This window comes from Erpetoichthys calabaricus, chromosome 2, assembly GCF_900747795.2.
Source record: "Erpetoichthys calabaricus chromosome 2, fErpCal1.3, whole genome shotgun sequence".
Lineage (NCBI taxonomy): Eukaryota > Metazoa > Chordata > Cladistia > Polypteriformes > Polypteridae > Erpetoichthys > Erpetoichthys calabaricus.
In genome coordinates, this window is record NC_041395.2 from 46064805 (window position 1) to 46208983 (window position 144179).

Below are 144179 nucleotides of genomic sequence, written 5' to 3' on the forward strand. Positions count from 1 at the left end.
AGCCAAGTGAAGCAGAAGAAGCCATTGACACTTGCAGGTAAGCACTTGTGTGGTGCTGCATTCATTATGACAGGAAGTTGCATCTTTAGGACTAATGATGCATGATTATCATAAGATAAAATGAACACACTGAGTGTTGCTGGGCTTTTAGTGCACCTGCCCGATAGTAACAAGTGCGACGATTACTTGGGCTGTGTGGTGCTCATGGTTGCTATGCTTTCTGTAGCCCACCAGATGTCACTATTTTTGAAGTTTTGGTTCTTTTTCAGCTCTCTTTCCAGCACACTTGGGAAGAAGCTTCACAAAAGTTTCAGGATTGATCCTATTCAAGCCATTTAAGCGTCGCCTGCACCCTTCTTCGCGACTGTCTGCCTACTCTCTACTGTGCTGGCTCCCCTCTCTCTCACTTTCTGGTTTTACCAGTTTCACATTCCTTCAACTTTCCAATTTTCTCTCCTTTTTACTTTCCCCATACTTCTCGGGCTCTTCCTATAAACACATGTGGATGCTACACCCTAATTGCAATATGCGGAGTGACAATGTGGAGCATCTGATGTCATTAAACAATCTGCTCGCCACCACACCGAACACCCCGCATCTGATGAGCCTTTAAGCCGCGCACGCAACCCATCCGAAAAAAGAACTGTCTACAGCCACCAACTTGATGCACTATACCTCATCCTGCTAAAACACATGGATGAAAGTGCCAGGGCATGTAAGGTACAGCAGTGGCAAAGTGGGTCTTCATTGAAAACCATTAGGTGGCACCACTGGGCGTTGGGTATGATCTATGTATAGTTTTGAACTGGGTGTGCTGATGGTTTATATTTTTGGCTGCATTTTTAACATTTCTGAATACCGATTGCAACACATTGTTGTATGGTAAGGGAGATCCTAAACCCATATAATGGAATGAGATAAGAATTCATAGTAGGATTTGCACAGAAAGAAGTAGAAAGGAGAAAACGAGAATAGCAAGCCAGGATTGCATGGACGACCAACTCATGTGTCTGATCACTGATTAGGTGTTTCGTTTGAAAACATAAAGACCAATTTGTAAGAACAATTTGCTTGCCACCTAAATTTAATGATGGGTTGTTAAGGAGACGGGCATTGAAGTACCATAATTTTTCAATATCACTCTATCATAAGGGCACAAGTAATAAGGGGGACAGTTTTGGGGAAAAGACTTGAATCTGTAGGTTTGACTAGTAGGGGTGTCCTCCAGAAGACCCCAAACTCAGAATAACCCACACACACACACACTACAAGCCCAGTAACAATGGATTTATTACAAAAAAGATCTTAGATTCACTCTTAGAAATAAAGGTGCTTGAGCGGTTCTTCAGAGCGATTCCCAAAACACCCATCCACATGAAGGTTCCAGAAATAACTTTTATTCATTTAGATTCTGAACAGGCACCATACAGTAAATAACCATGGCGAGACAGTAACAGATTTGTGAAATACTAATGAGTCATGATTTTAAAAGGACTGTTGCTGCATACATACAATATCATAGGCTAAGGCCAGCATTTCTTAATCTGTTGGTGTCCTACTAGGTAATCTACCATACATTAAAGAGTTTATTTTTTTATGTTAGGGGGTGCATAAACAGTACTTGTGTACTAAACGGATGGCAGTTTTTTTTTTTTATCTCAATAAATATGTCATGAATTCGTCAAAACAATTGTGCGTATGTATTTCTGTAAATTTCTATGTATTTTTCTTTTATCCCAATAAATGTTATGAATTCATCAAAACACTTCTGTTTTCCTTTGTCATTCCGTCCGTTTAGTGAACAAGTACTGCACAAACCAGTCCCAAGCCTGGATAAATGGGTAAGGTTACGTCAAGAAGGGCACCTGGTATAAAATTTTGCCAGATCAACATGAGGACAAGACAGATTTCCATACCGGATCGGTCAAGCCCCAGGTTAATAACGACCGCCACCAGTACTGTTAGCCAACAGGGTGCTGGCGGAAATTGGGCTACTGTTGGCCGAAGAAGAAGAGGGGGGAGACATGTCCGGAGGTAAGAGAAGAGGAGGAAGGTAAAGAGAGTGGAACTATGGGTAGGAACTGATGGAGAGAAGGAAGGTTGATATATTGTGCTGTGCAAGAGACTAAATGGAAGGAGAGTAATGCCAGGTGGATTGGAGGTGGATTTAAATTGTTCTGTCATGGTGTGGATAGGAGGAGAAATGGGGTAGGAGTTATTCTGAAGGAACAGTATGTCAAGAGTGTTCTGGAGGTGAAAACAGTGTCAGACAGAGTAAAGATTATGAAGCTGGAAATTGGAGGTGTGATGATGAATGTTGTTAATGCATATGCCCCACAAGTTGGGTATGCGATGGGTGAGAAAGAAGATTTTTGGAGTGAGTTGGATGAAGTGATGGAACAGTGTACCCAAGGGACAGAAAGTGGTGATTGGAGCGGATTTCAATGGACATGTTGGTGAAGGGAACAGTGGAGACGAGGAGGTGATGGGTAGGTATGGTGTCAAGGAGAGTAATGAAGAAGATCAGAGGATAGTGGATTTTGCCAAACTGATGGACATGGCTGTGGTGAATACGTATTTTAAGAAGAGGGAGGAACATGCACACAGGTAGATTACATTCTGTGCAGAAGAGTTGATCTGAAGGAGATTGAAGACTGCAAAGTGGTGGCAGGGGAAAGTGTAGTTAAGCAGCATAGGATGGTGGTCTGTACAATGACATTGGAGATCAAGAAGAGGAAGAGAGTGAGGGCAGAGCCAAGGATCAAATGGTGGAATTTGAAAAAAGGAAGACTGCCTAGGTTGAGTTTAGGGAGAAGGTGAGACAGGCACTGGGTGGCAGTGAAGAGTTATCAGACAGCTGGGAAACTACAACAGATGTAGTAAGGGTGACAGCAAGAAGGGTGCTTGGTGTGACATCTGGACAGGAAGGAGGAAAAGGAAACCTGGTGATGGAATGGAGAAGTACAGGAGAGTATACAGAGAAAGAGGATGGCAAAGAAGAAGTTGGATAGTCAGAGAGATGCAGAAAGTAGACAAGAGTACAAAGAGATAAGGCACAAGGTGAAGAGAGAGGTGGTGAAGGTAAAAAAAAGGCGTATGATGAGTTGTATGAGAAGTTGGACACTAAGGAGGGAGAAAAGGACCTGTACCGATTGGCTAGACAGAGGGACCAAGCTGGGAAAGATGTGCAGCAGGTTAGGGGGATAAAGATGGAAAAGTACACACAAGCGAGGAGAGTGTGTTGAGCAGATGGAAAGAGTACTTTGAGAGGTTGATGAATGAAGAGAACGAGAGAGAGAAGAGGTTGGATGATGTGGAGATAATGAATTAGGAAGTGCAACGGATTAGCAAGGAGGAAGTAAGGACAGCAATGAAGAGGATGAACAATGGAAAGGTCGTTGGTCCAGATGACATGACATGGAAGCATGCAGGTGTTTAGGAGAGATGGCAGTGGAGGTTTTAAGCAGATTGTTTAATGGAATCATGGAAAGTGAGAGGATGCCTGAAGAGTGGAGAAGAAGTGTAATGGTGCTGATATTTAAGAATAATGGGGATGTGCAAGACTGTAGTAACTACAGGGGAATAAAATTGATGAGCCACAGCATGAAGGTATGGGAAAGAGTAGTGGAAGCTAGGTTAAGACGTGAGGTGATGATTAGTGAGCAGCAGTATGGTTTCATGCCAAGAAAGAGCACCACAGATGCAATGTTTGCTCTGAGGATGTTGATGGAGAAGTTTAGAGAAGGCCAGAATTTGTGAATTTCCCATCGGGATTAATAAAGTATCTATCTATCTATCTATCTATCTATCTAGAAGGAGTTGCATTGAGTCTTTGTGGACCTGGAGAAAGCATATGACAGGGTGCCTCGAGAGGCGCTGTGGTATTGTTTAAGGAAGTCAGGAGTGGTAGAGAAGTACGTAAGAGTTGTACAGGATATATACGAGGGAAGTGTGACCGTGGTGAGGTCTGTGGTAGGAATGATGGGTGCATTCAATGTGGAGATGGGATTACATCAGGGATCATCTCTGAGCCCTTTCTTATTTGCAATGGTGATGGACAGGTTGACAGACGAGATTAGACAGGAGTCCCCGTGGACTATGGTGTTTGCTGATGACATTGTGATCTGTAGCGATAGTAGGGAGCAGATTGAGGAGACCCTGGAGAGGTGGAGATATGCTGTAGAGAGGAGAGGAATGAATATCAGTAGGAACAAGACAGAATACATGTGTGTAAATGAGAGGGAGGTCAGTGGAATGGTGAGGATGCATGGAGTAGCGTTGGTGAAGGTGGATGAGTTTAAATATTTGGGATCAACAGTACAGAGTAATGGGAATTGTGGAAGAGAGGTGAAAAAGAGAGTGCAGGCAGGGTGGAATGGGTGGAGAAGAGTGTCAGGAGTGATTTGTGACAGACGGGTATCAGCAAGAGTGAAAGGGAAGGTCTACAGGACGGTAGTGAGACCAGCTATGTTATATGGGTTGGAGACGGTGGCACTGACCAGAAAGCAGGAGACAGAGTTGGAGGTAGCAGAGTTAAAGATGCTAAGATTTGCATTGGGTGTGACGAGGATGGATAGGATTAGAAATGAGGACATTAGAGGGTCAGCTCAAGTTGGACGGTTGGGAGACAAAGTCAGAGAGGCGAGATTGCATTGGTTTGGACATGTGCAGAGGAGAGATGCTGAGTATATTGGGAGAAGGATGCTAAGGATAGAGCTGCCAGGTAAGAGGAAGGCCTAAGAGAAGGTTTATGGATGTGGTGAGAGAGGACATGCAGGTGATGGGTCTAACTGAACAAGATACAGAGGACCGAAAGATATGGAAGAAGATGATCCACTGTAGCAAACCTTAACAGGAGCAGCCAGAAGAACAAGAAGAAGGAAAATTTCCAAAGCACAAAGAGCCAACTTCACATGCAAAGAACGCTTCCCAGAATGAAATGGTTCTTTATCAAGCAACAATTCTATAATCAACTACACAATCCAGTAAAGAACCAGTATTCTTAAAAGTATAGGTACTGGTGACAGATTTACACAAAGGACATCAATAAATGCTAAGCCACTCTGGGGCCTGACTCCACACTTCACAGTACTTTGTCCCCTGCCAACCTTTCTCCTCCTCTTTCCTGTCTCACCAACAGGAGCCATTGCTGCCACTTCACACCTGACTCCAAGTTCACCTGGTCGAAGGAAAGAATTTTTTTTTTTTTTTAATGTAATTCACAGCCAACTGGCTGACTGATGGTTCTGGGTTATCCCTGACCCTTTGGGGGGGGCATACAGCTGTCTACTTCAAGGTCCAGGGCACTTATATTTGACTGAAACCTGGGAGTAGCTCTCCACATCTCCTGAGTGGCAGGGATATCTAATAGCTGGTTTCTTGTTCTTCTTTGGCCATCTTTGCTATCCAACCAAGATGCAATCATCAATTCCAAGATGGCTTCTTTTGTGTCTTGACCTGGCAGTGGTCCCAAACCAGTTTCTGTATGTAAGGAAATAATAACCCGCTGTGCAACTCTGCACCCTGCTTATCTTCAATAGGACAGAAATGGTAATGAAGAAAGAGGGCAAGGAGAAAAACATTTGTGCTGCATATCCTGTGCCAAGCAGAACTGTGGGTGGCGGCCCATTGGCACAGTTAAAAGTCAGGAAGAGAGATCCCTAACCCCCCAACTTGTCATGGACCAAAGTGTAAGTTTTTACTGAGGGTGTTCTTGAATTCCATAAGAAGGCAATTATCGTTTTATTTCAGTCTCACACTTGGCAGGAGATATTCAGAAGAGTTGAAATGCTGAATTTCCGTTGTCATTCTTGTTGGGTATACGAGTATAGAAGTAAGACATCATTGTAAAGTGGCACATCAGTGCTCCAATAAGGAAGAGGAGAGAAGGTGGGCATCGGTTACACAGGGTGCAAGCAATTGTTGAAATAAAAATGTAGTCCAGTCAGGATTGGGGCTTGAACTGGGGTGAAATGAATGAGTAATCTTTAGCTGTATTATTGATTAATGTGAATGAATCAATTAAACTAAGATCTGCAGTGAATTTGTAGAGTGCTTGAGTGAAGGGGAAGACAGCACCCCAGGAGAAGAGGAGATCTTTCCAACAGGAGGTCTAATATAGCATTAGCTTCAACACTAAAAATCCAGTCGTAACCTTGAAATTGAGGAATTTTATTGATCATATTACTATGGAAAGAGCTGTCAAATGGCAAAGAAAGCAATTCTTTACCCACAATTTTTTGACAGGAGCTAACAGAACTTGCCCAGAGTAGCACAACCTGATCACTTGATGAAAAAGACTGTAATGGCAAAGTTTTCACAGAAATGACCACAGTCCTGGGCATTGCAGCCGAAGTCCTGAATCTAAACTCTGAAGGTTAACAATACTGTATCAGCCATTGATTCGCATGTAACCCTGAACAAAAGCATTAATCTGCCTGTGTTCAAATTATAAAAATGTAAATGTACATTATGTAACAATTGCTCGGAAACCTACCAAGCTTCTTGGGGTAACGTTCCATATAGTCAGTCAGTCATTTTTTTACCCGCTTTGTCCTGAACAGGGTCATGGGGACCTGCTGGAGCCGATCCTTGCTTAGCATAGGATGTAAGGCAAGAAGAAACCCAGGACGGGGAGCCAGTCCGTCACAGGACACACTCGGCACACACTTGGGCCAATTTAGCTTTGCCAATCCTCCTAACCTGCATGTCTTTAGACTGTGGGAAGAAACCCATGCAGGCACGGGAAGAACATGCAAACTCCACACAAGGAGGACCCGCGACACAAACCCTGGTCTCCTTACTGTGAGGCAGCAGGACTATGTGACGATGTGAGTTCCACTTCACGCTCCCATCTCCTTTTTAGGAGCTCTTGAACCCGACACCGTCAGTAATGTAACCAGATGAGCTAGACAGTGAAGACATCACAAAGCAAGGGGATGGTGCAAAACGGTGCAAAGTGCTTTAATTAAAACAATCCAACAAAAGCGTGTCCACATAAATAGTGCAGTGCAATCCAAACGTTATTAAATAAATAATCCAATTAAAACAGGTAAAAACCAAAGACGTTTAAAACGAGATTAAAATCCTGCTGACAACATTGGGGGTCACACCAGCCAAGCTCCGCTCCTTCCCAGTCTCTCCAGTTCACCCAAGGCTTAGTTATTCAGCTGGAGCGACTTCAGCCACCGCAGTCCTCACATTACCAACCCCCGTCCTGGCTGCCTCCACCGTAGTCTGCCTGACCGCTCAGGGTCGGTTGTCCTCCCGTCCTCCTTCTCGCACTCGAAGACGTCCCTTGGATTCCTAGGGCGGACTTGTCCCCAATTGTACCCACTCTTCTATTAACTCAGTGGGTACAATCCTGTCCCACGAGCGCCGATCACTCGCTCCATCTGGGACCCCAGACCGCACTGACCTCTCTGACCTCTCTCTTTCTCAGCTGGCTGGCTCATCCACTCTCTTTCCCCCCAATGCCTCTTCCTTTCTTTTACCGTTTCCCTTTCTGCCTCGTGCCTCTCCTCTTTATTACAGGGACGTGGCTCAGGTGTGGCGATTTGCAGCTCCCGACTTCAATTACGGATACGGATGACTCCTCACCTGTGCACATAAGCGAGGAAACACCCGCCTCACGTAGTGTCCAGGAGCCGCTCCGGCCACACTACCGGTCCCCCTGTTTAAACCACGAGTGTGGCGATTATGTAAAAACTGGCCTTTTATTCCGAGCCGTGGACTCGCTATATCACACAGAATACAAAATGAAGACAGTGAGACCTGGTAGAGAAGTCCTCAAACAATAAACTACAAGGGTACACATTTAAATCAAGTCATTAATCCATGCTATGACCCTGAACAAGTCACTTAACAAGCCTCTGTATGTGGTGTGATAGGTGGACTGGCATCCTGACTGTACTCTTACCCAGCTGGGAAGCGATTGAGGAAGGGTAGTGCAGATGGATGCACGTCCTGGCCTGGATGGTTCCTATTCCCCTTCCCAATCAACATGAAGTTATAATGGATGGACAGAGCAAGGCTGCCAGACAACAGCAGTTGTTCCCTCAATATGATTGTCGGCAGTGCTTGTCTGCCGTGGCTCCGCTTTCGACACCTGCTGGGCTGTCCAGGTGCTGCCAGGACACGCTGCTCTTAGAAGACTCCTTTACTTTATGGTAGTTCCACCTGACTTGGAAGAGCTTTGTATGTGCAATGTTTTGGCACCGGACATACTGCAGGAACTCTGGGAGTTGGAGTTGAGGAGACAGAACCAGGAGGAGAGAAAGGGAAAAAAGAGGATGGTGTATTATAGAAGGGAGCCTGTGTTGGATATCTCTCTATTATAAGAAAAAAGTCTTGGAAGGAGACGAGATGTGACCTTCTCAGAGAGACACTTTCACGTCCTGCGAGACAAGACTTTGTGCCAAGAGATTTAACCACGCCTGGGGACGGAAATAAAAGACAAAGAGTAGATGACAAAGTAGAGCATCGTAAAGAATTCAAAGTACACAAGCAGAGCAGGTTAGAGATAATGGAAGTATGAAAATTTGAAAGTCTCAAAAAAGGAAAGTAAAGATCTCATTAGTACAAACGGAAATGATTACTGGGTGAAATAATGGAACAGCAGAAAGAGATCGAATATATTGTTTGGATTTAAACTTTAAGTTAGAGACTTGTAGATCGTCTCATTCGTGTTGCCATCAGGGAAAAGTAGAGTTTTACTTCCCATTGAATAGGCGTATCTGTGAGAATGAAAAGATCTGTTGTCTGGTGAAAGTGAAATCCTGCGAGAGAAAATTTCAAGCCCCGCGAGACAAGACTTTATGCAAAGAGATTTGGAAAAGTCCTGCCCACGTCTAAAACATTTACAACCACGCACACGGTTCAATCATCATTTCTCATTTGTGTGAATGCCATTGTCAGACACAGTTCATGTAGAGAGAACGAAACGATATTCACTCATGAGTTGCGTTGTCACGATGTAATTCCAAACATGGAATCAAACTTCAGATGCCCGAGCCACCTCATCTGACTCCTCTCGATGCGGAGGAGCAGCGGCTCTACTCTGAGCCCCTCCCGGATGACTGAGCTTCTCACCCTATCTTTAAGGGCAAGCCCAGACACCCTGCGGAGGAAACTCATTTCAGCCGCTTGTATTCGCGATCTCGTTCTTTCAGTCACTTCAGTCATTTGGTGTATTAATGTGAATTTCTGTGCAGATTTAAGAGGTCAATTTAGGAATTCTTGTGTACTTTGCTTTAGTAATGATGTAGCAAGAGAAACTGCACCCTGAAAGGGCCAAATTCATGATGTTGGGGGCTTGGTGTGTCCTCCCTGAGGAGTGGAGTAAAAATCTAAAAATGGTGGGCATTAAACCTAAGGCTGCCTTCTCTAGGCAATTCATTTTTATAACTGCCAAGAGAAGATAATGGTAGGATGCACGATTTCCCAGTATTGCTTCACAGGAGAATGAATGTTTTGGAAAGTCAATGTCAATTTATTTATATAGTACATTTAAAACAACATCGGAATGCTGTGGCCAAAGTGCTTTACAATAATAGAATTAAAGAAAAACATACAATTAACATGAATAACATAAATAGAAATAAAAGAAATAATAAATAGAAGTAATGTTACATAATCACAATGAGGAAACCATCAGTATTACTGAAGGTCACAGAAAACAAGTGAATAGAAATGAGTCTTTAGTCTTGTTTTGAACAGTTCAATTGTAGACGACTCCTTTATGTGACGAGGTAAAGAGTTCAGCACTGGCGAGGAGCAGCAGCTACACAAGCCCTCTCTGTCCCCCTTAGTTTTACACTTGGTATGAGGGACAACAAGAGACAACTGACCAGCATTTTCTCATGACACGTAGATTTATGCTTTGGCATTGTTTTCTCCCTCAAAGTAACACAAGCACAACAATCACAAAACAATTCCATACAGAACCGGATAATAATAAATAGCAATCTCCTTAGTTCAGACAAGGGTTTGCCCGAAGTTTCCTTGTGCACCTGTCAGTTCAGTTTTATTGAATGTATTTTTGTGGTCTCAAGATGTTGCCTTCATCCAGCCTCATGTTTCTATATCTCACATTTAATGTCTGTGCGCCAAACAATTCTGAAGTTGTCATAATGGGATGTGGCCACAAGGTGGCGTGAAACACTCATCATTTTTCCCCGATAAAGAGCACATAAGCAAGAGGGTTTGTTTTTTCTTTTATTAATTTCCATTGAGGAACACATTGTTCTAGCGTATATCATTATAAAGTGGAAGTGTTCATTCTAGTATCAGTGTTTCTTTTCTCTGATGCTTATTTTTTAAATGATTTCTTCAGGTAGCCAGTGTTTATGATCCCTATTTACTTGTCACTAGATTTTGGCTCCTGCCTGTAAGTTATGTTGCTTGTGCAATGACACGTAATCTGACACCCTTGTTTGTGCAAATGCCTGTATATGAAGCTGGGAACAGCCTGTCTAGTCATAAGAGGAAATATCTCTCTCACTCCCTCTCACCTCATGGAATCCCCTACCCTGTCCTGTTTATTTCGGCTTTGATTCCGCCTAAATCCAGTTTTCACAGTCCGGCCCCCTTCCCCCTCTAGTCTGCTTCTCCTGCTATATCAGCAAAATAAGAACACAACAGCAAGCCTCAAGTGACACTGTGTGCATTAGAAAAGGTGCGATGTTATTAGACAGGACAGATGGACTGGTGGCAACGGAGGACGCAGCTGTCTTGGCCCACATCAGTGCCAGGGGCCACTAAGGGCTCATTGTTGGCATGTTTTTCTGGTTGGTGCTGACTGCCTATCTGTGAAGCGAGGGTGGGTATAGAATTTCGAAGACTGATAAGAATTCTTATTGGACCTTAGCCTGTGTTGTTGGCATTTCCTGACTGCAAAGTGAGGCACATCTGACCTTTACCCTCCCAGAGAACTGCCATGCATTATAGCAATTTGTATCAAGTGTGTTTGAAATCATTTTAGTTTTAAATGGGACACATTGGCTTGAAATGTATCTGAATATAATTATGCTACATTCATACTTCTACTTGTACAGCAGTATTCACTTTTTGTACTCGTGTGTTTTTCAGTCTGCTATTGTAAATCGCCTTAATAAAAGGATAAGTGTCTGTGTGCCCGTCTGTGTGCCCATCCAGTCGCTATGTCCCTGTCATTCCAATAGATGGTGCATCACAAAGAGTAGCACTGCTTTTACAAATTCCTTCTGAAATGGCATCTAACAGAGAGAGATGCCCTGCAGACATTAACACTGAGGTCTGCATTGACTACTTAGAATTCAGCCTGTCTTAGATGTGGAGCACAGCTAGTGCTAGATATGTTGGTCAAAGGCATAATAACATCTTCACTTTTAGAGTTCATTGAAGAAAATTCAATCATGTCTCCCCAGATCCTTAACTTCTACAGAAGCACAGTGGAGAGCCGTAGGAGGAGAATGGGCATCCCAGATCAGATGGGGAAGAAGCCATTACTCAGACGGGATGCCAGTGCCATGACACAAGCAAACTCTCCGGAGGGACTAGGAGATACAGTCATATGAAGAAGTTTGGGAACCCCTCTTAATTCTTTGGATTTTTGTTTATCATTAGCTGAGCTTTAATATATGACATGCCTTATGGAAACAGTAGTATTTCAGCAATGACATTAAGTTTATTGGATTAACATAAAATATGCAATATGCATCATAACAAAATTAGGCCGGTGCATAAATTTGGGCACCAAGACAGAGATATTACATCAATACTTAGTTGAGCCTCCTTTTACAAATCTAACAGCCTCTAGACGCCTCCTATAGCCTTTGATGAGTGTCTGGATTCTGGATGGAGGTATTTTTGACCATTCTAACATACAAAATCTCTCCATTTCAGTTGCATTCGATGGCTGCCAAGCATGGACAGCCTGCTTCAAATCATTCCATAGATTTACGATGATATTCAAGTCAGGGGACTGTGACGGCCATTCCAGAACATTGTACTTCTCCTCTGCATGAATGCCTTTGTAGATTTCGAACTGTATTTTGGCTCATTGTCTTGTTGGAATATCCAACCCCTGCGTAACTTCAACTTTGTGATTGATGCTTGAACATTATCCTGAAGAATTTGTTGATATTGGGTTGAATTCATCTGATCCTCGACTTTAACAAGGGCCCCAGTACCTGAACTAGCCACACATGCCCACAGCATGATGGAACCTCCACCAAATTTGACAGTAGGTAGCAGGAGTTTTTCTTGGAATGCGGTGTTCTTCTTCCGCCATTCAAAGCGCTTGTTGTTATGACCAAATAACTCAATTTTTGTCTCATCAGTCCAAAGCATTTTGTTCCAAAATGAATCTGTCTTGTCTAGATGAGCATTTGCATACAACAAGCGACTCTGTTTGTGGCGTGAGTGCAGAAAGGGCTTCTTTCTCATCACCCTGCCATACAGATGTTCTTTGTGCAAATTGCGCTGATTTGTAGAACGATGTACAGATACACCATCTGCAGCAGGATGTTCTTGCAGGTCTTTGGAGGTGATCTGTGGGTTGTCTGTAACCATTCTTACAATCCTGTGCATATGCCGCTCCTGTATTTTTCTTGGCCTCCCAGACCTGCTGGGTTTAACAGCAACTGTGCCTGTGGCCTTCCATTTCCTGATTCCATTCCTTACAGTTGAAACTGACAGTTTAAACCTCAGAGATAGCTTTTTGTAGCCTTCTTCTAAACCATGAGACTGAACAATCTTTGTCTTCAGATCTTTTGAGAGTTGCTTTGAGGATCCCATGCTGTCACTCTTCAGAGGAGAGTCAAAGGGAAGCACAACTTGCAGTTGACCACCTTAAATACCTTTATATCTCATGACTGGATACACCTGTCTATGAAGTTCAAGGCTTAATGAGCTAATCCACCAATTTGGTGTTACAAGTAATCAGCATTGAGCAGTGACAGGCATTTAAATCAGCAAAATTACAAGGGGACCCACATTTGTGCACAGCCAGTTTTTCACATTCGATTTAATTTCATACAACTAAATACTGCATCATTAAAAATCTTTGTTTGGAAAACACCGCAGTACTCAGATGTTCCTAGGAAATGAAAGACATACCATTGTTATCTTTTTTGTTGAAAGGAGAGTCAATTATTATACAGGCTGAGAGGTTCCCAAACTTTTTCATATGACTGTAAGTTTGTACCTGGCCGGTATCCTATAGCAGACGTACAGAGAAAAGCCAAGGATTTGGAGTGGTTTTATCCTCCAGGTGCCAGTGGGTCTAATATGGGAACCCAGCTGGGACACCTGCAGGGGTGCTTGGGAGGTCAGAAGCACAGCCCTGTCAGGGTCCTGGGGATCGAGAGAGGGTGCTGTCAGGGGAGGACCTTCCTACTTTTCCTATGACCCGGAAGTGGTGGCTCTGAGGCTAGGGATCTGCACTGGCAATCGGAAGGTTGCCGGTTCGAATCCCGTAAATGCCAATAGGGACTCTGCTCTGTTGGTTAACCTGCAATTGCTGAGCGCTTTGAGTAGTGAGAAAAGCGCTATATAAATGCAAAGAATTATTATTATTACCAGAATGCGTCCCATGGGTCTGGCGTTAAAGAGAGCCTCTTTGATTCAGAGCTGGAAGGCAGCAGGCAACTCTCAGTGGAGGAGAGAAGGAGGAGGAAGAATTGTATTGATTTACTGTGATTGTGTGCCTTATTAGTGGGATGAGGCTTGTGTTTAAAGGCGCTTGAGTGAATAAATACCCTTTATTTTATTCAGATAACGTGTTGTGGTTTGGGGCTCCCTTGTGCTTACTGAGCATACAGCTTTGCTTCATCACAGTCTGATGTGGTAACTGCATGTTGGCAGATACCCACAACTACCCCAGTAACTAACTGTTTGCTCCTCTGCCCTCTGGCAAATAATATTAGTAGGATCCAATGTTGCACCAGCGGTTACTTCCATACAGTCAATGGCTTGACGGTAGACCAAGATTTCATTATGTAGGAACCCACAGGATCAACCAGTTTACATTGGCAGCTCTTATTGTTAGCAGTTCCTTCAAAAACATATACAGCAGAGTCAGAAAGTGTTTAGAGCCCTTCATCTTCTGCACATTTTATTTTGCTGCAGTGTTAATTTTAAAGGGACAAATTTGCCATTTTTGTAAGAAATGGAACGAGATGATCCACTGTGGCGACCCCTAATGGAAAAAAGAAGGCAAAGGCGGCGGCCAATAGCCCATTATGACAAACCAAAAATGTGTTGGCTCTTATTCAGAAAGTGGACGCCACTTGGTTGTTTCACAATCTATATTACTAAACCACAGTTTAATTTATGCATGAACGCACCGACGTGCATGCGCACTGCGCCTCAGCGCCCCAGAGTCAAACCTAGCGGCTTCCCAGAGTCAGTAGGTGGCGCTCAAACAACACAACCTGTAAACTAAACTTGCTCTAATCCACTGTGCCAGCAGTCAGTGTGGCATATTTGAATCACACAACGGTAACAGTAAACGACGTCCACCTAATGACACAGCCACAGAAAAACAAATACGAGACCGCATGGATAAAAACAATAAACAAAGGCTCCTACAACATGCTTCAGGAACACCAGATGCAAAGAAGTCACCCCTCCAAAAAGAAAGAGCTCAACTAACGGAAATACAAGAATGAGCCCGTATGGATAAAAACAATGAACAGAGGCGCCCACAACGCGCTTCTGAAACAGTATGGATACGACCTGTAAACTAAACCTCAGGTAAAGCGTGCACGCCAGGTTGTACAGTATATATGCACAGATGCCAGAGGCAACAGGCAAGCCATACACACTACCACCGCTGCCTGAATTCGACCGCCCACACCACCACATATACAACCTTCGTTTAGTAATGTGCCCCTCCAGGCCTGGGTCCGCCGCCATCGTCACTTCAGCACGTGAATCCGCCGCCGTCAGTAAACGACATCTATCTGACGACACAGCCATAGAAAAACAAACACGAGACCGCATGGATGAAAACAATACATGGAGGCTACTACAATGCGCTTCAGAAACACCAGAGGCAACGACGTCACGGCTCCAAATGGAAAGAGCTCAACGATTAGTAATACAACACCGAGCCCATACTTCCCAGAGTCAGGACGTGGCGCACAAACAACACAATGTGTAAACTACACTTGCTCTAATCCACTGTGCCAGCAGTCAGTGTGGCATATGTGAATCACATAACGGTAATTGTAATGTAGCCCTCCATGCCCAGATCCGCTGCCATGGTCACTTCAGCACACGAATCCACCGCTGTCAGCAAACGACTTCTGGCTGACGACACAGCCATAGAAAAACAAAAAAGAGACTGCATGGATAAAAACAATAAACGAAGGCGCCTACAACGCGCTTCTGAAACACCAGAACCAGATGAGTCACAGCTCCAAAAAGAAACCGCTTTAGAACAAATATGTGTTTCACATTTCTGTTATCATTTTAGCCCAAAAATAGTGACTTAACATTAGGGACCTGTTTTATTGACCTTAAGGTTAGTGTTTGGGTGAGGGGAAGGCCGTCTCAAGTGGCGTCAACTTTTTGAACAAGACCCAATGTGTTTTCTTAAATGTTTGCAAATTTATTAAAAAAAAAAAAATTGAAATCTCTCCTTCATTGGAGTATTCAGACCGTTTGCTGTGGTGGTCCAAATTGTGCTCACCTGCTTCCTTTAATTATCCTTGACATGCGTCTAGAACTTGATGGGTGTGCATCAGTGGCAAACTGAATTGCTTGGACATCGTTTATCATGGCACACACTTGTGTATATCAGGACAAAAAACAAAGCCATGAAGTCAGGGGCACTCTGTGTAGGCCTCCACAATTAAATTGTGCTGAGGGACAGAGCAGAGCAGAGCAGAGCAAAGGGTATAAAACCATTTCTGAAACATTTGAGTGTTCCCAGGAGGACAGTGGTTTCAATAATTGTGAAATGGAACACGTTTGAAACCTGCAGGCCTCCTCATAGAGTTGATGTGCATCAAAACTGAATAACCAGGCAGGAAGAGCCTGAACAAGAACCCAATCGTCATTCTAACAAAGCTTTAGAAGTCCTCTGCTGAGATGGGAAGAACTTTTGGACTGCCAACCATCTTAGCAATGCTCCATCGATCACCTGGAAGCTACTCTTGAGTAAAATGCATATGACAGCCCACTTGGAGTTTGCCAAACAGCGTTTGAAGGACTCTAAGAACTTGGAAAAAAGTTGCTCTGGTGTGACAAGACAAAAGCAGAACTCCAAGCACTGTGTCTGGTGAAGACCGGGCACTGCTCAATACCTTCCCAAAAATGAAGCATGGCAGTAACTGCATTATGCTGTGGGGGTCCTTCACAGGGACAAGGAGACTCGGCAGAACTGAGGGGAGTATGAATGCTGACAGATAGAGGAGGACCTGCTGCAGAGGGCATGTGACCTCAGATTAGAGCGACAGTGACAATGACCTAAAGCATACAGCCAATACGACACTGGAATGGCTTCAGGGCAAGTCTCGGAGTGGCCTTGTGAAAGTCCAGACTTAAATCCCATAGAACATCTGTGGAGAGACTCGAAGATGGCAGTTTACATCCAGTCTAACAGAGAGTGAGAGGAAGAATGAGATAAAGTGCCCAAATTCAGGTGTGCAAAGCTTGTAGAGACTTACCCAAGAAGGTTAAAAGCTGTCATTGCTGCCAAGTACTGAATTAAACGTTTAAACCAGGGGTTCTCAAAGTCGGGCCTGGGGGGCACACTGTGGCTGCAGGTTTTTGTTCCAACCAGATTCCTAATCGGTGACATCACCTGATAACACTGAGCTCATTTAATTAGCTGCGATTATTTTTTCTCTTCTCGTGTTCTCCATTAAGAAAGCACAGCAGCGCGATTTTTACATTTAGAAGACATTTAGAAATATTTCTGCTTTTGCTATAGATTTAAATGCTGAACTCTCTTTTGTTGATTTCATTATATTTTGCCCTTTCTCTGTGCAGTTTTCCCCCTTCATTGTATTTTATTAATGACAATTAAAAATGAGCAGAGCAGACACCCAGGCGATCAACTCTGAATAATCAAAGGCTGCAACTACCTTAGCATCAGACCCACTAATTAGTAAATAAAGGATCAATTAAACAATTAGAACACCCGGAAAAACAGAATGAACATCAAGATGAAAACATTGTTAAAAAGAAAAAAAATGATGTTATTGCCACATAACTGCTTAGTACATTTTAATATTTTTGTTTTTTTACCAAACTTAGTTTTCAAATTTCTATATTGTTCCCAAAACACAGAACTTGTTAGATGACAGTTCACTTAATTAGCCCAGAAGTCCAATTAAAAACAGAAGCTGGTTGGAACAAAAACCTGCAGCCACCGTGTGCCCCCCAGGACCGACGTTGAGAACCCCTGGTTTAAATACTTATAAGAATGACAGGTTTCAGCTTATGATTTTTAATAAATATGCAGACCTTTCTGAAAACATGGTATGAGTTATTGAGTGCAGATTGATGGCCAAAGTGACAAATTTATCCATTTAAAATGAAGTCTACAATGGAATAAAGGGGTCTGAAACTTTTCTGAATCCACCATATTTCTGTTGTGTACTTAGTACGAGGGTGTTGTACCGTGTTAGCCATTATGAATGTAGAGAAAAGTCAAGCAAAATGACACCTTTTATTGGCTAACTAGAAAGATTACAATATGCAAGCTTTCGAGGCAGCTCAGACCCATTACATCTTGCCTGAAGAAGGGTCCTGAGTTGCCTCGAAAGCTGCATATTGTAATCTTTTTAGTTAGCCAATAAAAGGTGTCATTTTGCTTGACTTTTCATTAGTGTTGTGTACTTGATATTTATTGGTTTTAGAATTTGAAACACTGTAGGTATGTATTAATTTTCATGGTTTTAGTTCGTAGTTTGTGGCTGCTGCCTTCTTCTGCTATGTACGGTATCCTTGCCACATGTTTATGCACTAACGAGATTAGCAACATGTTTTTCATTGTAATCAAAGCTCTATTGATAATGAATTACATGTATCCCTTTCTATGAACATTTTAGTGCCTTTGGAAATGTCCCAAGCTGCACCAGCAGATGGCATTGTTTTGGTCTTTCATTCTCTGAAGTTCACACCTGGCACAGACACCAGCATTATGCCAGCTTAGCTGACACTGGAGGTCGGCAGTACTGACTGAACTTTACAGTACAAATCTGCCAGTCCACTCTATGCCTGTCGTATTCTGAGCACTAATTGTTAAATATACACTGCGCTATTGTGCTATCTATCTCTTTGACTTGTAAAGTGCCCTGAGATGGTGTTCAGTTTCCCAGCTTACTGGTGAGTACACTTTTGCTCGCACTGCCATCAAACTACATGAGAGGAAGTGAAAAGCTGCCAAAAAGCTTCAAAAGAAACACGTGTGAAACTGCGGAGGTCAAAACAAAGAGCACGCTTCAGCACAGAGAAGTTGCTTAGTCGCTGTCATGGAAATGTGCTAAGTGACTTTACTATCAGTGGTCACATAAACTTTAATTGGCAGATGCTGCCCTTTCCCACTGAAGATAACGTCTGTGCGGACCCATTCCTAAATGACGTTTAATTGTAAAACAGCTTGCAAAAAGTAAAATGGACTTCAGGGAATATGATTAGGAATAGCAAGCAAATAAATGAGAACTTTCAAGAGATTTAATTACAAAAGTGCTCACTGTATTTACAATGCTTACTTTTAAGATGTTCACAAATGTCTTTCAAATATCTGCTTCTTGCATTTGAGGGGTCCATTAATGAAGATCAAATACAGTTAAGTGGTCGGTTAGCCTGGGGGGATCCTTGTTTTTTTATAGGAAACCTAATGTGGCATTTATAATGGATGAAATTAGAATGGTAGAATGGGTAGACGTGTCCAGAACGTTCTATAAAGTCGATGCTCCTGCTTACCTCACTGTGTTTTTTTTTTTTAAATCGACTTCATATATATTTTATTAATGTATGTTGGCTTTGTTTTACTATTGTTTAATCCAGGGGTCCTCAATCATAGTCCTGCAGGGCCGCAGTGGCTGCAGGTTTTTCTTCTAACCGGTTGCTTAACTAGACAGCAATTCTTGCCAATAATTTAATTTCATGGCTTTTTGTGCTTTAATTCTGTTATGTCAGATCATTCGATTTCTAAGGATATCATCCAAATGATTTGAAGGCTAAAATGGAGGAGTAATTCTCAGTCCTTCACTTTCTTTACAAGTACAGTTGACCCTTGATATACGACCGGCCTGACATGCGAACAACTTGATTTACAGTGATCCCTCGCTATATCGCGCTTCGCCTTTCGCAGCTTCACTCCATCGCGGATTTTATATGTAAGCATATTTAAATATATATTGCGGATTTTTTGCTGGTTCGCGGATTTCTGCGGACAGTGGGTCTTTTAATTTCTGGTACATGCTTCCTCAGTTGGTTTGCCCAGTTGATTTCATACAAGGGATGCTATTGGCAGATGGCTGAGAAGCTACCCAACTTACTTTTCTCTCTCTCTTGCGCTGACTTTCTCTGATCCTGACGTAGGGGGTGTGAGCAGGGGGGCTGTTCGCACACCTAGACGATACGGACGCTCGTCTAAAAATGCTGAAAGATTATCTTCACGTTGCTATCTTTTGTGCAGCTGCTTCCTGAAACGACATGCTGGAAGGTGCTTTGCATACTTAAAAGCTCGAAGGGCACGTATTGATTTTTGATTGAAAAACAAACTCTGTCTCTCTCTCTCTCCCTGCTCCTGACGGAGGGGGTGTGAGCTGCCACCTTCAACAGCTTTGTGCCGCGGTGCTTCGCATACTTAAAAGCAAACAGCCCTATTGATTTGTTTGCTTTTCTCTATCTATGTGACATTCTGTGCTCCTGACAAGCACTCCGTTGAAGAGGAAGATATAGTTTGCATTCTTTTAATTGTGAGATGGAACTGTCATCTCTGTCTTGTCATGGAGCACAGTTTAAACTTTTGAAAAAGAGACAAATGTTTGTTTGCAGTGTTTGAATAACGTTCCTGTCTCTCTACAACCTCCTGTGTTTCTGCGCAAATCTGTGACCCAAGCATGACAATATAAAAATAACCATATAAACATATGGTTTCTACTTCGCGGATTTTCTTATTTCGCGGGTGGCTCTGGAACGCAACCCCCGCGATGAAGGAGGGATTACTGTACAACCAAAATTTTTGTTTTGAATTACAACCAACGTCTTGCGTTACGACCCGAATGCGGTCACGTGTATCCGCTTGTGCGATTGTAAACAAACAGCCGAGAGCGTTCGTAAGCGTCAGTCGGAGCTCAAATACATGTGTTTGTGGACATAATTTGGGTCAGTGCAATGATTTATATAATTTATTTCGATAATTGCTAAGGAAGGAAGAGAAGGTAACGAAGGTAAAGAAAGCGATCACAATCGAAACGAAGAAGGAAACTGTGCAGAAATATGAGTGGCGTTCGTGTGACCGATCTCGCTAATATGGACAGCATATCGAAATCCACCATCTCGACAATTTTACAAGGAAAAGATTTGTATAAGGAGGCTCCTTCCAAACAATAACCACCTTCCATTTCATTCTCCTCCTCCTCCCTTCCTGCAGCCCAAAGATGTCAAATTAAATGGTGAGTACAGTATGAAATTGTTGTTTCTGGTAGGCTAGGCACTTTTTATAACTTTTTGGTTAGTACATTAGAAAAATTATTGGTGTTTTGGTAAATTATGCACATTATACAACCCTTTTTTATTATGTAAAGGTTAAGTAAGTGTTGCTGTGGGAGGTTCGGAACGCATTATGGGCATTTCCATTATTTCTTATGGGAAAAATAGTCTTGACTTACAACCAACTTGAGTTACAACCAGCCCTCGCGAACGAATTGAGTTCGTAAGTCAAGGGTCCACTGTATTTAATTAAACCCAATAGTGTATGATAAATACACACAGGCATAAACGGTGACAAGCTAAATGGAGAACTGCTGCTTTCTTTTGTCATTTGCTAATTTTTTTGCTAATTAGGAGCAATTAAAATCCAAGACTACAGCTGTTTAAGACTAAAATAAGCAATAAGGGTTCAAAATCTTACCAAGAGAGACCACTAAAGTGAAACAAAAGTGTTACTTGAGCAATAAGAGCTTCTTATTAAGCAATTGGGTTGGAGCAAAAACCTGCAGCCACTGTAGCCCTCCAGGACCCTGATTGAGGACCCCATGTCTAATATGTCAACTGTAACAAGAGAAACGCTGGGTTACTTTGCTACCATAAAAACTTAAAGGTTAGTTGACTGAAAAGTGCAGTGAAACAGAGGCCTGAAACAGATCAATAACTCTGTACATTCTGCACTGTACATACGCGTCATGTCAAGACAGCCAAAAGTAAACCCCAAACAGCACTCCACTCTGATCCTGGAGGAACGCAGTGGCGGCAGAGGTCTGCTTTAACCCGATGATTCCCAACATGGGGCGCACGCCCCACTGGGGGGGCGATTTGATTTTTTAGGGGGGCAATTCAAGAATTTAGGTATGTTAAACAATTTATAAAATGAAAAAACAGAAATTCACTGTTAAAAATGATAGAAAAAATAAATAAATTATTTTTATTTTTTACAAAGACATTTATATATTTATATAAACATATCAAGGATAGTGAAGAATCCTTTAATTTATGATTTTACAACTGGCTTGGGTTTTTCTACTTAGAAATCGTTTTTTACCATTAAAATAATATGAATTGTAACAATGATTATAAAATGTTGCAATATAACAAAACAATATATAAATGATTTCAAATTAGAAAAACCCAATTCTAAATATATTGAACTATGTTTTTAAATACTTTCTATTTATGTTAATATCATCAATTTAACAATTTTTAAAGAAAAAATATTTGACTTCAAAATCAAATTAAATTATTGTTGACACCATAAAGAAGAGGGACGCCTCGACAAACTGGTGAGGAAGGCAGGCTCTGTTGTAGGCACGGAGCTGGACAGTTTGACATCTGTGGCAGAGCGATGGGCACTGAGCAGGCTCCTGTCAATTATGGAGAATCCACTGCATCCACTAAATAGTGTCATCTCCAGACAGAGGAGCAGCTTCAGCGACAGACTGCTGTCAATGTCCTGCTGCACTGACAGACTGAGGAGATCGTTCCTCCCCCACACTATGCGACTCTTCAGTTCCACCCGTGCGGGTAAATGTTAACATTATACAAACTTACTGTCTGTATACCTGCATTGTTATCACTCTTTAATTTAATATTGTTTTTTATCAATATGCTGCTGCTGGAGTATTTGAATTTCCCCTTGGGATTAACAAAGTATCTATCTATCTATCTATCTATCTATCTATCTATCTATCTATCTATCTATCTATCTATCTATCTATCTATCTATCTATCTATCTATCTATCTATCTATCTATCTATCTATCTATCTATCTAAAGAATTCTTAATATTTTCAGTCATAACCATAAACAGGTCTGACCCCCCATCTAACCAAATTTTCAAAATGGCAGCAATTTGAAAAAAATACATTTTTTGTGATGTTTCTCTGCATATCTTGTGCATGTGCAAAGATTACTGAATGAAATCTTAGGGGCATGTTGGTGCAGTGCCTAAAAACACTGGGACCCTTATTTGATTCTCAAATAAGATGACAACTCTAAGGAGCTTTCATGTTCTCTGCAGGTTCGCATGGCCTTCCTCCAATGATGTATGAATCAGTATGAATCTCTGTGCAAGAGTGTGTGATGAATTATCATCCTGTCCTGAGCTGGTTCCTGCATTCTACCTATTGCTGCTAAAGCCAATGTCCCAGCATGTGATTTCCAGTTGTTGGGTATGTCAGACTTGTCGACTGATTGGTGCCCAAACTTCTCAGCATGTCACATTTAGTGATCTTGTGCAGACTTCCCAGCACAATCACCCTTTTCTGTAACAGCTCATAATGGGCTGCCTGATGGGGCTTGTACTGCACGAAGGGTTAACAGCTATGGCGAGTTGTGCTGCAGTCTTTACTGTTTTTCTTTTTCCCATTATGTTGTGGTATGTAAAACATGAGACATCAGACAGACAAGCTTCTCTTGTTTGTGAGGTCCACAACATCCCCGTTCTTTATTTTCCGTCACCGTATTTTATGCATTGTACTTTCAAGTGAGCATTCATTTCTTGTTTGCAATGGTGATGGACAGATTGACAGATGAGATTAGACAGGAGTCCCCGTGGACTATGTTTACTGATGACATTGTGATCTGTAGCGATAGTAGGGAGCAGGTTGAGGAGACCCTGGAGAGGTGGAGATATGCTCTAGAGAGGAGAGGAATGAAGATCAGTAGGAACAAGACAGAATACATGTGTGTAAATGAGAGGGAGGTCAGTAGAATGGTGAGGATGCAGGGAGTAGAGTTGGCGAAGGTGGATGAGTTTAAATACTTGGGATCCTCAGTACAGAGTAATGGGGATTGTGGAAGAGAGGTGAAAAAGAGAGTGCAGGCAGGGTGGAATGGGTGGAGAAGAGTGTCCGGAGTGATTTGTGACAGACGGGTATCAGCAAGAGTGAAAGGGAAGGTCTACAGGATGGTAGTGAGACCAGCTATGTTCTATGGGTTGGAGACAATGGCACTAACCAGAAAGCAGGAGACAGAGCTGGAGGTAGCAGAGTCAAAGATGCTAAGATTTGCATTGGGTGTGACGAGGATGGACAGGATTAGAAATGAGTACATTAGAGGGTCAGCTCAAGTTGGACGGTTGGGAGACAAAGTCAGAGTGGCGAGATTGCGTTGGTTTGGACATGTGTAGAAGAGAGATGTTGAGTATATTGGGAGAAGGATGCCAAGGATAGAGTTGCCAGGGAAGAGGAAAAGAGGAAGGCCTAAGAGGAGGTTTATGGATGTGGTGAGAGAGGACATGCAGGTGATGGGTGTAACAGAACAAGATGCAGAGAAATGAAAGATATGGAAGAAGATGATCCACTGTGGCAACTCCTAATGGGAGCAGCCAAAAGAAGAAGACTTATGACAAAACCTGTTTGACATTATCGAAGTGAATTGTGGACTAGTCTCGTTACACGATCAGCTTAATGGGATCATACTGGCCACTGCCTCTGACTTACTTTTATGTAAATTATGTCTACAACTAAAAATCATTGGAAAAGTTGCATAATGCGACATGACATTAATGTGGACTATAACTTGCCGCGGCCCTATACCAAGTAAATTGAAAGTACAGATGAAGTACATTCCAGTCATGTAAATGCCAAAAAGTGTTTGATGTCCTATTTTTATCAATTAGCCTGGGAAATAGAGCAGCACAGTGGTAGGCACCAATTCTGTGCCTGGTCACTGTCTGTGTGGAACTGCCACTTTCTCTCATTGTTCTCATTTGCTGGAGAGGTACTATGGTTTCCTCCTTACCTCCTAAAGATAGATATCTTAGGTTAACCTGGTGACTCTAAACTTGCCCACTATGGATATCTATGTATGCATGAGGGTTTGTGGCAGGTGGCATGTCTTAGGAGGGAATGGCGTCCCATCTTTAGTTAGTTCCTACTGAACATTTTGGGCTGTGATTCCAAGGGACACTGCAATAGCAAAAGTGGTGTCTGAAAATAGAAGAATGCATCTTTTCAACAGTTTTTTATAGTCATGGGCTGCTTATCTGTGTTTTTTCCTTATCTTGAAACTAAGCAGGAATGACAGAGAGATCGGTTGGAATAAAATGGGTTCTTGGAACTTGGTAGGGTGCACACTTTAAGTTGTGTGAGATCCCTGCTGTGAAGTTCTGTATGTTATCTGAGTTAAAAATGATTAAATGAAAGAAGCCAGATGGGCTTACAATTGAGAGAGAGACAACTGAGATGGAGAGGCTGATGAGACACAAGCATGTAGAAACAGTGACAAAGTAGTACAAATAATGTACAGGAGGCAAATGGAGGAGTGGAAATGAAGAGGGTGACAGGTGAGTAGTAGTGACAGGCTAGACAATAACAAGAGAATGCTATTGAAAATGAGATCAAGTGTACGTACAGAATTGTAGAAAGAGGAGAAAAAGTCTGTTCTTTCTAATTGAGCTACAGAGACAAGGAAACAGGGGTACAAAAATGACATTAGCCTGGAGTTCGCAGGAAATCTGCCTCTTATGCTTCCTTCAAATTTTAAAGGAATAGTTTATAAGGTAACACAAGCCAATAACCCCCTACTGCTTAACCCCTGGAGACCCCTGTCACTCATCTGTCTTTCCTGAATCTCCCCCTCCAACCCATATTATTGTCTTTAAAGGGCAGGAGCAATGGGGTTGTATAGCATCACCTTACATCCACACTAGGCCATCTGCCAAAGCCTAAACACAATCTATATCCTCTGCATCCTGAAACTCTAAAGTGTCAGGAGCTTTTGAAACAATACAATGAAATAAGAGATTTCTTTTCAAGATTCCAGGATTTGGTCTATTCCTCATGGTCACAAATTTCTAGTGTTCTACTTAAAGTGTTTGTTTTTGAATCACACAACACGGTGTCCGGAAAAATCTACAATCCCTCTCTCTCAGATTCTTAACAGTACAGCTCTTGAAATACTACCTGATGATGAGGCTTGGCTTACACCCTTTTCACAGATCTTTACTATATATATATATATATATATATATATATATATATATATATATATATATATATATATATATATATATATATATATATATATATATATATATATATATAGTCAGTCATTATCCAACCCGCTATATCCTAACTATATATATATGTTATATATAAATGTCTACGCGTGGAAGTGTGTCTGTCTGTCCGACTCAGAAGTGAGAGGTGGAGACGGGGTAAGGGCTCCGCCTCCAAGAAAACAGAAAACTCGCTTAGCCGCTAACATCACAAGCGGGGCCAGCACATCAGTAAAACAAAACCTCAGAAGAAAGGCAAAGTCGCTTAGCTGCTAACATCTGCAATCTCTTTTACTTTTCCACCCACCGCTAATACACAAGTGATGCGAGCACGTTGGCAAAATGAATCCTCCTAGGAGAGAGACACCCAGAATAGTTCCTTTCAATTACCTGACATCTCTACATTTCAATTTTTTTTCTGATGATTTCAATAGTTTTTAGGACCCAGGGCTTTATACAGCATGGACTTACACAGCTAGTATATATATATATATATATATATATATATATATATATATATATATATGTGTGTGTGTGTGTGTGTGTATGGGTAACGCATATGGTTGGTCTGCAAGTCGGCAAACATCTGCCACGCCCTCTCTGGTAGTTAACCACCCATACAATCAGATCATGATTCAGACTACAAATGCTATGAATGTAATTATTCCGATCTCCAGGCTGTCATCGCCACGAGGGGTGCAGTGGAGTGTGTACGCCTGATGAGCCCAAATAAAGGTGAAACATGTGTCGTGTACTTTTTGCATTGTTTGACAGTAAGCTATGTAACATTCTATCATCTGCTTTTTGCAACTGAGAGTGCGTGGCGGATGTTTGCCGACTTGCAGACCAATCACATGTGTTACTTGCTATGAATATCCATCCATCCATCCATTTTCCAACCCGCTGAGTCCGAACACAGGGTCACGGGGGTCTGCTGGAGCCAATCCCAGCCAACACAGGGCACAAACCAGGAACCAATCCAGGGCAGGGTGCCTACCCACCACAGCTATGAATATATATATATATATACTTATTTATTTATTTTTATCATAGCAACCCAACAATATACTGTGTGTACAAGGAATCTTAGTTTCTTTAAAGATGTAGTACCCCAAGGCTGGCATCATAGCTGACTCTGCATGGGCACTGAAATCGCTGTCGTTTTTAATGGCTCTTAATTACCCCTACTCCATAATATATGCTAAGGAAAGTAGGAAAAGGGAAGAGCTTGGAAGAGTTGACACATTGGCTTGTGGGGAGAAACAGTATTTTGAACTCAGCAATCAGAATGTCAGTTGCCTCTGTAACTAAACTGTTATGGAAACAGTTCTTGCTTATTCTCTCTCTTATGGGAATTAAACTTTAAATGAACACAAACACCTTATTATCATCTTGATTTTTAGTACAGTAAGTTTTGTTTTTTGTTTTTCCTTTTCTGTGAGTATGGTGGTATAGTGGCTACCACAGCTGTCTGAGCTCCTGTGGGCTAGGTAGGACTGCCTGGAATTCCCACATTTTCTCCATGGCTCCATCCATACTATTACGTTTTTGTTTTAAAAACACACACATCAGTTCCCATTTTTGCCTTTTGTCCCCACTACCACAGCATTTTCAACCCCTGAAACCAGAGACTGCTCTCCAGAGTTGTATACTTCTGAAAATGCAGCGTTAGCATTGTAATGTAGATGTGTGAACACGCAGACCCTAATCGCGCTCTGATTTGTTTGTGCTGATTACGTAGTCCTCCCCTGACTGGATTGTTCTTATTACAACATCTCATTCACTGAATAGTCACCCTTCATGGAAGAAAAACATATTCCAACACTGAGGACATAGAAGACTTGCTTACCATGGTTCTTATTGTGTTTCTTACCTGTATGCATCTAAATTGTGTTTTGTACAGTTTGAATGCTGCATACATGCTTAAAAGTCAAATAATTTACCAGTCACTACAGTTTTGAGATAAATCCTCTGCCTGGCTGTGTTTATCATTTCTTCAAGGATTTTTCTGCTGATGCATGAATGCCCAGTGTAGACAAATGTCTACATCATAAGCCTTTGTGGTCATTTCAGTGTGGACGGAGGTACTTTCACAAAAGATGTGAAAATGCTAGTGTGGACGGAGTTAATTTTTTGTTTTTTTAAATGACAATACAATAGATTGGACATAGCCTGTGTTTATTTACGGTTCTTCCCATGTGCCAAACTTGTTAATGTTACATCAATTGTTGATTAAAACTGGCCCAATGGACTGATGCTGTAAGCAGGGCTGACATCTTCTTTGCCTGCAAAACGGCTAGTGACAGGATATGACATATTATGACCCTGTAGTTGACAAAGCATATTTTGGGTAGTTTGAAATAACCTGGTGGCGCAGTGGTAGTGCTGCTGCTTTGCAGTAAGGAGATTGTGGGTTTGCTTCCCAGGTCCTCCCTTTGTGGAGAGCGCTTTGAGTAGTGAGAAAAGCACTATATAAAGAATTATTATTATTATTAAACTTTGACAAGTAGATGGTAATGGTTAAAGGTTATTTCAGTGCTGAAAGGGAAAGAAAGTTAATGGCACAAACTTTTGGCTGTATTGCCTTCATTGGCTGTGCAAGTAAGAAGGAAGAAGCAGGTAATACAGAGAGATGGATACGGTGGGAACAAAGCCAGGGTAGATGATAGGAGAAAAGGTGAGAGCAGGTGAGAAAAAAATCACCATTAGAGAAAATGAAGAAGAGATTAAAACATTAGTCAGTGATGCCTGGGTGAGAATGAGCTTGGTTTACAGTTTTTTCTTTGAAAAGTGTCTTTGAAGTCCTGTGAGAGAACACAAACAGAGAATTACAGTATGCTTTTTCAGGCCTTTTGTTTTAATGGCTCCCTGAAACAGTCTGCTGACTATCTCCCCATTTCACTTACTGTGTGTAGGTGGCTGGACACTTGCTATAAGAAATGCAGCAGATAAGAATTTTAGACTGGCAAGAGGCCCGTTATTTAATACTGAATTTACTAGAGAGACCAGATATAAGGAGATTGTTGGTGACATCTTGGCAGGTGACACAGCGGCTCCAGTTACAGCTCAAAGTGCCTGGTGATGAATGTGTCTCTCCTCTGTGAAGTCAGCTGCAGATGAGAAGTTTGTGTAGGTTAGGTGGTCGACAAAAGGAGATCAAGGGAGGGTTAGGAATAAAAGTTTGAAGTAATCTATCTAATTAATCAGTAGTTCTTTGAGGAACTGCTATAGGAGCCTAGGTTGGTGTTGAATACCCCTTTTGTAACTAATTAATTCTGTGACACAGCTCAGAAAAACGGGCTAATGAAAACATTCTATAAAGAAGCCCTATTTCAGAGTCCCATTCTAAGAGTGCTTATGATGGAGTATTTACACTGTCCGTTTTATAGTGCCTCTCACAGACGGGACTAAAATTCATTCAACATTTTTTATTTGTCACCTTTCACAATGAGCACAATTCTCTGAACGCCAATCCTCGATCATTTCAACAGTCATTTTCTGTTGTCATTTATAACCAACTTCATCCCAAGCTGCTAAGCTAAGCAAGGCATATAACAAGTATTCGAATTAAATGCGTAACTCGCAATGAAAAGGGTACATTTAATTCAAAGTGTAACAATGAAGCAACGCTTTTTACTTAGCGTCCATTATTTTATGCTGGTGTACAAGGAAAACCATTTTTCTTTTATACGGCGCCGTTTCATATTGAACATGACGCTCCTCGATTCCAGCTACACCATACAATAATTGTTACCGTTTACCTTTGAAGCACGGGGAGGGTGATGTGACTTGCTCAGGGTGACACAGTCAGAAGTGGCTTGAAGTCCACAGCCTTGGCCACCACACATCGCACTGACCCACTTTGAGACCCTGAAACCTTTAAACCAGTTCTTAGTAAGACGAGCCTTCGAGGGGTGCTCGCTAAAAACAACGCTATAAATGTATTCGTTGCCAGAGGTTTTAAAAAGGAAACCTAAAACAGGCTACAAATAACGCAAGGAGGAAGCTGGCAGTACTTTGCTTGCGCTGCTCGGTGGTCGTGCACTCAGCGATTCGGAACGATGTAAACACTACAGAGTGTGACGCCTCGGGGGGCTGGCTTCACGCGGAACTGGGCGGGGTCCGAATACTGAATATAATAAACACGGAGCCTGCACGACAAGCTGCTGCCGCTGTATTGTTCGTCCGTTTCTACGAGACAACAGGAAAGCGCTGGGTATCCATAACTGTTGATGTGAAGCAGAGTCTCCGTGAAGAAAGGGAGACAGCGTGTCGCCGGACGGACAGCACAGGCCGTGCAGACGGTCGAGGAGAGCCGTAGCTGCCAGGACGGAGTGAGCAGTCCGGGCGGTATGGCGCTTTGGATCGCAACGGCAAATCTTTCTTCCAAAGGCTATCGGCAAGCTGGACTCGTATGCTAAATACCGCAGTAACACGAAGGCGGCGGATCTCCTGGGGTTTTTAGTCCTGTTTTCCCCACTCATTCTCTCGCACACTGCTTCGCATGTATTGACTCGAGAAAATTCAAAAAAATAACGAGAACAGACACATTACTTGAGCAGTCCGGAGACAGACGACGATTACCTCTGCCGGTCAAATCAGAAGAGAATAGTCCACCCCTTGGAGAGTCGTAACTGACCACTCCAGAAAGAGTTTGACCAGTTGAGGGCGTGGACAGCTCCATCACTCGAGTGTGCCAAACAAGTGCATCTCTCATCTGTGTAGGCGACCATGGCTGACGGGCCGAGGCAACGAGGCAGCACCGCCGCACCTGCTGAAAGTGAGGGGGCTGCAAAAAGCCAAGGCGATTCAGGGGTGGCCCTGAAGAAGGAGATCGGCCTGATAAGTGGCTGTGGGATCATTGTAGGTAAGGTGGCCATGCAATCTTTGAATTAAGCTTAACCGTGCAGGGACCGTCCCCAGGGATATGAGACCTCCAGTCGTCACATAGGTGTGTGGAATCGCCGAAGACGCTGCTAGACAATTGTGGCAATGGAGCAGCATTGTATTTCAGAAACTCTCGTGGCCAGTTGGCCATTCTTGCCTTTTTTTCCCCCCAAAGGTCTGTTAAAAGTACTCTGTGTCATTCAGATCGTAATGATCAGTCAATCTTACAATGAAAGGTCTTTTTGATAAAGTAAATCTAAAAAGAGATTATTCTTAAATTTTGATTTTCCTGTTCTAACTGTCTTACAATGAAAGGTCATTTTGATACAGTAACACTAAAAAGAGATTATTCTTAAATTTTGATTTTCCTGTTATAGCTGACAGCACAATAAGAATCATATGCTTTGGACGCTGAGGTTTAACACATTCATACAAGTGTCCGTTTTTGTATAGTGCCCTTTTTAAAAGTACACACCAGTTCAGGACATTTGCATTTTAAGCCACTACACTTTACTGTATTGTGCTTTTCTTTTCTTTTTTTTTTCTTGAATTTTAGTAACCTTAAAAGTGGTTAATCAGCAGCATCAGCTACAGAATGACCTTGAATGAACTTCTATTTTGTTCAGATGCATTGACTTTTCATCGCAACTCTACTCTGCCCATAATGATTGAAATATCCTGACAAGTTCATAAGGGGGCCATACAGAACCAATGTCCTTCTTCACTGCTAAAATAATGGATTTTTAAATGGCACTTTATTGTGCTTTAATGGGTTGTGGTGTTCCTTGATGAACCATTGCTTGACTAAACACAGTTTCGTTCTGGCAAGGGTTCTTTGCATATAAAGTTGATTCTTTGTGCTCTGAAAAACTTCTTAACAAGTAGAGAAAATCTGAAATCTTTAATGTATGGTAGGGTACCTGACAGGTCTCTGAGACATTAAGAAAACCAGGATTTTGTCTTCTACTGTGCATATGCAACGAGAGTCCTTTTAAAATCATGAGCCATTGGTGGTTCAGAAATCTGTGACTATCTATGTGTTCATGTTTATTTACTGTATGGAGCTCGTTATGGATCTAAATAAATAAAGACGCATTCTGCAATGTTCATGTGAATGGGTCTTTTGGGAACCTAAAACGATTTCCCTATGGCATCGCTCTGAAGAACCAATTAGGTGCCTTTATATTTTAGAGTGTGAGATGTGGAGATTGCTGCATAATTTCACATTTGTGACTTTTGTCATAGAAGAGAAAACATAGGGTTTCCACAAATTCATAGAAGTAGTGAAAGTAGTAAGTCAGTATTCGTGTAGGTACAGAGATGAATGAAAGTGAGATGTTTCTGTCAGTCTTGGTTGGTCTAAACACACATGCTAGGTAACAGATTTCTGTGTGCTTTTGTGAAATGCATTTTGAAGCTGTGCAGCACAACTGTATAAAACTGTTCTCAGAAATAGAGCAGACATTGAATTGAACATGCCTGAGTTGTAAGTAATTTCAAGCTTGTTGGACACGTGCTGAGTTCACACAGTCCAAAATGGCAACAGCTATATTCTCTGTGCACAGCTGAACAGATAATCTTCCCAGAACTGACCGGCTGACTCTGTTACACTCTTTATGATTCACTTCATCTCCATACATTCTGTCTGTCCACACAGAGAGGCAGTGTGGTGCAGTGGTTAGGGGTTTGGACTTCAAACACTGAGGCTGTGGGTTCAAATCCTGCTACTGACACTGTGTGCCCATGAGCAAGCTGAAATGTAATCAGTTGTATCTCAAATGTTATAAGTCACTTTGTTTATCAAATAAGTAATTATAATAGTCTCAGCTTGCTTTTGAGTAAGTTGTAAAGTGAAAGGATTGAGAAGTGAGCTTTGTGTAAGAGTGTGCCCACCAGTTGACTGGCATGCCCTCCAGTATTGGTTGGTACCCCACTGACATCCGCTACAGCAGTGGTTCCCAAACTCTGTCCTGGGTACCCCCTGTGGCTGCGAGTTTTTGTTCCCGCCAGCTTCTGTGTTTAAGTGGACTCCTTGCCTAATTAGCTGAACTGTTATTTTCCAGTTTCTGTATCTTAGGGTCAATTTAGAAATGATAAAACTAAACTTCATCCATCCATTATCCAACCCGCTATATCCTAACTACAGGGTCACAGGGGTCTGCTGGAACCAATCCAATACTAAATTTGGTCTTTTTTTAAATTTTTTTTATTAAAATGTACTAATGTAGTTTCTAATAACATTTTCATCAAGATTTTCCTTCTGCTTTTCCGGTTGTTGTAGTTGTTTAATCCATTATTCGCTAACTGCTGGGTCTGATCCTGAATTAGTTGCTGTCTTTCATCATTCAGGGTTGTCTGCTCTGCTTGTTTTTAATTGTCATTATTTTGATACAAGGAAGGGGCAAACTACACAGAAAAAGGACAAAATAAAAGGAAATCAACAAAAGAGACTTATGCATTTAAAGCTATAGCAAATATACATTACTTATAAAAATCACACTGCTGCACTTTTCTGAATGCTGAATAGGAGAAGAGAGAAAAAAAGGGCAGCTGATGAAATGAGATCCATGACCATCACTGATGGCGAGGACGATTAGGACAAAGACCTGCAGCCACCAGTTGTCCCTGAACCCAGTTTGGTGACTGCCGTAGTACAGGATTGTGGTGGGTACTGATACTGGAGGGCATCTCAGTCCACACGATTGATCGATCGATCTTACACCGATCCCAAAGCTCACAATTCCATCCATTCACTTTATAACTTGTCTGATTCAGGATTGGGGATGCCAGTGCCCGTCCTGGTAGCATTGCCCACAAGGCAGTCTAAACCATGGATGGAGAACACACCCCAACTCTTTAATACCGGGCACATGTAGATTTGCCAATTAAGCAAACATGTGGTCATTTGAACTGAGAGATACATAAAGAGAATTTATAAAGAGTGACCAGGAAATGAATCCTGCTGAGAGACAACAGCGCTAACTGTGCCACCCTGCTTATGATCAGATAGGAAAAAGACAGCTTGCTACTTCTACAACAATGACCTTACTAATGTAAAACTTGTGTTAGTGACTACAATAGTAAAGTGACAAAGCTCAAGGTGCAGTTTACTGATTGTGGTTTGCTTACTGAGAGAGAATCTTTGCTGCGCAAGCATACTAGTAGTTCACATGACCCAGATCAGCAAAAAAACCTCCTTGCTTCCTTTCAGACATTGGACAGGAAGTGCGTGTTACGTGCCACTGACAAGCACACTAGGCTTTCACAAGATGTGTGTGGCACATGCAGGGTGCATCACCAGAACCAAATTGAAACATTTTGTTGGCACCCTTTTTTTCCCCCCCAATTACACAGTAATATTGTTATGTCTGCATACAGTATATCACGTTTTAATTCTGTCCAGTAGTTATTGAGGCAGTATAATGGATGCTTTCACACAGAACTAGAAGTAAAGTATGCTCACCATTTCAATAGGAAAGAACCAAAGTATAAATAATTCTGAGTCTTTTCAGTTTGAGCAAAAGAAGATTAAGAGGAGAACTGATTGAAGGGTTCAAAATTGTGAACGGAATTAACGATCGAGACTCTTATTTTAAAAGGAGTTCATCGATAAACGGGGGCACAGTTTTGGTCTCCAGACTACAAAAAGGACATAGCAGCACTGGAAAATGTCCAGAGAAGAGCAACTAGGCCGACTCCAGGGCTACAGGGGATGAATGATGAGGAAAGATGAAAAGAGCTGAGCCTTTACAGTTTAAGCAAAAGAAGATCCATCCATTCATCCATCCCGCTGAATCCGAACACAGGGACACAGGGGTCTGCTGGAGCCAATCCCAGCCAACACAGGGCACAAGGCAGGAACCAATCCTGGGCAGGGTGCCAACCCACCACAGGACACACACAAACACACCAAGCACACACTAGGGCCAATTTAGAATCGCCAATCCACCTAACCTGCATGTCTTTGGACTGTGGGAGGAAACCCACGCAGACAAGGGGAGAACATGCAAACTCCACGCAGGGAGGACCCGGGACGCGAACCCAGGTCTCCCAACTGCGAGGCAGCAGCGCTACCCACTGCCCCACCGTGCCGCCCCAAAAGAAGATTAAGAAGTGAATTGTTTAAAATCATGAAGGGAATTAGTACAGTGGATCGAGACTGTTACTTTAAAATAAATTTTATCAAGAACACGGGGACACAGTTGGAAACTTGTTAAGGGTAAATTTCACACAAAAATTAGGGAGTTTTTCTTTACATAGAGAACCATGGGCACCTGAAGTAAGTTATAACATTGTGTGGTAGACAGTAGGACTTTTGGGACTTTCAAAATTGGACTTGATGTGAAGTGTATAGAACTGGTAAGTTTAGTGGGGCCGAATGGCCCGTTCTTGTCTCGATTTTTCTAAGAGAAACTTTTAAAGAACAATTCATACCAGAATTGATTTATGTGTGGGTGTTTATAGCATCCTGTTTTAGCAATAATAAAATTGAATGTATAAACTATTTAATATTTGCTATTGTCAAAGCCTCAACATGTTCATGGAGATATGCAGTTAGCAAACATGCAGGACGATACAAGTAGAAAGGCTCGATCCCGCTGTGCCAGCACACACACGCAAACGGGAGCAGTGTGCACAGTCAGAGTAAATACATCTGCACTCGAAGCTTGTGTTTAATTTAAACGTTCATTTGTGTTCTCAGGAGTCAGTAATATATTGAAGTAAATGTTTAATTTTCCATGAAATCTACAAAGTGTCTTTTATCCAGTAATGATTGGGGTAATTATTCTCAGTTTTGTAAATATGCTATTTTTAGAACAAATGAGATAGAACATTGACTATTCTCAATTGGAGAATAGTACTAAGGTGTTGTGCCGTGTTAGGCTTTATGAATGTAGCGAAAAGCCAAGCAAAATGACACCTTTTATTGGCTAACTAAAAAGATTACAATATGCAAGCTTTCGAGGCAACTCAGGGCCCTTCTTCAGGCAAGATGGTGTAAGGGGCCTGATTTGCCTCGAAAGCTTGCATATTGTAATCTTTTTCGTTAGCCAATAAAAGGTGTCATTTTGCTTGGCTTTTCGCTACAATCGGAGAATAAAAAAAGTAAAATAAGCTTGAATTTGTGTTGGCTTCAAGAATTGAGAATTTTTTTTTTTTTTTTTAAACATTAAATATTTGTTTTGCATGTGAGGATAGCACTTTATTTCTGTTTGTTTTTATTCCATTCAGGTAACATCATTGGCTCTGGAATATTTGTCTCTCCAAAGGGTGTAATGGAAAATGCCGGCTCAGTGGGCCTGGCTCTGATTGTATGGATTGTGACGGGCGTGATCACTGCTGTTGGTGCGCTCTGCTATGCTGAACTTGGGGTCACCATTCCAAAATCTGGAGGCGACTACTCCTATGTAAAGGATATCTTCGGAGGTTTAGCTGGGTAAGTCTGGCCATTTTCAGCTATTCATCCACCTGTTTACTAACACATTTATAGACAGATAAACAGAACTTTATATAGTTCTTATTTATTTAGCAGACATTTATATCCAATGCGACTTCTAAAACTAGTTAAATACATACAAGAATGAAGGTGCAAGCATCGAAAGCAACACAAAACATAATAAAAAAGTGAGCACAAGGGAATAAGAACAACTTCATAATTACCTAAAACTAGAATACCACAAACATCATGATCCAAAACTCTTTGTCATTTCAACAGCAGCTGCTTTGTAGGATAAAAACTAAACAGTTTTAAAATATTTAATGAAAACACTTGTTTTCAAAAGATGCCTAAACACAAGTAAATTGAGTGCCGTTCAAATAGATAAAGAGAGATCATTCCACAGCTTTGGAGCAAGAATGGAGAAGCATTGTTCAGTTGTGGCAAGAGGAGGGACGGTCCGCAGACAGGCAGAGGCAGATCAGAAACTTCTTGGGGGTCATAAGGAGAGACCAAGGATTGGAGACATTGAGGAACAGAACCAGCGTTTCAGGGATCTAGTGCTTACTAACTATGGGTGGACTGGCATGCCACCATGTAAAGTACCCTCCATCCCCTCCAGGTGGCACTGTCTTGGAGCACATTTAGCCACAGGCTCATTCTACCACGGTGTGCCAAGAAGAGCCTCTGCCCACTGCTATCAGGCATTTCAGTGCTTCCTCCCAATGTACTCTTTCAGTTAATTTTAAAATATATGCACAGTATACATTTATTTATTTAGACTTATTGATTTTATGAATTGATTGACTGTATTATCTGTCCTTTGAGGCTGTATCCTTGTTTTTAATGCCTCTGATGCTGTATGCATCTGAATTTCCCCTTGGGATTGATAAACTTTATCTTATCTATCTAATCACAAGACACACTGCCTGGCTATGTTTAGAGGTTGTTTTATTTCAACATGTAAAAGTTTTTGAGGAAAATTAACATCTGTGAAGATTTTATCACCATCTTTATCCCTTTATTTTTTCCAAGGCTTTTAAAAAAACACAGTTCTAAAATTTGTTATCCACATTTTGCGCTAGCATCATAATTTTGTGGTCGTAAGATCTGCATTAAAACCATACATGCCTCTGCTTACTGTAAGTCTCCTTGTTATCATATTCACAAAGACTAGAACTTTCCTAGAAGAAATGTACAAGAGAGTGTGTGCAAACGCATAACCCATATAAACCTGACGGAGCAAAGAAAATTATGGGTGACACCAGCCATCCAAACAATGGCCACCACTGCCTGAAGCGCGGTTCAGAGAGACGGAGAAGGGGCTTTTGTCCGCTTTCCATCCACATCTAGAATAAGGAAAGTATTTAGAAATACACAATGCCCTATTGTTAACTCTCTTACTTTAAGTCATTTAAGTTATCTGTTTACTTATTATTTATCACATATATAGAATTTTAATAATGATTTTTGACATTTATAAAAAATGTATTAATATTATTGTCCTTTTAAATTATTCTTAAATGCATAGTCATTGTAGTTGAGCAACTTAGCATTTCACTACATATCGTACTGTATGTATAATTTGTATATGATGAATAAAGTTGGATTTGGTAATCAGGATTTTGAATGACAAAATCTTTACTTTCTGCCCTATTTTATGCCAACCTAAAGCAGATTTTCTGCAATCACATATTTCTTTCAGTTGTTCTATCAAAATAGAATCTCATTAAATCCACTCCACACTCTTTTGTAAAGATTGCAGAGTATTTGTATGCCCTTAATTTTTTGGTAGATTTTGCCATCTTTGCCATAAAATCGTTGCACTTTTAGGCTTAGATTTTTGGTGCATTTGTAATTGCTAATGGAAAAAAGTGTCAGTTAAGATGACAAAACATAAGCAAAAACGTGTTTTTTATTTTTTTCGGTGGCTAAGACTTAAAATCACAATTCATTTCACCTGCCTGTACTATAATTATAAAAAGTAAAATATGTTACTGTAGGTCTGCACTTGTGCACCTTGGGATGCTTTGCTTTTATTATTTTTGTTCGTTCCTCAAAAATGCAGACTGAATAATTATTCAAACTGTGCTAAAGGTGAGCATGTGCCAGTAACTGCCACACTGTTTAAAGTGTGTCTATAGATCTGGCAGGTAGCTGTTTTTGAATGTTCCTGAGACTTTGCTGACTACATAGATGTTACGAGGTCAGCACTGATTAGCTGGACTTTTGTCTCTTTAATTAATTGGTCAGCAGATTCTTCCTCTAATAACTTAATAACAAATCGGTGTTGTCTAAGGCATGTTGGCAATCAATGCATTTCTAGGGTTAATTGGCACCTTGGGTCAGAGAGGAACAGACATACAGGAGGATTTGTGCATTGCATGGTACAGCCTTAAAAATAAAGGCGCCAGAGTGGTTCTTCGGAGCGATGCCATAGGGTTCCCAAAAGACTCATCCACATGAATGTTCCAGATAGAATCTTTATTTATTTAGATCTGTAACAGGCTCCATGTAGTTAAAAAATAAACAAGTAAATAGAGGGTAACAGATTTGAGAAATACCAATGGCTTATGATTTTAAAAAGACTCTTGCTGCATACATACAATAATACAGGCTAAGTCCAGGTTTTCTTAATCTGTTAATGTTCTGCTAGGTAGCCTACCATATGTTAAAGAGTTCATATGCAAAGAACCCTTCACAGAATGAAATGGTGCTTTATCAAGTAATAGTTCTACGAGGAACCACACACACGGGTAAAGAACCATAAAATGCTATTAAAGAACCCGTATATTTTTAAGAGTGTAGATACGATTGAGCATCTCTAGTTAGTTTAGCCATCATGCTTTATGTGTGCGATCTAAGTTTCTGATAGTCAAACATCTTATTAAAGTTTAATAGAATACTGAAAATCTGCATCTGATCAGCATTGTAATGCTTCAACATTTTTCTTTTTGCTTGTTCAAATTGTTGACGCCAGTTAAGATGGACACACTTGTGTAGTTTGCCACATCTCTGTCTTCTTCTTAATAAATGTTAGCCACCAGAAAGGTGTTGTTTTTCGTTAAACTTAACTGCAGCTGCAGCTTCGTGGTTTTTTATTGAAAGAAGCAGAGCTTGATTGACACAGATGACCCAAACTATGACAAGCTGTGCGTTCTGATAGTTTTTTTATTTTTAATTTTTTTATTACTGTTGAACCCGGCTGTTCGTTAACTGTTACAGGTTTGCAATGAGGAAACAAACCAAGAGAAGATGAAGAGTGACAGACCAGAATGGGTGTGAAAAGAAAGAACCTTATTTCTCCATTTTTTTTTCCTTTAGGATACCTTAAATTTAAAACATAAATATGCTTATTTCTGTATGATTAAAATAATGAGACTGATCTCAGTATTTGCAATACCCCAGTTGTTGTAGTATTAACTGTATTACAGGGCACTTAGTTAAAAGGCGACTTTAAGTTATAGGATAATTCTTTACTAATGCTTGATAATATAGCATATTTCATAGTGGACACTATCGCCGTTTTACAACACACAGTCATAATATATGCTATTTCATGCTGCTTTGTATAACAAAAAAGTAAAATGGAAAGACAGGGAGTAGGAGTGAGAAATTTCGCAGCATAGTATAAGGTGTTAAAACAAATGAAAGGCCTTCATATGATAGTAACATACTGTATACTATAATTCAGTGCAGTTAATTTAATTGTAGAACTGTTCATTGTTGGGTTTTCATGGTACTTTACATGTAAAACATCACATACAGGAATAAAATATTTGTAGAAAATATAAATGCCTGGTAATCCATGGAGTTTGTGCCGGCTGTCATTTCTGTAGACAGACAGACTCCTTATACGTGTAAGAATGCTCCAGTTGGAGTACAGGCAGGCCAAGTGACTCACTCAGGGTCCCACAGTGTCAGTAGCAGGATTTGAACCCACAACCTCAGGGTTTGAAGTCCAAAGCCTTAAACACTACAGCACACCGCCTTAAATAACCATACACTGGTCATGTCGTGTTCCACTGCTTTTAGTGGACTCCTCACTTTTAACTGACAGTGTTCAGGAGCCATTAAAAAGGCTAACAGAAAGTTAGTTATACAGCACCATGTGTGGAGTACAAGTCCATGGAGGTTATTCTCAAGGATTATATCACATTGGTGAGGCTTTATCTGGAGTCCTGTGTGCAGTTTTGGTCTCCAGGATACAAAAAGGACATAGCAGCGCTAGAAAAGGTCCAGAGAAGAGCGACTAGGCTGATTCAAGGGCTACAGGGGTTGAATTATGAGGAAAGATTAAAAGAGCTGAGCCTTTACAGTTTAAGCAAAAGAAGATTAAGAGGTGAATTGTTTAAAATTATGAAGGGAATTGGTACAGTGGATCGAGACTGTGACTTTAAAATGAGTTCATCAAGAACACGGGGACACAGTTGGAAACTTATTAAGTTTGAATTTACAAGTCTGAAAGTTGTTAATTTTGGACAAACATTAGGAGGTTTTTCTTTACATCGAGAACTATTGACACATGGAATAAGCTACCAAGTAGTGTGGTAGACAATAGGACTTTAGGGACTTTCAAAACTCGACTTGATGTTATTTTAGAAGAATTAAGTGGATAGGACTGGTGAGCTTTGTAGGGCTGAATGGCCTGTTTTCGTCTGGAGTCGTCTAATGTTCTAATGTCGGGGCAAACCTGTAGACCCACCTGGAAGAGTCCTATGTTACAACATAAAATGAAGATGGCCATGTGAGAAAAGGCAAGGCTCCTCAAATTAACACCTTTGTTGGCAAGAGCCTCCCCAGACCTGTCAGTGAAGTGGTGTCCTCTTCAAACATTCTGTGTTTGAATTTTATTTATTGAGTTTAAAATTGTCTGTAATGACTCGTTTGAAATGGGTTTATTCAGTTTAATCTTTGTCCATAATTTGAACCACCAGTTAAAATGAGGCGCAAAACTTTAAAGTCACAGTGCAATTCAGTAACACCAATTGTATGAATAAGTAAAACACATACACAAACCCACACATTCTGCTTTGTAGTGATTCAGCCATCTTGCCCTACACCCAGTGCTACTAGAGAACGTTACAGCTGCCCACATTGTATGCACTGATTTTCACACGTTATGAAGAGTGACGATGTGTCGCATGTTGATCAGCACATTATGCTGTAGTTTGTATTTGTGATAATACCCTTAAAAACCCAGTTTGCATTTGTAAAATGTCATTTCTTGGCTTGACATTTTTCTATGTAGAGCAAGCTACACTATTGTGCAAATAGAGATGTAGGCTCTTTCTGATCATCATCTCTTGCCAAGATCTCGTCTCATGATTGCCAACTCCAAAGAGTTGCCAAGCAGCCCACATGGCAATCTCATAATATTGCAGGAGTACAAGATTACTTATAGGCAGTGGTTTTTCTGTGCATGTCTTTGTAGAATTTCAAATGCAAAAACATTTGCAAGCCAACAATCAATCCATTTTCCTAATCCGCCTTTCCAGGGCCGGGCTGCAGGACAGCCGGAGCCTATCCCAGCAGTCATCAGATTAGGCAGAAACAGTACCTGAACAGGCACCGGTTCATCGCAGAACTAACACACACACACTAACGACGGCCAATTTAACATCATCATTTCACTTAACCTGCATGTCTCTGGACTGTGGGAGCCCCTGGAGGAAATCCAAACCTGAAGAGAACATGTGAGCTTCATGCTGGGAACACCCAGGGGCGCGTAACCCAGTATTCTGGTTCTGAAGGCAGCAGGTCCACCACTGCACCACCGTGCTGCATGCATTTGTATCCACTTGGTGAAATTTGCACATTTTCTTGTTTTATTCCTGTTGTGCCTGTCACAACTGATATCCTTTGTCCGAGCTTTCTACCTAACCTGGCTTGAGGGACATCATGAAGGTAGTACTCTAATTTGTTTTAAATGTTTAATTTAAAAATTCAACTTTAAATATACAACACAAATTTGAAATGGGGCTGACAATAATTTTTTATATTAAAAATGTATCATAAATGTTCTAGGTGCTACATATACTGCACATTGGTGTTGTATGTGCTTTTTTATATTTATCAGTAATATTTTTACTCCTGTACTTGTGATGTGCTTGTTGACGCATGTGGTGTTGCCTAAAATAAACAAGTGAAGGAGACACTCGTCTTCAAACAGAATGTTTGGTTTGAATACACAATGGGCGTTCTGAAAATTGAGAGTCCAGCTTATGAGAAGGATTTAGGAGTCATAGTGAACTCTAAGCTATTGACTCCCCGACAGTGCTCGGAGGCCATTAAGAAGGCTAACAGAATGTCAGGTTATATAACATGATGTGTGGAGTACAAGACCAAGGAGGTTCTGCTCAGACTTTATAACACACTGGTGAGGCCTCATCTGGAGTACTGTGTGCAGTTTTGGTCTCCAGGCTACAAAAAGGACATAGCAGCACTAGAAAAGGTCCAGAGAAGAGTGACTAGGCTGATTCCAGGGCTACAGGGGTTGAATTATGAGGAAAGATTAAAAGAGCTGAGCCTTTACAGTTTAAGCAAAAGAAGATTAAGAGGTGACATGATTGAAGTGTTTAAAATTATGAAGGGAATTAGTGCAGTGGATTGAGACTGTGATTTTAAAATGAGTTCATCAAGAACACAGGGACACAGTTGGAAACTTCTTATGGGTAAATTTCGCACAAACCTTAGGAAGTTTTTCTTTACACAAATAACGACAGGCACTTGGAATAAACTACCAAGTAGTGTGGTAGACAGTAATACATTGGGGACTTTCAAAACTCGACTTGATGTTATTTTAGAAGAACTAAGTGGATAGGACTGACGAGCTTTGTTGGGCTGAATGGCCTGTTCTCGTCTAGAGTGTTCTAATAATAATAATAATAATAATGTCCTCACAGGTGGCGCAGTGGTAGTGCTGCTGCTTTGCAGTAAAGAGACTGTGGAAGATTGTGGGTTCGCTTCCCAGTTCCTCCCTGTGTGGATAGCGCTTTGAGTACTGAGAAAAGCGCTATATAAATGTAATGAATTATTATTAGAGTGTTCTAATGTGACACTTATCATATAGCTGTTCACGTAAATAGAATACTTTATGGGTTCTCACTGATGCGACAACAGTCCTGTATGGCGCACAGTTTGGACACAGAAAAGTTAGACAATATTGCTTCTGACTACTCAAAAAACCCCTAATATTTATTTTTATTATGGCTTTGTTTTAGACGTTGTGCGTCAATCCAATGGTCACGTAAGACACAGGTTACGTGCTCCCTGTGTAGTGGGTGAGGCAACTAAAATGAAAACTGCTGCTGACATCGAAAAGGCTCTTTAAAATCATGACTTTAAAGCGGTTATAACAACAAAAGGAAAACCAGAAATATGGTATCGTTTATATAAAAAAAAAAACATGAAAACGTCAGAAGTTTACAAATGTCTGGTGAAGTATTGCAGCTTAACTTGTCTTGCGTTTGAGCTAACATCAAAGGTATTTGTAAGCCTCACCAGTCATATACAGTATATATGAGTTACTGACAACAGAAAATCTTTCGTTAAAGATGTAGCTTTATTCTCTGCTTCCCTTCCAAATTTTATCAATGTATATAAATATACAGGCCTGTTTTGCCGGAAGACCTTGAGGGGTGACAATGGAAAAAGTTTGGAAAGTGTTGTCTTGGGTGTTGTTTTGATCAGACACTTGACCTCGGCTTCTTTTCTGTTCACCAACTTAGTGGAACAACAGTTGCCTGAAGCCATGCTAGCTAGGCTGGACTGTCCAGCTCTTGACCAAGCCAATCCAGTCCAGTATTTCTCAAATTTAGAACATGGCTGCTCCGTATTGCTCATTGTTAACAAGATTGAAATCTATTTAGTAATATGATAGGGCCAACCATATAAATACCCAACTTGAGGATATGTGGCTCTGTGTGGCTTACTTTTTTAATCTGCTTGCCTCATTATTTTATCAGTAGTTTATACATTTTCCTGATGTATTAAAAGTACATTAAAACATTGAAAAAGAAGGAGTAGACATTCTGTTATACCATAATTTGTGCTTTTTTTAACTAGCTTTTAGTTTTCACATTTTGGAAGTAGTTTTTAAAAATCTACTGCTGCTGTCTTGTTTATTCGGATTTTCTTGGCAAACACTATGGTGTTTATATCCCAACTGTAATAAAAACGCCCTGGCTGTGTATTGTTAAAGAACAGATTAGGCAGGGCATGCACTTCGTTCACTTTGATACATAACTCCTGGAACATTACGCTTCCTTTACTTTGATGGCAGATGCATGTTCTTCAAAGCAAAAGCCACAGCATTAAAAGGCATTCTTACTTTCCTGCCAGAGGCCACCAAGTACAATAGACATACAAACACAGCTGGGTGGACTTTTCTTTGGCTCCTCTGGCCTACTGTTGTGCACTTGCTCATCTCCCTACATTAAGTTGTAACTTTTTAGTGGCTAGGCTGTAACGGCCGACCCCTTACCCAGCCGGCAGCCACACTACCAGGACCTGTGGCCTGGATATATTGCTGAGGAGAACCTACCTATACCAAGCCGTACCTCTGACAAATAATATCCCCCCCACCAATCGACGGTTTAAATACTAGCAAACAAAAGCAGATATGTAAAATAAGTGCAGAAATATATTAAGTAAAACACAAAGACAAATACAATAATACAAATCCCTGACGTAAAATATATCTATATATATTCCTCCAGGAAAGTGAAAACCCCACATATACAATAACAAAACCTCCCTTGCCCCTGCACACGTATAACAAACACACAACACAAATAATACCAATGGATGATTACTAAATGTCAATGAACGTGAAATTGAGTCCGGGTAAATAACTGTCCAGAATACTGATGGCCGATCAAAAATGGTTGTGTTTGATTCTCCCGAATAAAACAGAACAATCTCACCGTGCTTCCTCGGCGAATGGTGGATAATAATGTCCAACTCCGGGGTTTCTGGCAATGACTGTGTTGTAGTGATTCCAGCTGAATAAGAAGCAAACTGGGAACAAGGCGCGATGTAGATAATGGCAGAAAAATGATGATCAGTTGTTGTTAGTTGAAATCTCCATCTCTCTCCTTCCTCCTCTTCTGTCCCTCCTGACCGTTTAAATAATGATGAGACGGATATAACTGGCAAAACTCTGGTACTGACGTGTCCAGGGGTCGCTGCCTCTCTGCAACATCCTTCCCCGTTTCTCATTACGGGGACGACATTTAAACAAACACACATTAGTTTAGATGGGGTGCTGTGACAAGACAAGACTGGGTGCAAACACTATAAACAACAATACCTATGTGGCCCTGCTACAAGGTGTACTCGTATTACTGTTCTGGTTTATGTTTGCCGAACTGCAGCTTGAATTTAGAAAGGTCATCTGAAATTGAAGAGCTCAGTTCCAAAATCAGCTACTGTAAGTACAAAAGATAAATTTTGGCGATAAATAGGAAAATCTGGGTCCGTAAGCAGATTATGAAACTAAATCCCTAAAACTACAGCACTACACTGTTGCAATTAGCAGGTTTTGAAGCTCAAACATATTTTCGGCGCATGACCAACTGCATGAAAAGTCACAATCACGTGTTCACTAAACTTTACCAAAAGGTGTAATTAGCAGATTTTGGAACTCACATCTTCAATTGTTGTGAGCATGGTTCTGAAGGTTTTAAAAACAGCAGCAGTGTAACTGATTATTCTAAAGGATGGTTGCCTTGCTATTTCTTTCTTAAAGGGATGCTTACTCAAAAATTTAATTTTTTTCATCTGTTTCTTACCCTCTGTGTTGTTTGAAAGGTGATAAAAAAAACAACAAAAATACTGATATAGTAAGTGTTAATGGAGTCCAATGCTGAACAACATCAAATCTCTCTATTATATAAAAAAATCTTGGGACGAGACAAGACTTTTTCAGAGAGATAATTTCAAGTCCCACAAGACGAGACTTTGTGCCAAGAAATGAATTGAAAACCTAACGGGTCCAAGCGGGGGTGGAAATATATTGTTCAGCTTTAAAGTTTAAGTCGGAGACTTGTAGATGGTCAAATTCGTGTTGCCATCAGGGAAAAGTAGTGTTTCTATCCCAATGAAGAGGCGTATCCACGAGGAAAAAAAGATTTGTTATTTGGTGAAAGTGAAATCCACAAACACTACAGGCAAAATATCCAAATCTACAATAATCTGTTCGCGTTTGCATCATACAGTGCGTTCAATTCGTTCAAGGGCCCCCTAGTAATATTAAAAAAAAAAAATCCATGAAAAAATATGTTTTTACTTGTGTTGCATGATGCACATGTCATCCGTCAGGCTGTTGTTCAGGGAGTCCGAGTCCATTCGAGCGCTAACTAGTAAAGGTACGAAACAAAGCTAAATAGGGTGCCACAAAGAAGTGAATATGTATCCACGAGAGATCCACAGTGCAGGATTACTCCAGGAACACTGTATTGCTCTGTACACAGCTTTATTAAGTTGTAAACAGAGTCTAAAGGTTTTTGTTGTGGGGTATGTCAGATTTGCAGATTACAGTCGCTGATCTTGGCTCAGCCTATGTCTCATGTACCAACCAAGCGTTGTCGTGCTCAACATCTTTTTCTGACAACCAGTAGCATTGTTGCCTAATTGAGCTGGTGCTGTACAAAGTGTTAACATCTGCAGCGAATTCAGCAGCAACCTCTGCCCTTTAACTGTATTTTCCATTCTGTTACGGTATGTAAAATATGAGACATCAGATAGGTGAGCTTCTTATTGATTTGTGAGATTCAAAACATCCATGTTCCTTATTCCTCATCACTACTTTCTTTACATTGTACTTTTGGCTGAACGCACATTGGTTCTCATCTCTCGTATGTAAATACAATACAATACAGTTTATTTTTGTATAGCCCAAAATCACACAGGAAGTGCCGCAATGGGCTTTAACAGGCCCTGCCTCTTGACAGCCCCCCAGCCTTGACTCTCTAAGAAGACAAGGAAAAACTCCCAAAAAAACCTAGTAGGGAAAAATGGAAGAAACCTTGGGAAAGGCAGTTCAAAGAGAGACCCCTTTCCAGGTAGATTGGGCGTGCAGTGGGTGTCAAAAGAAGGGGGTCAATACAATAGAATACAGTACAGTACGGTACACAGAACAGAACAATTTCTCAATATAGTAAGAAATAAAAAAATATAAATTTTAGAAGTACAGAGCAGAATTTAACAGTAGATGATATATCCCATAATAAGATTTGGATTTGTATAGAGTCCTGGAGACCTCATCCTTCAAGCTGCCTCCCCCATTTGGCCATTCCAGAGCTGAAACAGTGCTGGGCCAGCCAATCCGATGAAAGGACCCCTCTCTCCCACGATTCCTGCAATCCTCCATCTGGGATGACTTTTCCTTAGGCAGGCAAAACAACTTGGCAGTTGGGCCGTGGCACCAAGTGCCACATTTGAGTACCGAGCCCACCCCTCTGACCAAAGAGAAAAATCAAACCAGTTGGTCTCAGTCTTTAGGTATTAGGGCTGTCAGACTGAATTTCGCTATCATCTTATATAATATGCTACCGTGGCAGTCCGTTTGTCTGTCCAGCATTTTAAATCACCTGTAGCTCACAAACCGTTTGACCGATTGACCTGAAATTTGGTAGACATACACAAAGTGACATCTACTATCCGCTTTTGGCGTGATGATTAACCTTCAAGGTTATATATGGACGAAAGAAGAGAAGAAGTGGGCCGCTAGGGTGGAGAAAAGAAGAGCTGCTCAGGAGGCAGCAAGTGCATCAACCTCTGAGCAAACAAATGCTAAACATACAGAGAAAGAAAGAGGAGGAAAACTATGAATGCTCACGTCAAGTGGATCCAGATTCATTAACCTAAGTTTGAATATATATTTGAAAATGTACTTATTTTTAATTGGAATGTTTGATCCTTATTTTTTGGTTAATTTATCAGCGCTATTGGGTATGTCACATTAGATAGTTGGCTTCATGGGAATGCGTCGCCAACTGTCTCTGACTGGCTAAGGTTATGTAAAGGAAGTTGGTACCGAAAAATTGCTGTAAAAGTCGTCTAATATGACATGGGCTTTGCTTGCAGTATATGTGCATGTGCAGTCATGCATTATCCTCTTTTGTCAGATGCTTTTTAAGGTTAGTATGTTGTTGCTTGCCATCTTGGAAATTAGTGTATACTTTTTCTCCAAGGGTGAACATGAAGATGGGTTACCAGCAGATTTTAAAGTGGAAATGAAGTGAAGAGTTCATGTGTTTATTTAAGGTGGCTGCAGATGTAAAAATCATGGTTCCTAAGGAATGTCCATTGCATAACTTCCTTCTAGAAACCAGCTGTACAGCCTGGCACTTGCTTAGTATTCAGGGCATATTAATGGAGTGGAGCAGTAGACCATGAACGGTGTGATCAGCTGTTTATACTCGCTTTCATTTGGACCAGATGTCGCTGAGTGCCATGGTTCTCAGAGAAGTTGTTTCATTCAGCTCTCTACTCATTTGTCATGTTCGATAAAGGCGCATTTTGAGGCACTTATGATGCCTTATGGAAAGAAACCTTTTCGTGAGTTGCTCAGTGGGAGGCAGACAGATCGCCCCATTAAAGTCACACTTGGTGACAGAAATATATTCGAACATCTGATATGCACACACTGCAAAAATAATATACAGGATGGAATGAATGCAAAAATAGCAAGTGTTTAACGTCCAGTATCTGAATCATGTGTGCAATGATGCTCACCTTCACATTTTTTAAATGATACTGTATATTAAAACAAAAATAAAAACTTTTAATGTAAAATTGATCAATTATTGTGCTTTCAAAAGCTTCTCATGGCTCTAAAAGTTACAAAAATTTTATCCTGTTAACCCTTAACTACTCTCACCATTTCTCATCTCATAAGTACTCACTTGATGTAGTTTATGCACCAGTGTTAAAATGGCTATTTATACGCACATTGTGCAGTTGTCATATAAAATATTGCATCCATCCATCCGTCATCCAGCAATATCCTAACTACAGGGTCACGGGGGGTCTGCTGGAGCCAATCCCAGCCAACACTGGGTGCAAGGCAGAAAACAAACCCCGGACAGGGCACCAGCCCACCACAGGGCACACACACACACTCACACACCAAGCACATACTAGGGACAATTTAGGATCGCCAGTGCACCTAACCTGTATATTTTTGGACTGTAGGAGGAAACCAGAGCACCCGGAGGAAACCCACGCAGACACGGGGAGAACATGCAGACTCCACGCAGGAAGGACCCGGGTCTCCTAACTGTGAGGCCTCAGCGCTACCCTCTGCGCCATTGTGCCACCCTAAAATATTGCAATAATTTTAAATTGTACATGTTTTTAATGTAATTTAGTACCATATTACTGAATAGTATGACACAGTCTAGGACTATCTGAAAATAAACCTGATCCACTTCTCCAGTGCTCATTCGTCACCAGTCACACTTTCACCCACTGTAGGATTTGCACATGTATCACATTTCACTTCAGTTGTTGAATGTTCTTTGCGGACAAAGTCATTGCAAAAGTGTGTATGACAACGATGAGATGTTCCGTTAGTACCCGTGTGGTGTACCAAATACACCAAATGGAAGCTGCGACTGTGCATCCACTCATAAAACCAGCTGGGGGTACACTGGAGGGAAACCATTGCGACACGGTACTTGTACTAACTCCTAGTACTAACAACTTACTATTATTTTCTTCTAGCATGGTTTTGTGTACAACTTGGTCAGCGGTAACTTGTTTAATGACAGTAGATTTAATCCTAGCCTTAAAGACTGAAGAACAGTCGTAGACTACTAAGCACTGTTGTAAGTCGCTCTGGATAAGAGCGTCTGCTAAATGATGTAAATGTAAATGTAGTGAATCAAGCTGAGGATACCGGTAGGTTCAAGTTAAAGGAGGTTGGACAAAAATAACTGAGATTGGTATACAAAATCTACCAGCGTGAGTAGTTAAGGGTTAAAGAGGTATTTCGTGTTGTTTTTAACAGTAGCAAAGTAGGACAAGTTGAAGATAATGGTGATTTGGCTGCTCACTCTTATTTGTATGATGTTTCATGTTATTTATGATTAAAATGAACCATTTTTTTCCATTTATAAAAATATAAAATCCTCCTGAGCTGGCTTCCCGTGCAAGGTTGCTTCCTATCTTGTGTCATTTTTCACAAAGCTAGGCTTTTGGCCACCCAAGACACTGTCAGGGACAGGAAATCAATGTGATGGATGCTGCCTCTGGCTGTAATGCATCATCAAACAGCACAATTCATACAAGTGTAAAAATACTTGAGGAAGACTCAGAGTTTGTTACTTCAGTTAAGATTGACACTTCAAAGCTACAATGAGATAAGCTGTTTTGCCAGTCTTGTCTATATCTCTGTAAATGTAAATGTTCTTTTCAAATCCTCTCCTCTGATATCCCAGCCTGTCTGCCCTACATGGCATTTTTCTGCTGGCCTCTATCTTATCGTGGATGGTGATGCAAACCACTGAGCCTGCCTGACAGAAAATTGATGCAGTCATGCCTTTTATCATTGTTTTGCAATCTCCCCCTTGACATCTCTTGCTGTTTATTTGTGTTTTTTTTTTCTTTATTCATCTGAATATTATTTAATGAACAAGAAAATCTTTAAATTCCAGAAGTTAATAGAATCACTTATACTGGTAATGATAATAGAGAATGCTGACAACTCAAGTGCTACACTACACTTAAGCTGATGTAACAAGTCATATAGTACCATGTGGGCAGATTTGCTAACTCCACTTGCTGATCTAGTCATTGGAACATTAGAACAATCTAGACGAGAACAGGCCGTTCAGCCCAACAAAGCTCACCAGTCCTATCCACTTATTTTGTCCAAAAAAACATCGTCGAGTTTTGAAAGTCCCTAAAGTCTTACTGTCTACCACACTACTTGGTAGCTTATTCCAAGTGTCTGTCGTTCTTTGTGTAAAGAAAAGTTTCCTAATGTTTGTGCAAAATTTATCCTTAAGTTTCCAACTGTGCCCCAGTGTTCTTGATGAACTCATTTTAAAATAATAGTCTCGATCCACTGGACTAATCCCCTTCATAATTTTAAACACTTCAATCATGTCACCTCTTAATCTTCTTTTGCTTAAACTGTAAAGGCTTAGTTCATCTTTCCTCATAATTCATCCCCTGTAGCCCTGGAATCAGCCTAGTCGCTCTTCTCTGGACATTTTTTTTGCACTTCTATGTCCTTTTGTAGCTTGGAGACCAAAACTGCACACAGTACTCCAGATGAGGCCTCACCAGTGCATTATAAAGGTTGAGTATCACCTCCTTGGACTTGTACGCCACACATCGTGCTATATAACATTCTGTTAGCCTTCTTAATGGCTTCTGAACACTGTCGGGAAGTCGATAGCTTAGAGTCCACTATGACTCCTAAATCCTTCTCATGAGGTGTACTCTCGATTTTCCTACCACCCATTGTGTATTCAAACCTTACATTTTTACTTCCTATGTGTAATATTTTACATTTACTGACATTAAATTTCATCTGCCACAAATCTGCCCAAGCCTGTATGCTATCCAAGTCCTTCTGTAATAATATAACGGATTCCAAATGATCTGCTAATCCACATATCTTGGTATCATCTGCCAACTTAAACTTAACCAGCTTGTTACTTATATTCCTATCTAAATCATTTATATATTAAAAATAGCAGTGTCCCTAGCACTGACCCCTGTGGAACACCACTCTTAACATCAGCCAGTTCTGATGAAGTTCCTCGCACCATCACCCTCTGCTTCCTGTGTATGAGCCAATTCTGCACCCGTCTAAAAACAACATCCTGAACTCCCACTTCTTTTAATTTGATGCCCAACCTCTCATGTGGCACCTTATCAAATGCTTTCTGAAAGTCCAGATAAGTAATATCATATGCTCCACTTTGATCGTATCCTTTTGTTGCCTCTTCATCCATATTACTAACCGAGAATGCTAAACCGGATGATGGACGCAGGCACATCCGGCAATGGGCCGTAGCTGCAAAAAGACGTACTGCGCAGGCGCTAAAAACAGTCCGCGAGAGTCGGCTGAGGAGCCGAGAAAGGCGGACAAAAGAGGGCGAGAGAGGCGGATGAGGGGCCGCGAGAGGCGGACAAGACCACAGAAAAAAGGAGTCAGCACAGGAAAAATGGAGAAATGAGGAAACGCAGGCAAAGCACGAAACACATTGCACACGAGACTAGACCCAAAAAAAAAAAAAATAGAGGCTCGCGCACAACAGCAAGGCACCCCCCCCACAGGTTCCGGACGGGACACACACCAAGAGGGGGATTCAACAAGCCCATGGAACACAAAAAAAAGAACACAAAACCACCCCACAGACCCTACAAGCAAGGGACGGGACACACACAAACAGGGGGATTCAACAAGACACAGGAACACAAAAAGAAAGAAGACGCTCGCGCGACAACAATCCTCAATCCCCCACACACACACACATCCATAAGAAGTGACACCCAAAGCCACATATTCTAAAGTGAACATCAACACCTTCACACTAGACAGCATAGGTGTCAGCATTGGTGGATCTCCTTACAATAAAGCACTATTAACCGTTCAACTGCAGAAAAGGAAACATATTAACAGTGACTGCGATCCTCCATATTACTTATCCATATTTCGCATGCTGAGAAAGAAACAAGTCATGAATACACGGTCAAGGGTACAAAACGAAAAGGAAAGGATAACAGGAACAAACACACGAACACGAAAGAAACAACAAAATAGACGGCTATGCAGCATAGGTGGATCTCATTACAATAAGGCACTATTAACCGTTCAACCGCAGAAAAGGCTCCATATTAACAGTGAGTGCAATACTCCTTATTACTTATCCATATTTCTAAAAGAAAAAATGACTCGACTCCAAATACGCAAAGCTCAACTAAAGCTTCTAACTAACGATGTACCTAAAAGTAAAAACTTTATGAACTGCATTAGATCCTACAATAGTTCATTTAATATGCACAAATCTACATCCTAGATCCACATGACGCAAACTATCAATCAAAGTGCTGCAACGCAACAGGCACGGATTCAAAACGAAACACCTCCCGTCTCAGACATACGTTAATGGCAGCGAAGGCTACAACGGGCTTCTCACACAGCACAGGCAAATCGATTACAGCTCCAAAACAACACGTCCCAAATAATACACATGCAACAACGCGCCTCTCAAACGGCACAAGCAAAACATACACCAGGAAAATTCATTCGGATTAATGAATGTCATTTGCAATCATTGTCATTCAGTTCACTTCCCTGAAGAAACAACTGGCAATACAAGTTATACATTTACACGTTGTTGTCAAAAGGGTCAAATTAGACTGCCTTCTTTACATTCATATACTGAATATCTACAGAAGCTTATAACTGACGATGTACCTGAAAGTGAAATCTTTATCAACTACATTAGATCCTACAAATCGGAATCCACTATGAACATTGACGGTGGCACTGCACGTGACATCCGTCTTGAAAAAATGTTGTTTATTGATGAATGTTCAATGGCATGAACAAACGTTTATGAATAATAATAATATTCGATTTGGAGGAAAGGTACTTTTATGAGGAGGAGATTTTAGATAGTGATTAGCTATTCTTCCAGATGCCATGCACTCAGCTATTGTTCAGTGCACCTTAAAATACGCAGACAATTGGCATTGCTTTCAAAAGATACAGTTAGTAAAAAAGATACGATGTCCAGAAACAGATCATAACAATTGCTTATTACAACTGAGAGATGGTACACTCACGAATACAGATGGACTTCAGCCACATATTATTACAATTCCTCAAGCCTTTATCTGCGACGACTTAGTTACAGAGAGATTTGGAACAGCAATCTCATTAGACCAAATGCCCCTTTTAACACAACGCACTATATTATGTCCAAAAAATATTAATGTGGAAAACATAAATACCCAAGTCATTCCATTACTTCCTGGAAAGACACAACTCTTTCTAAGCTCTGACAAACTTGACTCTGATCACAACAATAACCATCTTAAATGACCTTACAAGTTCTGAGCTGGAATTACCTTTTACACTTAAACGGCGTGTACAAAGAAATTTTCACTTTATTGTTTGCTTTCTATTTGCTTTCTATTTGCATCATCTACACCGTCACACTATTCTATATCTCATTCATACATCACGCTCTTTGTCATTCCCAACACCAGGGGTTGGCGAGCGAAGCGAGCAGGGGGCGGAGCCCCCTAGTAGAATTCTAGCATGTTAGTAAAACACGACCTCCCTCTGACTGTTCAGAATAACTCCTGTCCTTGCCAGGTGCTGCTCAATTTTATCCTTAATAATTCCTTCCATTAATTTTCCTGTGATGCATGTTAAGCTTACTGGCTTATAGTTGCTTGGATCTGCCCTGTCACCATTATTATATAATGGGATGATATTTGCCATTTTCCAGTCCTTTGGAATCTCACCAGCGCTCAGTGACTTCCTAAAAATATGTGTCAAGGGTTTATCTATGTACTCACTAGCCTCCTTAAGAACACGAGGATAAATATTATCTGGTCCTGGTGATTTGTTTGATTTCAGCTTATTTAATCTGAGCAGCACTTCTCCCTCTACAATTTCCAAATCCCTCAGTACCTCCTTAGTAGACCCATTTACCACTGGGAGGTTATCCACTTGCTCACTTGTAAACACCTCAGAAAAATGTAAGTTTAGGGCATTTGCTATTTCACTATTCACATCTTTTAATTCCCCTTTATTATTTGTGATGCTCTTCACCTCCTCCTTGACTGTTCTTTTACTACTAAAATACAGAAAGAATCTCTTAGGGTCGTCTTTCGCCTTATCTGCTGTATTCCTCTCCAACTGTCTTTTATCCTCCCTAATATCCTTCTTAATTGTTGCTCTCATGTTCTCATACGCTCTACGATTCACTTTGTATTCATTAGTCTTATATGCATTATAAAGCAGTTTTTTCCTTTGCAGCTTCTTTTTTAAATCTTTATTAATCCACTGTGTAGTTTTTTTTAGTTTCCTATTAATTCCAATTTTAGGTCCTGCGTTACATGTAAAACATTTTTAAACCTGTTCCACTGCTCCTCGACTGTCTCCACACTTAAAAGCTTATCCCAGTCTTTCCCACTTAGACTTTGTTGCATTTGCTCAAAATTTGCCCTACCAAAGTTCAACTTAATAATTTTAGTCTTTGCATCTGCACTCTTACAAAATACTGAGAATTGTATTACATTATGTTCACTTGACCCTAGTGGTTCAATCACCTCTACACCCTCAATTCTATCCTGATTATTACAAAATACTAAATCCAGACAGGCTTCAGCCCTTGTTGGTGCTTTAACATGCTGTGTCAAAAAACAGTCACTGATTACTTCTAAAAACTCCTGCTCTCGTGCTCCTCTATCTGCAAGGTTATCCCAGTTAATATTTGGATAATTAAAGTTCCCCATGACTATAATATCCCCCTGTAAACTTGCCTTTTTAATATTTCTATAAAGATGTGGGTTGAAATTACTATCTGCATTGGGTGGTCTATAAATACACTCCTAAAATAAGGCCTCTTTCCTTAATGCTTTCCAGGTGAAGCCACATGTCCTTGCTAAGATGGGCTCATCGTCCAACTGAAGAGGACTTCCATTTAAATTCTGTTTGGCATAATCAGCAACCCCACCTCCTTTTCTGTTCTGTCTATCCTTCCCAAAAATGTGTACCCCTCTGTTACACTCATCCCCATTTTTGATATTTAGCCAGGTTTCCGTTGTTGCTATAATATCATAATTATGCTCTGCTACATACAACAACAACTCACTTGCCTTGTTTTTGATACTTCTTGATACTTTATGATACTCAGACTCTTCAATTCCACCAGGGGTGGGGGTGGGGGTAAAATTTTAACATTATACAAAGATATTGTCTGTCTGTATTCTTGCATTGTTATCACTCTTTAATATTGTTCTTTATCAGTATGCTGCTGCTGGAGTATGTGAATTTCCCCTTGGGATTAATAAAGTATCTATCTATCTATCTATCTATCTATCTATCTATCTATCTATCTATCTATCTATCTATCTATCTATCTATCTATCTATCTATCTATCTATCTATCTATCTATCTATCTATCTATCTATCTATCTATCTATCTATAAGGCAAGCTATTTTTAATGTTACTCCTTCTACATTTAAATATTTGCTTAGAATTTACATTACTATGCATTTTTATATCTACACCATTGTTTGTTCCTCCATGTATAGATCTAAACCTGGCCTGATTTAAACTCCCTGACCCCCCCACCTCCCCATTCCCTAGTATAAACAATCCTCGACTAGCCTACTCATATGAACAGATTCCATCTGTTCTAAAAGGAGTCCCAATACCCCATAAACCTATACCTTTCTACCCTACATCTAGATTTGAGCCACACATTAAGCCTTCTAATCTCCTCAATCTTACCTGACTGACGTGTGGCACAGGCAGAACTTTGGAGAAGACTACCTTGTCAGTTCTGCTCCTCAGACTGGCACCTAACTCTTTGAATGTGGATCAAAGAACTGAAATTCTACCCTTATGTATGTCATTTGTTCCAACATGGGCAATGACTACTGGATCCACCCCTGCTTTGGCCAAGAGCCTATCCACCTTTCCAGGGAGGTCCCCCACCTGTGCACCTGGAAGGCAACACATGGTGCGAGGCTCTCTCTACACCTACGCTTCAATCCCCCTAATGATTGAGTGCCCAACTATCACTACCTCTTTCTTTCTGGAAACTTGTTTTTAGGTGGCCCGTTAGGGCTCCACATCCCTGCCTACAACCTCAGAATTGGCAGAGACACTGTCCAGCTCCACAAAGACATGATAATGGTTTGATTCTTCTAATTCTGGGGTTGATGCCCCCGGACAGTGTGCACCCTTACCTTATGCCTTATGACCGTGACCCACCTATTTCTACCTGTCTGGTCTGGAATCTCCTCCTGTGCCACCTTGGGGGTGCACACTATCTCTCTAAAGGACACCTGGGCCAAGTCCACCAATTCTGTTATTAAAACGCAGGCCAGCCAACTCCTCTTTCGGTTCACCGAGCTCGAGGTGCAGGATCAGCTGGCATCTCCTGCAGATCTAGCCCTCATAGACAACTGGCTTTTCCAAACCGTCATCTAAAACGTCCAACATCCAACAGGACTTGCATTGCACTGGCCTCATTATTAAAATTTGATTTAAGATTAGCAAAAGTGCCTTAACTTATTTTTATTTTTATTTTTTTTAATTATAAATGATTTAACTTAAATGGTAAGACTAAGAACTGCGACAGCTATTTTACATCTTGTCCCCTTAAGCTCCTGTACTGTTTGTCCTTCTGTGAGGTTAACTTTAGTTTTCTCTGTCTGTTCTCCTAACTTTTATTCCTTACTTAAAAGCTCTCCACTCACACTGTTTGTTTTCCCCGGTATTAATGAACCCTTATGCAGTTGCCTACTTAACTGTTCTACCTCTGGACCACTAAGAACTGTTCAATCTAAAATAAACAAATAAATAAAACTTTACTACCTTATCTGCTCCTACAGCCCCTTGTGCCTGATTGGCGTCTCAACACTGGCCACATGCCGGCACACCGCTGAGCCTTCCCCTTTACTGCTTTGAAGTCAGCAGTGGCCTTTTGTTTTTCTTCTTAACTAAGGAATCGCTGTTACGATGCGGTTATATGCTTACAAATGCCAATATCAGTTACTGCTGCTCTCTAGCCTACCTCCTGGATTGTAGTTCAGATACAGGTTACGAGCACACGTACAAGTACAAGTAACTTTTTCAAGTGCACCTCCAAACACCCAGCTACTTTTGCTCTTGTGCGGGCAAAAAAAAAAAAAGCAGGAAAAACCTTTTAAAGGGAAAAGAGCTTTAAAAACTCCTGCATAGTTCCTTAGCGGCAACCAAAACCAAAGTTTTGGAGAGTAAAATGTATTTTTTTTTAATTTAACTCTCACACCACAGAAAACACCAAAAGCTCTCAGCAGCCTCTAGCTTTTGCAAAGTTCACATCCGCACGCCTCAGCATCAGTATGAGTTGCTGGATAATGTCAATTTTAACAACCTGAAAATCACTGCCCATGTCACCGTTACTGACCTTCCAGCACCATTAAGCTTGCACCTTTTTGTGGGCAGCCAATAGTGTGCTGCCTGATGGAACTGGCGCTGTTATGGTATGTAAAACATTAAACCTCAGACACACAAGCTTCCCTTCTGTAGGTAAAGTCCCCATGTTCCTAATCCCTTGGAATTCATTGGTTGTAAACTCTCATGCACACGAAAAGATAAAATCAAATCCATTTGTAACTTTATTGGAGCGAGGCGCAGACTAGTTGGATTGAGTGACTGACATCTCACGTTGCATGACCAGCTTCATGGAGGCACACTGCCAACTACCTCTGACATGCTAAGATTATATAAATGAAGGCTATGACTGAAAACCTCTAAAAGAGTTGTTTAATATGATAAAAGCCTGTAGGGCAAAGGCCACCATTTAAGAAGAACAATAGGACACAATAAGAAGGGTTGGGACGCCAGTGGGCAAACTCTGTGTAATTAAAATTCCAAAATAAAGAAAACGTGATTTACGAGCGTTAAGGTAACATCTTTTCAGATGGGAGTCTGGTTCTAACTGACTCTAAGATGGCAGAGCTTCCGGTTAGGTGTACAGTGATCCCTCGCTATATCGCGCTTCGCCTTTCGCGGCTTCACTCCATCACAGATTTTATATGTAAGCATATTTAAATATATATCACGGATTTTTTGCTGGTTCGCGGATTTCTGCGGACAATGGGTCTTTTAATTTCTGGTACATGCTTCCTCAGTTGGTTAGCCCAGTTGATTTCATACAAGGGACGCTATTGGCAGATGGCTGAGAAGCTAGATTGCTTACTTTTCTCTCTCTCTTGCGCTATCTGTGATCCTGACGTATGGGGATTGAGCAGGGGGGCTGTTCGCACACCTAGACGATACGGACGCTCGTCTAAAAATGCTGAAAGATTATCTTCACGTTGCTATCTTTTGTGCAGCTGCTTCCTGAAACGATATGCTGCACAGTGCTTTGCATACTTAAAAGGTCGAAGGGCACGTATTGATTTTTGACTGAAAAACAAACTCTCTCTCTCTCTCTCTCCCCCCCTGCTACTGACGGAGGGGGTGTGAGCTGCTGCCTTCAACAGCTTTGTGCCGTGGTGCTTCGCATACTTAAAAGCCAAACAGCCCTATTGATTTGTTTGCCAGAGATTGTTTTCTCTATCTATGTGACATTCTGTGCTCCTGACACGCACTCCTTTGAAGAGGAAGATATGTTTGCATTCTTTTAATTGTGAGACAGAACTGTCATCTCTGTCTTGTCATGGAGCACAGTTTAAACTTTTGAAAAAGAGACAAATGTTTGTTTGCAGTGTTTGAATAACGTTCCTGTCTCTCTACAACCTCCTGTGTTTCTGCGCAAATCTGTGACCCAAGCATGACAATATAAAAATAACCATATAAACATATGGTTTCTACTTCGCGGATTTTCTTATTTCGCGGGTGGCTCTGGAACGCAACCCCCGTGATGGAGGAGGGATTACTGTATTTCTAGTAGGAAGAGGTGGGTCCAGGTGAATGGACACTGGAAGTGACATTGGTGGTGCAAAAACCGTCAATCTTCCGATCTGCAGTGTCTGGAGTGTCTGAGGATTACCATCACCAGAGCCCTTAAACTGTCCCCTAAGCCCACCTGCGTGACACAAGTTTTGCTTCCAATGATGTTAACATTAAGTTGGTGCATTTTTTCAGCTTCAAGTATTAAAACTATGACACTGTTGCAAGACTACAACTGTAGGTAATACAAAATAACTGTTTTCGGTGTTATTGATAAAACACTTTTTGAAGACAATAACAGAGGTGATTTCTGTAATGAGAATCCATCATGTGAACAGTTTGGATGATCAGTTCATTTTGTACATTGATCATAATAAAATATGACAAGAGAATCCTATGTTGTGGTGGTTAGTGCTGCTTCCTGCGTTGAGCTTTGTTGTTTGTCTATTACAGTATTGCAGAGAAGCGGTAGTGGACAGGACACCTACCCATTCATACCTGTCGGCAACCTTTGGAATGAGGGAAAATGGGGAGTTTCCAAAATATCTTATGATTTGTCATTTTAAAATTAAATGAGTAAATATTCAATCATAAATAAAACCAGATTGTTACTTTTATGACTAAACTATGATTGAAAGAAAGAGCTTGTTCCATCAGCAAAAGTAAATTGAAACAGTTGTTGATTTTGATTACAAATTATTTCAAATGACATGAGTAAAATGCGAGTAAAACTAAACTATCTGAGGTCTTTCATGAAATTAATTAACCCAATATTTATAAAACACACATAATACGACATTTTTGCAGCTATTGCATCATTTTGTTTGTTGTGCCTGAACTGAAACATTTCAATATATTTTTGATCTTTGGTGTACCCTGGGCAAACAAAACCAGTGCTTAGTGGCTTTTTAATAAGGCCATTGTGACTTAAAACGTTATGAGGTAATTGTACTCATTTGAAAATGATCCACATTAAGACTTTAGAGTTGTTTGTATTTTTATAGCACAAGATCAGACAGATGTATGCTGCAGGCTCTTCATTGGGAGAGAACAGTTTGATATGAATGGCACAAGCATTACCTTATACTGCACTAACACATTTGTTTTCTTGTTGATGCTGTTAAAGTACTGCCTTGTATTTCACTCTGTCAGTTTAAGTCTTGTACATTCTTCTTTTTCTTCTTCTGGCTGCTCCCATTAGGGGTTGCCACAGCGGATCATCTTCTTCCATATCTTTCTGTCTTCTGCATCTTGTTCTGTTACACCCATCACCTGCATGTCCTCTCTCACCACATCCATAAATCTTCTCTTAGGCCTTCCTCTTCTCCTCTTGCCTGGCTGCTCTATCCTTAACATCCTTCTCCCAATATACCCAGCATCTCTCCTCTGCAAATGTCCAAACCAACACAATCTCGCCTTTCTGACTTTGTCTCATTGTTAGTATATTAATACTAATAATGTCCAATTACTAATATAAAGTACACTAGTGTCTACTATGGTGAATTATGCTTTATTTATGTTGATTTAGGTTTCTTTTTCTTGTAGGTTTCTCCGATTGTGGATTGCTGTCCTTGTAATTTATCCAACCAACCAAGCTGTTATTGCACTCACATTCTCCAACTACGTCCTTCAGCCACTGTTCCCCACCTGCTTTGCACCAGAGTTTGGCCTCCGACTGCTGGCCGCAGTGTGCCTTCGTAAGTATGCTGATCAGTTTAAAATAGGAAAAGCTGTCAGGGCTAAGTTGATGGTTGGAATAGATGTTGAAAGTAGACTATAAATGTCAGCACTTTGTAAGAAGGTATTAGCATTCTGTGATGTTGGCAGTATTAGAAAATCATTACATGCCAGTTGGTCCCTGCATAAGATCCCTGGTAACTCGTTTATTTTACAGACTAAATTACCGTACACTGAATAGTATCAGGGAAAAACGTCTGTGCCCATTGCATATTTGTTGTATCTTTATTAAGGTTTGGTACATTACAAAACTCCAACATAGCTTCTAGAAGAATAATTTTGTATTAAAGCACAGTTTTGATTTTTTCTCCTGAGATTATAATCTGGAATGTAGGTAAACTTTTAGTGTTTACTCTGCTTTTACTTGATTTTATCTACCAATATGTTGCATGTTTTATTCATTTATGTTATCCTGCTTTGTTGTATATTTATACTGTTAGTTGTGTTTTGTTTTTCATTTTGTTATCTGTTATTCACTTAATAGTTTTTTTTTTAATTTGTTGTATTGCTTTGTGCCACTTGGAGTTTATGAAAAACATGTTATAAATAAAATGTAATTCTGTTATTTTTTGGTGAACACATTATTTTTTTGTTAAATAACCATGCATGTTTTCTTTTGTTTGTGATCTTGTGATAGGTTTGATCACATATATCATTACTTATGCTGCGTTCCAGTAAAAAAATTTGGAAAACCAGATGGATGTCTCCAGGAAAATCTTTGTTTTGCTTGATCAATCAGAATAAATAGCAGTTGATAGCAACGCACTACACCCGGTCCACGGTTAGACGTTGGACAGTACTGTGTGTACAACTGGTTGAATGAGACACAAATAAATAGAAATGCTAATAAACAGTAGAATACTATAGCTTTCATTTTGAATTGATGTCATGATCTGATCTTAACATGGAAAAAGATGATCCACTGTGGCAACCCCAAACCAGAACAGCCGAAAGAATAAGAAGTAGTCATGATCTGAACTTAAGGGTGGGTTACAGGTGAAAATTCTGACTAGGAACTCGGAAGTTCTGACTTTCCACTTCAAATGGAATCCACCGTTATAACAATGATTTAGTTACATTATAGTTATTATGGCTTGGAATTGGTCCAGACCCCCACAGCCCTAAAATGGATGGTGCTGGTTTGATGATGGTGGTTTAATGTTTCATCCTAGTTTCTTCATCTTTTGAAATAAGATACTTAAGTTGATAGTTTGGGTTGCCTGCCTGTCACAGGTAGATCATAACCGACATTGTAGCAGTAAACTTTGTGCATCCTGATTGGGAGGGAGCTTTGTCATATAAAGATGGAGTCTCCTCATAAACATAAGCAGGGCAGGCAAAATAAAAACAAAAGATTCTAGTGATGGGTAGAAGGGAATGACAGGATCATCACTGCATAGCTGTTCAATCACTCAGCTTCACCCCTATGGAAATCGTCCAGCAGTTTTCCGTGAGATCACCTTGCTACATAATGGTAACCATCCTGTTTTTTTTTTTTTTTTTTGCTTTATACTTCAGAATCATGGTTGCTTTTGGGTTTGTTTGCTGGACCGTAACTTCTCTCCAGTGTTTATAGAAGCTGTCCTCCCTGTGGAACACCACTGCAGCTGTTAGTTCTAAGATCAGGTCAAACAGAACTAACACCATTGGGTAGGCAGGGTTAAAAGTAGCAGACAAAAATAAGACCAACCAGGAACCCAGGAATCATTAGTAAACAAAGTTAAAATGCACAGCAGACGGAAGTCAGCAGGGAATATCCAGAGAAGTGAAATCAAAAAAAGCAATAACCAGAAAAGAATTGTTGAAAAGAATTTTTCAGTGTGTGACGCCGTTCCTCTGTTTTGGTGTTGAGCAGGGAGTCTCCTGGTCACATCATTCTTTGCTTGATACAAAGGCATTGTGGTGAAATCTTATCGGTCATTGTTCTTCACTGTAGACAAAATAAGCACTTTGGAAATGTTTCTCGGTGTAATTTTTGGCCACAAACCCTCTCACTGACTTCTGCCTCATTTCTTTCTTGGATTTATTTGTTTACTTACATTTTAGCTACTCCTCAGTTTGGCTGTCTTTCTATGCCCTGAGTCTTCAGATGATATTAGCTATTCACCCATCATCAAGTTGTCTTGATTTCGTAAGTGCTGACCCCTGGTTTTCAGACTATGATCATTCAGTGCTTGATTTGCTGTTTGCTAGTTTGTTTTTTTTTTAAGCGTTGCTGACGAGGTCAAAATGTACGGATTATATTACCTTGTCAGGACTTTCAACTCATCAGCATGTGAATATATGTGTGATTAACAAACTCTAATTCAACTGATTCTGGAACTGTAGACCAGAGGTCAAAGCCCATATCCAGAACAGTGCGCTCACAAAGTCTAAAGATACATAGCAAATAAGAATCTTTCATCCCAAAAACTAACCTAATTTTTACTTGGCACACAGACTTTTGGTTCCTGTGTTTTTAATATAAATTGTTTTGCACAGTCTTTTATTTGTGCTTTGAACTTACAAACATATCCACAGGCAGTTCAGCTATGCTCATTTTTATATAGAGTTTGTACGGTACCTTGGTCTTACTTTGGAGACTTGAAATTTGTGTAAGATGTTCCAGGGCTCAAGCCCACTGCAACAAAATAATTAATAATGAAGAGGCCAGGTTACTTATTTGAAGTGATTGAGTGAGTCCTCTATTTAGTTGACTGGCTAAGATGGGGGCTATCGCCTGTAGCTGTACATGTGGAATGATGTTCCAAGTGTGTCTCCTTCATGCCCAGGGTGACCACTCACAAAGGGTGTGCTACCCATCTGAAGAGAATGTGCTTGCACCAATGCTGTGACTTGCATTTTCTAAAACTAGGGGGCTCTTCCCCCTGCTTGCTTTGCTTGCCAACCCCCGCCACTTCGTGTGTCTGCCGCTCGCATATGTGGATTTCACTTTCATCAAACAACAAATCTTTTAATTTTTGCAGATCCGCCTCTTAATTGGGAAGAAACACTACTTTTTCCTGATGGCAACACGAATTAGACGATCTACAAGTTTCCGACTTAAAGTTTAAAGCCGAACAAAATCTACATACTTCTGTCAAATCACCTATATCCATATATTCGATCTCTTTTCGCTGTTCCATTATCTCACCAAGTAATAATTTCCGTTTGTTAGCGCTAATGCGATCTTTACTATCAGTTTTTTGAGACTTTCGAATTTTAGTACTTTCAAAATCTCTAACCTGCTCTGCATGTGTATCGCACCAATGTTTTTGAACCTCTTTATGACGTTCTACTTTGTCTTCTACTCTTTGTCTTTTATTTCCAACTCCGCTTGGAGCTGAGCGCGCAGGACTTGTGTCTGACAATAGCATTCACACAAATGAGAATTGAGTGGACCGGCTTGGTTGTAAATGTTTGAGAGGAGGGCGGGACTTGTCAAAATCTCTTGGCAAAAAGTCTCATCTCGCGGGAGTTGAAATTATCTCTGAGAAAGTCTTGTCTCGGCGGCATGGTGGCGCAGTGGGTAGCGCTGCTGCCTCGCAGTTGGGAGACCTGGGGACCTGGGTTCACTTCCCGGGTCCTCCCTGCGTGGAGTTTGCATGTTCTCTCCGTGTCTGTGTGGGTTTCCTCCGGGCGCTCCGGTTTCCTCCCACAGTCCAAAGACATGCAGGTTAGGTGGATTGGCGATTCTAAATTGGCCCTAGTGTGTGCTTGGTGTGTGGGTGTGTTTGTGTGTGTCCTGCGGTAGGTTGGCACCCTGCCTGGGATTGGTTCCTGCCTTGTGCCCTGTGTTGGCTGGGATTGGCTCCAGCAGACCCCCGTGACCCTGTGTTCGGATTCAGCGGGTTGGAAAATGGATGGATGGATGGAAGTCTTGTCTCAGGATTTCCTTTTATAATAGAGAGATATACATACATTTTATGCGTTTTACTTGGTACTTTTATTCATAACGACTAATATGTTGTCATTTCATAATACAGTTGTTTTCCTGTTTCTACAATTTGAGCATGAGCACTTCAAAGTATTCAGTTAGAATCATACAGTAGGTCTGGTTTCACACACACACAAACTTTATTAAGCATTACAAGAGTTTAGTCTGATACACTCACTCACGCTTAGTCAGGAATCAAGAGTGTTCACTGTCACACAAGGTCCTTGACTACCACAATTGCAGTTATTTTAATTTTTCCCTAAAAATGTCTTCCTTTTAGTATCATTAGGCAAGTGCTGTAATTATTCTTTCACATTTATTTTGTATTATTTTACAGACACATTTCTTGACATATTACTTGAATCACAAAGAGACGTTTCAGACATAAACAAACCAATGCAAGAGAAAATGACAAAAGTGGCCAGATAGTGGCAGGAATGCAAACAAATAGATAACTGCATTTCTTGCTGTTTCTGAAAGTAGCACAAGTCCTGACTTTCACTGCTGCTCCACTACTGCCTGAGCACACCACTCAATTAACATGGTGAGAAAACGCCTCCATTTACTAATATAGAAGTGGCCCAGAAATAAAAAAGTATGTTGTTCGAAGTGGAATTCAGGCATAACAATTTTAGCCATTTTAAAAATTTGCTTTTAGAATAGAATAGAATTCTTTTTATTGTCACTATACACATGTACAATGAGATTAAAAGCAGCTCCTTCAGTGCAGACATATATGTAGAACACTGTGCACAAACAAGCAAGAAAAAAGTACAAAAACAAAAAAAAGAGCACTGAAAAGGTGAGCCATGAGCCGCTACGACCATGTGCGCCGCCATTTGTACAGATGGAGTCCATCCTTTTTCCAAACAGTTTTCAAATATCTGTCCTTGCAAAACAAACAAAGGTCATTCCACACTGGTCTGTTAAAAGGTGAGTTATACACAAACACTGTCACCAGAGTCTCTTAACATTTGTAAACTCATCCTACATAACTTTGTTCTGGCACTTTTAGATTGGCATATTTCTAAGAAGTTATACTGTGCTTTGATGTGAGAAATTGCTGGGAAACATTTTTCTTCCCTTTCTGCTTTTGGTTTGATTTATGTATACCCTCAGCTTAATAATTTAGGTTCCTCCAGCAGCCTACAGGAATTACTTTTTCAGTACAAGGTTTCAGAGCCAGCAGCCATACCACCTGCACTTCAGAGCTGGTAATCCACATAAAACAAAGCATGTTTGAGCCTGGCCAGTACTTTGGTGGGAGAATAACCAAGAAAAGCTCAATTTCTGCTGGAAGAGGTGTTGGTGAGTCCATCTGGGGGAGCTTACCCTGTGTTCTGTGTGTGGATCCACACATTGTGCAATATATAACCTAACATTCTGTTAGCCTTCTTAATGGCTTCCAAACACCGTCTGGTAGTTGATAGTGTTGAGTCCATTATGACTCCTAAATCCTCCTCATAAGGTAAACTTTCAATTTTCAGACTTGTGTATTCAAACCTAACACATTTTCTTCCTCCGTGTAACATTTTACATTTATTGTTACATTAAATTTCATCTACCTCAAATCTGCCCAAGCCTGAGCCTGTATGCTGTCCAAGTCCCTCTGTAATGATTTAACTGATTATAGATTATCTGACAATCCTCCTTGCTTAGTATCATCTGCAAACTTACCAGCTTGTTACTTATAATCCTATCAATTGCATATATTAAGAATAGCAGTGGCCCTAGAACCGACCTTTGAGGGACACCAATCTTAATAGAATTGGCCTGAAGATAGTTCAAGACTGTGGTAAGGACATGTGAAGTGACAGCGTAGGTCAGATGATGAGATCAGCCATTAACAAACCCCCATTTCCCGCCTGCTGTTAAGTCTCTCCCATTATCTGGTATAGACAGGTCCAGGTAATACAATTAATGACAGTGCAACAAATGTCTTGTCACGGTGTGAGACCGATGAACATTAGCAAAGGGCGACTGACTGGCTAATAAAGATAAATTATAGCAGGCAAGCATAACAAAAATGAAGGATTGTCATTAAAAAAGTTAAAAAGAGAAGGCATAATGAAAGGGTCTTAATAAGGTTGTAAATAACTGGTTAAATTATGTGAGGGACCCAGTGGCTAGAAATGGAAACTCTTGTCCACACTACTACTGTTTTGTTTAAAAACACAGACATTAGACAAATGCTCTCCAGAGTCATGTACTTCTGAAGAAGCAGCCTCAATTGGGCGAATACACTGATTTTTAAAAATGCAGACTCAATAATTACACTCTGATTGATTTGTGCTTATTATGTGATCCTTCCCTGATTGGATCATGCAAATTACAATGTCTCATTCCTTAATTGGTCACCCTTCACAGAAAATGACCATATTCTAGCATAGCGGGCAGAGAAGAGTTGATTTCCATGGTGCTTGTTGTTCTGCTTTCCTGTACTGTTTGCATCTAAACTGCATTTTGTAAAGTCTGAATGCTGCATACATGCACAAAAGACAAATAATTTACTGGTCGCTACAGTTTCTTGATAAATCCGCTGGCTGGCTGTGTCACCACTCCATCAAGGATTTTTCTGTCAATGTGCTGATGCCCAGTGTAGGTGAACATCCACATCTTGTGCGTTTTCGATCATTTTAGCGTGGATGCAGATACTTTTGTAAGCAATGTGAAAACACTAATACAGATTTAGACTGTTTTAGTTTAAAAAAGCTGTTATTAAATGAAAATGTGGCTGTGTGGATGTAGACTGAGTTTTCTATACCTGTTGATATTGTGACACCATACAGTATTAGCTCAGGGTGTACTTTGTTTCACTTAAGTTTATCGTATTTAGTGTGAGAAAATTATGAAGTAGAAATGTATTGTCAAAAATGGAAAAACATCTGATACTTTATACAATACACTACAATACAATTTATTTTTGTATAGCCCAAAATCACACAAGAAGTGCCGCAATGGGATTTAACAGGCCCTGCCTCTTGACAGCCCCCTTAACTTTACATCATTATATTTTCATTTTTCATGGTGGCTAAGCATTCATTCATTCTATTATAAGTTAAGGAAGAGGCTGAGCTGGCATCTCTTTGGTTGACTTACTGCCTGCCAATCCTGTAGTTGAGCGTTTCCCCACCGCTGGGTCAACACCCACTCTCGGGTCGTGACTTTCCGTTTTGGAGTAGCAAGCTTGTAAAGCAAAAAAAAAATCAGTGGCTGAGTTGCTCACACTAGAAATTTGCGTCCCACCATATCTGCCTGCTGCTTATTTAAACTGCTGTCATTTTCTTTGGTTTGTGTCCCATTTCTGATTTTACTTGATCCACCAATCAGAATCCCTCTCCCACCCCTTTCTTTGATTTGAATATCTATTTGTAATCGTGCTCGTTTTACTAAGACCCCCATGCTGGAACTTCGCTTTCACGATTGGGTGGTCAAATTAACACAAAAAGAGAAAACTGGGTCAAGATTCCATAAAGGTTGACAATCACTGCCCTAGTTCACACTGCCTCCAAACTAAATACAGTATTAGAGATGACATTTTATTCAACATGTTGACATAATCCTTTTATTGTTTCAAACTCTTGATGCTTATACTAGCAAGTAAGAGCATATGGCAACAGAAAACCTTAGAAGGGAAGCTACACCGTAGCAGGACAAATCTGTCATACACTCACCGACATTCATTCATTCATATGGGGATTGTCAAATGCCTCTTTCTGGAATATGGTAGGAGACTGGAGTACCAGAAAAGACTAATGAAGTTTAGAAATGTGCAAATCCATAGAGATAGTGGCCGGTGTTGCGCTCCAGTGGGTCCGGTTGATTTTGAGGCAGCAGCAGTAACTGTTGTGCAATCATGGAGACTTTTATATAGTAGATCAGATTTTATTATTTCATGACTTTCTAATGTAACTGTCCAGATCAGTACCAGGATCACAGTGTAGTCCGACATTATTAATTGAACTGTCATTTCCATTCACATTTCATTTAATCGCTTTGCAGTATTCGTACTGACAATCCATCCATCCATCCATTATCCAACCCGCAATATCCTAACTACATGGTCATGGAGGTCTGCTGGAGCCAATCCCAGCCAACACAGGACGCAAGGCAGGAAACAGACTCCAGGCAGGGCACCAGCCCACCGCAGCGTACTGATAATGTTGTTTGTTAATTAATACGTTTTTAGATGTCTTTCATTCCCAGCACCACCCCACCTCACTCTGGCAGTTTTATTACATGCTGGTTAAATCCAGTCTTTGCTGATAATGCGCATACAGTATTTATTTTAGTGCCCTTTGTTTTGAACCTCTAAAGATGGTAATCACAGAATTATCATATGTAGTTTGACCTGTAATTTCTGATATCCACTCCCATTGAAGACTGATAATAATTTTTCAAACTCCAAGGACTGTGGTGTAGTTTAACACTAGTGCCAGCTATATTGATTTCTTGTGTTATACTTAGGATTTAGTATTAGTATTGCAAGTGCGGTTTATAGAAGAAAACTACACAACATTAAATTAAATTAAAACTACTCATTTCACAAAAGGAGTCAAAGCATCTAATTTAAATGCATAATATATCCTAGCCAACAGTAAAAAAGACATTTACGGGGCAGAACAGGTGTTCTGGTTTTTTGTTCCCCCATCAAATAGGATGATTCATTTCACTTGACCCATGCAGACCACATAAAAACATACAAACTTGGGGAAGCGTGAGGATACTCTTCAGTTCACCAAGCTTGTTTGTTTTATTACTTGGATCTTTGAAATGTCCCTTGATCCATCCATTTTCAAATCCTCTTAAATAGGAGTGCCAGTCCATTGCAGGGCATATTAAAATTGTCAGTAGCCTCAACAAACACATGCACATACCTTTGGGATCTGTATAAAAACTGGAGAACTGAAAGTGAAAAAGTCATTCAAGCAGTGGGTGAACTTCAACATTCTATGCAGACAGCGCATCACCTCCTAACACAGCTGAGAGTCGATCCCTGGCAGAATTAATGAAGAAATGAAGGCAACAGCTATATGGTACCTTCAGAATTTCCACCTTTTCTTTCCAGTTAATTTTTCAACATGCCTTTAGTAAATTGCCGTCAACCCCCATGGACTATTATTCATTTAAAGATAAAAGGCTATTCTGAAACTGAAAGGTCAGTAGAACTATTGCTCTTGCACTCCTTTCAGCCATTAGTAAGCAGTTGCTGTTCAAGGTGAAAAGGGAGAGCTATATATAGTGAACATTAAATATTCATACAGGAGAAGAAAGCAAAAAGATGGTGGGGGAAAGACGATGCAGCAAATCTCTCATAAAGGGCCAGATTTATTCCTTATAGCTTGTAAATAACAGGCTGTAGAAGCTCAACATATTGTTATATAGGTCAGTTATTCTTATGCCCATGAGATTATCAGAAGTGGCTTTGGTTGGACACAAGAGAATGAGAACCACCCCCCCATCCTTTTACATATACAGTAGTGTTCAGAAATGCTTTGCTGTTTAGAAACTCTGAGAACATATTACTATGATGTCTGTTGAATTTATAGTAAGTGTGAAAAAGTAGCTGCATACAAGTTACACATCCAAGTTAATAGTGAATGGTTATAATCTGTGTCAGAAAATGAGAGGTTTATAGGTATGCACTGCTGTCTCTATAACTTCAGTTATTATATACTTTCATCAAATATAAATAAAAAGTAATCAGAGCATGGAGGCAGACATGCTCCAATAAAAATTCATCCCCTCTCCCCTTTTGTACATAAATGATCTAATACAGGGGTGGGCAGATTCAGTCCTGGAGGGCCGCAGTGGTTGCAGGTTTTTTCTCCAACCTAGTTGCTTAATTAAAAACCAATCCTTGTCAATTATTTAATTTCATGGCTTGCTAGCGCTTTAACTCTGCTATGTAAGGCCATTCTCATATCCTAGATTTGTTTTCCTTTCTAAGGATGTCATCCAAATGATTTGAAGTCTAAAACAGACGAGTTATTCTCAGTGCTTCACTTTTTTCTCTTCACTTTCCTTCCAAGTATTTAATTAAACCCAATAGTGCATGATGAATACACACAGGTGTAAATGGTAACAAGCTAAATGGAGAACTGCTGGTTTCTTTTGTCATTTGCATGTTATTGCTAATAAGGAACAATTAAAAATCAAGACTACAGCTGTTTAAGACGAAAATAAGCAATAAGGGTTCAAAATCTTAACGAGCGAGACAACTATAGTGAAGCAGAAGTGTTACTTGAGCAATGAGTGCTTCTTATTAAGCAACTGGGTTGGAACAAAAACCTGCACCCACTGTGGCCCTCCAGGACTGAATCTGCCCACCCCTGATCTAATAGCATGAAACCTTTACTTAGCAGTTCCTAAATGAAACCTTATCAAATCCTTGATAATCCTAAAAAATATCACAACTGAAAATATTTATGCGTGCAGGTAAGGAAGACTAGTGAGCTCAAGCAAGAGAAGTCTAATAGGAGAGATAAGCAAGCCTGATCAGGACTGTGTTATAGTTGTCTAGCATCAAAGACAAATGAGCCAACTCTTAGCCATGCATAAGGTTCAGGGGGCTAAGAATGGCGTTGTGACATGTGATGGGTTCTTTTCATGTATTATGTGATGAAGGAGTAGGTTTACTTTAAGGTTTGTTAAGGGAAACCTGGTCAGCTCTCCCAATTTCCTATCACTATCTGTGGTTGAAACATGACTGTGCACTAGCAATGCAGACAAAGGAATTATCTCAAGATTCTACCAACTTATTTAATAAAGCACCACTATTTAAACACAAGTTAGAATCTGAAGTATTGAGTGGATCTTGCCTATTGACAAGATACACTCCTCATCAATTTGAATACAGCATGGTGCACTTTTAGTTGCAAACTGTATATTCTATCTCCTATCTGATATTATCCAGGATGATTTCCAAAGTATGAAAGACTAGGGGGCTCTGCCCCCTGCTCGCTTTGCTTGCCAGCTCTCCGGCCTGTGCTACGCACCAGTCACTTCGCGTCTCTGCCGCTCGCGTATGTGGATTTCACTTTCACCAAACAACAAATCTTTTAATTCTCGTGGATAGGCCTTTTCATTGTGAAGAAACACTACTTTTCCCTGATGGCAACACAAGTTAGACGATGTACAAGTCTCCGACTTAAAGTTTAAAGCCGAACAATATCTACATACTTCTGTCATATCACCTATGTCCATATATTCGATCTCTTTTTGCTGTTCCGTTATTTCACCGAGTAGTAATTTCCGTTTGTTCGCGCTAATGCGATCTTTATTATCAGTTTTTTGAGACTTTCGAATTGTAGTACTTTCATAATCTCTAACCTGCTCTGCATGTGTATCGCGCCAACGTTTTTGAACCTCTTTACGACATTCTACTTTACCTTCTACTCTTTGTCTTTTATTTCTGAACCTGCTTGGAGCTGAGAGTAGCATTCACACGAATGAGAAGTGAGTGGACCGGGGGCATGGTTGTAAATGTTTGAGAGAAGGGCGGGATGTCAAAATCTCTTGGCAAAAGTCTGAAATTCTCTCTCGCGGGAATTTCAGGGTTTCCTTTTATAATAGAGAGAGTTCATCAGATTCTTGCTTCATAAGGTCATATAGTTTAGGAATGCCCTACAGTCAACTCAAAATAAAACTATTTTTCTGGCTGTCTTGGATTGACAATAAATTCCTCCTTCACTCCTCTTTTCATTGTGAAAATCTACTGCTATATGTTCTGCTGCATTCCATTTGAAGTGGGATGTTTTGAATTTTCAATTGGAACATCTCCTTAAGTCGTATTTCCAATTTGGATACTGAAATCAGAGTTTGCCGACTTCATATTGTGACGTCAATTCAAAATGGCGATGTACACGGCAAACATTAGTGAAAGCTGTAGTATTATACTGTTTATTAGCACTTTTGTCTATTTGTTTCTAATTAAATCATTTGAAAACATAGTATTGTCCAACCTCTGTCTTTAACATGTTTGGATGGGCAAAAAGCAGTGTAATGCGTTGTTATCAACTTTTATCAAATCCAATAGAGCAAGCACAACAAAGGTTTTCCTGGACGTGTCCATGTTGGTTTTCCAAGTGTTTTATTGGAATACCGTCAACTCGGCTGTAATGTCTTTTGCAGCTCCGACATCTGACTTCCAAGTTAAATGGAATGCAGCATTACTCTACATTGCTTGCTTGTCATCTTATCTTACTCATATAGAAAAATCCTACCCCACCCTTCTTAACTCAGTGGAAAAAGGATGTCTTAATTTGTGTAGATTAGAAAATTGAGAATAATATAAATATGCATTAATATATGATGGGCAGTATTGATTGTATCTCTGCTTTGTTCAGTGTAATGTAATTTATCAAAACACTTAGGAAACCTTGCAGTGCTAAAGTACATTGTGACATGGACTCTCAGATATTGACCCAGTCACCACCTGTGTGGAGTATGTAGATCATCCTCTCTATCTATCTATCTATCTATCTATCTATCTATCTATCTATCTATCTATCTATCTATCTATCTATCTATCTATCTATCTATCTATCTATCTATCTATCTATCTATCTATCATATAGTGCCTTTCCTATCTATCTATCTATCTATCTATCTATCTATCTATCTATCTATCTATCTATCTATCTATCTATCTATCTATCTATCTATCTATCTATCTATCTATCTATCTATCTATCTATCTATCTATCTATCTATCTATCTATCTATCTATCTATCTATCTATCTATCTATCTATCTATCTATCGAGTAGTACTGTTTAACTTCTACTTCCCAAAGATGTCCTGGGTGAGATGACTGGTAAGAGTAAATTTACCTTATAAGAGTGGGTTTGGATTTTTTAAGGAGCATTTTCTACAATGGTCTGCCATCCCAATCAGTTATTTTCTGCTGTGGACTCAATGTTTGGAGGATACCTTCTGGCTCTTTGTGTTCATGTAGTGTTTGTTATAAGTGGGTTTGAAAATTGAATGAAAACTTTATTTTGCAGCATAATGGATTAAGCGTAGTTCCATTACCACTGATGTACAATACACAACATCCAACTACTGTATGTTCTCTGCAAAGTTGTATACGATGCCTTGCACTTAGAGCATGTTGTAAAATATATAGAGAAGAGCTTGGTGACCGCTGGCCCAAGTCATCAGGTGTTTTCCTGAAGAGTGTATTCTCAAAGAGGATTTTTTTTTCTCCAGCTACTTTATAAAGTGAAGTTTATCTCCCTCTTCTCCACTGTCAATTGGCTTTAACTTTCCTTAATTTGATTTTCATTACATTGTCATTTACTTACATTAGAACACACATGAACACTATCAGAAATGATGCGAAAAGTGTATTTACATGTATAATTTGTATATTTCATTGTGTTTTATTTTAATTCAATTCTATTTTGGAAGTCTGTAGTGCTTTGTTTAAAAATAAGTGAAATGTTTAATTGTTATTGTGTTTAGGTACTATATAAGGGCCTGGTATCATCGACATTGCTGTCCACCCAATACGTGAACAGACAATTATTATAAAGAGTTAAAAAAGAAGAATCCCTTTGTAACTTTTATTGTAGATGAAGAAGCTTCATATTGCTATGTACCATAAAGACACAAAAAATGCAACATGGTCCTATTTCAGAGATAAATGACGATGATAAGAGCTTTCATCAGAACCTTAGCCAGCCCAGTAATAACTTGGAAACAAGATAAACATAGTTGATATTAAAACGCTGAATGTCAGAGACAGTAGAATACAATCTTTGCCTTCTAACGTTGTGAGTCATTCTGATCAAAAACACAAGGCATTAAAGTGAGGCCTGTCGGATATGAAAAGATTAAAAAAAGCTCCTAGTTTAGTTTATTACCTAAGCAAGGAGCATGTCAGACTTTAGCTTTAAAACATGAATGAAATAGAAATATAAATATCCGAGATAGGGATGTTAGGGTTGTGTTGTGGTTTGAGCTGCCACTTCACTGCTGCAGGGTCTTGGGTTTGAGTCTCCAGATATCTGTGTCGAGTCTACATGTTCTCCCTGTATCTGAACAGATTTTCCTCTGGGTATCTCAGCTTAGTTTAATGCACTTTTTTTAAATTTTAAAATATTTATTTGTTTGTGTCTTTTATGTATGTAAATATATGGTATATATGTATGTGTACTGTGTGTGTGTATTTATGCACATGAGCTTCTCATGTATATTCATTTATCAGAAACAATTAGCTGAAATGCTTCTGGCTTCCAAGTTGGAGAATAGAACACCATGTTCCTCAATTATATAGGAATCTCTTATATATATTTCTCTTCTGGTTCATCCTGCTTCCACTTCAAAACCGGTCCTGCCCACACGCAGCCGACACGACATTTTTCAATTCCTATTTGTCATCTTCCATGTCATGCACTATACAGGCCTGCTGAGTGTAATACATCCAACAAGTACTTGAGGTGCTGCCACAACGGTAAAGTAGCTTTACCACCTTTGCGGGAGCCACCTGTGTTTTTATAACAGCTTCTTACACAGCAAACATTACAAAATAAAGCAAACTCTGCATGCAGCGAAAATGTACTTCTCCAGCTAGATTCCATGCTCAGAACCATCAACCCCTTCGCTAAATCATACAAACACATGCATGAAATCGCTCAGTCCAATCCAACAGCATCTGTACGAATGGTTTTCAAGGAAAACCCTGGGCAGGATTTACGACGATACAATGCCCCGAGAAGATGGCGAACCGCCTGTCGAAAGGGACATTTGCATCTATCCCATAGGCAACTCCTGTAAACAGATTTCCACACTCAATATGAATTGCGATCCTATGGTTTACCCACTTTTATTCCCTTACGGAGACATTGGCTGGCACAAAGATTTACAACATGTTCCCGATTAAAAGAACTGGCAAGCGAATAAGGCTTACTCAATGCCAATTTTACGCGTACAGATTAGCAATGAGGAATACATTTAGTATTTTGCACTCCAGCGGCAAACTATTCCAATAGTACGTCGCAGATGCGTATGTTAAAACAGAGGGCGCGCGTCTCAACTATCTCAGATTACATCAACAAGATCTATGTGTGGAACAATACAATGTCTGAATACAGACGCACTGCAAGCAAACGCTGAAAATAACCATGTATGTGTAGGCAAAATGATCATATTACCATCCACATTTCCAGGAAGTCCAAGATACATGCAACAAAACTATCAGGATGCCATGTCCATAGTACGTAAATTCGGAAAGCCCGATTTATTTATCACTTTCACATGTAATCCTACTTGGCTGGAAATTCTACATGCACACTGCGTCTTTCAAGAAGTATCTATTTCTACTTAATTTCTGAATTCCTTTCTCACCGTTTTCCGTTCCTATTCTTACACCGCCGTCAGCTAGTGTCTAATAATTCGACTTCACAATGAGTCCATGTCTTTAATCATTACATTCTGATCATTTTACATTTTTTTTTGCTCATTTCTCCACCATAATTTACTACTTCTGATTCTGTTCTAAACGGCTCATTGCTGTTGGCCATTGCCTCTGTGCCCAGACTTTAAAAAAAAATTGTCTGGCCCTTTTTCTAGGGAGTCGGTAAACCTTGCTGGTATCTGATGTAATGTCTTATAAGGTCTAATAAAACACAAAAAGGAGATGGAGAAGAGCTGGATTCCCAGCCTGGAAAACCCCTTTTAATGGTACTTTTGTCAAGTTGTATTAGATATGTAAACTGCTCCACGTGTTTCTTAAGCACCATTAGGAGAGAAACGTTCCTCAGGAGTGTTGCTGGTCGAATTGGTGACTTTGTGTGTTCGGCTCCTTTTGTCCCTTCTTCACTGGAAAAGGGGGAGGGCAAGGTAAGACCAGATGTGATACCAGTCTATGGGTGAGACCGCTGTGGGAACAGGAATGGAAATGACTGTTGTCAGTTGTGAAGCCCTTTCTTCAATCCTTCTTCTGTTCCATTAAGTCGGTCCCTTTAAGACCCTTGCAAAGCCAGTATGCATAATAAAAAAGCATTACAACATTAGAACAATATGGATGAGAACAAGCCATTCATCCCAACAAAGCTTATTACTCCTATCTACTTAGTTCCTCTAAAATTAACATCAAGTTGAGTTTTGAAGGTCCTTAAATTTCTACTGTCCACCACATTACTTGGTAACTTATTTCATGTGTCTATGATTCTCTGTGTGAAGAAAACCTTCCTAATGTTTATGTGAAATTTACCCTTAACAAGTTTCCAACTGTGTCCCTGTGTTCTTGTTGAACTCATTTGAAAATCACAGTCTTGATCCGCTGCATTAATTCCCTTCATAATTTTAATTGATTCAATCATGTCACCCCTTAATCTTCTTTGGCTCAAACTGAAAAGGCTCAACTCTTGTAATCTTTTCTCATATTTCATCCCCTGTAGCCCTGGAATCAGCCTAGTCTGTGGCCTTGAGACAAAAACTACACACAGGACTCCAGATGAGGACTTACCACCTTGAGCATAACTCCTTGGACTTGTACTTTACACATCGTGCTGTATAACCTAACATTGTGTTTGCCTTCTTAATGGCTTCTGAACACTTTCCATAATTTGATAGTGTAGAGTCCACTACGACTCCTAAGTCCTTCTCATAAGGTATACTTCAGATTTTTAGACCTCCCATTGTGTATTTAAACCTAACATTTTTGATTCCCACATGTTGTTTCGTGTTTGGTTATGGATGGAAATAATGCTGTATGGATATCACACTGAATAAAATTGCCATTTGGATTTGCCAGGCTAACATGGATGAACCTAAAACAAATGCCAGGTAAAACTAATAGAGAGAGAGTCAATTTTTCGATCATTTTCTTTGTTTTAAATTAAATCCTGGATTGAAGTTTACTTTAAGATATACCTGACTGAAAAACAAATAATTGGTGGCCACAAAACCCTGCCATAAATTTGCATTGTTTTCTGCTTTTTCGTAGGGGCAACTTTCTAAAATGTGCAGCTATCTTTGAGATTTTTGAGGGTTTGCATTGCAATATTTTTGTGGTATACTGTACATGGGCACCTCATCCTACTGGCACTACACATTTATTACCAAGTCAAATTCTGTGTTCCTATGAAATTCAACTCTGGATTTTGGGCAGAATTCCCACTACACAAAACAGCAGCAAAAGACTGCTTAAAGCATGGTGGGAAAAGAGTCTTCAGTTGTCTGAAAGAACTAAACTGTTACAGTAGAAGGGTCAGCTCTTAATTGTTCAAAGATTTTAAAGCATTTTAATTATCAGAATTTGTTTTACGATTAAAATATGCAATTGGAATAATTACTAGTGTTATTTAGAAGATGCCTTTATCTAAGGTCTGGATACAATACATTTGAGTGACAAGAAAGTACAAGTTGACAGGCAGAAAAGAATGTGAGAAACTTAGTATGTTATTATGCATTTTATTTTAAGTATATCCACCTTAATAAAAGGATAAGTGTCTGTGTGTTTGCCCAGTTGCTGGGTGTCTGTAATTCCAACAGATGGAGCATCACAAACATTTGTAGAAATAAAATGCATTGCATTTGAAATTCCATCAGATGGTGTATCACAAACGTTGAAACTGCTGTTACGAATCCCATACCAAATGACATGTAACAGAGACATATGCATTCGTATGTTATTCCAACAAATGGCATATCACAAACTTTTGTAGTAATTCATTTTATTACTACAAGTTTTTATGATGTGCCATCTGTAGAAAGGAGTACTTGGACATCAGCTTATGTTAGATGGGTAGCACAGCCTGCTATATCTATAAATGTGTATATCCATTATCACATCCACTTAATTCAGTTTCAAGACTTGGGGGTCATAGGCTATCCTTCCAGTGAGCACTAGATGTGAACCAACACTTAACAGAATTCCAACTAATTTTATGAGAAGGTCTTTGGGAAGTGGGAGAAAAGCCAAGCAAAATGACACCTTTTATTGGCTAACTAAAAAGATTACAATATGCAAGCTTTAGAGTACCCAGAGAAAAACCGACGAAGTCTTTAGAGCTTTGTAACCATGCTGCTAAGACTGTGCCACCGTCCACTTAATAAATAAAGTGCACTATCAAAAATAAATAATTTAATTGGAAATGATTGAATTTCTGCAAAATCAATTTCAAATGTGCCCTGATATAAGTGTACGGTAGTGTTAACTTTTAATTTATTGTTTCTAGGTTTCCTTTTTTTGTGAATGCCAATGAGAACACAAATTTCAGTGTTTTTTGAGTAATATAACTAAATAAAAGTGTTTAATCTTTCTTTAATGAAAAAAGGACAGCATCTGTGAATAAAAACAACAAATCGAAGTTACAGCACCAAATTAAAAAACGTTAGCTTAGTTAGAGATGATAAACTAGTAGTGGTGGGCTTTTCACACCTCTGAGAGCAGGAATTCATGCCTCACTGGTTTTACAATTCTAAACATTGTAACCACATCTGCTCCCGCTGCAGCTAAGCAATTATCAATTAACCAAAGTAAATCAAAAAGCAAATGGTTAACCAGTAAAGCACACAATGCTCCCATTAGCATCCACATACCAAAGTGCACAGTGATTTTGGCTGTCTGCTTGTTGCCGTGCCTTATTTGGGGGGTTTGGTTCCATTTCACAAAGACGATGAAAGTCTTCCACTTTTTAGTTTTCATATAATTGAGTTTCTTTACAGACTTTGTTTACTCCTGGCAGAGAAAAGCCAAGCAAAATGACACCTTTTATTGGCTAACTAAAAAGATTACAATATGCAAGCTTTTGAGGCAACTCGGGCCCCTTCTTCAGGCAAGATGTAATACTTACTCCTGGCACTATTTTTATTCTTTTTTTGTAAATAAGTAATACCTTATAATTAAAACATTAGTTTCATATAGATGGCCTAAATGGCAGTAGTGTTAAATCATAAACCCGGCACTGGCAGAACTTGAAATTCTCATATCACACTCGGTTCAATTACTTCGCTCTCGCTCGGGATGCACATGTGATGGATATGAAGTTTACCATTGTCTGGCTACTAAACTGTTCTGCCTCATTTACTCTTCTTGTTTAGTTTATAATTCACTTCATTCTTGTAAGGTACATATTATTAGAAAGTGAAGACAAAAATAAAAATGGCAATGTGCATATTTGTATTGGTGCATTTATAAAATTCCGATTAAGTCAGGCAGTTTGTTCCTTTGACTGCCCAGAAAACTCATTTGCTGTTTATGAACAGGCAGGTATTATTCATTATTTTTGCTGCTTTCTTTCTTCCAGTGTCTTCTTATATCACATTGTAGGTACTTCACAGTCCCATAGGTATCCACGTGTTCCTGCCTTGATAATGGAAAATAAAAGCATAAAGGTCTGCTTGTAGGGGGACAATTCAAACCTGTGTGGCCTGGTGAAGGATGGGTGTTAAGTCCATCAATCGGGGTTTTAGTGAGCGTTTCATGTTTTCAACCCTTATGCTGTCTCTCCTGGCCCTACTTGACATTTACATTTGATCTGATGGCTGTCTTCTTGGTGACAGTTTCTTATTTCAAGATTCAGTCTTACGTAATTGCTGTAAACAAGTTAAGACACTACACCTCTTGGTGCTATAGCAGACCCCCTCTTTCAAGGAAATAAAACCCAGTTCTATTTTCAGTAACCTTTCTGGTAAACATCATCTGCTGTCTGCCTAACTGCAGTGCAGTGATCACTTTGCCATGACTGGAGGTGAAGAGAGAACACGTTCAATAAACATCGGGTCCAAGTTATTCTTGATTTATTTGAATGCACTCCATAGCTCTGCCAGTTGTTGTTCCTCAATGTGTGTTCTGCTGCTGCTAATTAGATCACAGAAAAAAGTACTGACCATGCATGACTTGTTGCTGACAAGAGCTTTGTTTGACTGCAACTGAGCAGTTAGCCTGATTAGCTCCTTTTTTTCTGAAATCTAATCGGGCCTTATCTGTTCCTGCTGTTTACTTTGCTTAAAGGCTAAAACCCTCCCTTGTTGACCACTTTTAAAACTTGACTGACTTGGTTTCTTCATCATCAGATCTGTTCAGTACTCCTTTTCTCCTCAAGGAATGTTCATTTAGTAACAAGAAGAAGACCATTTTGACTTTTTTAGTTTGCTTGTTGATGTTACCTTTTGTATTATTCTTGTGCTATCAAAAGACCCCTGACATTGTAACATTGTTTAATGGAGTTTGCCTCTCGGCATTTAACGTTGAGTTAACATCTTCCCATTTTAGGAGGTTAGGTTTCCTATATGTTCCTTTTAACACCTAGATTCTAAAGGCATGCTATAAATGCGATTCATTTAGGTTCCTAAATTGCTCATTTGTAAATGTGTGTGTGGTGGTGTTCTGAAGGTTGCAGAAAGAACCTGGCAGTTGTACAAGTCAGTCTGCAGTTATGGCATTTGTTAAGGTTTAAAAAGCATCACTAGCAAAGATCAACTAATCTATATTTACCATTGCAATGTGAGTGGACAGAACCACTAAAATCTTCTTAAGATATTTTAAGGCAGCAAAATTCAATATTTTAAGTTATAATATAGTTTTATACATTTAAAGTTGAGCAATATCTGAAATGAAATATCTCGTTGACAGACCATGTATTAATAATGTGCATTAATGTATTTAATGGACCAATTCACATATGGAGGGACAGAAGGCAGAGAGAGTCCAAAGGTCAATATATAATGTGTAAACATAAACGCACTATAAAGTTACTCTTTAATTGTGAAAGCCTATTATAAGTAACCTCTCTAGACTGCAGTGCACCTTCTGTTGATAATAGCTGCAATTAACTAAACTAAACACTTTAAATTGAAGCTGGACAAACCATGGAAGGAATTTGGGTTTCATCTGGGTATGAAGGACCAGTGTTCGCTCTTCATCTGGCTGTGATACGGACCCAGCCTCGCTTTTCACCATGTCCAGACCCTCCAGCCTTTGTTTAGACCCAATATTTTACACCAAAGTTACAGATCTGACTTGCAGATGGATCACATGTCATTCTGCTGCAAATGTTTAGCAGTAAGTTCAAAATTCGGTAATAGGAAGTGTCCAAGATGTCAGGGATTTTGAATATCATTTGCTTCTGTTGGGAGATTTTACATCCTAAGGAATCCATTGGGTTCATTTCTTTTTAAACTATATTTATAGTTTTGATTTGGGCTGTTATATTGCCGCTATTCTCACAGCGCTATTGTTTATTCCCGTTACTAGGACTCAGTGGTGGACCGTGCATTTCACACCTAGGCCTTCAGTAGTGCTCCGTCTGAATCAACCCGCCCCTCAAAAACTAATTTATGGTTATAAAAACCATCTTAATATGCAGAAATACAGTATAAAGAGCCGTTGCATCGCCGATAGATAACTCCTGTAGCCACAATAAATGCTTTTATTGAATAGACAAACCAGGGGTCAACAAGTTCCTTTCTACTGCAGCTACAGCCGCGACACACATAAAAAACATCAATAATAACTCATAAACTTGCAATATTATTTAGGAAAATCGCAACATTTTACTCATTAAAAATTCTGATTATTTGTAAACAAAATCCATCCTCCTCTCTTTACTCAAAAACAGTTCACTCTGTCGTACAGATTATCCGTGCACTTCAGTTCCATCACAAAGTCCCTTTCTATCGCCATCGAAACTAATGCTGAAAGTTGAACCTGCCCTGTCGTACTTCTGGCATAAGTTTTAATTCGCTTTAGGGCTGAGAAAATGTCCGCTCGACAGAAGCAGTGGACACGGGAATGGTCACCGCCAAACATACCAATGTGTACAGCTGCCCCATGCTCTCATTCAGATTTTTCTGATGAAGGAAGGCAAGGAGATCAGTGGGAGATTTTCCTGCAAAATCATCCATGAATACGGTGACGTTGCCGTATGCCTGCTAGAGGGCCCTAGTGACATCAACTCCAAAATCTGATTGGTTGAAGCAACAGTTTAATCAACATTTATTTTGTGTTAGAGGGCCTGCAGAACGGATTGTGAAGGCCTCCGGGCAGACTTCATTGACTTTGACCCTGCCTGGCAACAAATGATCTGAGGCTAAGGATCTGCGCTGGTATCCTGAAGGTTGCCGGTTCGAATTCCCGTCACTGCCAAAAGAGATCCTACTCTGCTGGGCCCTTGAGCAAGACCCTTAACCTGTAATTGCTCCAGGGGCGCTGTACAATGGCTGACCCTGCGCTCTGACCCCAAGGGGTATGTGAAAACTAACAAATTTCTAATACAAGAAATCGTATAAGACGAAATAAAGAACAAAAAAAAAAAAATGATGGCTGAAATGTGATTGGTTAAATGCTTTAATACGAAAATACGTGTCTGGAAGCAGCACAACCATTGGAAAAGCTATGAAAGGAAGCGGACAGACTATTTGGAATTATTTAATAAGTATTCATGGACAAAATATAATTAATATCAGTTTGTGATTCAGATATTTTTTTAGGCCAGCAGAGACTAGGACTGTTTCAGAGTGGTGTACCTTTAGAAGTTCTGTCCTGGCAATCACTATCTAAAGAGATAAAAGTCATCCTTTGCTTTGCTTCCCCATCTGACTATAAGGATTCCTAAAACCTTCAAACCTTTTTGAAAATTTTCTTTGTTTTGTTTCTTTGGCTTTTGAACTCTCTGCAATCCTTCTGACTTTAATTTTGTCTTCTGATTCTTGGCTTCGGTTACTGATAGTTGTTCTCCTGGTTTTGACCCTCATTTGATTTTTTGACTACGTCCTTGTCTTCAGTTGTCTTCTTAAATGTCATGCCTGCTGGTGTAACACATGGCAGTCTGTCAGTGTGTATGTTAAATTACCTACACAATATCTTCTTTGCAATATTTTTTAAGTGTTGATTGCCGTGTTAATGCTTTCAGGCTCTTTCTAACACAGTATGTGGTAGAAATTTAACATCTTATTAAAGAAAGAAACGTCCCCTAACAGGACAAATCAAGTATCAGACAGGAGAAAAGCTGTTCATTGTATCTTTTAATTACGCCTCTGCATAATGCCTCAGAGGGAGCAGTCTGTTACAGCCTAGCCTGGTCAGAATGATCAGAGAAACAAAGAATAGAGGTTTATTATGTAAACTGTTGAATTTACATACAGTCTCAATCAATGCATACATTTACTCTGCTTGGTTCATTGGTTTACACCCAAATGATTTATATAAAATAAAAGTATATTATATTATGGTTCTTTTTATACCCTTTGAGTTGCGCCACCATCCTTGAAATTTCTGTGCATATAACAATTGTCCATTCACGTTGTTTATAGGACACTGCTGATTTTTTTTAGTCATCCTTCAGTACATTTTGTATATTACATCAACCTTTCTTCTGGTACATTCTTTACTTGACCATCTCAGTATTTTTCCTAAACCAATTCATATATTTCAGTGTGCATTTTGTGGTTCACTTGACCTTTATCTGGTTTCCTGGTGTGCCTGAACAGGTTTCTGACATTAAGCCTTTATGCTATTTCTTTAAGATGAATGCTACGTTACCCTAAAATTATTCTTCCACAACTGACAGCTGGGAGCTGTGGTGACTGTTTGCTGTGTCCTAATTATCAATCCATCAATCTTGAAAGTCTCCTTTGGTTAAAGAGGTTTGCTAAAAAATTAATTATTACTTGTGCGTATTTGCCAGATCGTTCTGCTCAATAGTGTGGTGTGTTGTATTCACCGAGGGAAACTGAGTGACTCATTCAACGTAATCAGCTGGTGTATATGTACGATCACGTAGTATACACCTTCTTATGTTGTTTTTTGGTTTATAATTTATACATTACAGCACCACGCATTCACTTGGTTCTCGTTTTACATAAGAGGTGCCAGTTATAAAATTAAATGAGCATTCATACATTGAAAATCACCCATTTCCGAAGAATGGATGACCAGTCAGTGTACCTCTGCAGCATCATTCTTCCCTAGTTGTTGGTCATGCTATAAATATGATTCATTTACGTTGATAAATTGCTCATTTGTAAATGTGTGTGGTGTTTTGTGGCTGTTTCTGCCAGGGCAGGCCTTTGTTCCATCATGATTCTGTAGGTTCTTTAGATTGCGGAAAGATCCTGGCAAATGTACCAGTCATTCTGTTTCTGTGGCAGTTATGTCATTTGTTAAGGTTTGAAATGCCTCACTATAATCACATCCTGTGTGAGGTGGTGCCCTGGACTGCCAATTGACAAATACGTATTTTGGTTTTCAACTGTATGTTAAAATTTAATTTCCGTCATGCATCTTTTTTGTTTCTGTTTCATAACATTGAATTAATCGGAGAGGAGGATGAGGAAGAGGAGCACACTGTTAAGCTCTGCGTGTGCTACACAGATGGCATCAGGGTGAAGCAGCTAATTAGTGCTATAGTGTCATGCATTACTATGCTTTTTCCCCCACACCATTCTCTGGGTATTCTCGTTTCCTTCAATATCCCAAAGATATGTTAGTTTAACTGATTTCTCTAATTTTGCTCCATATTTGTGCATATGTGTGTCCTTCAGTTAACTGCAATCTTGTCCAGGGTTGGTTTATGTGTTGCACTTCATGCTGCTGTTTTAGCTTTTTGGCTCCTGCGGTGCTCAACTTCATGAAGCATATTTGATAACAGATGGATGTATGTTGCACTGTCCAAGGCTTTTATTAGATTGCTGTGCTTTATTAAAATTAGTATTATAAGAATAGAAAAAAGTGCTTCCCTCTAAAGTATCAAAAGACCAAATTGGGTTTATTAGACAGACACTCAATTACCCGATCTGAGGTTTTGCTATCTTTGGATGTAGAAAAAAGCCTTTGATAGAGCTTAATGGGAATGTCTTTCTGTCGTACTTGCAAATTTGGGTTTGGCCCAGATATATCTACGTGGATTAAATTACATTATGCCATTGCAGAAGTCTTGGTCCATATTAATAGTGTGAACTCAGATTAATTCAAAATAAAAATGGAAGCAACCAAGGGTATCCATTATCAGCAGTATTTTTTGTGATTCCTATTGAAACACTAGCCATTTACCTCCATAAGCAAGATAAAATACCACATGCACTTCAGAACAGGTCACCCACCTTGAAGCTTGGCATGCTCAGGCCCGGTCAATACTTGGATGGTAGACCATCAAGGAAAAGCTTGGGTTTCTGCTGGAAGATGTGTTGGTGAGAACAGCAGGGGGGCGCTTACTTTATGGTCTGAACGTGGATCTCAATGCGCCTCCGCAGTGGTGGGGACAACGTGCTGTAAAAAAAAAATGGAGCCGTCCTTCAGATGAGACGTAAAACGGAGGTCCTGTCTCTGTGGTAATAAAAGATCTCTGGGCATCTTTCATAAGGAGTAGAGTGTATCCCAGTGTCCTGTCTAAATTGCCCATCATGGCCTAGTCATTCTGGCCCCCTAATCATCCCCTGTCTCTAATTGTCTCTCTCACCAGTTCACCACCTAATAGCTAATGTGTGGTGAGCGTACTGGCACAAAAATGACTGCCATTGCATCATCCAGGTGGGTGCTACACATTAGTAGTAGTTGAAGTGGCTCCCCACCCACTGAAGTGCTTTGAATAGTGAGAAAAGCAATATATAAATGTAAAGAATTACTATTATAAGGGCTTGAATCGAAAATACCTCTTTACACAGATGATATGGTGCAATATCTTAATATTGTCAAAATGGGTATCCTACTTAAAAATCTCATCTCTTTCAGAGCATCCAGTCCTTCTTTAAATAATACGTTTGGTATTTTTCAAGTTGAACTTATTTCTTCACAAACATAGAATATATACATTTGTAATGCAAAATTGTATTCTAAAGTTAAGCATTTTCAATAAATTAAAAAAAATATCTTTACAATGGAGGCTGCAGGACATAGAGGAAACACTTCAAAACCTGCAAAATACATCCATTTTTCAAGCCAAGATAGTTGTTCAGTATTGATCTGCACATTGTGATTACACACACATTGTAAAATAGTTTATACATTTGATTTTTGAACAGAAAACACCAATATTGTGAGATTTAGCCAATGTAACAGTAGAATCCCTGATGCCTACGAAAATATTTGTAATGTAATGCTTGGCCACCTTTAATTCCATCGCACCTCCTCATCAGTGCCTTTGTTTTGCAAAGGTGTCAGTCAGCACAAGCAGCAAGCAGCCTGCTCACCCATCCCTTACCGAGACAACTGAAGTCTCTGTATCTGGGAGTTAGGGGTCTGGAATTGTAGAGGGTAAATAATATAGCGTTATTTGAAATGCATACATTTCATGTGTGTTCCGTGTCTGCAGCGATATGTGTAAATAAAGGATGACTGGAAATACGAGGCAAGAAATGTTGAACACATAACTAAAACAGAAACATTTTTCATGTTATAGTAATAATGACAAAACGTTAACGTGAAGTGTATAATGTGTGAAGACTGAAGTCCAAATATCAAATAAGCACTTTCACAAAAGGTATAACAGAACAAGTGGGCTTTTATTCAAGAATGTAACAGAAGAAAACGAAATTGTTCAACTTATGTATTGCAGTCAATGAGTAAAAACTGAAGCCCAAATATCAGTCGATACAAAGTAGACATGTCCACTTGGCTAGTTCAGAGGTAAGAACTGCTGTCTCATAATCCAGAGGTTGAGGGTTCAATCCCATATTCTCCCCACATTTACCGTTTTGAGTAGTTGGCTGCTGTTATTGTTACTATTATATAATAAAAACATACATACCAAAAAATACCAAACTTATCCTCTGTAAGAAGTTAGAATAAATTATAACATCATTTATCAGGGCCTCAAAGCGGCTACACATTGAACACGTGTCTCAACAGACATTTGAAGCGTAACATGGCATGGCACAACCTAATTTTCAATTTTATTATTGGGCAGCAAACACTTGTACAATAAAACACTGGAAGTTGTTAGAGGTCTACAAATTGATGCCTTTTTGGATTGCAGTGGAAAGGAAATTCTCTTCTAAATCTTTGCATGCTCTGCACTGTGCTGTAGTGAATAAAATGAAGCATTGATTTACCACTCCAACATTCAATAAAGTCTGGAAAGACAGAGGAGCTCTTATCTGTTGTTCCTACACATGATAATCACCTGTTTCATCCATCTTCAGTATTCAGTGCATGAAGGATACCCCAGATTGTGACTTTTAGAGATTTTGGAACTGTTGATGTAAGTGCATCCATTGACCTATTATGTTCTTAATTTAATCTTCCAGTGACACATTTTTTTCCTTCTATATACAAATTGTAAATTTTGTTAAAAGCAACCAATCTGTGATACTGGCTAGTCTGATCATATGTTTCTGACAGCATCTCCAGGGTATATAAAATATTTCAAGGAAATTAACCCATTCATGATCCAATGATGAGAAGGGGATATCTCAATTAAAATCTCAGAAAAGTAATTCATAAAATACATTCTAATTCAGTATGCACCAACCATACTATAATTCAATTACAAATTGTTCATTGTTCATATGTATCTTGTCTGAAAGCATTCAAATGTACATAGGGGAAGATCCAACTGTCGAGTGAAGCACATGCATCACTAGTCACATGTTTTTGGAATGTCCTACACTTGAACCATTTCAGGCCAAAAATATGTGTATGTCTCTCAGATAGTTGTGGATTTAAAATCACTCCTGACACCTTAATGGCAGTACTTGCAGTAATACTATCCATCCATCCATCCATTATCCAACCCGCTGAATCCAATCACAGGGTCACGGGGGTCTGCTGGAGCCAATCCCAGCCAACACAGGGCACAAGGCAGGAAACAAACCCCGGGCAGGGTGCCAACCCACCGCAGTGCAGTAATACTAGATGGGATAAAAGAATATTAATTTTAATGTTTTATGCCACAATGCTTGCACAATGATTTATTTTGCTCAGCTGGAAAAATCCCAGTCCACTCTATAATTCTGTGGGAAGTGATGTTCTATATTATATCAAATTGGAAAAAAATCCGATTCTCTTTACAAGGATCTGTTAAGAATTTTTTTTTTTTAAAACTTGAAACTTGTCAAGATCTTATTTATATAATTCTACAGTAATTCTAGCAGGCCTCTGCTCAACCTTTTATTTTCCTTGCTGTTTTATTCTATATGAAGACCCATTTCTCTGTTCGTGCTGCTCTTTTTGTCAGGTAGAGGTTGAGTACGGAGCTCTGTGGATTATTTTTCAAATCACACAGTTGCACTTGCCACTGTATTGTATTTTCACTTGTTTGATTGAGTTATTCTCTGTGTAAGTATTTCAAAATAAGTTTACTTGCAAATGTCATTTTAATGTATTATGATTTCTTGGATTTTTATAAGATAAGACATATTTAGCAGTAACTAATATCAAAGTGCCTCCATCAAAGTTCATTTTTGCAGACATTGTAATTTATTCCTTTGGAAATAAATCCATTCATTGTTATAAAGATAGCATATAATTGCTTGAAACTATCATTACAAATTCTGCTTGTTGCACATATTGTACCCTGAAAGCTAATAAATACAAAACAAGAAATGTCCATGATCTGGCAGAGCATTTTTCTTGCTATTTAATAATGAAGTAATGCATCCATCTGATATTGATCCAGCTTTCTGCCATGTCTCAAGAGTAACGTTCAGTCAGTACCTTAGATTAATGCACTGCTATTCTAAGCAATAACAAATGGCTCTTACACCTTCACATTTGCATAGACTGAAAAAGTACCGGCAGAGAATATTAAATTGAAATATTCATATTGATTCAAAAAAAGTTCAGTTAGTCATCTTGTTTTATGCTCTTTTTTTTTTTCTTCTTCTTCTTGCAGTTTTACTCACCTGGGTTAATTGCTCCAGTGTTAGGTGGGCGACCCGTGTTCAAGATGTATTTACAGCTGGTAAACTGCTAGCTTTGGGCCTCATCATTATAATGGGCATTGTGCAGATCTGCAAAGGTGAGTGGAGTAGGAATTGCGCTAAAAGATATGTTCCATAATGCTAGATTTACTAGATAGGGTTGTAAAATGTCAAATTCTTAAACAGCTCAATGTCTCGATGCATGCTCAATAATCCAGGTAAGGAAATCCTAGAAATTTGATTCTGTTCATCTGGACAAAGTTTTTAAGTGGGAGAAATATTTCGAGACTTATCCAAGTCTCTTCCTCAGTCTCAATTGACTGCAGGTTTCCCCAACCTTATAAACAGTACCTTTGCTTAATTGAGACTGAGGAAGAGACTTGGATAAGTCTCGAAATATTTCTCCCACTTAAAAACTTTGTCCAGATGAACAGAATCAAATTTCTAGGAAAACAGCTCAATGATTAATTCATTGTACAGCACTTGATTCACATGGATTCACTCTTTTAATATAATACACCTTTTCAGATCAAGAAATTGTATTCATGTATTAGTGTTTTTATAATAATCAGTCTGCATTAAAGTTAATATGCCTTGCTTCAATCGCCTTATATTAGTCCTTTTCACTTGCTCAGTAAACACATTTTTGACTTGACGTTTTGCCAAGAATATTAGCTATGTTTAAGCTACATCCCAAAGAGAACTGTCACAGATTGCCTTGAAGCTGAAGTATGGTGGCCAGAAATTGACCTAAGCAAATTCATTCTGGTCCGTCTTAGTCTGACTGGCACCTTGAGCTCTGGCTTCTCAGTAATCTAAAGATGAGTCCGTGTGGTGCCTTCCTAAAGATTTATTTTTTGTTTTCTAGCAATTTAAAGATGTAAGGCTGTTGAACACTTATTTTGAAACCAGAAATGCTCATTGTCTAGTGAACATAATTCCAGAAAATTAATCTGTTTTTTTTGGCTTCCTTTTAGGACATTACTATTGGTTGGAGCCATCAAATGCATTTGAAAGCTTCAAGGAACCAGATATCGGGCTGGTTGCATTAGCGTTTCTGCAAGGGTCTTTTGCTTACGGTGGCTGGAATTTCCTCAACTATGTCACAGAAGAATTGGTTGAACCCCATAAGTAAGTCTGTTTTTACATCTGAACAGAAAGCTCAATTTATTAACAGGAATGTTTTGGATTTTATTGACTGATCAGTATATTCGATGTATTCTGAGGTGCCTAATTTTTCCACTTCTGTATATAGAAATCTTCCCCGTGCCATTTACATCTCCATTCCCTTAGTCACATTTGTATACGTCTTTGCCAATATTGCATATGTGACTGCAATGACACCCCAGGAACTGCTGGACTCCAATGCGGTGGCAGTGGTGAGTACAACAGTGCTTTTAAAGTGGACAGAAAAATGAAGAAAAGCTTTCATTTTTATTTCTGTGCAGTTTTGCGAAGGACCTCCCAGTGAATGTATTGATTAATGGAATAAGCACTTTTTTGAAATGCTAACCTGTCACCTTCTGTTTATTTGCAGATATGCCATTTAAAGGCTTTGTGTATCTTTCTCTTTCATTACAGACATTTGGAGAGAAGCTTCTTGGTGTAATGTCCTGGATAATGCCCATCTCTGTTGCCTTGTCCACCTTTGGAGGTGTTAATGGTTCACTCTTCACTTCTTCTAGGTAATTATGAGTTTCCACATTACATTGATCAAATCTCATTTTTCAAACTGCCATTCACACCATTCTGCCCCACAGGCTTTTCTTTGCTGGAGCAAGAGAGGGTCATCTGCCAAGACTCTTGGCTATGATCCACATCAAGCGCTGTACACCAATCCCAGCTCTACTCTTTACTGTAAGTGGTGATTTGTTTGTCTGTCCCACTGTACTTGTGTCAAGGAGTTTCTTCCTGTCCTGTTATTTCAAAATATCCCATCTGTGCAGAGTCTGTCCAGCCTGTTGTGTTCAGGCATTAAATTTGCTGCCTTGTCTGTCCTTTTCGTCAGTATATTTGAGCAATATTAACTGGAGTGGGGGTCGGTGTTCTGTGCTTCCTTTTATTTTGGTTGGCAAAAGCCTGTGTATTCCATTACAGTGTTCCCTTTTCCATTTGTGTCAAAAGTGTCTAGTTCAGATTTTTTATATTTATGATGTTTATGCTGGTTGAAATGTCATCCTAGTGTATGACAAATGGAGATGAATATAAGAATACACATATGCTTTATCTAGCTTGAGATCAGTCTGTATTCTTTGTCGTAATGAAGAAGCATGTCTGCCATTGTCACTTAAATGAAGATATTTGTGTGATGTGCACCTCTTTTAGATGTTGGTTGACTTGACTGTTCAGATAGGGGAGAATCTAACTGGCTTCATATGTTTCCTTTCTAGTGTGTCTCCACTCTCCTGATGCTGGTCACAAGTGACATGTACACTCTCATCAACTATGTTGGTTTCATCAACTACCTGTTCTATGGTGTTACTGTTGCTGGGCAGATTGTGTTGCGCTGGAAGCAGCCAGACCTGCATCGACCAATCAAGGTGAGTCTCTGATTCCTATCTTTTAATCACACAGACATTGCACTGTAGTTACTAAAGAATTGTACTTTAAAACATAAGGTTGCTGGTTCAGTTCCTGTCTATAACAGGTTGGGTGATTATGAGCAATTTTAAAACACTATATGTAAGCAATTATAGTGTATCCCAACTCTACAAGTCACTTTGGATAAAGGCTTCAAACATATTAATTATTATAATTGTACTATAAAATTTGATCTAGTTTATATAACTTTAGCTTACTATATTGTTGTTTCCAAAGTATTCTTTTTTTTTGCAACAGCATGACCACATTTTTCTTACTGTACAATCTAAAACAGGGGTCTCCAACTCCAGTCCTGGAGAGCTGCTGTGGCTGCAAGGTTTCATTCTAACTCTTTTCTTAGCTAGTGACCAGTTTTTGCTGCTAATTAACTATTTACCTTTATTTTAATTGACTCTTCTTGAGACTCTGACCGCTGAATTCATTCTTTTTTCCTTAAACGGCACCTGATGTGAAGTGAGCCAACAGATGACCAACTAAGTTGGGGCCTCAAACTCCAACCTTCATTCAATTTCTCAACTTGAAGCCAGTTCTCGTTATTTAATTTCATGGCGCTCTTTCTGCCATGGCAGACATTTCTAAAACTGTTGATTTTCTTTTTTAAGAGCGCTGCCAAAATGTTTTGTGGACCTGAGCAGATCAACATTACTGAGGCCTTCACCTGTCTTTATTTTCAGTTATTGTGTGATGGACGCAGGTTGTTGTTTACATGTTGGTTCATTTTATGTCTTAATATTGTTTGGTTGCTAATTAGGGAAAAAAGAAATAATTAAGGGGCCTTAAGTTGTGCATCAATTAAAATTAAGGCAAAGAGTTAATTAGCAGCAAAAACTGGTCACTAATTAAGAAAAGGGTTAGAATGAAAACCTGCAGCCACAGTGGCTCTTCAGGACTGGAGTTGGAGACCCCTGATCTAAAAAGATTATTTAAAAAAATCATAGTCTATTATTTTACATTTAATAAAACAAGGCAAATGATAACATCATCAAAAACATAAGTTGTTAGTTGTACAATATTGTGAAGTACAATTGATATTCTTAAAAGTACCTGAAAACATCAAAGTATGCAGAAAGGCAGTGGTTACCATTCTTAAGCTTCATGGGTATCACTGGCTTATTAGTTATTTTTTTGGTATTACCCTTTATGGGGTAGCATGATGGTGCAGTGATTAGCGCTGCTGCCTCACGGGTCCAGTGTCCAGAGTTTGAAACCAATGCTATGCCTGGTAGTTGCTCTTTCTGTGTACATGATTTTTTTTCTTCCTGTGGATACCCACACCATAAGTGGGCTCAGTGATAGACTGGTACCCAATTCAGTGTTTCTTCCTGCCAGTTAATGAGCTCTAGCCCAATAGGCCCCAAGACTCTGACCTGGTAAAAAGAACAGATTGTTATGACAATATCCTTTCCTTATATTTTTCATTTTCTATATATTTTGAATTTTCATACCACACGGACAACATATCTGTGTTCTGTAGAGTAAAATCAAAGACGTTTTCAGTTACATCAGTAGATTTGTTCCTGATTAAGTTTGTGTGATGAGAGAGGTGTGTTGCGTTCTGAATTTGATATAAATAATTGGGCATGTGAACTTGTGAGCATGCGCACACCACTCTGAGGTTGGTTGGTGTGCTTGGCTGATCACGTATTCACGTGTAAATGTGAGCAGGTCAGTAAAGTGCTTCATTCACACCTCGGAGCAGGTGGAGGACAGCATTTGCACCCAATTGGTTCTATAAAGGTAGCCTGCACGGCAAATTTCGGGGGGGGGGGGAAAGGGAAAAAAGGAGAGGAACGAGAGAGTAAACAAAAGAGACTGAGGTTAAAGGAAAGGATGAGTGAGATGGCAAGATTGGGAGACGCCAGCATGCAGTAGAGAGGAGGCATGCAGCAGGATAGAGAGCCCTGAGAAGGAGCATAAAGCCGACACTTGAGGATGCTGCAGAGGGTCACGTTCAGCTGAGCATCTTGGGGTAGCTGGAGTGATCTGTCGCTCTGGAAGGGTCTCGTGTAGTGCTGCAGAGTGGCCATGTGAGTCGGAGAAGCGAGGCTCAAGGTGGTGGATTGCTGGCAGCCTGTGACAGCAGCAGGGTTGTGAGTCAAATACAAAGGTTGGCTTTACTTGTCGGATGGACGTCTCATCTAGCTACAGTATCCTTTGCCATGTAAGCAGAGTAGACGTTGAGTTTTTAGAAGCAAGTACCTGGGGGTGTGAGTTTTTTAGAACTTTTTCCTGCCATGTGTTTTAGCCTCGTTTTAATGGAATTATTTTTTTGGACCTCCACGGGCACTTGGTTTTTATTGGAATATTTACTTATTGACTATTTGAAGCACTGCACTTTTGGACACAGCTTGTTTTTAAATAAACGCACTAAAATGCTTTACAACACCCCTTGCTGACTGAGTGTGTCCTCATTTTCCCAGCTTATCCTCTGGAATGTTATCAGTGGTTCTCGGTTCAAGAGGCTACTGGAAACAACCCTGGCGTGTGGATCCGATTTGGACCATCACAGTTTGATATTCACACTCTTTAGGATTGGTTTGCACCAGTTTCACGCTGTTCACCTTCAAATATGTATCAGATTAGTACATTACATACAGTATATTTAGTGGAAAAAAATTGGCAGAGGTGTGGGATTGCATTCCACACTAATGGTAGTAGACGGCCGCAGATATAAAGTCCAAAGCAATGTTTGGGAATGTGAAATAGTCTTTGAGATGTAGCCCAGCTGATGAAACAAGCAAAATAACCTGACATGAAGCCCCAATAGGCAGTGTGTTCCAGATACTTGAGAGGTTGACGTGAACAAACACACATGCAAGAGTTGTGACATGAAACGAGCTCGGTAAAGCTCTTGGAGGGTGAAAACTGTTAGAACTGACACCGTTAAGTGAGTGTTTGTATTTAGTGCAGTTTTGGGATATTTCATTTTTATTTTTTTTATATTTAAAGTTTATTTTGCCAGATTTTTTTTTTTATCTCATATATGTGTTCAGTCCAGTTGCCAACAAATAAGTCACACATATACTCATAATTAGATATTTCGACAAGATGTCTTCCTCCACTTCTTGCTGGCGTCACTCATCGTGTTAGCTTAGAGTATTGATTAGAGTTGAGTAATACCTGAACTGTGTCAGAATAATGTGCACATGGTGTATGTTAAGTTCGGGAATGTTTTGAATTACCTGATTTAAAATAGAATAATATGACATTACACAAAGAGTAAATTGGGTTTCAAGCCAACAATTTATTTTCCTGCTATTTTTAAGATCTACTGTAAGAAATAATCCAGATAGTTTGATTCCCTGTGGATCAGCTCAGTTTGATGAGACTGCATGATATCCTTGTTTTTCTTTTTCTTTTTTTTATGTTATGTTCCTTTTCAACAATATCCGCTGGCTTTCTATTTGTGTAGGTCAACCTCATCTTCCCTGTGATATACCTCCTGTTCTGGGCCTTCCTACTGGTGTTTAGCCTGTGGTCGGAACCTGTAGTCTGTGGAATTGGACTTGCTATAATGCTAACTGGTGTTCCAGTTTACTTCCTTGGTGTACACTGGCAAAACAAACCAGAATGTTTTAATACCTTTATAGGTAAGTGGTCATAAATGTGTCTATTCCTGTTTCAATTTCTGTTGTAACATCAGCCGCTGCAGTGAAGTGATTTGTCTCTGATATTGCATTTTATTGGCTCAAAGAAAAATCCTCCTACTTGCTCCATTTCTGCTCTTAGACTTGAAGTGAGGATAATTGTGGAGGAGATCGGTTAGTGTTAACTAATCATAGTGACAAATTGAATAACAGCACTTGTAGCTTTTATTCCATTTTTATATTTTTGTTGTTTGTACCTGTGCAAACTTTTCACACGATGAAATTAATTGTGTTTTTCCTGTTGATAATGGACTTCAGGCTGCAATATTTATAAGAAAAAAATAACTGCACAAAAATTTTAAATACAACATTTCATAAGATATCCTAGTAAACATTTGCACACAAGGTAACTCTTGCTTGTTCTTTTATAAATACTCGTAATTATTCCAAACACAAACAATTCATAAGTGACATTAATGTATGTACACTTTGACCCATTGATAGAAAATGGTTCAGGATATGCCAGTTAATATATCAGATACCACTTTCTACTGTATTCTTATTCATATTCACATCATTAACAGCAAAAGGCAGATTATTCATTATTAAATACACCTTATACTGTTACCACTTCAAATGGCAGTTGAGCTGATGGTCAACCTCTGCTTACAGCTACTTTTACAAACAAAAAAAATTCCTAAAGATAAATAAAACAAAGTTGCACTTGCTTTGTGGCAGAAGGGCCAATCAGTGCAGGGTTTGAATGTAGGAAGTGTAACACAAATCAATATGGAGAATTTGATTTTCACTTTAACCGCCTTAGAGGAGGCTTAACTGCTGCTTACTTCGCTGCTGAAAGTCTGTCTCTCATTTTTTTACCAAACCATACCCAGTTTAGTTAAGTTACTAACTGGAAATTTGGTCTGTGGAAGCAATAGCTGTTTTTTTTAACACATTGTGGCTAATATCTGCCTTTTATTAACATCGTGTTCAATTAGATACACACAATAGCAGCTTTTCTTTTCTCATGTGTCCAGTTAAATATGACCAGTCTGATATATTGTAAGGACTGGCACCAGTAGGGAACATGTCTGAAAGACAAAAGCACCAGCCCTACTTACCTCCACCTTGCACATTCGGAGGACCACTAGTTAGGTGCCATGCACTCGTATTTATAAATTGACATTAAGTGTTTGCCTTGTTTTGTGGGTCTTGTAGTTTGAACATTAACCTTTTTTCTGTTTGGTTATGAATACATGTGATAATTACTCTCCATTCCTGAACAACAAAACAGCCAAATATTTTAAGTTAAGGTTTGTTTCTGATTGTTCTAATTGTGGACATTTTCTTCAAACTGTTTTTCCATTTTTGATGTCAGTCAGTCATTTTCCAACTTGCTATATCCTAACACAGGGTCACGGGGGGGGGTCTGCTTGAGCCAATCCCAGCCAGCACAGGGCGCAAGACAGGAACAAACCCCGGGTAGGGCGCCAGCCCACCGCAGGACACACACACACACACACACACCAAGCACACACTAGGGACAATTTAGGATCACCAATGCACCTAACCTGCATGTCTTTGGACTGTGGGAGGAAACCCACGCAGACACGGGGAGAACAAGCAAACTCCATGCAGGGAGGACCCAAGAAGCGAACCCGGGTCTCCTTACTGCGAGGCAGGAGCGCCACCACTGCACCACCTATATTTTTGATGTTACTTATCCCATTCAAAGAAGCCTATGATGGCAACATCTGGCATAGTGAAGTACAAATCCTTGATGGGTGGAGGAGTACACTTTGTTGGGCACACTTATCCACATATTGAGACAGTTTGAAGGGAGCAACTTGTTGGGCATAACTTTTAGGGTGTGGGTAGAATATGGGGGTCCATATATAAAACATACAATGATAATGGTAGAATGTACACACAGACGGCCAAGAACTTTGAAACTGGAGGTGACAGGACTAACCACTGTATGAGTGTGCCTCAATAAAATCAAGTTCAGACCGTAACAATACCCAATAGTGGGCTACACCCTACCTTATACCACTTGATAACACAAAGGCTGACTGTTTCATGTATGCCATTGCTGTGCCTCCTGTCTTGATTGCTTATGTGTTTTGACATGCAGGTCACCTAGTCAAGTAAGAGTGCGGAGTTATCAATGTTTCTGTGCATCAAGGGCCAAGATGTAGTTTTGACATCATTGAAATTTTCAGTTTAATATATCAAACTTGGAGTGACATCATTAAAACTAAATGGGTTAAAGAAAAGCCTTATATTTCTGGAGTTTTGGTCATAACTGTGAACATTTTTTTATTCCATGGAATAGATACAAATCTGAGATTAAGAAGGCAAACACAAGTCAAGAGCCTTCTGCAGCCTTCTTTTGTAGAGAACATCTTAATATTTTGTGATGGAAACTGGTTGACAAGTGTATAAAATCTATGTGTTTTTTTTCTGTTACCTCAGTGTTTGCACACAGCAGAACAGCATGTGTTTTCTGCATTCTCTACACTCTCCATTCTCTGTGTTCTACATTCTTTATCATATTACACAATTTTTCCAGTGATTTTCAGTTCTAAACGTTATTTAATAATCTTTGACACTCTTGGACAGCCCGCTCCCGTGATTGCCAGTCTTATTGTGGAGCATACTTGGTGACTCAGTCCAACTAATCAGTGACTCGCCCTGACCAACCAAGCAGGTTTGATTCGGTTTTAAGTATTCGGGGCGGGCTCACTGTGTGCCAGTGAGTGCCCACTCAGAAGTGCAATGCGTACAGTGGAGTGACCAGTAATAAGGAACACCACATGTATTTTGGACTTTTCAAATAGAAGAGAGGCTTGTCAGTCTGAGTTCTTGTGTTTTATGTACCACGATAGAATGGAAAAAAAATACCAGTCAACCCTTTGCATGGGCGCTGACTCTTTCAGAAACAATAAGAAACTGTGCTGGAAAATCGTCACCCAGTTGTGAAATTTGACATCCACATCGATTTCTAGTTGTGTAATGTTCAGGCGGAGAGATCAGCAGTCATCAACTTTGATATCCCCTTCCAAGTAGAAGTCGTGCCATGTGACATCAGCTTTCCTAATGTCTTTCATTGTCTCTCCCTTCCCTTGCAGACAATCTGACATACATTGGACAGAAATTCTGTGTGGTAGTTTACCCTGCTGAAGATTCCTCAAGTGACTCGGAAGAAAAGCAAGAGCTGAGATCACCACTGACAAAGGACAGCGAAGGGAGCCAGTGATTGGAGAATACAAGTCAGTGGGTCAGCCACACCAACAAGATACACAGTCAAGAGAGTCCGCCAAAAACCACTGCAGAATCCCGACCAGATTAGCCTCCGCTCAGCTCTTCACTGAGCATTCAGTTACTCTTAGTGGGACTGTCTCAACCAAACTGCCCTATTCATCAAAGTGATGTGGTTTTATGGGTAACACTAATCATAGCCCAGCCATTGCTACAAGAATTACAAATGCAAGTTCACTTTAAGACCACGACCCTGATTAGCAGGGCAACTAGGAAATACCATGGCCGTCCCCTTCTCGTTTGTTCATTTTCTGAATGCCATTTGAATCAGTTTCAAGTTAAATTTGGTTGAGGCTGATTTCAGTGGTAATGTGTGGTATTTACCACTTTCTTAAAATGTCGGTATGGATATTTTTATTATGTCTTTTTAAACTTTTATATAAAAATTATATTATATCGTAGATTTTTTCTCCTCACTCACAGAAAATAACAATAAGCAGTATAAAAAAAAAAAAAGAATTTATTTGTAATTTTAGTCGTTGTCGTATTGTTTTGTCAGAAGACCAAGCAATAGACTCGCACCCTCTCTCAGCTCACCATCAGCTGAGTTTGTACAACAGTGTCACCCAGTCTGCTAGTATATCACAGACTTGCATTCTGGGTCAATTCTTACTTTCTTACTCAGGGTTTATTTGGGTTATGCTGCCTTTGGTTTTGTCACCAGCAGGCGAGATACTATCAAACTGATTAGGCTGTAATGAGCCTGCAGAGATACTGCCTGTCTCCTGTTCTGATCTCGAAAGAAATCGATTCAAGTGCCGTTTTGTTCCTTTGCCGTCTTTGCACAGTGTGCTTTTGTTTTTCATTTGTAACTGCTGAAAAATGAATGGCTGTAATTGTAGTCAAGAGTGTAAACTTCTGAAAACCATTTGAGATGTCACAGGCAGCGCTGTCAGTGAATGTGTTTGAACCGAAGACCAGTACCGTAAGAATAGCCAGCAAGATGTTCCCTTTGTGTTTGTTTCTGTACAGCCCTGCTATACAAAGATTGTAATTGTGAAGTCGAAGATATTGAGACTCGCACTTTTGTTTTTTTTTTTTTGTATCGTTTTGCCAAAATATAGTGGAAAAGCTGCCAGCTGTGTGTCTTCATCCGATGCTTTTACCGTGAGCTAACAGAACACTCTGCTAACGTCATTAATTTTGCTTATCGATGAAACTTTACAGTAGAGAGGTAAACATTGCTTCCGGTGATGAATGTTCCAAAAATATGGCTGGCCGGTTATTATAGTTTACTTAAATGACTGAATAGCATCACTCTGTTGAAGTGCATCACTTCCTGTAGGCATTTAGGTCTTGGGATGTCAAGAAACGAAAAGTTCAAAAAATAAATAAATAAAAGTTCTGTTTTGTGAAGCTGCTTGTGTTCAAGAGATGATCTGTTTGCCTCTCTCCATGACAAGGAGGCTACAGGTGGCTTGGTAGGAAGTGCAAATTCATCGTTCTAACTAACTGGTTTCAGTGTGAACGTTGTCACTCGTCTGGCCTGGGGACACTCCACACTGGTTTGATGGCCCCATCTCCGCCAGCGTTTGTTTCAATCCTTCTCTTTGGTACTGTACAAACTAGTGGAGCGCCTTTTTCTTATTCTTGGGGGGTGATGTGGGCTATCTCCTTGATGTTTGTGTTTTACTGTCGCTGATGAAGATATAAATGTCTTTTAAGCCCCAGCAAGCCTAAAGTGAGAAGTGAAACCAATCTGTAAATTTAATTAGAACAGCGTTCAGTGTGTCTGCACTGTCCTGGATCTCTGGAGTTGGGAAGCAGCCTCACCAGACCTTGTTACCTGCCATTGTATGACACTTGTTCTTGCTTTTCCAAGGACTTTTCTTATTTTGTGTTTTGTACCCATTTGTCAATGGCTTGAAATCTGTTTATAAATTGAGCAATCTCTCTTATCTATATATATATACTGTATATATATATAATAAATGTATCAGAGAAATGATTATCCCAAAGCTGAGTATAAATTATTATTTGAGATGTTTTAACAAGCCATACTGTACATTCCTTCCTGCTTGAATGTTTTAACGTTTGTGTGAATTGTGACCCTTTCCAATTATTAGTGGGGTGCTGATTTCAGCCTGATGGTTTGTCGGCAAGCAGAGCTGCTGAGTCACTGGGAAAAGAGCACCAGCAGACACGAGTATCAGAAGTCATGTTTAATCCCCCACGGGGATCAGATCACAGTGTTCTAGTACAGTGTGCCTTTTCATATTTGGATAAAGGTCTTTCTGTTTGTACAGGCATCACCTAGTGTCCCTCCCTGTGGCCTGGTTGCCTGAGAAACTAAAGTGTGACACAAACTCCCATGGGCCGTCACTATAGCAACACAGGGGCCTTTACGTGGAGATGTCAGAATGCCCGCTCCTGCCCAAAGATCCCCCTTTTTTTGTGAACATCACAAATCTGGTGTAGTCATTTCCTATGCAGCTGTACATAAGGTAGATTTTTCAGGTTCAGTCGTTGTGTGCTTCAAGTAGTTTGACAAATAAATAATAAATTCAGAAGGCAAATGTATAAAAATAAATATCACTAGACAGAATGAGGAAAAACCGTATGAGCACCCGAGGGAAAAGTGCTGAGCTTAATTTCCACTATAAGCTCCTGGAGCAGTCTGCTGGTGAGTAGATATCCGTGGTGAAATAAAATCAGTGTGTCGTGGAGAGGAAACGCAAACCCAGCCACTTTCTGGAAGTAAAGCAGACGCCAGGTTTAAAATGCAGAACTGAAACGGTGACTCAGAGCGAGGCGTGGGGATGAAACCAGAAATGAGATGAAAAAGAAATCTGAAAAATGTGAACATGGGAGAGTTTTGTGTTGAACATATGGAGATAGCGACGTGACAAGAAAGCCGCAGTTCAGAGTTGTGGACGCGTTTGCGGTCGCTGCATCTGAATCTTTGGAGGGATTAGTCAGTGCTGCAGATATCTACTGCAGTCTGTTTAGTACAACAGCTTCCATCTTTATAACTCCTGCGCTCTTCCATTAATTAGATTTATATAGCAGTTTACTAACCTACTCAAAGCACTTTACATAGACAGTGGGGTGCCACTTCAATAACCGCCAATGTGTAGCACCGAACTGGATGATGCGACGGCAGCCATTCTTGCAGCAGTACACTCGCCACACGTTAACTCTTAGGTGGTGAAGTGGTGCGAGAGAGACAGTTAGCAAATAAAAAAGAGCCAGGGGGCTAGAATGGGTAAGGCTATCTGGGTGCGCCCTACACATTTGGAAAGCTGTCCGGGGATCTTTCATGACCTCTGAGAGTCAGGACCTCAGTTAAATATCTCGTCCAAAGGGCAGCGCAGTTTTTTTCAGCACAGTGTCCCCATTTCTGCACAGAGGCCTTGGGATCCACACACAGGACATAGGGTAAGTGTCATGTGATTAAGTCCAAAAAGTCATCATTTTTTTGCAAAATACCAGTACATCATTATCTAGAAAACACTATGTTGTTTAATGAAATAACTGACCGTGCAAAGGTTATTCAACCCTCCTGAATGAGCATAAAGTCCAAAATGCTCTTCGAATCAAAGATGGCCATGGCGGTGGCCCCATGATTACACGTGACTGAGCTGCTATGTAGGTGTAAAGCAGCGGTTCCTTTTTTAGAGATAACGTTGTACCACCTGGTCATGGCTTCCCACTAATATAAACCCAATGCTCCAGTTCTGCTGACAGCAGTGCCACAGCATGTTTTGGGACAACAGCAGACCTAATTATTCATATAGAAGACTATTGGCCCACACAGTATGTAATCAAATAAGGTATGATATCTCCAGGCCGGGGGGCTCAGCCTTTTTTCGTGGCATACCACCTCTAGAAATTGAAAATATGCTACATTTTTTTGTTAATGAATTAGAGTAGAACCTCGTTCATCTGAGCCCCCATTAACCAAGGCCTGGCATCATCCGAGATGAATCTCTAAGTGTAATACACCACTTTTTTTTTTTTTATAATTCATAAAGGCTTTGCTGTGACTACTGTATTTTTAACTGCGGTTGTATTGGGGGACTGTGGGACTGTGGTTTGCTCACCCATTGGCCATGGTTATTGCGTCACCAGTGTTTAGCACGTACACACGCTTTATTTCGTTTACGTAGGAATTTTGTGTTATATGACCATGAGGACCGCACACAAGATTTCTCAAACAGACAAGCTAAATGCCATCAAAACAGCAGTTTCTGCATGTTGAGCATTAGGAAGACACTACACCTGCTGAGGCGACTGAGGAGCAAGGAACATTAAATTCACCAAAGTATAAAAAGAGGCTTAAAAGTGACACTGTAATATTTAAAGTGGCAAAAAAGTTTTCATCCTAAATAGCCATGGTTATCCGTTTTATCTGAGTTTTCACTTATTCAAGATAGCATTGGTCCATATTACCTTAGATGATCGGAGTCCTACGCATTCTTGTTTCATAAACAGTAGTTATTTGATACAAAATAAAAGTGTCCCTTTAATACTTCACATTTACAAAAAGTATACAGTTGCATTTGAATTCAGTTTAAAAGCAGGCAACAAAGTACTCAAAGATGGCTCCAGGTCAGTGTGAAGGCTGAGCCTGCTTCATGGCTGCGCAGTTCAGTGTCTTGGTTCAATGAAGGATAATAAATGAAGAATGAAGGTTACCCAACATTAGAGACTCTAAAAGCTTTCCGCTTTTGATTTATTAATAACGCATCAACACATTGACTGCCGGACCATTTAATACCAGGATGCTGCAGTATAGGTTATGCATATTTGATAAATAATGGACACCATCAAAACCCATAAAGAAATGTACTGTATATACTCACGTATAAGTTGGGACTTGATTTTACCGTATAATTTTTGGTATTTTATAATGACGGTCGTATAAGTTGACACAAGACGTATAAGTTGGTCCATTGATATGCTAACGCCCATCTGAGAGAGTAACCACGGAGCACACTGACTTATTTTTCTATGTGAGTGTGGCAATGCGCTGTATCAGCGTGTGCTCCTAACCCCTCTCTCTGTCTGTCTATTGTGCCTACGTCACCACACGGGAATACCCAAACTATTCCAAAGCAACATTGTTTTTTGTAGCTCACACCCTTATACACCTTTATCGTAAGAGCATTCGATCAGAAGAAAATATGAAGCTGGTTTTAAATTAAGTCGTTGAAGTAGCGAAGTTTGCACTGCTGCAACAAAATTTGATGTGTCTGAGAAACTGATGTGAGATTGGAGGAGACAAGAAGATTAAAAAAAAAAATTTTAAGTGCTGCATTTTTGAACAGGCGTACAAGTCGGGGTCTGATTTTCTGATCGATTTTTCGGGTTTCAAGACCTGACTTGTATGTGAGTATATACGGTATTTCAAAACGAATGTTTTGTTATCAAAAGTAACTCTTTCAAAACTCTGAAAATACAAAGAAATCCAATGAAAAGCCTAAAGAAATAGTTAGTTTATTTTGGCCAGCATCCTGACATCCTGAAGAGCGGCACCAGGCAGGCCGAGCGCACATGTGCCACAAACACGACGTGCTCCTTTGTGCCCTTCACCCTTCTTGCATACAACACCTTTGCAACTTAATGACTGTTTGTCAACAGCAGGTGGCTGAATGTCCATGTAGTGCTGACCTGACAGTTGTGACACATCAGATGTCTTATGATCAAGAAGTGCCAGAACCTGCAGGTCCCACGTCATCCAAATGATTGTCACTATCTTGATCCACTGTCATTAACATCAAAATATTTTCCTTGTAACAAATCTGGTTGTTTCAAAACATCAGTAGCCTTATGCCTTTTTTGGTGACAACTTAATTGCGGACTGTCTATTTAAAACACTATTTTCTGCATTCTGTTGCCCACCAAAACAATAAGAAATGTGGCCATCCACTTGATGGCAGCAACATAGTAGGGAAGCAGCAAAGGTCACCGGCACGCTGGCCGCACTTCTAGTGGCTGTGTGTACTGCGGTCCGAGGTCTCTCAAACGTCAGCTCAGTGACATAAAAGTTAACTCATACCTCAAAGTGTTAATAACACTAAAATGAAATGTTAGATACGTTTTATTGTTAATAATTACTAATATTTTTTCCACATTGTATATTCTCACCATTAGTCTGTGATTTCCTAGTGCTAATCAGAAAATGAGGGTATTTAAAAAAAAAAAAGGCAACATTGACGCAGTGGACCAGAAAGAGAGAATCTGAGTGAGAGTCTCCATCTTTCTGTGGAGGGGCTCAAAGAGGTGGGGAGCTAGGCGGGGCTGGATTGGCATGGGTGGTGGGCACAGAATGGGTAAGTGAGACAGGAGCTCAGGCTCGCTGCAGGAGCACTGACCAGATGGAGTGGTGGAACTGAAACGCAGCCTGGCATGGGCCCTCAGGTTTGTCTAACTGATGCTCCTTTTTAGTGCCCACTCGCACGCTGCCTGGATGAGAACTGCGGCCCTGACACAGGACCACTTCACGCAATGATTGCAGAACGTTTTCTGTTGTGCTTATGTAGCAATAAGGTTATTGTGTGCCACTGTAATCTGTGAAGACTTTCAAGTCTATTATTGTACAGCTTGTAAACTAACACAGAGGGAAAGAGCCAGAGAAGATAGACACTCGGGCTGGCTGTGTCAAAAGTGCCGATGTCTGATGACCAGTATGGTTATAAGTGACAAGAACTGGTGACGGTGTTCTTTGGGTACAGACAGCCTGCCCGGCACTTCACCAGAACTCTATGCATACGTAAATATGTGAGTGATCATATCACATATCACATATAGAAGCCATCTTTCCTGCCAATGGCCACATAGTCTCAGCATTCCCACACCTGTAGAACTGGCGGTGATGACCGTCTTGTTCCTTGGCTTTTCTCCCGTCCCGGATATGTACAGTGCATCTGGAAAGTATTCACAGCGCATCACTTTTTCCACATTTTGTTATGTTACAGCCTTATTCCAAAATGGATTAAATTCATTTTTTTCCTCAGAATTCTACACACAACACCCCATAATGACAACATGAAAAAAGTTTTACTTGAGGTTTTTGCAAATTAATTAAAAATAAAAAAACTGACAAAGCACATGTACATAAGTATTCACAGCCTTTGCCATGAAGCTCAAAATTGAGCTCAGGTGCATCCTGTTTCCCCTGATCATCCTTGAGATGTTTCTGCAGCTTCATTGGAGTCCACCTGTGGTAAATTCAGTTGATTGGACATGATTTGGAAAGGCACACACCTGTCTATATAAGGTCCCACAGTTGACAGTTCATGTCAGAGCACAAACCAAGCATGAAGTCAAAGGAATTGTCTGTAGACCTCCGAGACAGGATTGTCTTGAGGCACAAATCCTGGGGAAGGTTACAGAAAAAATTCTGCTGCTTTGAAGGTCCCAATGAGCACAGTGGCCTCCATCATCCGTAAAGTGGAAGAAGTTTGAAACCACCAGGACTCTTCCTGGAGCTGGCCGGCCATCTAAACTGAGCGATCGGGGGAGAAGGGCCTTAGTCAGGGAGGTGACCAAGAACCCGATGGTCACTCTGTCAGAGCTCCAAAGGTCCTCTGTGGACAGAGGAGAACCTTCCAGAAGGACAACCATCTCTGCAGCAATCCACCGATCAGGCCTTTATGGTAGAGTGGCCAGACGGAAGCCACTCCTCAGTAAAAGGCACATGGCAGCCCGCCTGGAGTTTGCCAAAAGGCACCTGAAGGACTCTCAGACCATGAGAAAGAAAATTCTCTGGTCTGATGAGACAGAAATTGAACTCTTTGGTGTGAATGCCAGGCGTCACGTTTGGAGGAAACCTGGCACCATCCCTACAGTGAAGCATGGTGGTGGCAGCATCATGCTGTGGGGATGTTTTTCAGTGGCAGGAACTGGGAGACTAGTCAGGATAAAGGGAAAGATGACTGCAGCAATGTACAGAGACATCCTGGATGAAAACCTGCTCCAGAGCGCTCTTGACCTCAGACTGGGGCGACGGTTCATCTTTCAGCAGGACAACGACCCTAAGCACACAGCCAAGATATCAAAGGAGTGGCTTCAGGACAACTCTGTGAATGTCCTTGAGTGGCCCAGCCAGAGCCCAGACTTGAATCTGATTGAACATCTCTGGAGAGATCTTAAAATGGCTGTGCACCGACGCTTCCCATCCAACCTGATGGAGCTTGAGAGGTGCTGCCAAGAGGAATGGGCCAAACTGGCCAAGGATAGGTGTGCCAAGCTTGTGGCATCATATTCAAAAAGACTTGAGGCTGTAATTGCTGCCAAAGGTGCATCGACAAAGTATTGAGCAAAGGCTGTGAATACTTATGTACATGTGATTTCTCAGTTTTTTTATTTTTAACAAATTTGCAAAAACCTCAAGTAAACTTTTTTCACGTTGTCATTATGGGGTGTTGTGTGTAGAATTTGAGGAAAAAAATGAATTTAATCCATTTTGGAATAAGGCTGTAACATAACAAAATGTGGAAAAAGTGATGCGCTGTGAATACTTTCCGGATGCACTGTAGGGCGGAGTGGTGGCTCTGAGGCTAGGGATCTGCACTGGCAATCGGAAGGTTGCCGGTTCAAATCATGTAAATGCCAAAAGGGATTCTGCTCTGTTGGGCCCTTCAGCAAGGCCCTTAACCTGCAATTGCTGAGCGCTTTGAGTAGTGAGAAAAGCGCTATATAAATGCAAACAATTAATTAATTATTATGTATAAATGGTTAGACATGGTATTTTTGTGGGAATACATACATCTTTTTTCGTGTCCTATTTCCCTCGTCTGATTATTCCCGCCATGGTTTTACAAAAGGGATGGGTATTGATTGGCTGTGATCTGTTCTGCATCAAGAAAGGACACATCCCAGGGGAGAAAGAGCGCCCCCTGCTGGATACAGCTTATTATAAAAATTATGTGAGGTGATTAAAGACCATCTTGCAAATTGGAACGGATTACAAAACAAACAATAAGTGAGCCTCGTCTGGAGTGCTGCATTCCCCCAAGTGTAGCCTGGCAGACCCCGCACACCTGCACTGTGAGCAACTCAATGAAAGTCCACTTTCAGTGCTCACAAAGACCACTAAAACTGACTGTTTCTGAGGACTGTAATGGACGACCATTATGTGGGCCGTTCATGTGACTATGGCAGCCATGTTGTTTAGCACAGGACAATTTAGTGGAAGGCTTGGTAGCCATAAAGGCCGGGCTATTAAATGGCCAGCTGACAGCGGCCAGGCCAAATAAGGAGCCGACTCTCTTGAGTACCACACAGCACCTTTTACTCCATGGTAGATGAGCCGTCCCTCTGGTGGTGTGGCAAACTAGGAAGGATTCCGGTACTGAGTGCCAATGCTCTATTCATCTTATGGTCTTCTAGATATGTTGTCATAAGGAAATCGGGAAGGGTCCATCCAGTACAGACAGACCACCGGTGGTGGTCTTTGTAAGCGTTTAAAAAGAATGTTAGCCAGTAAAGCAGTACGCCAGGTTTGAGCGGCAGATGTTGCCATTTTAGTCAATGGCCTCAAGTAGCCAAAGTAAGTAAATAATTAACAGGCTTTGTGTCTTTTAAAAGTAAATAAGTGAGGGGGTTTCCTAGTAAAGAAAGATTACTAGTCAATTTGGGACACGGAGATGAAGAGCACACTGAAATAGAAAGTTGTTCAGATGGTCAATGTATGTAGAAATGGGGAGGAGAGCTTACTAGGAAAACAGAGAGGCTGGTGGGAAAGTCGCACAAGGACTAAAAATACTGTAAAGTGAAACAGCAGCAGAAAGCGTTTAGCAACAAGAACACCTTAAATCGTCAATATGGGGCTTAGAGAGGGCCAGTAAGTATTAAAACGGTGCTGCAAATCACTAACAAACTCCTCGATTAATTTAGGTTTTAATTCTTAAAGGGCTCAGCTGTCACCCAAACAAATTGTCCGCATTAGCAAGTGCAGTGCAGGTCTTGTATGCTGCTGGCCATCCTTTCTTTGCCTTGGATGTTCCTACTTCATTCATTAAACTATGTGGGGTTTTCACAGAGCAGGCAGGACCCGCAGACCCCTGTGCCATTCAGAGGTTTGAGATGGATGGATGGATGTGATTCACTGATGAAGGTCAAGTCTGCCATTTGGTATTTCGCCTGCTGAAGTGGCTTCAGTGAATTGATGGATGGATGTTTGTATGGAGTGGAGATTTCATATAAGTCAGAACTTATTTCTTGTATAGCCCAAAATCACACAAGGAGATCCACATCGAGCTTTTACAAGCCTTGTCTTCTGATGGCCCCCCAGCCTTGACTCCCTAAGAAGACAAGAAAAAACTCCCAAAAAAAATACCCTTGTGGTAAAGAAACAGGAAGAAATCTTGGGAAAGGCAATTCGGAGAGAGACCCCCTTTCCAGGGAAGTTGGGTGTACAATGGGGGTCAAAAAACGGGGTAAATACTTGAGCTCGATGGCCAATCTGTCATGGCCACCTCAGGAATACAACACAACAATACAACAGTAATAATATGAGCAAGTACAGAGCAACATAACGTAACAGATGATGTCACTCACTAAACACAGGACTATCACATACGAGGATTCTGATTTGTTCAGAGTCCTGGAGACTTCGGCCATCAAGCCACCTCCCCCTACTGTGGCGGAGTGGTGGCTCTGAGGCTGGGGATCTGCACTGGCAATCAGAAGGTTGCTGATTTGAATCCCGTAAATGCTCTGTTGGGCCCTTGAGTAAGGCCCTTAACCTGCAATTGCTGAGTGCTTTGAGTAGTGAGAAAAGCGCTACAAAGAATTATTATTACTGGCCATTCCACAGCTGAGTCAGTGCTGGGCTGGCCAATCAGATGAAAGGACCCTTCTACCCGATGATTCCTGTACTCCTCTGTCAGACATGACTTACAAAATCATTAAAATGACTGTTCGTATTAGTTTTCTAATTCCACCCAAGAGAAAACGCTTTCCGTCATTACAGAAGTGACTTGACCTTGACAGACATGACATTGGCAGAGCCCACCTGGACTTGCCAAACGGTGGAGCTGGTGTGGTCACGTTGAGCGCGTGTTCTGATAAGTTTGACACAAAAGTGTGACGTCTATAAAACCTCAGCCTTGTGACTTCCAGTCCAGCTCTCCAACTGACGGGATATCAAAAGTGAGCATCTGGTGGGAAATCGAGCCAAGTGGAGTGTCAGAAGTGGGCCACAAAGCAGAGGTCTGAGCAGCACTCCGGAGCACCATTATCAGCAGAACATGAAACGGAGTCCACACTGAATTGTGGGAACAGAGGAATCAAATGGAGTAGGGAAAGGCAGTCGAGTCCATTTCAGAGGGGAGTCTCACAGACCCCTAAAATTGAGTCGGGAGGTGACGTCAGCATAGTCTCCTGGGCAGTGTGGTGGTGCAGCGGTCAGCACCGATACCTCAGAGATGTGGCCGTGTCTCTGTCAGTGTGGACTCTGTACATTCTATAAAGGTGTGTGTGTGAGTGAAGGAGTGAGAGGTGCAAAGTCCACTGTGTGTCCCTGCCTTCTGCTCAGGGTGCTGGATCACAGACTGCAAAATGAATGGACATTTTCTATTACTGCGACCTCTTATTGTGTCCTGATTTTGGGCTCTCTTGAATTTTTCTCTTGTCTTCTTCTTACAGATTTTCTTTTTCCCTTTATTAGAATCTGATTGTTTAGCTAGTTTCATTTTATTTTTTACATCCCCATTTTCTAACGCTGTCGTGATGTGTGGTCAGCACCGCGTATCTCCTCGCTGCCCAGGAGTCTCAATGCGACCAAAGAGCCTCAGTGCGTGCTAGTGGAGTGTTTCAGTCTGAGGGCTGTGAATTATTTCATGTTCTTATTCCTGACGGCCCTTTTGGGTTTGCGGATTGGGCTCCTGCTCTTTTCTCTTCTTTGATACTCACTCTATGTGAGTGGCTGCTGCATTTTCAAAATTGGAGAACTTGCTGAGGGTGGAAAGCACAGCGATAAGAGAAGGATGAGTTCCTCCACATTATCAGCCTGGCCAGATGGTGTGGCTCATCCATTTTGGAAACCTGTCCCGCCTTACAAAATAGGGTCTGGGGGTCTTATCATTTTTACATCGATCCCACTGTCCATGTTTCCCAGCTTAAGCTGATTGTCTCCTCTTCTGTCTCTAAATGGTCTTTTCCATTTTCTCTCATTCAAATTCTCAGTGAATAGGAAGATGAGGTATAAAAGACTCCAAGATTCCCTGGTGGGCACACTGGAAAGGACACGGTCCTGAGGACAGATCTTGGGGGCCTGCGTCTGATGTTTGCTCCGCAGACTTCACAACACCCTTCCGCTAAGTAAGCCAGATGGTTGTGCTTGGTACTGAGGCATTGGGGAGTTCGGTTGGGGATACTCTGTTACTATTTTGATTCCCTGAACAATTTCTTTGCACCATTTTGCACAAATGTTTTTGTTTTTATGATTTTTTTTTTGTATTCTGGGATGCCATCTTCCTCTGTCTGAGCCTCAGCGACCTCAGTCCTGACCAGTGCCCCCCAAGTGGGGCGTAACCACTGGGTTTTGGAGTTCCTCACTCCAATATATCTGTGTTTCCCCATTCTTGGTGAGAACATCCCAGCATCACTTCCTGTGTTTTCAACTGACTTGCCAGAACATCCTTGAGACCACCTGAAAGTCACTCTTCGTGACCTTACCGAACTCTAGCCACCCTAAGACTTTCACTTTTGGCCACTTCTGTAACTCCTGACCTTGTGGTACATTTTGGGCAAATCAGAGACTGCTCCACTAACATGGCACAGAAGGCCTCTTCCTTCAACTTGATAGCTTTCCTAACCATAGGTGTCCACTAATGGATCCTAGGACTGCTGCCATGACAGGTGACACTGAGGCCTTGAGCATAGTCCACCCAGACTTGATGCACCTGACCACAACCGAGAGTCAGGAGGTGAGAGTTGAGGTAATTTGGAGTAGACGTATCTGCTAGGTCAACCCCTCACAGTCTGTCCAGCAGGCACTCATTTCTCTGTTAGTTTACCACCAAGTGCTGATCAAATGACATCTCCAATTACCCAGATGTCCAGAGCACACCACCTAAGATCAGCTGACACAACTGTAGCGTTAATAAAACACGCTGGGACCAGGCACTCTTGGCAGCATCTTTGTGTTTGAACATCTATCATTAGTGCAGAAATCCAACAACGGTTCCCAGGGGGGCTCAAATCGGGGAGCCGTTCCTCCCAATCACAGCTCACCAGGGCTCTCCATCATCCCACCGGCTCTCCTTCATGCTGGTGAATGGCAGGCTCTCAAAACAGGAAAAGAAGCAAATGAAAAGGCAGCAACTAGAAGTGAGTGGTTTGGGAAAGTGGATTCAGAAAGTCCTGAGACCTCACCCTTTATTGTGTTGGAGATTTCATTGTAAAAGGATAAATTTGCCAGTTTTGTCCATCAATCTGCACTCAACATCCCATAATGACAAAGTGAAGACGCATTTTCGGAAAGGTCTGCAAATTCATTAAAAGCTAAAAACTGTAAATCTCTCCGTTATATGAGGGTTTGGACCCTCGGCGGTGGCTCTGGTCCATCCTGTGTACTTTACAGCACCTTGAGATGTGTCTGGAACTCAACTGGAGCCCACCTGTGGCAAACTGAAGAGACTGGACGTCGTTTACAAAGACACACACCTCTGTATAGAAGGTCCACAAATTCACACTGCATGTCAGGAGAGAAAACAAGTCACAAAGTCCAAAGACCTCCATGTAGACCTCTGCTGTAAGTCACACATCAGACAAATGAAACCATTTCTAAAGCTTTGAGTGTTTCCAGAAACACACTCACCTCAAGAAGTGTGAAATGGAAGAAGTTTAGAACTAGCAGGACTCTGACTAGATTTGGTTGTCTGGCCAAACTGCGTAACTGGGCAAGAGGGGCCTCTGTCACAGTAGTGACCAAAAACCAGCGGCACTCTAAAGGAGCTTCAGAGATCTTGTGCTGAGATGGAAGAGAGTGTGTGTCTGAAGAAGGACCATCTCAGCGACACTCCATCAATCAGGTGCTTATGGTAGAGTAGCTACATGGAAGCCACTCTTGAGTTAAAGGCATAAGACAGCTCACTTGGAGTTGGCCAAATGGCATCTAAAGGACTCTGAGAGCATGAGCAAAAATAATCTGGTGTGATGAGACAAAATTTGAACTCTTCGGACAGGACTGCAGGCACTATGTCTGTCAAAGACCAGGCGCTGCTCATCACCTGACTAATATCATCTCTACGGGGAAGCATGGGGGTGACAGCATCATTCTATGGGGTGCTTCTCAACAGTAGGGACAGGAAGGCTGGACAGAACTGAGGGAAGTTCAATGCCGAGATGATCTTGAACAAAAGCTGCTCCAGCCACCTCAGATGGGAATGATGGTTCATCTTTCAGCACGACAACAACGCAAAGCATGCAGCCAAGACAAGGCCGGAGTGGCTTTGTGACATTTTATATAGTGCCTTTCATATCTATCTGTCTATCTATCATTTTATATAGTGCCTTTCATATCTATCTATCTATCTATCTATCTATCTATCTATCTATCTATCTATCTATCATTTTATATAGTGCCTTATCTATCTATCTATCTATCTATCTATCTATCTATCTATCTATCTATCTATCTATCTATATAGTGCCTTTCATATCTATCTATCTATCTATCTATCTATCTATCTATCTATCTATCTATCTATCTATCATTTTATATAGTGCCTTATCTATCTATCTATCTATCTATCTATCTATCTATCTATCTATCTATCTATCTATCTATCTATCTATATAGTGCCTTTCATATCTATCTATCTATCTATCTATCTATCTATCTATCTATCTATCTATCTATCTATCTATCTATCATTTTATATAGTGCCTTTCATTATCTATCTATCTATCTATCTATCTATCTATCTATCTATCTATCTATCTATCTATCTATCTATCTATCTATCATTTTATATAGTGCCTTTCATATCTATCTATCTATCTATCTATCTATCTATCTATCTATCTATCTATCTATCTATCTATCTATCTATCTATCTATCTATTATGTGCACATTGATGACTAATTTATTTATTTAACTCTACAACACCATGAAGTGAGCAGAAAGTGAGGGGTCTAAATGAATTTCTCGGCCCACTGCATGTAAAACTGTGTCTTCTTGAGTCCCAGTGCTGCAGTTGTGTTTGCTTTTCCTTCCATTGGTGGGCAGACAGGACTGGCAGCTCACTGAGGGGCACAAACCGAGTGTTAATTGGGAGCCTTGGGCTTTAGAGTGCCGCGTCTGTGCCACTTGTCCCGGCGTTGATAGAGCAGCGATGGTTTAACATCAAGCTTGTGAATTTCATGCCCTATTTTTGTCGCCGTTGCTGCTGCCAGACGATTGTCTTGTCCCACTGAGTGTTTCACTTCAGGACACATCTGCTGTGGGGGCTTCCTGCAGAACCAGACCACTTTACAGAAGTAACTTTGGGAAAATAAATCAGTTCATGGGTTGTGCTTTTTTGGGATGTTTTTAAAATTTTGACAAATCAGTAAATTCTGTGCCTGGTGCTGTCTTCGTCTATGTTTAATATTTATTTCATTTTGCTCTTAATTATTATTACCTTTGTCTTGTTCATGCTTCATGTACAGTAATTGAACTCTGTGGCCCAGTAACAGAAAAGCTCTACTGTGGATGACAGCCCACCCTGCTGAAGTCGATTTGTTTTATTTTTATACAGCTCCCCTCAGCACATGCAGGTTCACAAAGAGACGCAAATAACCAACTTTACAAACGACTGATAAACATAACGAGTGCAGATAAAGACACCATTTGTGTAAACAGACAGGAAACACAGCCGCTCCAAATGACTAACGTAAATGGAGCCCAGCAGCCCACCAATATTATCATTGAGCTGAGGCCTGTGGACCCCGGAGGAGAGGAGAACAAAAACTCCAGTTTTCCAGCATCGCCGGGGGCTCCACGGTCAACTGTAAGAGCGACAGTCGCAGTCCTGGAGACCTCAGCCAGCTGCCCACCCACCCCCTCCTGGGCTAACTACAGTAGGCTCTTCCTTCATTCCTCCCTTCTCTGAATCCACTGATCCCAGTAACTGTAATGGAGAGGAGAAAGCTGCACTGTCCAGAGGAGGACAGGGAGCGGCAGAAGATGAGTTACCTGCTCACTAACACTGGGCTTGTAGTCTCCACCAGGGCTTCCTGAGAGGCATAACATTAAGACAACATAACATTCTCAAAACTAACTAATCCAATTTGGGGTTAGGATGAAGGCTGCAGCCTTTAATGGCAGCACAGAGTGCACAGGACACATGTCCATCGCAGGAGCTGAAAATTGGATATGGTAAAATGTCACCTCCTATTCCCAATGGAGAGAAGACTATGACATCGATCGACGGAGCTGCTGTAGGTTGCAATGCTGCGCACCATCATAAATAACAACTGGCAGCAGCTCATGGGACAGCATGTTGTCCACAGCAGAGGTCCCCATGGTTGAGTGTGTCCCTTCAGAGCTGCGGGATGCCATTTGTCACCTCTGGATGAGCTTCAGGGACGTGTCTACTGTTTTACAACCTCAGCTCAGGCCATACCACCTGTACTTCAGATCAGCTAATCCACCTGAAGCTAAGTATGGGCAGGCCCGGCCAGTACTTGGATGAGAGGCCATCTTGGAAAAGCTTGGGTTGCTGCTGGAAGAGGTGATGGTGAAGCCAGCAGGGGGCGCTTACCCAGTGGTCTCTGAGCAGATCCCAAAGCCCCAGTGCAGTGACGGCGACACTGTGCTGTAAAAATGGCACCGTCCTTCGGATGAAATGCAAAACCGAGGATCCTCACTCTCTGTGGTCATAAAAGGAGGTTTTGAAAGGAGCAGGATGACCCCCCGCTGTTCTGGCTAAATTGCCCATCACTGCCCTGTCCACTCTGGTCCCTTAATCATCCCCTACTGTCTCTCCCACCCCGTCGCCCCCTAATAGCTAATGTGTGGTGAGTGTATTGGTGCAGGAATGGCTGCCGTCACATCATCCAGGTGGGTGCTACACATCGGTGGTGGTTCAAGTGACTCTCCCCTGTCTGTGCAAAACATGTTGAGGGTCTAAAAAAGCGCTATGTAAATGTAAATAAATAATTCATCAAATAAAATCATTTTTTATGTTAGAATGTCCAACTGAATGCAGGCCCATTTCATGACATCACATGCTAACATTTGTCAGCGCTACTCCCACCTTCCAGATGTGCTCTTCACCTTTAGCTTGTGATGGTGGAAAGCGTCCACCTCTGTTAGCCTGGCACCTTCTGTGTGGAGACTCATAAAATATCACGTCCAGTGGAACATTCTGGTAGGGCCACAGAGACCTGGCAGAGAAACACTGGCTGAAGCGTCTGTGTGTGTCAGAGAGAGAAGGAGACGATCCAGCACTTCCAACAGCAGAACTTATGAAGCCCGCTCCTCTGCTTAAAGCCCCCAGCCTGTGTGCATGATGGCCGCTGGTGATGTCGAGCTCACAGAATGAAGTGCTATGAGATGAATGTTCAGGCGCTCATTGGAGCTTCATGGAAGGAGGCATAGAGTGGCAGCCGAGCCATCAGCGGCTTTGGAAAGGAGATGGCCTCTACTTGAGGGACAGCCACTGCATTCTGCAATGTGTTATGGTAAAACATTGTGACACACACACACACACACACGCAAGGAGGAGGAGGAAGCTGAGTGGACCGAAAAAAGAAGGTAACTCCACACCATGCCAGGAGGCGGCGGGGTGCACTAAACCTTTCTGTATTTTCTCTGCAGACCAAACATGGGAAAACCTGCTTGATTTCTCATACACGACATCACTTCCGGTTCCAACCCCAAGAGCGACGTCTGACATAGATGACATCACTTCCTTTGATGGCCTTTAAAGCCGCCATCTTTGAGGCTACTCGTCAGTTCATGTTGAGAACTCGTCCTGAGCACATCTGTGCAATTTCAGTTAACCTTTGCAGCTACAGCAGGTACAATATAAGGGTGGCTGCCCCAAATCTTTTTGTGTGTCTTTCACAACATCCATCAGCATACGTACAGTATAAGTGTGCAGTACAAACACCAAAGGGCAGCTTTAAAAGATCTGTCAACATCAAACACTCAAACAAATATTTATAAAGTGGCTAAAGTGCTAAATTGTATTGTACGTAAGTAATTGACGTGATTCACGATCACGCCGACTACTCCAAAATAGCCAGATGTTCAAGTTTACTCATCCTTGAAACTACAGCACAGTCAGCCAATGGGACTCTTCAAAAGGCTTGGCCATCGGGGCCACACATGACAAGGACACTGCAGGGACACCCAGAAACGGGCCACCAGCACCAGGCACAAAGAGCACTTCCAAGTGTCCAAAATTAGTCCTTTATAAAACTGATTATTTGTTGTGACGACTAACACATGGTTGGCAGTGACACTGCCCATCATATCTTTTGCTCTTCTATGCGAGATAATAAATACGTGTGGAGGACGCTGCGGCGCAGTGGTTGTTGTTGCTGCCTCAAGAAGCCAGCTTCATGGATTTGAATGCCCACCTGGTTGTCGGAGGTATGGAGGTTGTGTGTTCCCCATCACGTCATTGTATGCCCTCCTCCAGGTGGTCCAGCACAGACTTGCTGGTTTGGTCACCTGACAACTCTGAACTGGCCCTGTGCCCACGAGTGGGGTGCTCGCTGCCAGTGTAGGCCCCGACCGCCCGTGACCACTGATCTGAGAATGTGCAGACGCATACGTATGTGAACAGGCTGAGCATGTTAGTGTGTGTTGACTACAGCGCACAAGGAGCAGCCTCACTGCACGCCGCTGTACACGTAACAATAGCAATGTGCATGAAATCGGAACCTCACTGGGGGTCTTTGTTGGTTTGCCGATCACACAGAAGCAGCTAAACTGATTTTCAGGAAATTTTGCTTGTACATTGGCGTTCGTCCAACTTCACATAAAGACTATGAGGCAAAGTGGGGAGAGGGGGGGCAACCCATAGACTAGCACTGATGTGGGGACTACAGTTCCCATGAGGCAGTGGGAATGCACTGGGGCTGATGGGAGTGCACCTTCAGTGAGCTGAACGTTCTATAACCAGCCAAAGTGGGATCTCATCTAAGATCTAATCTGGCCAGCGGTTTCATTGTCTTGCTGGACTAAGAGGGCGTCTTTTTGTCTCATTTTTCTCTCATTGTGGGTTGTGTTTAGTCAGGCTGAATTTCAAGTTTTTCTCTGCTTATTTGTGTCAGCAACGCTGGGTACTTCAGCTAGAAAACCTATAAAGTAACTCGGCCTGCAGGCTACTGCACCAGAGCACACGCCCAGGGAGCTCACACAGATCGTGACCAAGCTGGGGCTTCAACCCGGACCCCTGGAGTGGTTACTAACACTAACACTTATGGGGTGTATTGATAAGGGGGGATGAGACAGCGGAGAGGAGTCACGTGGAGAACTTTGAGAACTGTCTGCGTCTAAACTTCAGCAAAACCAAGGAACTGCTTGTTGACTTTCGCCGCACTAAAGAGCCTCTTTATCTGGACACAGTTCACAATTCTCATTCCTAATCAGACTGCGCTACTCTAATGTGAGAAGTGACATTCTTCACATCTTCTACAACCCTGTGATGGCCACTGTGGTGTTCTACTCTGTGGTGTGCAGGTGCAGTTGACTCTCTTCACTGGGCTCTGTTCCCTTCCACCTTTCCTTCAGTGTCTGCAGGGCAAACTGATGAGCCCCACACGTCTCTCCTGCTGCTCACTCTCGGCCCTTCTGGGGAGACGCCGTCACTCAGGCCTGTCCTACTCAGTGGGAGCGTCACTACCACCTCCTCTGGTTTCCATGGCCCTGAGGGTCACTCGATACGCTCGGGCGCTCTCTCTCTCTCTCTCTCTCTCTCTCTCTCTCTCTCTCTCTCTATCTTTCTCCCTCCATCTCTGTCTCTTTTCCATTTCCCTTTCAACCTCCTTGTCTCTTTCACGGTCACTGGCCAGTCTGTTCTCCTCCAATCACCTTTTTTTTTCCTTGTCCTTTACCCTTCCTGCACTCGTGCTTCCCTTTTTAATGCTGGGACGTGGCACAACTGCAGCAGTCAGCAGCTCCCGGTGCCAATTATGGTCATGGGCGATCCTGCACCATGGCACAAAGTGCAGGGCCGTCTGCTCCCGCATTGCACATGGGAACTGCACCCACCATGCTACTACGCCCCCCCCAACTTAAAGACGCGAGCGCGGCAATTATTTATTTAAAAGATGTCAATCGGCCGCAAACCTCACTATACCACAGCTGGACTGGTAACATCACTTCAAGTGAAGCCCACCATATCAACAAACTCATTAAAAGGGCAGACTCAGTTATGGGATGCACTCTGGACCCCCTGTAGGTCGTAGCAAAGAGAGAACTAAAACAAAACTGAGTGACATTATGAACAAAGCTGCACATCCTCTCTCTGACACACTAACACTGAGGACTTTCAGGCAACAAATTATTAGTAGAAGTGTGCCAAGAAACACTATCTATCTATCTATCTATCTATCTATCTATCTATCTATCTATCTATCTATCTATCTATCTATCTATCTATCTATCTATCTATCTATCTATCATAGTGCCTTTCATCTATCTATCTATCTATCTATCTATCTATCTATCTATCTATCTATCTATCTATCTATCTATCTATCTATCTATCTATCTATCTATCTATCTATCTATCTATCTATCATAGTGTCTTTCATCTATCTATCTATCTATCTATCTATCTATCTATCTATCTATCTATCTATCTATCTATCTATCTATCTATCTATCTATCTATCATAGTGCCTTTCATCTATCTATCTATCTATCTATCTATCTATCTATCTATCTATCTATCTATCTATCTATCTATCTATCTATCTATCTATCTATCTATCTATCTATTTAAGAAGCTTCTGAAAAGGGCAAAACAACAGAAACGTCCACAGCCATCCCTGAGGCTGCCCAGCAGAGGAGACCCCACCTGAAGAGGAGCTGCGCAGGTCACTGCTTTGTGTCACTCTGTTCAAAGTGGTCACTGCCAGCACTGGAATGGACACTCGCTGTGGGCACAAGTGGGGGTCTGCTTAACCTGGGGGTCCAAGCACACAAATGAATGACAAGCAGTGCGACTCCAGGCAGGAACCAGGCACCCGGCCTTGCTGAACGTTCTCAGTGTTTTCTGACTGAAGATGTCTGTGTTATCAGCTGGCTCACAGCAATGAGCATCAAGGTCAGTCATGGAGACATAATGAGAGAATTTTTGAGGATTTCGAAGGGTTATTGTCAGTGGATGAGGTTGATGTTTGTGATAGTGAGGAGATTTTCAGCATGCATGCTTATGGAGACAATCAATGACATGGGGGCTGAGTGACAGGGAATGAATGCCCAACTAGCAGCCCCACTGTAGAATTCACTAAGATCTGTCAGAGACATTTTAAAACTGAAGAGAATTGTGTTGTTGCCAGGTAATGGAAAGACACATAAAGAATAATGCAGGGCCTTCATCAAACAATACCTGCATCTTCTGGACTGATTCCTAGTCTCTTTGTCTCACTTCCATCTTGCAGAAGGTCCTGTAGCATCTTAATCAGCTCTGCTAGGTACTGCGACAGTTGGTGGTCCTTGGGGGTCCGGACTCTGAACTCTGTGCACTCAGATCGGCTCCTAGTGCTTTATTTATATGCAATTCATTTGGTTACACTTGCTACTACTGTTATTTTTTTAATTGATTGATGTTATTGTAGAATGATTTATAGCTATCCATTTTAAGTTATTACTATCTATTCAATTTCCTATTACTTATTTTTATTTATTTATAGTCCTGTCTTGCACTCGTCCTGTGTTTATGTATCTGTTGTACTGTGACCCTGAAGCACATTATTTTGTGCCGCTGTATGCTGCAGTACTGGGTATGGATGGCGTGGCAATGAAGCCACTTGATAGATAGATGCAAGGCGCTATATAACAGACAGATAAATAGGTTTGATTTATCTCTGAAGAGAAATCCGCCTGTTCCAGCTACAACACAGAAGACGGTCCAAGAGTACCAAATATCACTCACGTGTAGGAGACAGCACTGTGTGACCACTGTGTGAATATTCTTCTTATGCCGATGTGTCTGGTACAGATGGTTAATCTTAAGATGGACAAGATCAGCGAAGGAAATGAAACCAGCGTGAAGAGCCCCAGCAGCACCTCTTAGCACACTGCAGTGGAAAGACTTGGAGGCTAAGGTGCCGCATGGATGGACATCATTAGACAGGATGGCCCTAATGTGCCATCATCCCACTGAGTTCAGGTCAGTCCTCCTGACCAGTTCCTAAGACGCCTGCCATCCCTTGAGCTCAACCACCAGACTCCAGTATAGGACAGCACACTTCTGGGAGCCGAGGAGATTGTCCTGCAGTACGAGGCAGAGCCACACAGGCAGATTGTGGGGACTGTTAGCGACATCTTGCTGGGTGCGTTTCTGACTTTAGGAGTTTCTTGTACTTTCTGTGCCATTTGTTTCCAGCACATTCATCATGGAGATGAGGAGATCATATGATATGATATGTAAACCTTTAACTGTAGTATTTTATGTAAGAAGTCCCTATTTGAAGATAAGATGTCTGCCAAACACTTTTAATCTAAAAATTTGGGGTCATTTAGATCTACAAAGACAATTACTGTGTTATGGATTATACCATTTATCTATATGCTGGTTGGTGCAAACTAAAGCATATCTTAACTGACAGATTTTCCTGACTCTATAAATCGAATGTTCTTCTTTTTATATTTATTAGTCTGCATAGAGAGCTCAGCTGTTAAGATGGTGGGTCCACTGGCCCAGAGCTATAAAGGACGTCCATATTGATTCCTTGCAATGGTGATCTCAGTTGTTATTTAAGAATATTTCAAGAGAATTTCCACAACATTGCCCCAGCAGACCACTATCTAGGAGAGCACAGCATAAAAAGAATAACCTTAAAATAACAGCCGGAGTGGAAGGTGCTATATAGGTGGATTGTACAATAAAGTGCACATCGGTAATGACGTGCTGTCTGGCACACTGCGGTCACAATGAATTAGTATTGTGGAAAATAACTCATTTCTGAAGGAAGTTATTTCCAACAGAAGCTCCTTATTGATTTTTCCTCAGGAATGCTGAATCAGTTTGGTCAAAGCATCTGTCGAGAAAACACAAATACACAGAAAAAAGTTTGGGGTAGCCACCCTGTATACTCGAAAATTAGGCTCAAGGAAAACGAAATGATGTTTCTTCAGGTGGAACTCAATACAGAACTGACAGAAGATGGAGCTTATATGCGATCGGAACAGGAAGTGGGGTCAGAAAGTGATGCCATCAGGTGGGACTTCCTTATGATGGTCTGCAGAGGAGGAACGAGAGAAAGTGTTAGCTGGCAGTGCCGACCCTTACTGTGGCAGACAAATACCCCTAGTTGGGACCATAACCTGTTTCCCAATTGCATTGAATTATCGTTTTTATCATGGCTCCACAGTCCGTACTAACCCCTACTTTCTCTGCTGTTTTCTTTCCGGTTTTCTGTGGTGTTGATCTGTGCCACCACCACCGGATCAAAGCACCACGCAGTCCGTACATTGATAGATTGAAAGCCAGAGGTCCACATGACCTTCATCATCTAATTCTCCATCATGAAGCCTGAAAACCATGAGGACTGATTGAGGTCATTTATGTTAGGTATAATGCCTAGAGGGGGCTGGGTGGTCTCGTGGCCTCGGTACCCCTGCAGATTTTATTTTATTTCTCCCGCCCTCTGGAGTTTTTTTTTTGTTTTTTCTGTCCTCCTGGCCGTCAGACCTTACTTTATTCTTTGTTACTTAGTATCGCCTAATCTTAATTTTATAAAAGTTTCTTATTTCTTTCCTCATCTTGTAAAGCACTTAGAGCTTCATAATCTGTATGAAAACATGCTATATAAATAAATGTTGTTGTTGTTGTGTGACACGTCTCAGCATTTCATTGCTCATGAAGCCCAAAGGAGGTGACTTCCCATAGTCTTCTCAAGTTGGAATTTTGGAGATTCACCATTAGTCTGTCATTTGGTCTCTGAGTGTTCTCTGTGATGGTGATCAGATGTTTTGAACCCGAGCCTGAAAAGGGCATTCAGTAGTCCTGATCTGATGAGGAGCCATAGATTATCTGTTGTGTGCCAACTCATCTAAAGTCCAAACTCCTAGCATTTGTCATCTTTAGTGTGTTTCTTATTTCTAAGTCAATATAAATGGCAAGAGACACACAACATCAACTGCTGGAGGTTCTTTCTCTCCAGACCCCTTCATATGTCACAATCAAGAGATGGGCCTATAGACGTCTCTCCAAGGTGACCCAAGGTCTGGCCAGCCTTCAACATTGGCAACAGAAGACAATGTTGCCACCATAGAGTGAACAGTGAAGGAGAACCGATGAGGATGATGGATGTGATATGGCAGACAATAAAAAGATTAGTTATGGGTCTGATGAATCCATTCTTCATGAAGAAATGAAACACAAACAAGGTATGATGGAAGCATGGACTTTTAAGTCTAGAAATGAAGCATCACCACATTCAATATTCCAAGAAGAAGATGAGTCAAATTAATTCAAATAATGGAATAAACTGACAAAATGTTTCATAACTGGATACATCACTGTGGTCCAGAGTCCAAAGAACACCAGAGACAATAGAAGCATGGCAACTTTCCACCACCAAAGACATTCAGTAAATACTTTCTGGCAAGTTCATAAGCACAACTGTTATGATGTTGACAGTGTGGTCCATATGTGCCTCCAAAGCCTGGCACAGATTGTCAATGTTGCCATTCTTCGTTGTCACACTTGTTTGGATTCCCAGTGGTGACATTGTTTTGAATATTTGCTAAATGGCTGCATGTCGTCTCTCTCTCTTTCACTCTACATGACCATTCATTTAAACCTTTCGCTACTCTTTCGCTAAGTGCCTTGAGCATGGGAAAGGCGCTATATAAATAAAATGTATTATTATTATTATTATTATTATTATTACTCTACTTCTGTTGATCACCCCACAGTTCTTCTTGCCTCTGAGGATGTTACATTTTGTTCTATTTGAATCACAGCATTGAGTTCTCCGTCTCTCACACTCCTCCTCCTCCTGTTCTGCATCATCCAGTTAGTTACCTGGTTCAGCTCAGGTCTTGTCCTCCTTTACCCTTCTCTGAGAACACGTGAGCCCTGCCAAACCTTTGACAATCAGGAGAAAACACCCAAAGGCTGTCTGGCCGGCTTAGCAGTGTGTCGACATCGCATGCAGGCCTCAGGCTTGTTTTTGTGCTCATCTTGTTTTGAACAGCTGGAATTTTAAGCACGAAGATTTGAACAGACATGTCAAGTATAAGAAAGGGCAGGTTTGTGATTAGATACGGGGAGCACCGGGACATGAGGACAATAACAACAACAACAACAACTGGGAAAAAATATTAGAAATCCTAGGAAAGGCAATTCAGAGAGAGGTAGGGGTGTCAAAAAATGGTATAAATGGTATAAACACAACACAGAAAACAGAACACAAGTAATCATCCTCACAGATCTAGAAGTTCAGTCAGGTTTTGTTCAAAAAGCAGACGCCACTTGTTTTTATGATTAGGCACCTACTCAAAATTTTTAAGATGAGAGACCCTGGTGTACCTGGCCTTACCCCCACGAACCTTAAATTCAGGGTTTGTAGTTGAGGTAGGCCAGTCTAAAACAAGCAACAAGAAGGAGATGGCGTCCGCTTTTTGAACAAGACCCGGTCAGTCTATCATGACCACCTCAGAAATACAACACAACAGTACACACTGCTTTGTTCTCTCACAGCGCTTCTCACCAAGTGCAGGTGCAGACCACCGCGACAACTCCCGAGGTGACCAGTGGAAGGACTTAAGAACTGCAGTTACGTGTTCACATTTTCTTGTTTCTGTAGTAATTCTTGCAGCAGCATTTTGAATGAACTGAAAACTGTATAAAGAATGGCTTGAAGTTCTCGGTATCCTGCAAATTTAGAAAATGCCTTAATTTTCAAACATTTTTGAGATGAAAAAATCATGTTTAGGATAGTATTGTAATGTGTGCTTTAAATGACAGGCTTGAGTCAAAGATAACTACTAGATTGCAGGCTGATTGCGTAAAACTAATGGAGTTTCCAACTGAGTTAAAGAGTGACAGAACGATGTTGCAGTCAGCATCACTCCCTCCAATAATTAACATTTCTGTTTTATTGGTGTTCAAAGACATCCATCCACTGCTTTAATTCACTGACACAATTTATTAAGGACAACATCACAGAAACATTGATTTGGTCTAAAACAGGGGTCTCCAACTCCGGTCCTGGAGGACCACCGTGACTGCAGGTTTTCATTCTAACCCTTTTCTTAATTAGTGACATGTTTGGGCTGCTAATTAACTTCTTGTGAACTAATTTGAATTGACTTGCTTTTGAAGATTTGTTCCTCTGAATTGCTTGATTTCTTTCCTTAAATGCCATCCAAACAGAAGTGAAATGTGAAGTGAGGGAGCCAACAGAAGTCCAACTAAGTCAGGGCCTCAAACTCCAGTTGCTTATTTTGGCCTCAATTCTTGTTATTAATTAAACCCGTTCTTTAATTCCATGGCTTGTTGCTGATCTCATTGTGCAATAGCAGACATTTCTGTAATTGTTGATTTTCTCTTTTCTGTTAAAATGTTTTGTGGACCTGAGCAGATCAGCATTCCTCAGACCTTCATCATTCTTTATTTTCAGATATTGTATGATGGACACCAGTTGTTTTGGCTCATTGTGTATCTCATTATTGTTTGGCTGCATATTAAGGAGAAAGAAACAATGAAGAGGTCTGAGTCTTCAAGAGCAAGTCAATTAAAATGAGTTCAAAAGAAATTAATTAGCAGCAAAAACAGGGCACTCATTAAGAAAAGGGTTTAGAATGAAAACCTGCAGCCACGGTGGTCCTCCAGGACCGGAGCTGGCGACCCCTGGTCTAAAAGAAAGATATCACTGGGTGTCATCTGCATACAAGTGAAAATTAATTTCATACTTCTTAATGATAGATCCCAGTGGAAGCATGTGAAGTGAAAGCAGTAAAGGTCCCAGTAGTGAGCCCTGCGGGACACCATATTGAACTTCTGTGTATGATGACAAGAGTTCTGTCAGCACATTTCTGACGTACTGGGATCAATTGTGATAAATAAGAACTAAACACAGGCAAGCTCAGTGCCTGTGAGCTCAATGTCATTTTCCAGCCTGGGTAGTAAAATAGAATGGTCAATGGTGTCAAACGGGGCACTTAAGGCTAACAACATATTTGCAGTGGAATTTCCTTCATCAGAGACAGGCACTAGAAGAAAGACAGAAATCAGAAGAAAGCGACAGCATCACGTAGAGAAGGATAGAGCATGCCGAGAGGTAGACAGCTAAGTAGGGAAAGGCACTATATGAGAGAGAGGGACTGATAACTAGTGTGAAGGCCAGCCTTGACACAGACAGGCGCAGGACACAATTCAAAGCACACAGGGCTTTTATTTTTTCCTTTCCCTTTTGGGAAATGTCTTCCCTGTCTCCCATAAGCACAACAACACAGTCCCAACTACAAGCACAATTCATTTCCTTTTTCTTCTTCTTTTTCTCCTCCACTCCTCCAGACAAGCTTTGTCTCCATCCTCCCATCTCTGGCTCCCCGAATGGAGTGAGGCAGCCTCTTTATACTGATCATGTGGCGGAAGTGCTGCACGGGAACCCAGATCCTCTTCGGGCAGCACTTGCGGGTGTGGTGGCAGACGTGCTGCAGACCAAGGCTCCGGAGCTGTCCAGGTGCCCCCAGCAGGTCTGAGCTTCTAAGCCCCCGATGCAAACCAGGGGGGGCTGCCCTCTCAGGAGGTACTGCTGTTGACATGTCCTCTCCCCCGGTCCTCTCCTGAGTGGGACATCCTGACTAGCTAAAGTGAGGCCATTAAAACATAAAAAGGTGGATAGATACAGTCACGTGAAAAAGTAAGTGCACTCCTGAAATGTTTTTTTTGTGTTTTTTAACATATGTGGGCATATCACAGCTGGATCTTCATTTAAACAGTATCTTTAGATAAGAGGTGATATAACAAAAAAAATGAAAATTTGACTTTGCAACAGTTTATTTGACAAAAAGGAACACTTGTTATTTCTGTCGATGGTAAAAACAAGTCAACCCTTGGTTCTAAAAGCTGGTATTGCCCCCTTCAGTGGGGGTTCCTGTGACTGTGTAGGTTCAGACGAGATCCTCTCTAATGATGTTCTGATCTCTTAACCCTGATGTGGTGCACCTCATTCTAGTTTGAGGTATCTGAGGTGCAGATAAATGTAGGGGCATTTATGTTTGTCTCAGTTTGACTATGATATAAAAATGTAGCCTGATGTTTGTTGTATCACTTTTATTTATTGGTGCTGTTTAAATGGAGATCACGTCTTGAGATGTTCACTTATCTTAAAAAAGACTAAAACATTTCATGGGCTGTAGATAAGGAGCTCCACGGTGCAGCACAGTGACGTCCTAATTCTGTTCTTCATGTCAATTATACCTTCAGTTAAGTCTAATTTTGTGAACTTCCCCCAGCCAATGCCCCCTTTATTCTCCACACTTTGATACATTCAGGTGACTGAGCTGAACTCCCTTCCTTCCTGCCTCACACCCTGTGTGTCCTCTTATTACTCCACACACATTTTTAGATTCATAAAGAGACCATCAATAAACTGAAGGTGGGTGGGCTCTACCAGTATTGACACAAAGCCCACCTTCATTACGTGTGCCTGCTGCCCTCAGCGCTGTGATGTCCACATATTGTGGTCCAGGACTGCCACTCCTGCTTTGGCCCCTGCTGTCCACCCATTGTGTTTTGTACCAATGGCAGTACGTTTGTAGACCCCCCTTTCTCAAAGTTCTTTTTGTTTAATTTGCAGATGGATTACCTTCTCACTTTTATATACTGCTGCCCTCACCCTCCTCCTAATACTATGATACTGAGTAAACCTGGCACAAGTTTCCGGCAGAATGGCGCAGGGCTGTGAGGAGACAGAGAGCTTGCCACTGACAGATGCACATTTCAGCCGATTGGCAGTATGGAAGATGGGCAGGAAGCCATGAATGTGCTGTGAAATGAACGATGCAAAGCCTGCAGTCAAGGCGACAGTGAGGAGCTTTGGAGGACTGGCCTCAAGCCAGCGCAGATTCTCCAGGTCAGCAGGTGGTAGCAGGCCCGTACCATGTGGGATGAGTGAGTCGAAGTCCTACTGCTCAGAGGCTTCCACGTCACTCAGGGCTCAGAGCTGCATTGGCACAATGGCCCAGTGGAGGGCACTGAGGCAGTTCACGTCCATGGTATTCCAGGCCTTGATCCAGGAGAAGGTCCTCAAAGAGGGTTCAAGGCTACTGATGTTGTGATTTGGGCCCAGAACTTCAAGAAAGGCCTGAATGTTCAGAAAGAAGCCTTAGGCCTAACACTCAAAGTGGCCTGAGGCCTTCAAATATAACTTAAGGGAGAAGGGAGCCAAAAAAAATCCCTAGTCAAAGGGAAAAAAAAACAATGAATTCTTTATTTTATTATATCAAAACCATATCAGGATTCCAAAGTAAATTGTTTAAAGCACTAAAAAAAATGAGTGGAGAAAACAGAGCCATATGGTACGTGTGATTTATTGAAGCTACTGGCAGCGCTTCCGCAGACTTGTCATGGTGGTCCCACCTCCAGAAGATTCACCCACAAAACACGAGGTGCACACTAATTCATAATTACACACCATAAATAATTATTATGCAATAAAATATGCAAAACATATCAAAAATAGGATTAGCAGTAAAATATGCAAAATGAATTCAGAAGACAACAAAATCTATAAAATAAAAGAAAACAGATTGGAAGCTGGGGATGAGATGCTGGCTCAAACATCACAAGCGTGAGGGCGTTTTCTGAAGCTGCTTCATCTTAAGAACATTTCATCCACAATACATGCTTGGGAGGTCGTGAGCACACCTAACATTTGAGATTTTTCCACAGGCGTTTTAAGGTTGTCTGCTATTGTTTAGGTTGGGTTGCCGTTGCAGTCCATTGTATCCATGAAAATGTGACTTTCCTCAGCCATCACTGCTAACAACGCAGGCTAAGTGACAGACAGGAAGGAAGATTCCTTTGAACCATTTGAGGGTTGTGGGGCCTGAGCCTGATGTAGATGTTCACAGATGAATTTGATGTCCGACCAGATCCTGTTAAATTTCTTTCATGGCATTACCTGGTGTGAATAAGGCGCTATATAGTGTCCAACCCGACACAGATTCACGCGGAGGCACGTGTAAAATAAAACTAATATTTATTTTTTCTTCACCTGTGGGTCACGTCTTCCCCGTGAACCCCACAGGCAATACACTGTCCCAAACACACACCAGTTACACCAAGCACTTTTCTCTCTTCTTCTTGGCATCACCACTCCTCCCAGGCAACCTTGTCCACCTCCACCCGACTCTGGCTGCTGAGTGGTGGTCGCTGGCTCCTTTTATAGTCCACTGTGTGGTGAATATGTTGCCCACAGGGGCTCAGGAGTCCCAGCTGCAGCACCCCCTGCGGGACGCAACAGGACTGCACCCAACTCCAACTCCTGTGGAGCCCTATGGGAACCCAAGGCACTGCTCCAACCCAGGGGGGCGGCCATCTAGCGTCCAGGGTGAAGTATTGTACCGTCCAGGGCTGCTCCCCCTGAACATGCAGTGCAGGGGCATCCCGGCTGGGCATGAACCCCGGCCACCTATCACATTGGCATTGCCGATATGATGCCCAAGTTTACTGTCCATCCCCAGCTCAGACTCAACAGTATGCTTGAAGTCCATTTACTCAGAAGACCTGCACATGAAGAAAAAGCCCACTACTGCAATCAGATATCTAACACACTCTGTGATTCATCGTTACTTTAATGGTGTGAGTTCTAAGGGGCGCCAGTGAGCCACAAACACCAGACCAGCTGCCGCAGACTCAGTTTCAAGTTAAAACCAAGTGATTGCTTTATTTAACCATATCTAGACAGCCTTTGTGGTCCGTCCATGCTTTAAAATCTAATAAATCAAATGCCTTTCGTCTCCTTTCACCTCCACGGTGAGTGTCATCCTCTTCCTCCCAAGTGTGACTGACTGTCTGCCGATGATGAGGTGGCTTCTTTTATGCTGGGCCTAGGAGCACTTCTGGTACCAAATTGTGAATGTTGGAAGCACTTCTGTGCCAGGTGAAAGCCCCCAAAAGTACGAACAGCGGTCCCCTCCGGCTGTAGCACCCAAGTACCCCAATGAGCTGACCATCTGAGCTACGACTCCCACCATGCCCTGTGGTTGTACAGATGGGAGTTCCACTGTGGGAATGCTGCCACCCCATGTAGTGGAAAGCAGACATCTTCTGTCCTTCCACTATGGGTAACGTACTGGCAGCCAACCTGGCCAGAATGCCTGTTCATCCATTTTTTTTCCTCATGGCATCCTGGTTGGACAAGAAATCGCCCCCCATCCTCATTAGGATGCTTGTCCATCCACAATGGTAAAGCAGATCACAACATTCAGGGAGAATTCAAAAGCGGAAAGGCAGCAAATGGTAAATTGTTTTCTAGTGCATGCGCACTCCTTGAAGATGATCTACATCTACTTTTACATTTATTTGTTTAGTAGATGTCTTTATCCAAGTTACTTACAAAAGAGTTTGATGTAATCGAGTAAATATCAGTCTGGGGGTTACAGGACAAGGTTACAAAATTGATCACTACAGGTCAAGTACTCCGAACAAAATACAAGTAAGTTACAAAGAAATTCACCAAAAAAGAGAGTCTTTAAACACATTGAAGGGGTCAGAATTTCAATCAGGGGAGAGCAGCTCATTCCACCATCTGGGAGCTCAGCATGACTAAGATTTGACACCATGCAGAGGTGGGATCACCAGCGGACCCAAGGGGTTGAGAAGGAGCAGAAGACCTCACAGGTGTCTCCACATGTTTAGGTGCTGAGCCTGTAGACAAACATCAAGGATATGAAGTTCACACGCGTCGCTCCAGGACGCCAATGTAGTGATCTGCAGGGAAATATCTCTTGGGAGAATCCCACCTGCTTCCTGGATGAAAAGCTATTCTGGGAGGCGGCAACCTCAATGACTGCTTTAGCTTATTTTTACATAAACGCCATTCTCCTTAAATGTAGTGTAATTCACAAACATAAGATGCAAGCTATCCGTAGTGCGTACAGTCAAATGAGCACAGAGAAGGATATACATATACACGGGCAAAAGTCTGTTTACACTTGTGAGTGTACGAAACATAAAGTTTATTCTTGTATTAGTATTTATTTAATTATTATTGTATGATTTATCTGTATTATTTGTTTTCATCTTATTATTATTGTTAAAGTGTGCTAGAGTGTAGCAATCATATCCTGCATGTCTTTTTCTATATGAACAACTGTAAACATACAGGAGCACTTTGAAAACACATCAGATCTCAATGGGAAAATAATCCTGCTGGATATCTCTACTGATACGGACTGGGTAATGGGTTAGGAATGAAAGGACGCCACATCGTTTGATGGAAATGAAAATTATCAACTTACTGAGGGCTGAATTCAAAGACACCCCGAAAATCAAACTGAAAAAATGATGTGGCAGGTTAGTCCATTTTGCCAAAATTTCATTGCAGCAATTCTAAATCGTACTCAGTAGTTTGTATGTCCCCCATGTGTTTGTATGCATGCCTGACAACGTTGAGGGGGGGCATGCTTCTAATGAGATGACAGATGGTGTCCTGGGGGATCTCCTCCCAGATCTGGACCACGGCATCACTGAGCTCCTGGACAGTCTGAGGTGCAACCTGATGGCATCAGATATACCAAAACATAATGTCCCAGAGGTGTTCTATTGGATTTAGGTCAGGTGAGTGTGGGGGCCTTCATCAATTCCTTCATCCTCCAGGAACTGCCTGCATGCTCTCACCACATGAGGCTGGACATTGTCATGCACCAGGAGGAAGCCAGGAGCCACTGCACCAGCATAGGGTCTGACAATGGGTCTAAGGATTTCATCCCAATACCTAATGGGAGTCAAGGTGCGCTTGTCTAGCCTGTAGAGGTCTGTGCGTCCCTCCATGGATATGCCTCCCTAGACCATCACTGACCCACCACCAAACTGGTCACAATGTTACAGGCAGCGTAACATTCTCCACAGCCTCTCCAGACCCTTTCATGTCTGTCACGTGTGCTCAGGGTGAACCTGCTCGCATCTGTGAAAAGCATAGGGCACCAGTGGTGGACCTGCCAATTCTGGTATTCTATGGCAAATGTCAATTGAGCTCCATGGTGCCGGGCAGTGAGCACAGGTTCATTACTGGACGTCGGGCCCTCAGGCCACCCTCGTGAAGTCTGTTTCTGATTGTTTGGTCAGATACATTCACACCAGTGGCCTGCTGGAGGTCATTTTGTAGGCTCTGGCAGTGCTTATTCTGTTGCTCCTTGCCCAAAGGAGCAGATACCAGTAATGCTGATGGGTTAAGGACCTTCTTCAGCCCTGTCCAGCTCTCCTAGAGTAACTGCCTGTCTCCTGGAATCTCCTCCATGCCCTTGAGACTGTGCTGGGAGACACAGCAGACCTTCTGGCAATGATACATATTGCTGTGCCATCTTGGGGAAGTTGAACTACCTGTGCCACCTCTGTAGGGTCCAGATATCACCTCATGCTACTAATAGTGACACTGACCATAGCCAAATGCAAAAGGAGTGAAAAAACAGATGAGGAGGGAAAATGTCAGCGGCCTCCACCTGTTAAACCATTCCTGTTTGGGGGGTCGTCTCATTGTTGCCCCTCTAGTGCACCTGTTGTTAATTTCATTAACACCAAAGCAGCTGAAACTGATTAACAACCCTCTCTGTTACTTAACTGACCAGATCAATAGCCCACAAGCTCCATTGACTTGATGCTATACTCTCATTAAAAAGTGTTCCTTAATTTTTTTGAGCAGTATATATATATATATATATATATATATATATATATATATATATCGTACAGTATATACAAGCATGCAAGTCAGAGGTGTGCCTTCCGGACTCACCTGAAGTAAGTAGTGTACAAGAATAATTTTAGGGTAACGTAGCACTCATCTTAAACAAACAGCATATAGGGTTAATAAATGTCAGAAACCTGTTCAGGCACACCAGGAAACCAGATAAAGGTCAAGTGAACCACAAAATGTATACTGAAATATAAGAATTGGTTTAGGAAAAATACTGAGATGGTCGAGTAAATAATGTACCAGAAGAAAGGTTAATGTAATATACAAAATGTCCTGAAGGATGACTAAGAGGTGACTAAGAAATCAGCAGATGTCCTATAAACAACAAGAATGGACAGTTGTTACAATGCAACATTTCAAGGGTGGTAGTGCAACTCAAAAGATGTAAGAAGAACCAGAATATAATATAACAGACTTTTATTTTATAAAAGTCATTTGGGTGTAAACCAATGAACCAACCAGAGTGAAATGTATGCATTGATTGACACTGCATGTAAATTCAACAGTTTATAAAATGAACCTCTATCCACAGGTGTCGAACTCCGGTCCTGGTGGGCCGCAGTGGCTACAGGTTTTCATTCCATCCTTCTTCTTCATTAGTGACCAGTTTTTGCTGCTAATTAACTTCTTTTGCCTTTGTTTTAATTAACTTGACTCAGACCCCTTAGTTGTCTCTTTTTCTTTAATTAGCAGCCAAACAATAATGAGACACAAAACAAGTCGCCACATGACCAGCTCACCAGTGCTCAGCACATAATAATTGAAAATAAAGAAAGGTGAAGGTCTCAGTAATGTTGATCTCTCAGGTCACCAAAACATTTTGACGATGTTCTTAGAAAAAAACAGAACATCAACAGTTTTAGAAATGTCTGCTGCGGCAGAATGAGCGCAGCAACAAGCTGTGCAATTAAATAACAAGTTTAATTAACAGCAAGAATCAGCTTTTCATTAAGAGACTGGTTGGAGTGAAAATTGGTTGGAGTTTGATATTCCAATTTAGCTGGTCATCTGTCAGCTTGTTTCACATCTCATTTCTGTTCTCATTTAATGAAGAAAGGAATAAATTCAGAGGACTGAATCCTTAAAAACAGGGCTATTAAAATGAAGGGAAAATGAGTTAATTAGCAATGAAAAGAGTTGAAATGAAAACATGCAGCCACTGCGGCCCTCCAGGCCTGGAGTTCGACACCCTCTTTGTTTCTCTGATCATTCTATAATGGACTGCTTTGAAGAATGCTACCTTCAACAGCATTATGCAGAGGCGTAATTAAAAGATACCATGAACAGCTTTACCCCTGCCTGATAACTGATTTGTCCTGTTAGGGGAGGCTTCTTTCTTTAATAAAATGTTACATTTCTGCCGCAGTAGTACCACCCTGGGACGAGAGGGCACACTCCCTCTAGCAGACTCGTCTCCTTCTTCCCTCACAGCCTGGAGGACCCGCCCCTTGAGGGCAGCAAAGCAAAGAAGCCCTGCCCCTTCTGCTCTGTGCTATATAAAAGCAGAGCTGCTACAGGGGATGGTGCCTCATTTTGATGGCTCTGTTTCTCATTTTCCTTTCAGACCATTCTCACAAGAGGATTATTGTCTCTTTAAATGTCAGCAGAGTGCTTATTTTTTGCTATTTTCTGTTTTGTTCTGATTTAAAAGTGGTTTGTAGATTAAACTGAGCCAGGGCATCAGCCTAACCCAAGCCCAGTCCATTTCTGCCCAGTTTCTCCACTCCTTCTTGTGTTTCCAGGATTTTGGCCCCATTACTACAGTAGAACGTCTTCACCCAGCACACCAAAGCCGCCAAGCTTGGTGGAAGTGAATCTCTTTACACCGGGCTCTCTTATAAATAGTTACTGTTTATGAGTAGATAGGGCCGACCTCTGTGGCCCTGTTCCTGTGCCAGGACGTGGCACCAGTCTGTTGCCCTGCTCTCTCATGCACATGTACTGGTGCTCATTCTTAGAGGGTCAGCTTTGAGCCCCCAGACAGCACAGCTTGTACATCCTTGGGCGAACTGGAGCTCCAAAGAAAACCAAAGAGGCCATGGCTGGGCCAGAAGCTGAACCCAAATTCTGAGCTTGAGAATTACATTTCTAGCCACTGTGCCACTTGCTGTCTGCCTTTAATAAATGCCCAGTGCTACTTAATGGTGTGCCGGCCTAAGCCATATGACTGGAGCTGATCCCAACAGCAGTGGCTAATCACTTTCATATTGTTTAACAAATTTGTGCTCGTAGCCGAGTAGCGCTGGCACGGTGCCCCACATGTGACTCTCTGGTCAAGTTGTGTTTCAGTTAGGAGGTGATGCATGTGTGGAATGCTTTTTAAGCCGCTTGCAGCGTCTGTTGGACTTCAGCACCAATCACAAGTTTGTTTTTCAAGTTGTTCAGACGGAAGTCCTCGTGGTAAACGAAAGAGGATATGCAGTTGCTGTTTTGTTAGAATTCGATTGTTTGGTGCACTTTATAAGCTATTTTTTAATGTCAAATAAATACCAAGCAGACTTCACAACATTCACAATTCTCAGGTCTGTTCAATGCAATTCAGGTGCTGCCAGAATCGAAAACCCATCATCCATAGTTTGTATCTTATTTGTCATATAAATGCCACTTTTCTCAGTTTTCTATCATAATGTGAGGGGATTTGTGAACGCTGACCTTTTGGAATGTTATCCACACAAGTCGCTCTGTTCTGCTTCTCCTTCCCTCATCACTGACACTTTTTTTTCTCTTTTGTAGCTCCTACTGAACTGCTGCCATCATTTAACATGACAAACAGAGCGAGGGATGTAACGCTGCACATGAGAGGACATCTTGTGGTTCCCTGGCCCCCATTTTGCACCGTCTGCCTGATCTGCTCATCTTCACAGGGCTGTGACAGAGCACATCCATTAATTTGCTCATCTTCTAGCAGGCTTACCCGGGTCAGGGTGATGGCGAGCGGAACTGGGCACAGTGTAGGAACCACACTCTTTAATCCATTGTGGATGGAGCCCCTGGAGATAAAACACATAGAAAGCTTCACTTTCTCTAGAAATGACAGAAAGGTGGATGTGTTTCATAATCATCAGGTGAAGAAGATGTCTTTGATTTCTTTGTGAATGTTTGTTAATGGCAGTGGCTGGGAGAACATGCCAACTACACAGAGGTCGGCCTCGAGTAGTATGGCAGCAATGCCAATCACTGGGCCATCAAGATGGAGCAGACAGTCAAACTTTATTTATACAGGATGCTCTTTAGCACATCTCACCCACCGAGTCACAGCTTATATATTTAACAAATGGTTACTGCAAGTCCCATTCGCTTTTGTTCTTTTATCCATAATACAATGCTAAGCTCACTTCCCAAAGGCTGCTATAAAAGCCCCACAGTCTTTTATAGCAGCCTTTGTGATTTGGGCCAACAGGAACTGCAGCCGCCAGCTGCTTCTGTACCTAGCTGATAATATCTGGTGGGTTATGTTTAGATGGTGAATAAAACAAAAGCATTGGGGGCACCTGGTTTATGAGAGTTAGTGCAGAGACAATTTTTTAATATAATCATGTCAAGTGAATCTCTTAAGTGAATCTCTGATGACTCGAGTTCTTCAAAGTTTGGCCTTGTGGCTCGATGTGCAGTGCTGATGCCTCACAGGCCCAGCAGATGGGACTCGGATCCTTGTCTGCTCGAGGTCTGTCTGGTTTGCCCCTTCCCTCTCTCTTTCTATGTGATTTTCTCTAGGGTTCCTCAGTTTTCCACCAAATATCTACAGACACAGAGCTTAGGTTGCTTCAAAAATGACTCAGAGTGAGCGAATGACACCTCCATCTGACTTGTGCGTCATGCTGTCTTGGTGAGCCCAAGCTTACTCCATGATTCTAAAATGGATTAAACAAGTTTGGAAAGAGATGGATAAAAAAAAGTAAATTTACATTAAATGTGTGGTGTGGGACCCATTGGGGCAGGTCCGGTTCTACCAGATTATGACAGCCAATCCATAGGAAGTAAAAATGGTAGGTGTGAATACACAATAGGGAGGTCTGAAGCTTGAAGGTACATGTGGCAGCCTGGGCCTGCTGCAGCTGCCTTACTCCTTGAACCCGGGACCATCGATTGTCATGTACTGAGATGAGCCAGCATGATGAGCACACAAACTGGCAAGAGTATAGCGCAAGTGTGCAATAGTGCTTTTATTTTTCCAAGAATAGTCAAAACAGTGCAAAACAGTGCAGTGTGGGCCTTCTTCATAATAAAGTCAATAAATAATCTACAAATAAATATTAATAAAAACAGTGCATAAAAAGAGAATGTCATAAATAAATAAAACCAGCTAAAATCCTTCAGCATTACATCTGTGAAAGTCCCCTCAGCTGCTCAGGCCCCCAATAGGGAGTACTCGCACTCCCGGATCAGTAAACAATGACCACATCACTTGACTTGTCTCTTTCCCAATTAGTACAGCAAGCAATGAATTGCTCGCTCCATTTACTGTAACCTTATACCACATCCACAGTGGCCATGCCAAATGCAGTTTATCTCTTGGCAAGTCATCTAGTCCTGACGGTCTTTGCCCCAAAATCGGCTACTGCTCCAACAGCCTCACAGTGAGCTCTGTCTGCCACCCACAGAGATTATTCTGGTTCAGCCCTCTCTCCTGCCCCTTCGTTCATATTGCAGGTTCGACACTTCACTCAACCCTGGGAATGTCTTGCTACTTGAGATCATTCAGACCTGCCTTGCCGTATCTTACTCTTCCCATGATCTCCTATAATTGTTCTTGCAAATGGACGCCCACATCCAACTCAAAATCTTCTCTTCCCTCCTTTTTAATTTTTCTTTGTCCTCATCTCACACTCAGGGTCTCCTTTGTACATGAGTGGGTGCAGTGTCCTAATTATGACTCATGGAGCAACAATGAGGACACTGGAACCAAACATATCCTCACATGGGAGCACAGTCAGCCCCAGTCCCCACATTAAACAACCCAGGGAAGCACAAACACGCACACCTAGGGAGCCCAAGCCATGCTGTTTTTATTTAAAACTTGTACCACCACGGAGCTCTCTCATCACAGTTAGCTTCATAAGAAAGGTCTGGAAGTCATAGTGGGCTCACCAAAGTCCACATGTAGATAGTGGATAGAAGCCATTAAGAAGGATAATAGGATATTAGGTCATGTGGCGTCTTCTTTCATAAAGACTATAGGTCAAGCTAAGTTATCGTGGCTTTTCACACACAAGTAAATCAAGAGAAGGGAGTGACAAACAGACGAAAAGAGGTTGTAGATCAGAGGAGTCAAAGAAGAATGAATGGCAAGGTGTGTGTAGGCAAGCAGAAAGGTCACGACCAGGCTAGCTTCAACCAAATTCAACACAGGGGTGTAGAATATCATCTGAACTCAACACTTATTGGCCATCGTCTTAAAAGGGTGACAACTGGCAAAAGACTGCGTCAGGTGCCGCTCTTGTTAGGAAATAATAAGAAAATGTGTCTCCCATGGGCACAGTGGCATCAAAACTGGATGACTGAGGAGTGAGAAAACATGTTTGGTGAGATGAGTAAGAAGATTAGATTTTTAGCATTCAACAAGAAACCATGGAGTCATCTGGTTTGGTGTCAACAGTATAGACCAGTGGTGGCAGTGTGATGGTGTGGGACACAGATTTGGGGCCCTGAAACCCACTGGAGGACATCTGAGTGGTATGGTGTATCTGGACATTGACCAAGTTCACTACCTCATGTCTTCAGCTTATCTACACTCCAGACGGACACTCACAGCATGATAACACACCATGTTACAAGGCATGTTACAACAACAACAACAACAACATTTATTTATATAGCACATTTTCATACAAATAGTAGCTCAAAGTGCTTTACATAATGAAGAAAAGAAGAATAAAAGACAAATAAGAAATTAAAATAAGACAACCTTAGTTAACATAAAAAGGAGTAAGGTCCGATGGCCAGGGTGGACAGAAAAAACAAAAAAAAACTCCAGAAGGCTGGAGAAAAAAATAAAATCTGTAGGGGTTCCAGGCCCCTACAGTATTAACAATATTAACACATCTTATATGTAAATTCCTGTCTAGCTTTGAGTTTTAAATCCCCAAAAATTCTTATTTGACAGTAGTTCTATGTTTGATTTGTATCTGCAAAGATTTTTTTTTAACTTTCTTAATTTTCTTTGTTTTCTTGGTCTCTATCATGTAACCACAAGACGTGACAATGTGAACATGGCGGCAGTCGCCATTCATTAGATATAACATCTTCTCAAAAGACTTAGCAGTAGGTCATTGAATTTCCAAGTAGGCCCCGGCATTAGGAATCTGAACTTTGGTTTGACTTCATCTCTGGTTTTGACTTTCACACTCATCCTGTTTCTTTTGCTCTGCTTTCTCGGTTCAGTTTGCTCTCCTGCTTTTGACCTCTGTACTTTCCTTGACTTTATTGTTTGGCTCCATTTTCATCACAGTAATTTACTCAAAGTAATCCTCAAGGCACAATAACATGTCCTTAACACACATATTGCCACCCAGTGGTTCTGGGAACACAACACAGAGCTTTCCTTGATTCAATGGCCCACACAGTCCCTGGATTGCATCCCTATGAAACATCATTGAGATGATTTTGAAAGGAATGTTCAGCCATTTCATCTGCAGAAACTACACAATGCAGTCATTTCCACATGATGGAGCATAACTGACCAACACATCCAGGCTCTTGTAGAATTCATTGATAAATGGATTAATGAAGGCCAACGGAGGCAACCATGCAATGAGATTGGTGGACCTAAGAAACTGAGCATGCAGTGTATGGTGGAGAGAGTGAGGTCATTCTTTATGTCGACATTGATTTAAGATGTGAACTGAGTGAAGGACATCAAAACCAACAGTCCAGGAGGCAGGCTGGGTAGTGTAGTGGTTAAGGCTTTGGAATGTTCCTGTGACTGACATTGTGTGACCACGAGCAAGTCACTATATTCACCTGTCTGTGCTCTAATTGGGTAACAATCAGAAGAAATGAAACCAACTGCATCTCAGATGTTCTAAGCTGGCTTGGATGAAAGCGTCCATCAAGTAATTATAACACTGAAGTCCCCTCACAAACATGGAAGTGACATGACTATGCAGAGGAAAGGGTAGAGTACATTTCAAGTAAATACCATTTGCTGACCGAGTTTATTTGTCTGTAGGTGATGCTGTATTTTAGGATGCCCTCAACATCAAAACGTTTGTATGTCAAAACAGATTTAATAACTAATTGTTTCATTCGTAGGTTGGTGGAGAATATCTGAGACAGCTGGTTTTCATGTTCTCAGAAAGTCTTTTTAGCTTGTTTGTCTATTAATTCTTTTAGTCATCTGTGGCATTTTAATTATTGGATTGCAGTTATCTTGATGAACAGAATAAAAAAAAACCTTCCGTTTAATTTTTGCTTCAGCATTATTTGAAGGATTAAAGACAATTAATCAGCATTTTTCGAATTCTATGCCACATTTATTGTAGTTACTTTTTTAACCTGAGGATATGCTTGATATTGACAATATTCTAGAAAAGGCCTTTGCGATTGTCTTGAACGCACAGTCTGCCCAGTGATAACGCGGAGTGAGTTGGTCACCGGCAATGAGAGCAGAACCGCTGCTGCTGCCGCCTGTGACGTCTGATGTGCTCAGCATTCCTGACATTCCACAGGTTAGACCTTGTGAGGCGCTTTGTTCATCAACTTGAATGACCTTTTAGTCACAATTTAAGATTAGAAAGTTTACTTTATCCTTTTTTATCATTAAGAAGTAAAACGTAAGGGAAAACGGCGGAACCGTACATGGCCTTGTCTGTCCTTGATCTCAATATGTCGCCAGCGTACTGTTCTGCCACAGAAAAAATTGAAGCAGATTTTTACAAACTAGGACAGTAGGAGAAGCTTTGTCAACAGTAGCTCAAAGTTCATTCATCAAAAATCAAAGAATTAAAGCATAAACTTCTTAATCAGAAAAATGAAAAACAAAACAATGCCCTCATAACTATCAAGGTTTCTATCCACAAAGTCAGACAACCACAAAGTTACTGAGCTGACCTTTATACATCACGAGTCACAATCCTGCATGTCCTGCATGTTGTGATTCTGCCCCCTCAAAATAACAAAAACAGGTGAGTCCTTGAAAAAGGCCCACGAAAAATGGGCCAGATGGCCTACTCTCTACCCTCAGTGTAGGCCTCACCCAGGCAAGCCTGACTCTCGCTGACTCAGAAGGCTTCAGGCCTGACTAAGGTCCCAAAATGAAAAACAGGCTTTTAAAGAAGAAAATAATAGCAAAGAGTCTCAAAACGCTCATGTTATGTCCCTCCAGGAGGAGCACTCTGGCTAGGGGCAGAGATAAGCCCACAAAAATCTTCATAAAACTGAAGATTTATTCACAAGAACCAGCAAATATAACAAAATGCTAAAAACACTGACAGAGAGGCAAAAGAAGTTGTCAATAAGGCAATCTGAAAGCAAACAAGTTACAATACTAAACACTAATTCAGACAGAAGCAAAAATAACCCGAAAAATCCCAGAGTACTACATACAGATACACCGCACTCCAGCAAATCACATCAGTAAATAGCATTACCCATCAGCCCTTACAGGGCTCAGCTGTGATGGACAGCCACCCACAAAGTACAAGGAACATAAAGACTTTTAAAGAAACAGTACAGAAATATTTTTTAACATAAAAACAATACATTAAACATTTGAAATAATAATAGAGGAACAGAACAATATTAACAGAAATAACCAAACTACTTGTTACTGTAAATAATTTAAACTGAAAAATGAATGAAAAGATCAAAAACCATAAGCCAAAGAAGGAAGGAACACAATGCTGCGTAAACGTAGGCCTACATAACCACATCTGCAAATAGAAAAACAAAATTCAACAGCAAACAAATTCAAATATTTTATGTCTTTAAATAAATGCTCAAGAAAAAACTGAAAGCAAAGCTGTAAACAATCTATTACAAAAGCAAATTATAATACCATGTACAATCGACCTCCTGCTTAACACACACACACACGCACACACACACACACGCTCCTGTAGTGATGGCACATCGTTGTACGTGTACTTCAAGTTATTTTGTTATTTTAATTAGCATGGAAAATCTATTTATGGAGATTTCTAACCATTTTAAAATATTTTGGCAAAGTTTAATTTTGCTTTCGTCCTTCTCGTTCTCTGTTTACACGGGTGACGTGACCGTGGTCTTACGTCACAGGTAATGACCGTATAAATATGGCATCATTTTCTTGTTTCAGTATCCCTCAGTTGGATAAACATTTTAGTGTCGTTCGTTTCTAAGCCAGCAGGCCAAGTGCTTCTTTAGATAGCATTTCGGTTTTTCAGGTCACTTTGTGTCTTTGCCTTTCGATTCTCAGGTTTGCCTTGGCATCTTATTTGCTCAGTCTCTCTGATTATTCTGGCTTTGACTCTTTACCATCCCTCACTACGCGTTTAGCGAAATGTTTACATCTCCTGGTTGTCTCTTTTCTTCTCGTCTCACAGTAACACCGGGAGATAAACTTCTCATTACAGCTCCTTGCCAATCCTAATGACACACACTAAGAACTCAGCTCCAGCAATGCTAAACAGTAAAGCAAAGCAAGCTAAGGGACCACCTGATGTCCTCTGGCCGGTCAGGACCTCTCATTTAGGGAAAAGAAGAGCCATGGGGACTCCAGATTCAGTGTACCTCTTGGGCTCGAAATAGCACTGCTTTCCAAGTAAGGACATTCATTGGCTTATCAAAGCAGAGCCATTGAAATTGATACCATTGAAATCATCTAAAACAGGGGTCCCCAGCTCCGGTCCTGGCGGACCCCAGTGGTTGCTGGTTTTCATTCTAACCCTTTTCTTAATGAGTGACCTGTTTTTGCTGCTTATGGACTTCTTTTGAATTAATTTTATTTGACTTGCTATAGAAGATGCTGAACCTTTATTGTTTCTTTTTCCTTAATTAGCAGCCAAGCAATAATGAAAATAAAGAAAGATGGAGGTCTCAGGAATGTTGATCTGCTCAGGTCCCCAAAACATTTTAACACTGCTCTTAGAAAGTGAAAATCAACAATTTCGGAAATGTCTGCTAATGCACAATGAGAGCAGCAACAAGCCACAGAATTAAAGAACGGGTTTAATTAACAAAAAGAATCGGCAACTCATTAAGCAACTGGTTGGAGTTTGAGGCCCTGACTTAGTTGGTCTTCTGTTGGCTTCCTCACTTCACATTTCATTTTTATTTAAGGAAACAGTGAAGCAATTCAGAGGAATGATGAAGAAATTCCAGGGAACAAATCTTAAAAAACAAGTTAATTAAAATAAAAGGTAAAGGAGATAATTAGCAGCAAAAACTGGTCACTAATTAAGAAAAGCATTAGAATGTAAACCTGCAGCCACTTGGGGACCCCAATCTAAAACCTGCTCCTCGTCCTCACATTGTCATTTTGATGTGTCTGCTGTCCCTCTATCCGTCCATCCATCCACACACTAGCAT

General features: G+C 41.0%; 1 protein-coding gene across 1 annotated transcript; it reads left to right on the plus strand.

Annotated features, from left to right (window-relative positions):
- Nucleotides 1-29776: 29776 nt before the first annotated feature.
- On the plus strand, nucleotides 29777-100691 carry LOC114645847 (large neutral amino acids transporter small subunit 2-like). The gene is made up of 11 exons (XM_028793717.2): nucleotides 29777-30530; nucleotides 35783-35987; nucleotides 61188-61339; nucleotides 90077-90202; nucleotides 91082-91235; nucleotides 91360-91483; nucleotides 91686-91789; nucleotides 91865-91961; nucleotides 92495-92644; nucleotides 96118-96295; nucleotides 99424-100691. The coding sequence occupies exons 1-11, from the start codon at nucleotides 30395-30397 to the stop codon at nucleotides 99549-99551; spliced, it is 1554 nt and encodes a 517-aa protein (XP_028649550.1). The 5' UTR covers nucleotides 29777-30394; the 3' UTR covers nucleotides 99552-100691.
- Nucleotides 100692-144179: the final 43488 nt, after the last annotated feature.

What these genes read in the sequence shown, in the direction of transcription:
- LOC114645847 (XM_028793717.2), top strand. Translation starts at nt 30,395, where the DNA reads ATGGCTGACGGGCCGAGGCAACGAGGCAGCACCGCCGCACCTGCTGAA. An exon ending in CATTGTGCAGATCTGCAAAG is followed by an intron (nt 90,203 to 91,081) that starts GTGAGTGGAGTA and finishes GCTTCCTTTTAG; the next exon opens with GACATTACTATTGGTTGGAG. An exon ending in ACCTGCATCGACCAATCAAG is followed by an intron (nt 92,645 to 96,117) that starts GTGAGTCTCTGA and finishes CTATTTGTGTAG; the next exon opens with GTCAACCTCATCTTCCCTGT.